General features: G+C 43.6%; 2 protein-coding genes across 14 annotated transcripts; one reads left to right on the top strand and one right to left on the bottom strand.

Moving 5' to 3' along the window:
* Positions 1-45,476: 45,476 nt before the first annotated feature.
* LOC139264626 (ADP-ribosylation factor-like protein 5B) lies at positions 45,477-81,169 on the bottom strand. 7 transcript variants are annotated; one of them, XM_070881379.1, is made up of 7 exons: positions 80,779-81,169; positions 76,977-77,254; positions 74,984-75,044; positions 71,779-71,926; positions 56,039-56,122; positions 50,706-50,857; positions 45,477-47,251 (listed from the first exon to the last, which is right to left on the bottom strand). In XM_070881379.1, exons 2-7 carry the CDS (start codon positions 77,065-77,067, stop codon positions 47,203-47,205), a joined length of 585 nt encoding a protein of 194 aa, XP_070737480.1. In that variant the 5' UTR covers positions 77,068-77,254; positions 80,779-81,169; the 3' UTR covers positions 45,477-47,202. The 7 variants fall into 7 exon arrangements, with proteins under 7 accessions (XP_070737480.1, XP_070737482.1, XP_070737476.1 ...); XM_070881381.1 differs by lacking the exon at positions 76,977-77,254 and having other exon boundaries at positions 80,779-81,166; XM_070881375.1 differs by lacking the exons at positions 45,477-47,251; positions 50,706-50,857; positions 56,039-56,122 and adding exons at positions 67,471-68,718; positions 68,850-69,045.
* Positions 81,170-81,438: 269 nt separating this feature from the next.
* nsun6 (NOP2/Sun RNA methyltransferase 6) lies at positions 81,439-143,359 on the top strand. 7 transcript variants are annotated; one of them, XR_011593382.1, is made up of 16 exons: positions 81,439-81,559; positions 88,036-88,150; positions 97,046-97,159; positions 97,669-97,824; positions 101,086-101,174; positions 101,414-101,530; positions 102,052-102,161; positions 104,638-104,791; positions 105,211-105,292; positions 107,727-107,846; positions 121,825-121,969; positions 122,453-122,601; positions 126,630-126,755; positions 127,808-128,152; positions 129,620-129,749; positions 129,880-130,786. XR_011593382.1 is itself a non-coding variant. In XM_070881374.1 (13 exons), exons 2-13 carry the CDS (start codon positions 97,082-97,084, stop codon positions 128,024-128,026), a joined length of 1,545 nt encoding a protein of 514 aa, XP_070737475.1. In that variant the 5' UTR covers positions 81,439-81,559; positions 97,046-97,081; the 3' UTR covers positions 128,027-128,481. The 7 variants fall into 7 exon arrangements, 1 of the variants encoding a protein (XP_070737475.1); XR_011593381.1 differs by lacking the exon at positions 88,036-88,150 and adding an exon at positions 86,366-87,701; XR_011593380.1 differs by lacking the exon at positions 88,036-88,150.
* The last annotated feature ends 820 nt before the right edge of the window (positions 143,360-144,179 follow it).

The raw sequence follows: 144,179 nt of genomic DNA, 5'->3' as shown, positions 1-144,179 counted from the left end.
TAGCCCGCTCACTTAGCCTGTCTGTGTCCTTTTACAGATTTTTTTGTGTCCTCCTCACACATTGCTTTTCCTGCCATCTTTATATCATCAGCAAACTTGGCTACATTACACTTGGTCCTTTCTTCCAAGTCGTTAATATAGATTGTAAATAATTGGGGTCCCAGCACTGATCCCTGCGGCACCCCACTAGTTACTGATTGCCAACCTGAGAATGAACCATTTATCCCAACTCTCTGTTTTCTGTTAGTTAGCCAATCCTCTATTCACGCTAATATATTACCCCCAACCCCATGAACTTTTATCTTGTGCAATAACCTTTTATGTGGCACCTTGTCAAATGTCTTCTGGAAGTCCAAATACACCACATCCACTGGTTCCCATTTATCCACCCTGTTTGTTACATCTTCAAAGAATTCCAGCAAATTTGTCAAACATGACTTCCCCTTCATAAATCCATGCTGACTCTGCCTGACCGAATTATGCTTTTCCAAATGTCCTGCTACTGCTTCTTTAATGGACTCCAACATTTTCCCACCACAGATGTTAGGCTAACTGGTCTATGGTTTCCTGCTTTTTGTTCTGCCTCCTTTTTTAAATATTATTATAAGTATAGTTGTTTCACAAAATTCATGATTGTTCAGAGCATGAGTGACTGGAGAATTGGTGTTTGGGTATTATAATATTGTAGAAATAGCGAGAAATAGCAACTAAAAAATACTTCTGTCCTGGACTCCACCAGGCATGGTTAGAAACTTATGTTGAAAGGGGCAAGTGGTCTTATGTTGATTTGTGCATGTGTCCAAACTGTGCCATTTGCCGGTCTTTGTCCTGATAAGAGGATAAGGGAGAGAGGGAGGCAGAAGAGGAAGAGGAAAAGGAGGGAAGAGGGAAAGGAGAGGGGAGGACAGAGAGGGAGAAAGGAGGGGAATGAGTGAGAATGGAGATGGGGAACTGGGGACAAGGTGAGGGTGGGAAGTGAGGGGAAGAATAGGAGAGAGGAAGGGGGAGAGGTTGTGAGGGTAAGAGGGAGAGAGGGAGCGAGAGGAAGAAATTGTGATGGGAAGTGGTTGAGGGGGAGAGGGAGGAAGTGAGGTTGTAAGGGTGAAAGGGAAAGGGAAGGGGAGAGGAAGGATGTGGGGAGGGGAAGGATGTGGAAGGGATGGAGGGGTGGAGGGAGAAGGGAAGATGAACTGGGGGGGGGGGGATAGAGGGAAGGAGAAAAGAGGAAGGAGGGGAACAGAGGGGTGGAGGGGAGGGGAAGAGATGGAAGTTAACCTTTGCCTCCATGGATGGTGATAGTAGGTATAGGTAGTGTCAACATTACCTCAAGGGCCAGTGGTGCAATGGTTGCTTCGTCTTTGTGCCAGAACATAATCTTTCGCTTACCAATCGGGAGTTTGCAATTCATCCGTGTTGCTAGGGATGTCAAAGGAGAAATTACTTCCAAATAAATCTTATCGGTGAATGCAATTGATGGTTCCCTCAGGGAGTTAGGTGCTCGCTGCAACTTCTTTCAATAAGCAAGTGCCATTTAAGTGGATTTTTTAACCAACTTTTTCATACATCTTTTGATATCAATCATCTTGCTGATTTTAAAAAAAATAGCATTTTCACTGGGCTGGAGTGGAAGGATTTGTGGTTTTATCAATCTGTTTTCTCGCATTCAGTCCAGTTGTGTGTAGCAGTTGTGAGTAGTTATGTTTGCTGACCACCTAGTATAGAAAGTATAGGGGAGCGGAAGGAGCAGTGTGGCGGCCTAGCCCAGCAGGCTGAGCGGCCCTCAGTTTAGAGCACCATTGAAGCAGGCCGTGGAGCGGAAGGAGCAATGTGGTGGCATAACACTCCAGGGAGCAGCACGTGCTGGAGCAGGAGGGCAACGGCAGTGAAAAAGGACGTCACCAAGGTCCAGGTCGGTGATTGGAGCGTGGGCAGGTATTGCAGGAGTGGCGAGGTCGGAGCGAAGGAGCGGCGAGAGATTGTAGAGGGACATGATCAGGGCCCAGGAGAGGCATGAGTTCGAGGCCCAGAAGAGGCGAGGCCCAGAGGCAGCACGGGCCAGCCCACACTGCGATATGTGTGCGCACTAGGTCCGTGCAGCAGAGCGGCTCTCCAGTCGTCTTGGTTAATCCTTGCTACTGGACCAAGACCTAGCTCTGTCAAGCCCGTGTGGTGGCTGGTGTGCAATGGACACCAAACGTTAAAAAATTCCACGCATAGGTATCTTCTACCCTTCAAGGTTTAGTTCGGGAACTGGAATTTTAGGTCCTTCATTGAAACACCTGTGAACTTTTTGACGTGGAAGTAAATCATCCTCGATTCGAGGGCCTGCCTATGATGATGATAGAAAGTGCAGATCCACTGCCAGACGTTTCATGGGAGGATTTCGAAAGGGAATTCATTTTGCAGTTTTGAAGCTAAATTACAGATTAATGAAGAAACTAGGGCCAGAAATTATGTTTGGTGACATACAACAGTGATTATACTTCAAAAGTATTTAATTGACTATTAAGCACTTTGGGACGTTCTGAGCTCGTGAAAGGCATTATATAAATGCAAGTCTTTCTTTCTTTTACCTTTTACTTTTGTATTACATTCCTTTGTACCCTACATTAATAGAGCCAGGAACTCATTTCAAATATTAGAAAAAATTACTTAGACAAACAGTTTGTTGGGTGCGTGGAATGTTATCTCTATTTTAATTCAAGATGTTTCAACCTTCCCATGTCTATCTTTCCCTGAGATAAAAAAAAGAAAATTGTAAGTCATGAGAATCTTAAATAATAACAGAAAATGCTGGAAATAAATACATAAAAAGTATGCGTACATATCTTTTCCCTTTTTAGAAACATAAGTATCTGAAATATATTTTCAGCAACTTTTTCTTTCATTTCTATACTTTATTGTTGTTTATTTAACCAAAGTTCTCATCCCCTTTCCTCTCCTGAAAAGTATTAATTCCTTATTTAAGTACTGTTATAAGCTACTTGTGATCCTTCAGTGCCTCCCCCAAAGGTCAGTTTACATGTGTGGTTCTGGGCACAAATCAATTTCTCGGCCTATGTTTCTCAGCTTATTCCCTCAGTTAACACCCCCCCCCGCCCCCCCGCCCCCCACTCCCCCCCTCACCCCACCATGAAATCCTCTTCTATTATCGATACTTCATCTACCATCACAAGATCAGGAATGAACAAAACTCACCCATGGTTATGAAGCAAGGCTATTTTCAGACAAATCTCACCTCCTTTTATTTAACCTGCTGGGTCAAAATATAATCATATCATTTAAATTGTGAAATACAAAAATAAGAGGAGCCTTCAGTTTCTTTCTGTAGCTGATCAGTCCACAGCGCAGCTTGTGAACAAAATAGGTATTTTATTCAACTGTAAATCATTTTGATCTCCATGTGATCTAGTTTCATAAATAAATATAGGTCCGATAATTAACCTATATGGATATCTATGGATCTAATCCAGGTGTTTAGTAAAGATAAAATTGAAAATTAAAATATTGCAAATTGAGAGACAATTTTATAGCTATATTAAACAATAACAAATGGCCAGACATCGACACTGTTAATATTTTTCAGTTGGATGAAGATGACTTTGTGGATCAAAAACCAATCGGATCAATCTATGAAATTCTACGCCTGAAGAGAGGTCTGATTAAACCAAGAAATCACTGTCGAACTCAAACCACAAAAGGGTAATTATTTATGAGCAGCAGCATCAAATCCCTACTGGGCAACCGAACAAACAGAACCAAGTAAACCTCAACTGAAAGCATAATAAATACATTTAGGGCTGGATTTTTGTTTTTTTTGCGATTTCACCTGTTTCCGGGCACAAATAGCGGTGAAAATATTTTTTTAGCGTCAGGTTAGCGTTAGTGCCAGAGCGCGTAACTTTCACCAAATGAAAGTTGCCGATGAGCGTTGGCGCTAACTCCGGCATTGCACAACAGATTTTGTGTGCCAAAGCCAAAACCTCCGCCCAAAACAAATCGGCCCTCTGCGCATGTGCACATTTTTTTTTTGTTTCTTCCTGCGCTTCTGGTCTGCTGTCCAATCACAAACGCTAATGCAGAGACTGACCATTTTGGATTTTGAGGATGGAGGATGAGGAGTCGAGACAGCGTGCCAGGCAATTTAGCCCAGAGACAAACAAAGCTCTTGTGGGAGCTGTGGAGCATAGATGGCCTGATTTGTACAGGAGGGGTGGATCTAGACCCCTCCCATCATTATTCAACAAAATCCGGAGGGAAATTGCCGAGGAGGTCTCTGCCTCTGACACTGTTGTAAGGCGTGCAACACAGTGCTGACAGAAATTCAACGACCTTTCGAGGGTCGTTAGAGTGAGCACAATTTTTATTGATACACTCCTTCATTACTTCAGTAATAAATCTGACACAATATTTGTTCTCAAGCTGTTGCTGTCTCTCAGCACTCTGTGAGTTGCCTCCTAAAATGCGTGGCACATAGGTAGGTTTAGTTTGGCACCCTATTTGCCCATGTATGATCATTACATGAATTACATTATTAAGATTGCTTTCTGAGATCTCATAAGATGTTTCCGCACTTCGATGTCCTCCTGATGAACCACGTTCAACTTCCAAGGGCATTAAATAGAGGACTATATTACATTCACACTGTATGGTATAAGCTTTGGTGGCTATCTGCGTGTGCCACAAGAGTAGATGGACCCTCGTGTAAGCATTCCCATTTTCATCTTTGCAGGCAAAGAAGTCACACAATTGTCGAGAGCAGCAGTGGACAAGCGGCAGTCCGCCTCAGACTCTGCCACTCACCGACCTGGAGGAGCGAGTGGCAGATCTCATCGGCGTCTCAGGTCGGGCAACTGCCAGTATGAGTGCTGATTCCTGCTTGAATATTGAGGGTAAGTCCTGCACACTCCCTGGGCTGGTTTGGAGCAATGTGATGCAGTGTCTGTGGACTTGGGCTGGAGCAAATGTGATGCATTTCTGTGGACAAAGGTTGGGGCAGTGTGATGTAATTCCATGGACTATGGTTGGGGCAATGTCTTGCACATTCCCTGGGATAGTTTGGGGCAATATCATGCGGTGTCTCTGGACTATATATAATGGAGTAGAGTCAGTCCTTCAAATGAGCCTGTGCTATGTGATCTTCCTCATGTCACCCTGCCCCCTCCCCTGCTGCTAACCAATCGTCTGTTGCTTTCTACTTCCAGATGGGAGTCGCAGGTGCCACATCAACCCTCCACGTCAGGTCCTCATGTGGGGGGGGGGAGGAGGAGGAAGAGTAAGAGGAGTTCAGAGATCAGCCTACTCCAGGGGGGGCAGATACAGTCTATACCTCTTTTGCCACCAGCAAGCACCTTGTCCAAGGATGATCTTACATTCCCGGGCTTTGAGATCTCTGAGGCTCCTGGGACTAGTGGCATACAGCAATGCAGTTCTGGGGTCAAAGGTTGAGGAGAAAGGAAGACATATCGGAAGTGTTGTGTATCTGTAAAGCATGCACTCCCATGTTCCGCCATCAGGGAGCGCATCCCCTGAAGTCCCAAGGGATCCCAGCATCCCTTGGGAGCACCGTATATAGGCCAGCCCCTAAGGCCTGTTACTCACTCTGGAGTGTCTTAATAATGACTGAGGTCACTGTTACTTTAACCTCCCTGTGTGCAGTCTCATCTGTGTTAGGAACACAACAGGAAGCATTGGTATAGAAGATGGCATCGTCAGAACAGATGCAATGGAGACGGAGAAATTGGGAGAATGGAATAGAGTACTTACAGGAAACAGGGTGAGATGAACTGGTAACTCTGTGTTTGAATCCCTCCGATCAGGTTCCGCCCTGCCACAGTACTGAAACGGCTCCTATCAAAGTCACAAATGACTTCTTTTTAACTGTGTCAAAGATAACCTATCCCTTTTCATCCTTCTTAACTTGTCTGCAGCCTTTGATATGGTTGACCACTCCATCCTCCTCCAACATCTCTTCACCATCATCCAGCTGGGTGGGACTGCACTCGCCTGGTTCCATTTTTATCTATCGAATCATAGCCAGAGAATCACCTGAAATGGCTTCTCTTCCCACTCCTGCATCATTACCTCTGGGGTCCCCCAAGGATCTACCCTTGGCCCCCTCATAATTCTCATCTACATGCTGCTCCTTGGCAATATCATCCGAAAACACAGCATCAGTTTCCACATGTACGCTGACGACTCCCAGCTTTACCTCTCCACCACTTCTCTTGAACTTTCCACAGTCAGATTCCTTGTCTGACATCCAGTTCTGGATGAGCAGAAATTTTCTCCAATTAAATATTGAGAAACACCGAAGCTATTGTTTTCAGTCCTCGCCATAAACTTTGTTCTCTAGCCACTGGCTCCATCCCTCTCCCTAACATCTGTCTGAGGCTGAACCAGACTGTTTGCAACCTTGGTGTCATATTTGACCCTGAAATGAGCTTCTGACCACATATCCACAGCATGACTAAGACCGTCTATTTCCACCTCCATAACATCGCATGTCTCCGCCCTTGCCTCAGCTCATCCGCTGGTGAAACCCTCATCCATGCCTTTATTACCTCTAGACTTGACTATTCCAACACATTCCTGGCTGGCCTCCCACATTCTACCCTACATAAACTTGAGGTCATCCAAAACTCGGCTGCCTGTGTCCTAACTCTCGCCAAGTCCTACACACCCATCACCCCTGTGCTCGCTGACCTGCATTGGTACCTGGTTAACAACACCTCAACTTCAATATTCGCATTCTTGTTTTCGAATCTCTCCATGGCCTTATCTCTCCCTATATCTGTAATCTCCTCCAGCCCCACCACCCCCCGAGATATCTGCGTTCCTCTAATTCTGCCCTCTTGAGCATCCCTGATTATAATCGCTCAACCATTGGTGGCCGTGCTTTCAGTTGCCTCGGCCCTAAGCTGTGGAATTTCCTCCCTAAACCTCTCCGCCTCACTACCTCTTTCTGTCATGTATGCAAACTCTTTGTATTCACTATGTAACTATGTACGATTTACCACCTGAGGGTGCTGCTGTTGGAGACCCAGGGGCTTCCTGCCCTGGGGTGCAGGGAATATAAAAGGCAGCCAGCCATGCTGCTCGTCACTCTGCAGTCATATTAAATGGACTGAAGTCACACAGCTCTTACTCACAGTACAAAGCCTCGTGGAGTTATTCGATGGTAATTGCAGACATAATAACTGGCGACGAGAATACGGACTTTCTCGCGATTATGGCTACCTTTAGTGCACTAAAAGACTTCACAGAGGGTGATGATTGGGATGCCTTCACGGAAAGGCTCGAGCAATATTTCGTGGGAAAAGACCTGGCAGAGGAGACAGACACATTGGCGAAGAAGCGCAAGGCTATACTGCTGACCAGTTGTGGGCCTGAGGTCTACCGCCTCATCAGGGATTTGCTGGCACCTACAAAGGCCAAGGATGAGACATACGATGAGCTGACTGAACTAATTTGCGATACCATACAGATGACTTCCTACCAGAATCGGAGCTCACTGGCAAGTACTGTACGTAAAATAATGGAGATTGCAGGCAGAACTGTTGAGCTAATAAGAACTGTACTGAGTAGAGCCTACATGCCTGCTGCTGCTAGGCCGCCAAGGGGTGCAAATGCGAAATCATTAACACAATGCTGGTGTTGCGGGGGTAATCATGGGGCCCATCAATGTTGATTTAAAGACTATTCATGCAAAAGCTGCAGGTCAAGGGGCCACCTCCAGCGAATGTGCAAATGTACTGCGACTCACCACGTGGCAGTGGAGTTGGCAGAAGAGTCCCGATCTAGCGTGGATCACAAAGGACAAGCTAGAGAGGCAACTCAGCCCGATGGAGCAGAGTGCGGGGTGCACACACTTTCCACAAAAAGTCCTCCCATGATGATAAAAGTCAAATTAAATAGCGTTCCTGTACCGTGGAACTGGACACGGGGGCGAGTCAGTCAATTATGAGCCAGAAGGCATTTGAAAGGCTGTGGGGCAACAACAAAGTACAAAGTCCCAAGCTGAGCCCGATTCAGATAAAGCTGCGCACTTACACCAAGGAACTGATACCAGTTATTGGCAGTGTGAACGTAAAAGTATCCTATGATGGAGAGGCACACGAGCTGCCACTGTGGATTGTACCAGGCGATGGGCCAACGCTGCTTGGCAGAAGCTGGATGGGAAAGATTCAGTGGAACTGGGAGGACGTCAAAGTATTATCGTCAGTGGACAATGCTTCCTGTGCTCAAGTGCTGAGCAAGTTCCCATCTTTATTTGAACCAGGCATCAGCAACTTCACAGGCGCCAAAGTACAGATCCACTTGGTCCCTGAGGCACGGCCCGTTCATCACAAGGCTCGAGCAGTCCCCTACATGATGAGGGAGAAAGTGGAGATCAAATTGGACAGACTTCAACGCGAGGGAATCATATCGCCAGTCGAGTTCAATGAGTGGGCCAGCCCGATTGTTCCAGTAGTAAAGAGCGATGGCACAGTCAGAATCTGCGGCGACTACAAAGTAACGATCAACCGAGTCTCGTTACAGGACCAGTACCCACGGCTCAAAGCCGATAACCTTTTCGTGACATTAGCAGGGGGAAAGGGTTCACCAAGCTGGATCTAACCTCCGCTTACATGACCCAGGAGCTGGTTGAGTCGTCGAAAAAATTAACATGCATTAACACGCACAAAGGACTGTTCGTGTACCACAGGTGCCCGTTCGGGATTCGCCCGGCTGCAGCCATATTCCATAGAAACATGGAGAGCCTGTTGAAATCAATTCCACGCACCGTCGTATTTCAGGACGACATCCTCATCACTGGCCGCGACACCTCCAAATACCTGCACTACCTGGAAGAAGTTTTAAGTCGACTAAACAGAGTTGGACTCCGGTTGAAACGATTCAAATGTGTCTTCCTGGCGCCAGAGGTAGAATTCCTGGGGAGGAAGATTGCGGCAGACGGCATCAGACCCACGGACTCGAAGACAGAGGCCATCAAGAATGCACCCACACCACGAAATGTAACGGAGCTGCGCTCATTCCTGAGACTCTTCAACTATTTCGGTAACTTTCTTCCAGGGTTGAGCACCTTGCTGGAACCATTGCACAAGCTGTTACGCAAGGGGGATGACTGGGCTTGGGGTAAAAATCAAGAGACTACCTTTGAGAAGGCCAGAAACCTGTTGTGTTCGAATAAGTTGCTGGTATTATATGACCCATGTAAACGTCTAGTTTTAGCATGTGATACGTCGTCGTACGGTGTCGGGTGTGTTTTGCAGCAAACCAATGCAGTGGGCAAGCTCCAACTGGTTGCATTTGCGTCCAGAAGCCTATAAAAGGTTGAAAGAGGCTACAGCATGGTCGAAAAGGAGGCTTTAGCCTGGGTTTACGGTGTAAAATAGATGCACCAATATTTGATTGGACTCAGGTTCGAGTTAGAGACGGACCACAAGCCCCTAATCTCACTATTTTCGGAAAGCAAAGGCATAAAGACCAATGCTTCGTCTCGAATTCAAAGATGGGCACTAACACTGTCTGCCAACGACTATGTGATCCGCTACAGACCAGGCACTGAAAACTGCGCCGATGCTCTCAGCCGACTAATGTTGTCCACCACTGGGGTGGAAACGGCGCAGCCCGCAGGCCTGCTACTGGCCATGGATACCTTTGATAGCAAAGGGTCACCCGTAACGGCCCGCCAAATTAAGACCTGGACCAGCCAGAATCCTCTGCTATCCCTTGTAAAAAGTTGCATCCTCAATGGGAGCTGGTCAGTGGTCCCTAGAGACATGCACGATGAGATCAAGCCGTTTCACCGTCGTAAAGACGAAACATCGATCCAGTCAGATTGCCTCTTATGGGGCAACCACGTTATCTTGCCAAAGAAAGGCAGGGAAACCTTCATACGTGAACTACACTGCACCCACCCAGGCATAGTCATGATGAAGGTTATCGCCAGGTCCCACGTCTGATGGCCCGGCATTGACTCGGACTTGGAGTCGTGCGTGCACCAGTGTTATACGTGTTCACAACTGGGCAATGCTCCCAGGGAGGCTCCACTTAGTCTCTGGTCCTGGCCCTCGAAACCGTAGTCCAGGATCCATGTGGATTATGCGGGCCCCTTCCTGGGAAAGATGTTCCTGGTTGTTGTGGACGCCTACTCCAAATGGATTGAATGTGCTATAATGGCATTCAGCATGTCCGCAGTCACCATTGAAAGCCTCAGGGCCACGTTTGCCACCCATGGCTTACCTGACATTGTTATCAGCGACAATGGTCCGTGCTTCACCAGCTCAGAATTCAATGAATTCATGACCCATAATGGCATCAAGCTTGTCAGATCTGCCCCGTTCAAGCCTGCATCCAATAGCCAAGCAGAGCGAGCAGTTCAAACAATAAAGCAGAGCTTGAAACGTGTCATGGAAAGCTCCTTACAAACCCGCCTGTCCCAGGTACTGCTCAGCTACAGGACATGACCCCACTCACTTACCAGGGTTCCCCTGCAGAATTACTAATGAAACAAGCACTCAAAACCAGGCTCTCCTTAGTACACCCTGACCTCAGTGATCAGGTGGAAACCAAGCGTTATCAGCAAAACACGTACCATGATCGCACGGCTGTATCATGCGGCATCACTGTAAATGACCCTGTGTTTGTGCTGAATTACAGTCAGGACCCCAATGGGTCGCCGGAACTGTATTAGCCATGGAGGGGAATAGAGTGTTTGTTGTCAAACTGCTTAACGGTCAAATGTGCAGAAAACATTTGGACCAAACCAAATTACGATTCACAGATAACCAGCAACCACCGGAAGAGGACCTCATCTTCAGCAACCCATCGACACACGGCGGGGATGATCCCACCATCCCCAACAGTCCAGCCCAACCAGTTGCGCTGCAAGACAGCAGTGGCCCAACCAACTCACCAGGCCAGACACAACACTCAGACTGTCAACAAGAGAGCACAGGGCTCTGATTCGCCTTAAACTGTAATCAACTCACATCAAAAACTTTGTGGGGGAATGATGTCATGTTTGCAAACTCTTTGTATTCACTATGTAACTATGTACGATGTACCACTTGAGGGCGCTGCTGTTGGAGGCCCCAGGGGTTTCCTGCCCTGGTGTGCAGGGGCATATAAAAGGCAGCCAGCCATGCTGCTCCTCGCTTTGCAGTCGTATTAAGTAGACTGAAGTCACACAGCTCTTACTCACAGTACAAGACCTCGTGGAGTTATTCGATGGTACTTGCAGACATAATACTTTCCTCCTTTAAGACGATCCTTAAAACCTACCTCTTTTGACCAAGCTTTTGATCATTTGCCCTAATTTCTCCTTATGTGGTTCGGTGTCAAATATTTTGTCTTATAGTACTCCTGTGAAGTGCCTTGGGCATTCTACTATGTTAAAGATGCTATATAAATACAAGTTGCTGTTGTTGTTGTAATGTAATAAATGTAACTGTGGGAGTCAGTGGGCTTATAGTGGATATTGGTTGATAACCTATCCCCAGACATTGAGATAGAAAAATCGAGGAAGGGCAGGGAAGAGTCAGAGATGGACCATGTGAAGATGAGGCAAGAATGCAAATTGGAAGCAAAGTTGATGAAATTTTCCAGTTCGGGCCGAGAGCAGGAAATGGCATTGATACAGCCATCAATGTACTGGAAAAAGAGATAAGAGAGGGGACCTGAGGAGGACTGGAACAATGAATGTTCCACATATCCCATGAAAAGACAGGCAAAACTAGGAACCATACGGGTTCCCACAGCAACATGCTTTACAGGGAATAAGTGAGTGGAGTCAAAGGAGAAGTTGTTCAATGTGAGATCAAGTTCAGCCAGGAGGAGGAGGATGTTGGTGGATGGGGACTGGTTGGGCTTTTGTTCAAGGAAGAAGTGGAGCGCCCTTAGACTGTCCTAGTGGGGGATAAAGATGTAAAGAGATTGGGCATCCATGATGAAGTGGAGACGGTTGAGGCCAGGAAATTGGAAACTGTTAAAACGGCGGGTTGTTGGAAGAGTCATGGATGTAGATGGGAAGAGACTGGACGAGGGGAGAATAATATAGAGTCATGGTAGGACAAAATCAATTCTGCGGGGCAAGAGAGGCTGAAACGATTGGTCTACCAGGGCTGTCTTGTTTGTGGATCTTGGGAAGGAGGTAGAAGCGGGCTGTGTGGAATTGGGGGTGTATGAGGGTTGGTGGCTGTGGAGGGATGGAGATGAGGTCAGTGACAGTCTGGCAAATGATAGTTTGATGTTCGGTGGTGGGGTCATGGTCCAGGGGAAGTAGGAGGAGGTGTCAAAGAGTTGGCATCCAGCCTCCACAAGGTAGAGGTTATTTAACCAAACAACTACGTCACCCTTGTCAGCGGGGTGAGACCTGAAAGAACGGAGAACTGCAAGTTCAGTGAGAGAATTTCTAAATTTTTGATGATTTATCAATTTATTATTGATGATTTCTAAATTGTTTTCATTTGTATTTTTGTTCTCATCAAGTTTGTCAGTGTTAGAGAATGGAACATTTTACACTTTTTGCAATTAACAATATCTATTCACAAAGCAACATCATGTACTCTCAGATTAATATCATGCAATCTTGGGCCAATGCCAATGCACTCCCATGTCAACATATTCTCTTTCTAACATTGGGCCAGATTTTGTTGAAAAGATAACGGTGTGTGAATGATGAATGCAGTTAGTAATTCGCAAATCGACCAGTAACTTGTGGCGAGGAAGAGATATCGCGTGAATTGCGAATCGCCACAAGTGGCTGGATGATTGCGCCGCTCTGTGGTTAGCTTTGCGAAAATGGCATCTTGCACTTAACCTCCCTGTGATTTTCAAGATTGCTACATTTGCACGTTAATTGCCCATTAAACTCACCACAGAAAGCAAAATCTTGTAATTAATTGTGCAAGTACCTTTTTAACAACATGGTCATTGGTAATGACTGCAAATCAACCTCTCTTGCCAAGAAAGTAAACAAATAAAAATGTAGAGTCTCATTCCTTCAGGTTGTGAATTGTTTTAGATTTTAAAAAGTTACATTTTTAAACGTTTACATTTGTTTCTTACTTCTCCTTTCTGTCTCTTTTTTCTCTCTTAATCCAATCTTTCGTTCTTTCTCTTTATTTCTCTTTCTGCACCTGATTTGACATTGAATTCATCCTCTCTAATTCATCCTTCCTCTGTTTATTTATCAATATTTTAATCTCATTGGTTAAGGAGACACATAAGAACATAAGAATATAAGAATTAGGAACAGGAGTAGGCCATCTAGCCCCTCGAGCCTGCTCCGAAACTCAATAAGATCATGGCTGATCTGGCCATGGACTCAGCTCCACTTACCCGCCCGCTCCCCATAACCCTTAATTCCCTTATTGGTTAAAAATCTATCTATCTGTGATTTGAATACATTCAATGAGCTAGCCTCAACTGCTTCCCTGGGCAGAGAATTCCACAGATTCACAACCCTCTGGGAGAAGAAATTCCTTCTCAACTCGGTTTTAAATTGGCTCCCCCGTATTTTGAGGCTGTGCCCCCTATTTCTCGTCTCCCCGACCAGTGGAAACAACCTCTCTGCCTCTATCTTGTCTATCCCTTTCATTATTTTAAATGTTTCTATAAGATCACCCCTCATCCTTCTGAACTCCAACGAGTAAAGACCCAGTCTACTCAATCTATCATCATAAGGTAACCCCCTCAGCTCCGGAATCAGCCTAGTGAATCGTCTCTGTACCCCCTCCAAAGCTAGTATATCCTTCCTTAAGTAAGGTGACCAAACCTGCACGCAGTAATCCAGGTGCGGCCTCACCAATACCCTGTACAGTTTCAGCAGGACCTCCCTGCTTTTGTACTCCATCCCTCTTGCAATGAAGGCCAACATTCCATTCGCCTTCCTGATTACCTGCTGCACCTGCAAACTAACTTTTGGGATTCAAGCACAAGGACCCCCAGGTCCCTCTGCACCGCAGCATGTTGTAATTTCTCCCCATTCAAATAATATTCCCTTTTACTGTTTTTTTCCCAAGGTGGATGACCTCACATTTTCCGACATTGTATTCCATCTGCCAAACCATTCGCTTAACCTATCTAAATCTCTTTGCAGCCTCTCTGTGTCCTCTACACAACCCGCTTTCCCACTAATCTTTGTGTCATCTGCAAATTTAGTTACACTACACTCTGTCCCCTCTTCTTGTAAACAGTTGTGGTCCCAGCACCGATCCCTGTGGCACACCACTAACCACCGATTTCCAACCCGAAAAGGACCCATTTATCCCGACTCTCTGCTTTCTGTTAGCCAGCCAATTCTCTATCCATGCTAATACATTTCCTCTGACTCCGCGTACCTTTATCTTCTGCAGTAACCTTTTGTATGGCACCTTATCGAATGTCTTTTGGAAATCTAAATACACCACATCCATCGGTACACCTCTATCCACCATGCTCGTTATATCCTCAAAGAATTCCAGTAAATTAGTTAAACATGATTTCCCCTTCATGAATCCATGTTGCGTCTGCTTGATTGCACTATTCCTATCTCGATGTCCTGCTATTTCTTCCTTAATGATAGTTTCAAGCATTTTCCCCCCACAGATGTTAAACTAACCGGCCTATAGTTACCTTCCTTTTGTCTGCCCCCTTTTTTAAACAGAGGCATTACATTAGCTGCTTTCCAATCCACTGGTACCTCCCCAGAGTCCAGAGAATTTTGGTAGATTATAACGAATGCATCTGCTATAACTTCCTCCATCTCTTTTAATACCCTGGGATGCAGCGCACTTTACACTGCTTCAACACTGTACTTTAATCAAAACTGCGAGTGAATAAGACCTACTGCAAGAGTATGATTTCCACCACGCTCCTTACTAAGGCTTTTAATTTAGTCCAGTTGAGAGTCCAGTTATGGACAGTTTTGTGCTATGGGCTCCCATCTGCTAGGACCTTGACTGCGAGCTCAGACTCACTTTGCTTGGAAAAATTTGCACTAATGGAGAGAAGGGAGATTTTTATTCCATTAAGCAGGAGTAGAATTTAGATCCTCGATGAGAAAGGACAGTTTGCTAAATTAACAGGTGCAAACTACTGAAATTTAGAATTCATTTAAATAATGTTACCAGCTTCTACCTGGTTCAGATTAAAACAGGTTTTACCAAACACAGTGAGGGTTGGACTTTCGGCTCATTAGCGCCTGGGCAGGACGCAAAAACTATTTTTGTTGGCGCGAAACAAGGCGCGCAACATTTTACACCCGGGCGGAACTTTTGGCAGTAGTTTTGCTAAAACTTAGCACTCCTCCGATGTTTTCATCGTTTGGATGACGTCAATCAGCGTGCAACGCTGCACTAGCGCCCCAGGTGGAACTTTCGAGCATATTGTTCGATTTAGTGTCCGCCCGGGAACCCACCAGCAAAAAGCAGTCGCACCCAGGGTCGGACCCAGGGCACACCCGCTGCTAACAGCGTCATCTTTAAAACGGAGAAGTTCAGTGCATAAAAGGATTGGGAGGAGAAGGCTGCGTTTTTCATAATGACATTTTACGTGAGTTTATAGTTCATTTTAAACTTCCCAATGACCAAGGAAACTCAGAATGAGAGGGCTGTAGGTTTTGGACGATTTGCTGGCTTCCCCAAGGTTCAGGGTACCATTGACTACGTATATCGCCCTACGAGCACTTTTACAGAATCTAAAGGTTTACCAAAACCGAAAGGCATTCCAATCCATGAATGTACAGATTGTCTGTGACCATACTCAGTGGATCATGGCAGTCAATGCCCAATATCCAGGGAGCGTTCATGATGCTTTCATCTTGGGTGAGAACACTGTCTCAGTCAAGTCCCAGCGTCAACCACAAGGCCAGAGCTGGATGCTGGGGGACAAAGGTTACGGTCTCGCCACCTGGCTCATGACCCCCCAATCTGGAACCCTCAGACAGAAGCCGAGCATCACTATAATGAGAGCTATGCAGCCACTTGCAACATCATCAAACGGACAATTGGAGTGCACAAGCAGCGCTTCCGATGCCTGGACCACTCTGGAGGCTGTCTGCAATACTCCCCTCAGCAGGTCTCTGAGTCCATTGTGGTGTGCTGCATGCTACACAACTTAGTCATCATGAGGGGACAGGAATTGCCAATGGGGATTGCAGAACCAGCTCAGGAGGGTGGGGAGGGGAGGAGGAGGAGGAAGAGGAGGAGGAGGAAGAGGAGCCTGGCAATGAACCCATGCTACCACCACCACCACAAGGGAGGCCTCGTGGAGCTTTCGCCACTGCAAAAACCTTACATCAGCAGCTCATAATTGAATGCTTTATTGAAGAGTGAATGGGACATTTGACCGTTACCTGCCCTCTCTATCCCACCATGTTGACTATTCCCCCTCTTATTTTGCAAATGAGACACTACACAGGAATGGTTAAAGTGAACAAAATAATTTATTAAACATTGTAAACTTTGTGAACTTTGTAGACGTAATTGTGAAATGTTAATAACATTTATTAAACATTGTGAACTTTTCTAACTTTCTGAACAGAATTGGGAAACATTGAAAACTTTAATAAAATAACAACAACAACAAAATAACAACCCCTGCCCCATTGTCTTTTACCACCGGCTCTTCCCCTCTCCTTACCCTTATTCCCCTCCCTCATCTGATACCCCTACCCAAAACAGCACCAAGAGTTCCTGCAGCAAGGCGGCCAGAGTCCTGCTGAATTGGGGGGAGAGACATTGGAGACACCGTCTGGGGATGCACTGGATCAGCTCGTGGCATGGAAAGCCCGGTTTCTGACTGGCAAGCCTCTTGATCGGCGTTGCCAGTCACAGGTGGTGTGGGGGTGTGTCTGTGTGTGACACTAGGGACTCCCTCATGTGGGCATTGATGGCCTTACAGGTTTCACAGCTCGCACCGACAATTTGCAACCATACCTCCGTTATGGTCACGGCGAGTTTCTCGATGCTCGTGGGAATCCTACCCAGGACATCAAGGAGCTGATGGGTGAAACAGCGATTTACTTGTATTTCTTTCAATTTAATATCGCTGCTCATGATGCGGTCTCCTCTATATAGGGGGGAACCAAACGCTAATTGGGTGACTGATTTGCAGAATACCTCTGTTCAGTCCGCAAACATGACCCCGAGCTTCCGGTTGCCTATCATTTTAATTTTATGGACCACTCCCACTCTGACCTCTCTGCATTTGGCCTCCTACACTGTTCCAATGAAGCTCCACATAAGCTCGAGGAACAGCACCTCATCTGTTGAATAGGCACTTTACAGCCTTCTGGACTCAACATTGAGTTCAACAATTTCCAATCATAACCACTGCCCCCATTTCTTTGGGCAGCAGCTGCTGGTACTGATTCTGCTATTCCCATTTACACTGCCTCCAGACCCATCTTTGTTTTTTTTACTTGTCCCATTACCGTCTCCTTTTGCCTTGCACCATCATCCTTTTTGTAATCTCTCCTGCCTTCCACCCTATCGCAGACCTTCCCTTTTGTTGTTTCCTCCACCCTCTTTTCCTGCCCCTACACATGCTTAAAATCTGTTTCATCTCTAACTTTTTCCAGTTCTGATGAAGGGTCATCGACCTGAAATGTTAACTCTGTTTCTCTCTCCACAGATGCTGCCTGACATGTTGAGCATTTCCAGCATTTTCTGTTTTTATTTCAGATTTCCAGCATCTGCAGTATTTTGCTTTAGTATTAGATATCATCAGTTTATTGATGTACAAGTTTCTCAATAAATTTAGAAAAGGATCAAAATGGGTGGTTGCCATCATTATTTGTACCCAGTGTATAGAAGGGTAATGCCGAACTCATCTATAAATGCATTCCCTGAAATCAATAATATATTAATAAAAGCTATTGAAGAGGCACCATCTTCAAGAAAAATATTTGGCAAACTTTTCAATAATGGTTTTTAAACTACAAGACAATAGTATAAATTGTGCCAACCTCATCATTTATGTATGATGTCATATTAATGCAGGGAGTCGGAGGAGGCGGAGTGGGACGTCGGCAAGGCCTACAAAAGGCCCAGCATCGTCGACCAGCCAGCAGGGAGTCGGAGGAAGCAGAGCGGGACGTCGGAGAGGAGGCCAGCCGGTGCAGCTGCAGCAGAGAGAGAAGGCAAAAAAGAAGGAGCAAGAAATCGAAAGGTAACGTCACAGCCAAGGGGGTAAGTGATTGGTTGGTGATTGGTAAGTAGTTTTTCTTTTTCTTTTCTTTATCAGTAAGTAACCTTTTAGCATTGTTGTTGCCAAATTAAGTTTATCTATGGGTTAAGTCATGGCAGGAGAGCTCGGACACGTGTTATGCTCTTCCTGTACTATGTGGGAAGTTAGGGACGCTTCCGGTGTCCCCGACGACTATGTGTGCGGGAAGTGCATCTGCCTGCAGCTCCTGACTGACCGCATTGCGGCACTGGAGCCGTGGGTAGATTCACTCTGGAGCATCCACGATGCTGAGAACGACGTGAATAGCTCGTTTAGTGAGTTGGTCTTATCGCAGGTAAAGGGTACACAGCCAGACAGGGAATGGGTGATCAACAGGAAGAGCAGTGCAAGGAAAGTAGTAGAGGGGTCCCCTGCGGTCATCCCCCTGCAAAACAGATGCACCGCTTTGAGTACTGTTGAGGGGGATGATTCATCAGGGGAGGGCAGCAGCAGCCAAGTTCATGGCACTGTGGCTGGCTCTGCTGCACAGGAGGGCAGGAAAAAGAGTGGGAGAGCAATAGTGATAGGGGATTCAATTGTAAGGGGAATAGATAGATGTTTCTGCTGCTGTAACTGAGACTCCAGGATGGTATATTGCCTTCCTGGTGCAAGGGTCAAGGATGTCTCGGAGCGGGTGCAGGGCATTCTGAAAAGGGAGGGTGAACAGCCAGTTGTCGTGGTGCACATTGGTACCAATGTTATAGGTAAAAGACAGGATGAGGTCCTACAAGAAGAATTTAGGGAGCTAGGAGTTAAATTAAAAAGTAGGACCTCAAAAGTAGTAATCTCAGGATTGCTACCAGTGCCACGTGCTAGTCAGAGTAGGAATCGCAGAATAGCTCAGATGAATACATGGCTTGAGGAGTGGTGCAGAAGAGAGGAATTCAAATTCCTGGGACATTGGAACCGGTTCTGGGGGAGGTGGGACCAGTACAAACCGGACGGTCTGCACCTGGGCAGGACCAGAACCAATGTCCTTGGGGGAGTGTTTGCTAGTGCTGTTGGGGAGGAGTTAAACTAATATAGCAGGGGGTGGAAACCTATGCAGGGAGACAGAGGGAAGTAGAATGGGGGCAGAAGCAAAAGATGGAAAGAAGAAAAGTAAAAGTGGAAGGCAGAGAAACCTAAGGCAAAAACCAAAAAGGGCCACATTACAGCAAAATTCTAAAGGGGCAAATTGTGTTAGAAAGACAAGCCTGAAGGCTCTGTGCCTCAATGTGAGGAGTATTCGGAATAAGGTGGACGAATTAACTGCGCAGATAGCAGTTAACGGGTATGATGTAATTGGCATCACGGAGACATGGCTCCAGGGTGACCAAGGCTGGGAACTCAACATCCAGGGGTATTCAATATTTAGGAAGGATAGACAGAAAGGAAAAGGAGGCGGGGTGACTTTGCTGGTTAAAGAGGAAATTAATGCAATAGTAAGAAAGGACATTAACTTGGATGATGTGGAATCAGTATGGGTGGAGCTACGGAATACCAAAGGGCAGAAAACGCTAGTGGGAGTTGTGTACAGACCACCAAACAGTAGTAGTGATGTTGGGGACAGCATCAAACAAGAAATTAGGGATGCGTGCAATAAAGGTACAGCAGTTATCATGGGTTACTTTAATCTACATATTCTTTGGGCTAACCAAACTGGTAGTAATGCGGTGGAGGAGGATTTATTAGGGGATGGTTTTCTAGACCAATATGTTGAGGAACCAACTAGAGGGCTGGCAATCCTAGACTGGGTGATGTGTAATGAGAAAGGACCAATTTACAATCTTGTTGTGCGAGGCCCCTTGGGGAAGAGTGACCATAACATGGTAGAATTCTTTACTAAAATGGAGAGTGACACAGTTAATTCAAAAACTAGGATCCTGAATTTAAGGAAAGGTAACTTCGATGGTTTGAGGCGTGAATTGGCTAGAATAGACTGGTAAATGATACTTAAAGGGTTGACGGTGGATAGGCAATGGCAAACATTTAAAGATCACATGGATGAACTTCAGTAATTGTACATTCCTGTCTGGAGTAAAAATAAAACGGGGAAGGTGGCTCAACTGTGGTTAACAAGGGAAATTAAGGATAGTGTTAAATCCAAGGAAGAGGCATATAAATTGGCCAGAAAAAGCAGCAAACCTGAGGACTGGGAGAAAGTTAGAATTCAGCAGAGGAGAACAAAGGGTTTAATTAAGAGGGGGGAAATAGAGTAAGAGAAGAAGCTTGCCAGGAACATAAAAACTGACTGCAAAAGCTTCTATAGATATGTGAAGAGAAAAAGATTAGTGAAGACAAATGTAGGTCCCTTGCAGTCGGTTTCAGGTGAATTTATAATGGGGAACAAAGAAATGGCAGACCAATTAAAAAATACTTTGGTTCTGTCTTCCCGAAGGAAGACACAAATAACCTTCCAGAAGTACTAGGGGACCAAGGGTCTCGTGAGAAGGAGGAACTGAAGGATAATGTTATTAGGCGGGAAATTCTGTTAGGGAAATTGATGGGACTGAAGGCCGATAAATCCACGGAGCCTGATTGTCTGCATCCCAGAGTTCTTAAGGAAGTGGCCCTAGAAATAGTGGATGCACTGGTGATCATTTTCCAACAGTCTATCGACTCTGGATCAGTTCCTATGGACTGGAGGGTAGCTAATGTAACACCACTTTTTAAAAAGTGATGGAGAGAGAATGCGGGTAATTATAGACCGGTTAGCCTGACATCAGTAGTGGGGAAAATGTTGGAATCAATTATTAAGGATGAAATAGCAGCACATTTGGAAAGCAGTGACAGGATCGGTCCAAGTCAGCATGGATTTATGAAGGGGAAATCTTCTGGAATTTTTTGAGGATGTAACTAGTAGAGTGGACAAGGGAGAACCAGTGGATGTTGTGTATTTGGACTTTCAAAAGGCTTTTGACAAGGTCCCACACAAGAGATTGGTGTGCAAAGTTAAAGCACATGATATTGGGGGTAATGTACTGATGTGGATAGAGAACTGGTTGGCAGACAGGAAGCAGAAAGTTGGGATAAACGGGTCCTTTTCAGAATGGCAGGCAGTGACTAGTGGAGTGCCGCAGTGCTCAGTGCTGGGACCCCAGCTCTTTACAATACACATCAATGATTTAGATGAAGGAATTGAGTGTAATATCACCAAGTTTGCAGATGACACTAAACTGGGTGGTGGTGTGAGTTGTGAGGGGGATGCTAAGAGGCTGCAGGGTGATTTGGACAGGTTAGGTGAGTTGGCAAATGCATGGCAGATGTAGTATAATGTGGATAAATGTGAGGTTATCCACTTTAGGGGCAAAAACGTGAAGACAGAATATTATCTGAATGGTGGCAAATTAGGAAAAGGGGAGGTGCAATAAGAACTGGGTGTCATGGTTCATCAGTCATTGAAAGTTGGCATGCAGGTACAGCAGGCGGTGAAGGAGGCAAATGGTATGTTGGCCTTCATGGCTAGGGGATTTGAGCATAGGAGCAGGGTGGTCTTACTGCAGTTGTACAGGGCCTTGGTGAGGCCTCACCTGGAATATTGTATTTAGTTTTGGTCTCCTAATCTAAGGAAGGATGGTCTTGCTATTGAGGGAGTGCAGCGAAGGTTCACCAGACTGATTCCTGGGATGGCTGGACTGACATATGAGGAGAGACTGGATCAACTGGACCTTTATACATTGGAGTTTAGAAGGATGAGAGGGGATTTCATAGAAACGTATAAGATTCTGACAGGACTGGACAGGTTAGATGCTGGAAGAATGTTCCCGATGTTGGGGAAGTCCAGAACCAGGGGACAGTCTTAGGATAAGGGGTAGGCCATTTAGGACTGAGATGAGGAGAAACGTCTTCACTCAGAGAGTTGTTAACCTGTGGAATTCCCTGCTGCAGAGATTTGTTGATTCCAGTTCTTTGGATATATTCAAGAGGCAGTTAATTATAGCCCTTACGGCTAAGGGGATCAAGGGGTATGGACAGAAAGCAAGAAAGGGTTACTGAGGTGAATGATCAACCATAATCTTATTGAATGGTGGTGCAGGCTCGAAGGGCTGAATGGCCTTGTCCTGCACCTATTTTCTATGTTTCTATGTTAATGTTAGGATTTTTTCCCTCTCGTTTCCCAGATTACAACAGTGACTACACTCCAAAAGTACTTCATTGGCTGTAAAGTACTTTGGGAAGTCTGGGATTGTGAAAGGCACTATATAAATGCAAGACTTTCTTACTTTCTTTATCTCCAATAAAAGGATTGAACATAGGAAACTAGGAACAAGACTAGGCCATTCAGCCCCTCGATTCTGTTCCGCTGTTCTATTAGATCATGGCTGATCTGTACCATTTACCTGACTTTTCTCCCTATCCCTTGATCTCCTAACCCAACAAAAATCTAGCCATCTCCATCTTGAAAATTTCAATTGACCCAGCATCCATAATACATGTTTCTGTTGAAGACAATGTAGTAAATTTTTTGTCTTCATTGTATACTCTAATCTGGTGGAACGGGTCACCCACCTGTCATGGAACCCACCCAATTATCATTCCATTTTTTATGCCATATTTAAATTTTTCCAGAAAAATCACTTAGTAGCTACGATAGAGAAGGCCCAGATTAAAAACACAAGCTAAGGATTAACGCCATCAGATTCCATGACCTCACAGTTATTAATTGTTGTAACTATCATAAAAGAAAGGATGATTTCAATCCATTTTAGCATCCCTGGAAAACAGTTTGTGCATTGGTATTAAACATCATTTATTACGAGCTGTATAATCTTTTAACTATATTTTCACTTTAAGGGGGCAATTTTAACCGAATCCGCCCAGTGGGAACGGAGTGAGTTCAAGTGGGGGACACGTTTTACATTCTGCCCAATTTTACATTCCATTTGGAGCGTACATACGGGCGGGGTGTAAAACGAACACTTGGTCCGAACCTGCCCCAGGCCCACTGAGCAGGTTAGGTGAAATTTACCTCCTACATTTTTCAGATTCAAAATTTCTCAGAATTCATAACAGTTATATTACAATGGTGACTACTCTTCAAAAAGTATTTCATTGACTGTAAAGTGCTTTGGGACGTCCTGACTCAAGAGGCAACAGCACTGCCACTGAGCCAAGTTAGCCCTTGATCAGAGGAAAGAAAAGGTGTTCTTATCACTTCAAGGTGAGTGATTACAATTAAAATAGGTTATGGTTCACATTGAATCTAATGATTCTGACAAATTTTAGCTGCATTTATATTGTGTGCCTCTTAGTGCTTCCGACTCGTGATTGCAGTTACACAGAGCAACAAACCCAAAATAAAATGATTAGATTTGCTAATGACTGTGGCAAGAAAAATCTCGTAAAAAATTGTGTCTTTCCAGTTGTTGGCCTTAGTGAATCAAACAAGTTTACTTGGGGGGAAAGGAACAGAATTATATTGGAAACGCTCAGCAGGTCAAGCAGCATCCGTGGAGAGAACAGGTGAGTTCATGTTTCAGGTGTTGCCTGACCAGTGTGCTTGCAGCATTTTCCATTTTTCTCAACATCTGCAGTTTTTTGCTTTCTGTTATAAACTTTACTTCGGGGTCTTCATCAGTTGCAGAAACTGCGTGTTAGGAGCCACCAGCACAAATCTAGCAAAAATCTAAAAGCAGCTTCTGTTAGCAAGGTGGCTTGATTTGAAATGTCTGCTCAGCAAAGTAAAACAGATAAAAAATATAGGCTCGGTGTGAATACAGACAGCTCAATAATTTGTTGCATCATGAAGTACTCAGCAACACTTCAAGGACATCGCCAAACTATGCCAGTGTCCTAACAAATATCAAGTCATGAGTAGTAGACTTTGTAACCATTTAGGTTCTGTTGGAGAGTAATTCTGATTTCTTTGTAAGATTGCTAAATTAGGCTGTGATAACGGGACTCTGCAGATTAAGCCTACTTTCTCATTAAGACCATACACCCTAACCGAGTCACCACCAAGCTCCAATGTGCCCCAGCAAATCACTTCCAAGATCCTCACTCTCACCTTCAAGCCTCTCCTGTGAAATTTTGCCCAACCATAGCACCCAGTCAGCACATCTCTCTGACTCAGGGTTACTGCTTGTTCCCAGCCCCTCCATTGTGTCATCAGAAGTTGATCTGTCAGTGAGTTTGCCCTTCCTGAATTCTCACTCCAAACCACTTTGCCTCGCTATATCTTCCTGCCAAGTCGCAAGTCTATTTCTTCAATTTTGCCTTTCGTTTGTTTAAACCTTCCCACAAATATTTTTCAGTTCCTGTCCTTATAAAGTGCTGTAAGAGGTTTTCTATACATGAAAAGTGCTAAGTTGTGGTATTTAATTGTGGGCTCCATGAATATTTAGGGTAATACAGGCTCCTCTATGGCAAAATGCTTTCCAACTCATCTCATTACATGACACATATAGCTTTAGCAGTTGTTTTATTCCCATGGTTGTTAATTAAAGCAGATGTAACACCTGCACCTAAAGGTTAGTTGCAGGTAATTACTGAATTCTGCAACAATGTGACAAGCCCAGTAATGCAATTATCTGAAAAGCCACATCTTTCACTGTACATATAATGAACAAAAGTAGAGCATTTGTTTTGGAATTCTAGTATCGGGCATGCGAATGATGTGGCACGTCCATCGGAGCTGATCAAGCGTGGGCAGTGCTTCGATGCTGGGGATGTTGGCCTGAGCGAGAACACTGACGTTGGTGTGCCTATCCTGCCAATGGACTTGCAGGATCTTGCGGAGGCAACGTTGATGGTACTTCTCCAGTGCGTTGAGGTGCCTGCTGGACATTGTCTTTGAAGCATGTAGGAGAGCCTTGAAAAAGTGCAACATCCCCACCGACACCTGATAATCCCTGGCCCAAGACCGCTCAAAGTGGAGGAGAAGCATCCGGGAAGGTGCCGATCATCTCGAGTCTCTTCACTGGGAACACGCAGAAGCCAAGCGCAAACAGCGGAAGGAGCGCACTACAACCCAAGCACCCCAACTACCCGTCCCTTCAACCACCGTCTGCCCCACCTGTGACAGAGACTATAGGTCCCGTATTGGACTCATCAGTCACCTGAGAACTCATATTAGTATGGAAGCAAGTCATCCTCGACTCCGAGGGATTGCCTAAGAAGAAGAAGAATGAACAAAAACAATATTGTTGTTTCTCCTCATCCAAATTTCAGAAAGAAAATCTTTGAAATATCAGATCTGAAAAATCGGATCTCAAGTCACAAGTAGAGCCAACTGCAGTTCATCAGCAAGGCTAGACTTTGAACACTGCCACCTCCATCTTAAAATGGTTACGCTGCAACTGATAGTAAGGCTGAGATTTAAAATCTCACCATAAAGTATCAGGAGTAATCTGAACATTTAAAACCTGTCTGTGGGAAGAAGTTAAAGAAAACTTTAGAACTGAATTCGGAGTGCTATATCTAGGTTCCCATTTCATAATTAACACTAAACATGGCCAGTCATCATTCAGATGGAATACGTAAGCAGTGGGAATTATGAGTAATTGATTTGAATGCATTGTTTGGTAAGAGATTAAATTTTGATTTTCCACCAGAGTTCATCCATTTTATGTTTACACTTTAACTTAGGTTAGCAGTCAGCTAAAGGAACCTCATGAAACCCCATCTGATCTGGTGCTAGATGTCAATCAGAAAGGTACCCAAATTAGTAAGATTCAGGACTGAACTGTACCACATCATACAATTCCCAACTGACTGGCCCATTCTAGTAACCAATCTAAATAATCGCCTATGAATCTACTCAGTGATGTCAGCAGAGTATGTATAAAGAACCAAAATTAAATGAAAAGAGGGAGGGGGAGCGTGATGGCTAAGGAGAAGAATTTTAAATTTCAAGTTTTTAAAATCAGGGTGCAAAATTCACTATTGCCCCGTTTGGGGCGCTAACAATTTCAAAAATGTTTTTTAAATTGCCGTTTGCACTTCAAGAACGAATTGAAGTGCTAAATCAAGCACTCCCCTTCCTGCTTGGAGTGCAGTCAGCAGCAGGCAGGGCGGAGACTTCAGCAGCACTGCATGCTGGGCCATGCAGCGCTGCCACGTTGGAAGGCTCCTTCCCTCCTATGAAGGGAAGGGCCATTGCTACAGCTTCTGCAAAATAAAACAACTTACCTGGACCATGACGGCAGCCGAGATCCCGTGTGATTAGCCCGGCACTCAAGCAGAGTGCTGGGCTGATTGATTACGGTTCTGGAACCCGCGAAAAAATCTGGAAGAAAAAAGGTACTTTTTTTTAACTTATCTCGGCCACCTCGCTTGTAAGTCCCTGCCCCAAAATGGCTGGCCGCCCTTGCGTGCCCCCTGCAGCTGCCAGTGTTTTGCCAGGTGCTGCTGCAAGGAGGTGAAGGCAAGTTTGGGTTGAGGGTGCTACCGGGGTGATGCACACGGCGATGACATCACAATCTCTGGGCGACAGAAATCGAGGCACAAAGTCATAACGCTGCCGCAAAACTCCCACCGAATATGGTGGGAGTTGATGTCATTGCCGCGCCCGGTCACAAACCATTTGCGCCCCCTGGTGCCTTCAGTCTTCGGTCGCCTGAAGAAATGAGTGTTTGAAGACCAGGACCTCAAACCCGGTACCAAGCTCATGGTCTACAGAGCAGTAGTGATACCCGCCCTACTATATGCTTCAGAGACATGGACTATGTACAGCCGGCACCTCAAGGCACTGGAGAGGTACCACCAACGCTGCCTCCGCAAGATTCTGCAAATCCATTGGCAGGATAGCCGCACCATCAGTTTTCTCGATCAGGCTAACATCCCACAGCATTAAAGCATTGACCATGCTCGATCAGCATTGGATGGGCCACATCATCCGCATGCCCGATATGAAATGGCAAACGAGTCAAAGGTGAGCAAAGGAAATGTTACAAGGTCACCTTCAAAGCCCTGATAAAGTGCAACATCCCCACTGACACCTGGGAGTCCCTGACCAAAAACCGCCCTAAGTGGAGGAAGTGCAACTGGTTGAGAGCATGCAGAAATCAAGCGCAGGCAACGGAAAGAGCGTGTGGCAAACAGGTCCTACCCTCCCTTACCCTCAATGACTATCTTTTCCACCTGTAACAGGGACTGTGATTCTCATATTGGACTGTTCAGCCACCTAAGGACTCATATTAAGAGTAGAAGCAAGTCTTCCTCGATTCCTAGGGACTGCCTGTGATGATGATGAGATTCCCAAAACAAGCGCTCTATTCGGAACTTCGATACGGCCAGCAAGCCCCAGGTGGGCAGAGGAAATGCTTCAGGGACACCCTCAAAGCCTCCTTGAAAAAGTGCAACATCCCCACCGACACCTGGGAATCCCTGGCCCAAGATCGCTCAAAGTGGAGGAAAAGCATCCGGGAAGGCGCCGAACACCTTGAGTCTCTTTGCCGGGAGCAAGCTGAAGCCAAGAATAAACAGCCAAAGGAGCGCATGGCAACCCAGGCTCCCCACCCACCCGTTCCTCCAACCATCGTCTGCACACCTGTGACAGAAACTGTAGGTCCCGCATTGGCCTCATCAGTCACCTGAGAACTCATTTTTAGTGTGGTAGCAAGTCATCCTTGACTCCGAGGGACTGCCTAAGAAAAGAAGATGAGCAGCAACCCCAACTGCCCCATCCTACTCTCTCACAGACCTTCCCAGCCAACACGCTCACTGGAGCTAACTTGCCAGTCTCCTTTCTGGCCCAATCATCCCTCCCAGTACTGATGCTGTGGAATCTGCCAGTCAATCATCCGGTACCGCCCCTCTCCACATCTCTGTTCACCAGTGCAATAACCTGCTCACCGATGCCCAGTTTGGGTCCTGTCAGGACCACTCAGCTCCAGACCTCATTACAGCCTTGGTCCAAACATGGACAAAAGAGCTGAATTCCAGAGGTGAGGTGAGAGTGACTGCCCTAGACATCAAGGCAACATTTGACTGAGTGTGGCATCAATGAGCCCTAGTAAAACTGAAGTCAATGGGAATCAGGGGGAAAACTCTCCACTGGCTGGAATCATACCGAGCACAAAGGAAGATGGTTGTGATTGTTGGAGGTCAATCATCACAGCCCCAGGACATCGCTGCAGGAGTTCCTCAGGGCACAGTCCTAGGCCCACCCATCTTCAGCTGCTTCACCAATGATCTTCCTTCCATTATAAGGGGGATGTTCGCTGATGACTGCACAGTGATCAGTGCCATTCGCAACTTCTGAGATAATGGAGCAGTCCATGCCCACATGCAGCAAGACCTGGACGATATTCAGGCTGATAAGTGGCAAGCAACATTCGCGCTACACTAGTGCCAGGCAATGACAATCTCCAACAAGGGAGAGTCTGACCACTGGCCATTGACATTCAACGGCATTACCATTGCCGAATCCCCCACCATCAACATCCTGGAAGTCACCATTGACCAGAAACTTAACTGGACCAGCCACATAAATACTGTGGCTACAAGATCAGGTCAGAGGCTGGGTATTCTGAGGCAAGTGTTTCACCTCCTAACTCCCCAAAGCCTTTCCACCATCTACAAGGCACAAGCAAGGAATATGATGGAATACTGTCCACTTGCCTGGATGAGTGCAGCTCCAATAACAGTCAAGAAGCTCAACACCATCCAGGACAAAGCATCCCACTTGATTGGCCCCCCAATCACCACCTTAAACATTAATTCCCTCCCTCCCGTGGCTGCACTGTGCACCATCTACAAGATGCACTGCAGCAACTCGCCAAGGCTTCTTCGGCAGCACCTCCCAAACCTGCAACCTCTACCACTTTGAAGGACAAGGGCAGCGGGCGCATGGGAACACCACCACTTCCATGTTCCCCTCAAAGTTACACATCATACTGACTTGGTCAAAATCCTGGAATTCCCTCCCTGACAGCACTGTGAGAGTACCTTCACCACACAGGCTGCAACAGTTCAAGAAGGCGGCTCACCACCATCTTCTCCAGGGCAATTAGGGATGGACAAAATAAATACTGGCCTTGCCAGTGATACCCACATCCCATGAAAAAAAAAAGAACAGGGTCCCTGCCATCCATGAGCTTATTGAGAATAATTGCATTGTCATCATGGCCTTGACCGATACGTAGATGATGATGCCTTCCCCCTTAATAATCCACCCCATCTGTTAATACCTTCCAGTACTTGCCTGGTTCAGACCACCGCAGTGGTGATATGACCTTTATTACCAAATCACACCTTAGTCTGTCCTCCTACTCTTCTAGCACCTTCTCCTCCTTTGAGCATCTTACCTTGTTCCACACTTCTCGTCTCTCCCTTAAGTTTCCATGCCAAGTTACTCACCAAGATACCTTCACTGCTTTCCTCCCTCAGCCTCTGCACCGAGCGACTTCTCATCCTTGGTGATTTCAACCTCCAACTCAACTCATCATGCCCTCTCTTCTGAGTTCACCGCCCTCCTGTCCTCTGTTAATCTCTCCCTCCATATAAACTCCCCAACCCATTTTCATGGCCACCCCCACGACCTTGTTTCAATCACAGGTAAGGCCATCTCTGATCATTTCCTTGTATCCTTCTCCATTCACAACACCCCTCCCCTCCCAACCTCACTTGATTATATGTCCACCCTTGAGAAAAACTCATGCCAAGTCACTTAAAATGGCATTTTCAAAATCCCAACTGTCTAGGTCTTGATCCTCCATTCACCTTGACGTTTCTGCAGCTGCCGATCTACTCAATCACACCCTCACCTTCACCTTTGATGCCCTTGTCCCAACTAAAACCATTACTCTCTCTCACCCTGCTCATTCCCCCTGGTAGGGCCCTCATCTCTGCTTCCTTAAATCCAAAGGCCGTGGGCTTGAACAACTTGTTTAGCCATTCATCGCCAGATCTGCCTGGACCACATAAATCACTATCGGGTCCTACTCACCTCTGTCAAAATTGCACGCTATTGCAGGATCATCCTGGAATGCAAAGATAACTCCCGGCTTCTCTTCTCCACTACAATCCATCTTCTTCAACCGCACTACCTGCCTTCAACACCCACAAGCACAAGGAGCTCATGGACGACCTTTGTCTCAAAGATTGAGATCATCCGTTCAGCCGACACTGTTGCTTTTAGAAATGATAATCAGGGACAACATTATCAATCACTTGGACAAGTGTGGATTAATTAAGGAAAGCCAGCCTGGATTTATTAAAGACAAATTGTGTTTGACCAACTTGACTGAGTTTTTTGATGAACAGAGAGGGTTGATGAGGGCAATGCGGTTGATGTGGTGTACATGGATTTCCAAAAGGCATTTGATAAAGTGCCACATAATAGGCTTGCCAGCAAAGTTCAAGCCCGTGGAATAAAAGGGACAATGGCAGCATGGATACGAAATTGGCTAACTGACAGGAAACAGAGTAGCGGTGAACGGTTGTTTTTCAGACTGGAGGGAGGTATACAATGGTATTAATCAGGGGTCGATACTAGAACCACTGCTTTTCTTGATATACATTAATGACTTGGACTTGGGTGTACAGGGCACACCTTCAAAATTTACAGATGACACAAGACTTTGAAGTATAGCGAGGAGGATAGTGATAGACTTCAACAAGACACAGATAGGCTGGTGAAATGGGCAGTCACGTGGCAGATGAAATTTAATGCAGAAAAGTGCGAAGTAACATATTTTGGTCGGAAGAACGAGGAGAGGCAATATAAACTAAAGGGGACAATCCTAAAGAGGGTGCATAAACAGAGACCTGGGAGCATGTGTGCACAAATCATTGAAGGTGGCAGGGCATGTTGAGAAAGAGCTTTAAAAAGCATCATAATCATCATCATAGGCAGTCCCTCGGAATCAAGTAGGACTTGCTTCCACTCAAAAAGTGAGTTCTAAGGTGACTGAACAGTCCAATACGGAAATTACAGTCTCTGTCACAGGTGGGACAGTGGTTGAAGGAAAGGGTTGGTGGGAAGACGGGTTTGCCGCACGCTCCTTCCGCTGCCTGTGCTTGTTTTCTGCATGCCCTTGGCGACGAAACTCAAGGTGCTCAGCGCCCTCCCGGATGTTCTTTCTCCACTTAGGGCTGTCTTTGGCCAGGGACTCCCAGATATCGATGGGATTAAAAAAGCATACGGGATCCGGGGCTTTATAACTAGAGGCATAGGCCTAGAAATTCAGGTCATTTGCACCTCCTATTAGCACCCCCGAGGGATGCTAATGGGGAGCAAATTACTTTGCGACTGGGCATGGTGCCACTAATGCCTCCTGCTAAATTCGGTCCATGGTGATGATGCCATCATCATGCGCAGTGTTGCAGACCCAGAATTGGGTATCGGCCCCTGAAGCTGTGCCAGGTGATGACAGCGACAGCTTCAGTGGTCACGTATCAGCTGGCCAGCTGTTCATGGGGCAAAATTTAAAGGGGAGGTGTGCTGTATTTTATTTTTTTTAAATTACGACTTTTTCCTGTGCCCTGTTGCCGCTTTGAACTTGGGGACCGTGCTGCGATCAGTTAGCCTGACACTCTGCTCGAGTGCCGGGCTTTTGGCATGGCATTCCCGCTCCCCACTGGGCAGGTCGCATGCTTTTTGGAAGGCCAAAGAATTTTGAAATTTTTAGAAACCACCAAAAGATGACTAAAATAATAATAAAGAGAGAGAAGATAAATGATGAGTAAATTAGCAAGAAAGATAAAAACTAACAGTAAGAGCATCTACAGGTATATAAACAGGAAGAGCGTAGCTAAAGTAAATGTCGGTCCTTTGGAGGATGAGATTGGGGAATCAATAATGGGAAACCAGGAAATGGCAGAGACTTTGAACAAATATTTTGTATCAGTCTTCACGTAGTAGACACTAAAAGCATACTAATAATTGATAATTAAGAGGTTATTGGGAGAGAGGAACTTAAAACAATAACTATCACAAGACAAAAAGTACTAGGCAAACTAATGAGATCGGTCCAACTCAGCATGGATTGATGAAAGGGAAATCATGCTTGACAAACCTTCTAGATTTTTTGAGGATGTAATTAGTAGAGTGGACAAGGAGAACCAGTGGATGTGGTGTATCTGGACTTTCAAAAGGCTTTTGACAAGGTCCCACACAAGAGATTGGTGCGCAAAATCAAAGCACATGGTGTTGGGGGTAATGTACTGACGTGGATAGAGAACTGGTTGGCAGACAGGAAGCAAAGAGTCGGGATAAACGGGTCCTTTTCAGAATGGCAGGCAGTGACTAGTGGGGTGCCGCAGGGCTCAGTGCTGGATTCCCAGCTATTTACAATATACATTAATGATTTGGATGAGAGAATTGAGTGTAATATCTCCAAGTTTGCAGATGACACTAAGCTGGGAGGCGGTGTGAGCTGTGAGGAGGACACTAAAAGGCTGCTGGATGACTTGGACAGGTTAGGTGAGTGAGCAAACGTGTGGCAGATGCAGTATAATGTGGATAAATGTGAGGTTATCCACTTTGGTGGCAAAAACACGAAGGCAGAATATTGTCTGAATGGCAGCAGATTAGGAAAAGGGGAGGTGCAACGAGACCTGTGTGTCATGGTACATTAGTCATTGAAAGTTGGCATGTAGGTACAGCAGGCGGTGAAGGCGGCAAATGGTATGTTGGCCTTTATAGCTAGGGGATTTGAGTATAGGAGCAGGGAGGTCTTACTGCAGTTGTATAGGGCCTTTGTGAGGCCTCAGCTGGAAGAGTGTGTTCAGTTTTGGTCTCCTAATCTGAGGAAGGACGTTCTTGCAATTGAGTGAGTGCAGTGAAGGTTCACCAGACTGATTTCCGGGATGGCAGGACTGACATATGAAGAGGGACTGGATCGACTGGGCCTGTATTCACTGGAGTTTACATAGAAACATAGAAACATAGAAAATAGGTGCAGGAGCAGGCCATTCAGCCCTTCTAGCCTGCACCACCATTCAATGAGTTCATGGCTGAACATGAAACTTCAGTACCCCCTTCCTGCTTTCTCACCATACCCCTTGATCCCCCGAGTAGTAAGGACTTCATCTAACTCCCTTTTGAATATATTTAGTGAATTGGCCTCAACTACTTTCTGTGGTAGAGAATTCCACAGGTTCACCACTCTCTGGGTGAAGAAGTTTCTCCTCATCTCGGTCCTAAATGGCTTACCCCTTATCCTTAGACTGTGACCCCTGGTTCTGGACTTCCCCAACATTGGGAACATTCTTCCTGCATCTAACCTGTCTAAACCCGTCAGAATTTTAAACGTTTCTATGAGGTCCCCTCTCATTCTTCTGAACTCCAGTGAATACAAACCCAGTTAATCCAGTCTTTCTTGATAGGTCAGTCCCACCATCCCGGGAATCAGTCTGGTGAATCTTCGCTGCACTCCCTCAATAGCAAGAATGTTCTTCCTCAAGTTAGGAGACCAAAACTGTACACAATACTCCAGGTGTGGCCTCACCAAGGCCCTGTACAACTGTAGCAACATCTCCCTGCCCCTGTACTCAAATCCCCTCGCTATGAAGGCCAACATGCCATTTGCTTTCTTAACCGCCTGCTGTACCTGCATGCCAATCTTCAATGACTGATGTACCATGACACCCAGGTCTCGTTGCACCTTCCCTTTTCCTAATCTGTCACCATTCAGATAATAGTCTGTCTCTCTGTTTTTACCACCAAAGTGGATAACCTCACATTTATCCACATTATACTTCATCTGCCATTCATTTGCCCACTCACCTAACCTATCCAAGTCACTCTGCAGCCTCATAGCATCCTCCTCGCAGCTCACACTGCCACCCAACTTAGTGTCATCCACAAATTTGGAGATGCTACATTTAATCCCCTCATCTAAATCATTAATGTACAATGTAAACAGCTGGGGCCCCAGCACAGAACCTTGCGGTGCCCCACTAGTCACTGCCTGCCATTCTGAAAAGTCCCCATTTACTCCTACTCTTTGCTTCCTGTCTGACAACCAGTTCTCAATCCATGTCAGCACACTACCCCCAATCCCATGTGCTTTAACTTTGCACATTAATCTCTTGTGTGGGACCTTGTCGAAAGCCTTCTGAAAGTCCAAATATACCACATCAACTGGTTCTCCTTTGTCCACTCTACTGGAAACATCCTCAAAAAATTCCAGAAGATTTGTCAAGCATGATTTCCCTTTCACAAATCCATGCTGACTTGGACCTATCATGTCACCATTTTCCAAATGCACTGCTATGACATCCTTAATAATTGATTCCATCATTTTACCCACTACTGAGGTCAGGCTGACCGGTCTATAATTCCCTGTTTTCTCTCTCCCTCCTTTTTTAAAAAGTGGGGTTACATTGGTTACCCTCCACTCGATAGGAACTGATCCAGAGTCAATGGAATGTTGGAAAATGACTGTCAATGCAACCGCTATTTCCAAGGCCACCTCCTTAAGTACTCTGGGATGCAGTCCATCAGGCTCTGGGGATTTATCGGCCTTCAATCCCATCAATTTCCCCAACACAATTTCCCGACTAATAAAGATTTCCCTCAGTTCCTCCTCCTTAATAGACCCTCTGACCCCTTTTATATCCGGAAGGTTGTTTGTGTCCTCCTTAGTGAATACCGAACCAAAGTACTTGTTCAATTGGTCTGCCATTTCTTTGTTCCCCGTTATGACTTCCCCTGATTCTGACTGCAGGGGACCTATGTTTGTCTTTACTAACCTTTTTCTCTTTACATACCTATAGAAACTTTTGCAATCCGCCTTAATGTTCCCTGCAAGCTTCTTCTCGTACTCCATTTTCCCTGCCCTAATCAAACCCTTTGTCCTCCTCTGCTGAGTTCTAAATTTCTCCCAGTCCCCGGGTTCGCTGCTATTTCTGGCCAATTTGTATGCCACTTCCTTGGCTTTAATACTATCCCTGATTTCCCTTGATAGCCACGGTTGAGCCACCTTCCCTTTTTTATTTTTATGCCAGACAGGAATGTACAATTGTTGTCATTCATCCATGCGGTCTCTAAATGTCTGCCATTGCCCATCCACATTCAACCCCTTAAGTATCATTCGCCAATCTATCCTAGCCAATTCACGCCTCATACCTTCAAAGTTACCCTTCTTTAAGTTCTGGACCATGGTCTCTGAGTTAACTGTTTCATTCTCCATCCTAATGCAGAATTCCACCATATTATGGTCACTCTTCCCCAAGGGGCCTCGCACAATGAGATTGTTAATTAATCCTCTCTCATTACACAACACCCAGTCTAAGATGGCCTCCCCCCTAGTTGGTTCCTCGACATATTGATCTAGAAAACCATCCCTTATGCACTCCAGGAAATCCTCCTCCACCGTATTGCTTGCAGTTTGGCTAGCCCAATCTATGTGCATATTAAAGTCACCCATTATAACTGCTGCACCTTTATTGCATGCACCCCTAATTTCCTGTTTGATGCCCTCCCCAACATCACTACTACTGTTTGGAGGTCTGTATACAACTCCCACTAACGTTTTTTGCCCTTTGGTGTTCTGCAGCTCTACCCATATAGATTCCACATCATCCAAGCTAATGTCTTTCCTAACTATTGCATTAATCTCCTCTTTAACCAGCAATGCTACCCCACCTCTTTTTCCTTTTATTCTATCCTTCCTGAATGTTGAATACCTCTGGATGTTGAGTTCGCAGCCCTGATCATCCTGGAGCCACGTCTCCGTAATCCCAATCACATCATATTTGTTAACATCTATTTGCACAGTTAATTCATCCACCTTATTGCGGATACTCCTTGCATTAAGACACAAAGCCTTCAGGCTTGTTTTTTTAACACCCTTTGTCCTTTTAGAATTTTGCTGTACAGTGGCCCTTTTTGTTCTTTGCCTTGGGTTTCTCTGCCCTCCACTTTTCCTCATCTCCTTTCTGTCTTTTGCTTTTGCCTCCTTTTTGTCTCCCTCTGTCTCCCTGCATTGGTTCCCATCCCCCTGCAATATTAGTTTAACTCCTCCCCAACAGCACTAGCAAACACTCCCCCTAGGACATTGGTTCTGGTCCTGCCCAGGTGCAGACCGTCCGGTTTGTACTGGTCCCACCTCCCCCAGAAGGATGAGAGAGGATCTTATAGAAACATATAACATTCTGACGGGACTGGACAGGTTAGACGCAGGAAGAATGTTCCCGATGTTGGGGAAGTCCAGATAAGGATAAGGGATAAGCCATTTAGGACGGAGATGAGGAGAAACTTCTTCACTCAGAGAGTTGTTAACCTGTGGAATTCCCTACTGCAGAGAGTTGTTGATGCCAGTTCATTGGATATATTCAAGAGAGAGTTAGATATGGCCCCATACAGCTAAAGGGATCAAGGGGTATGGAGAGAAAGCAGGAAAGGGGTACTGAGGTGAATGAGCAGCCATGATCTTATTGAATGGTGGTGCAGGCTCGAAGCGCCGAATGGCCTACTCCTGCACCTATTTTCTATGTTTCTATAATGCAGTCAAACAGAGTCAGCATGGTTTTATGAAAGGGAAATCATGTCTGACAACTTTGCTGGAGTTCCTTGAGGATGTAATGAGCAGGGTGGATAAAGGGGAACCAGTAGATGTGTATTTGGATTTCCAGAAGGCATTCGATAAGGCGCCACATAAAAGATTACTGCACAAGATAAAAGCTCACGGGGTTGGGGTAATATATTAATATGGATAGAGGATTGGCTAACTAACAGAAAGCAGAGAGTCAGGATAAATTGTTCATTTTCAGGTTTCCAAATTGTAACTAGTGGGGTGCCACAGGGATCAGTGCTGGGACCTCAACTATTCGGATTTGAGGTCCTGGTCTTGAAACATTCTCTTCCTTAAGTGAACGAAGGCTGTGCTGGCACACTGGAGGCAGTGTTGGACCTGGTCATCGATGTCTGTCCTTGATGAGAACTACTGTACATTGTTAATATTTAAATAAATAGCACAAGCAAAGCTCATCAAAAGTATGATTTCTGAGATCAAATATGACATCTAATGATTCTGCAAGGTTGGGCTCCCAGGCTGGAGCTCTACTAGACAGAAGCACAAGTAGGTTACTTAATACTTCATACCACAGGGTGCAATCGCAACCCGTGCCCATTTAGCAAGACTGCACGCCAGAAGCAGGACATTGCAAAATGTATCCTTTAAGTTCAAGGAGTCTGCAGCTATGTCTCCTGTAATGTTCTCACTCAGTTCTCAGCTTAAAGCAGACTTTGTGGAATGTCCGACTTGCCACATGTGGGAGTTTCAGCACTTCCACATCATTGTGCAGAGGAATGCGAAGAGAAAAAGATTAGTGAAGACAAATGTAGGTCCCTTGCATCTGATTCAGGTGAAATTATAATGGGGAACAAAGAAATGGCAGACCCATTGAACAAATACTTTGGTTCTGTCTTCATGAAGGAAGACACAAATAACCTTCCGGAAGTACTAGGGAACCGAGGGTCTAGTGAGAAGGAGGAACTGAAGGATATCCTTATTGGACGGGAAATTGTGTTAGGGAAATTGATGGGATTGAAGGCCGATAAATCCCTGGGGCCTGATAGTCTGCATCCCAGAATACTTAAGGAAGTGGCCCTAGAAATAGTGGATGCATTGGTGATCATTTTTTGACAGTCTATCGACTCTGGATCAGTTCCTATGGACTGGAGGGTAGCTAATGTAACACCAATTTTTAAAAAAGGAGGGAGAGAGAAAACGGGTAATTATAGACCGGTTAGCCTGACATCAGTAGTGGGGAAAATGTTGGAATCAATTATTAAGGATGAAATAGCAGCGCATTTGGAAAGCAGTGACAGGATCGGTCCAAGTCAGCATGGATTTATGAAGGGGAAATCATGCTTGACAAATCTTCTGGAATTTTTTGAGGATGCAACTAGTAGAGTGGACAAGGGAGAACCAGTGGATGTGGTGTATTTGGACTTTCAAAAGGCTTTTGACAAGGTCCCACACAAGAGATTGATGTGCAAAATCAAAGCACTTGGTATTGGGGGTCATATACTGACGTGGATAGGGAACTGGTTGGCAGACAGGAAGCAGAGAGTCGGGATAAACGGGTCCTTTTCAGAATGGCAGGCAGTGACTAGTCGGGTGCCGCAGGGCTCAATGCTGGGACTCCAGCTCTTTACAATATACATCGATGATTTAGATGAAGGAATTGAGTGTAATATCTCCAAGTTTGCAGATGACACTAAACTGGGTGGCGGTGTGAGCTGTGAGGGGGATGCTAAGAGGCTGTGAGGGTGACTTAGACAGGTTAGGTGAGTGGGCAAATGCATGGCAGATGCAGTATAATGTGGATAAATGTGAGGTTATCCACTTTGGGGACAAAAACGCGAAGACAGATATTATCTGAATGGCGGCAGATTAGGAAAAGAGGAGGTGCAACGAGACCTGGGTGTCATGGTTCATCAGTCATTGAAAGTTGGCATACAGGTACAGCAGGCGGTGAAGAAGGCAAAGGGTATGTTGGCCTTCATAGCTAGGGGATTTGAATATAGGAGCAAGGAGGTCTTACTACAGGGCCTTGGTTGAGGCCTCACCTGGAATATTGTGTTCAGTTTTGGTCTCCTAATCTGAGGAAGGACATTCTTGCTATTGAGGGAGTGCAGCGAAGGGTCATCAGACTGATTCCCGGGATGGCAGGACTGACATATGAGGAGAGACTGGATCAACTGGGCCTTTATACATTGGAGTTCAGAAGGATGAGAGGGGATCTCATAGAAACATATAAGATTCTGACGGGATGGGACAGGTTAGATGCGGGTAGAATGTTCCCGATGTTGGGGAAGTCCAGAACCAGGGGACACAGTCTTAGGATAAAGGGTAGGCCATTTAGGACTGAGATGAGGAGAAACTTCTCCACTCAGAAAGTTGTTAACCTGTGGAATTCCCTGCCGCAGAGAGTTGTTGATGCCAGATCATTGGATTTATTCAAGAGGGAGTTAGATATGGCCCTTACGGCTAAGGGGATCAAAGGGTATGGAGAGAAAGCAGGAAAGGGGTACTGAGGTGAATGATCAGCCATGATCTTATTGAATGGTGGTGCCGGCTCGAAGGGCTGAATGGCCTACTCCTGCACCTATTTTCTATGTTTCTACGTTTCCATTCACAATCTATATTAATGATTTGGATGAAGGGACCGAGTATAATGTTGCCAAATTTGCTGATGATACAAAGATAGGTGGGAAAGCAAGTTGTGAGGAAGACGCAAAGAATCTGCAAAAGGATATAGACAGGCTAAGTGAGTGGGCAAACATTTGACAAATAGAATACAATGTGGGAAAATGTGAGGTTATCCACTTTGGTAGGAAAAATAAAAAAGCAAATGATTTAAATAGGGTTACAAAATGATTACAAAATGCTGCGGTACAGCGGGGTCTGGTGGTCCTTGTACATGAAACAAAAAGTTAGCATGCAGGTACAGCAAGTAATTAGGAAGGAAAATGGAATGTTGGCCTTTATCGCAAGGGGGATGGAGTATAAAAGTAGAGAAGTCCTGCTACAACTGTTGGTAAGACCACACCTGAAGTACTGCGTACAGTTTTGGTCTCCTTATTTAAGGAAGGATATATTTGCATTGGAGGCAGTTCAGAGAAGGCATGAGGTTGATTCCTGACATGAAAGGGTTGTCTTATGAAGAAAGGTTGAGCAGGTTGGGCTTATACTCATTGGAGATAGAAAAATGAGAGGTGATCTTATTGAATCATACAACCTTCTGAGAGGGCTTGACAGGGTAGATGCAGAGAGGCTGTTTCCACCCATAGGGGAATCTAGAACTAGGGGGCATAGTTTCAGAATAAGGGGTTGCATATTTAAAATGGAGATGAGGAGGAATTTCTTCTCTGAGGGTCGTGAATCTTTTGAATTCTCTACCCAAGAGAATATGTTTAAAGGTGGAGATAGACAGATTATTGAACGATAAAGGAGTGAAGAGTTATGGGGAGCGGGCAGGGAAGTGGAGCTGAGCCCAAGATCAGATCAGCCATGATCTTATTGAATGGCAGAGCAGGCTCTAGGGGCCAAATGGCCTACTCTTGCTCCTATTTCTTATGTTTTTTTTTCGCTGCAGAGTATGCAGCTTGGCCCTTTCCCTTTAATTAAGAGCCCCTCCTATGCGGCCTAGTGCGTAGCGCTGTACCCCGCTCCCAACGCGTCCGCCTCGCCAGCACCCAGAAAGTAAGTTGAGAGCTTCCTTTAGTGCTCCACTTCCTTTCAGGGCAGTAACCCCAATTTCTCACATGAGGCGAGACTTCTGCGCCTGTCGCCAAGTCTCCCAACGTGAGTGTTACTGCCCCCAAATGGGGCGGTACCGAATTTTTCCCCAATAAGAGTACAAAAGCAAGGAAGTTATGATGAACCTTTATAAAACATTGGTTCGCCTCAAGTGGAATATCGTGTTCAATTCTGGGCACCGCACTTTAGGAAGGACGTGCAGGCCTTCGAGAGGGTGTAGACAAGATTTACGAGAATGGTTCCAGGGATGAGGGACCAGTACATGGATAAACTGGAGAAGCTGGAGTTGTTCTCCTTAGAGCAGAGAAGATTGAGAAGAGATTTGATAGAGGTGTTCAAAATCATAAACAGAGTAGATAGAGAGAAACTGTTCCCGTTGGCAGATGGGTCGAGAATCAGAGGACATTGATTTAAGGTGATTGGCAAAAGAACCAAAGGCGTCATGAGAAAAAACTTTTTAATGCAGCGAGTGGTTAGGATTTGGAATGGATGGAGGAGGCACTCAATCATGGTTTTCAACAGGGAACTGGGTAAGTATCTGTGGGGAAAAAAAAATTGCAGGGAAGTGGGACTAGCTGAAGTGTTCTTGCAGAGAGCCAACACTGGCTCAACAGCTGAATGGCTTTCTTCTGCACTGTAACCATTCTGTGATTGATTCCTTCCCTTCCCTTAGTCCAAGACAAACTTCCCCTAAAGTTCCCTGTCCTAGCCCTAGTTTCTCTCCTATCTCACCTCATGCCCTCTCCGAGCTCATCTTGTCAATGAGACCCACCTTCTGCCCCCTCAATCCTATTCCCACCAAACTGCTGACCACCCAACTTCCCTTCCTAGCCCCATGTCATTGTTAATGGTTCTCTTTCCTCAGGAACTGTTCTCCTCCCCTTCAAATCTGCTGCAGTCACCCTTCCTCCTCAAAAACCCACATCAGGTTCCACATATACACTGATGACACCCAGCTCTATCGCACCACCATCACCACTCGACCCCTCCATTGGCTCGGGTTTGTCACGCTGCTTGCCCAACGTCCAGTCCTGCATGAACAGAAATTTCCTCCAATTAAATGTTGAGAAGACCGAAACAATTGTCTTCCATCCAGGCCACTGACTCGATCCCTCTTCCTGGTCAACATCTGAGGCCAACCCATTCACAATCTTGCTGTTCTTTTTGACCATGATCAGCTTCCGATCACATATCCGCTCCATTCCCAAGACTGCCTACTGCCACCTTGGTAACATTGCCCATCTCTGCCCCTGCCTCAGCTCATCTGCTGCTGAAGCCCTCATCCATGCCTTGGTTACCTCTAGACACGATTCTTCCAATACTCTCCTGGCCAGCCTCTCAGCTTCCACCCTCCATAAACTTGAACTCATTCAAAGCTCTGCTGATCTACATTGGCTCCTGGTCTGGTCGGGCAATGCCTTTTCAAATCCCGCCATATCTGTGTAACCTCCTCCAGCCCTACAACCCTCCGCGATCTCTGCACTCCTCCAATTCTGGCCTTTTATTTTCCATTGTTCCACCATTGGCAGCCAAGCCTTCATCTGCCTAGGCCCGAAGCTCTGGATTTCCCTTGCTGAGCCCCTCTCTCCTCCTTTAAGATGCTCCTTCAAATATAATTTTTTGACCAAGCTTTTGGTCAACTGTCATTGTATAGCTCAGTGTCAAATTTTCTTTGATAACTTTCCTGTAGCTTAGTTATCCATTACCAGCTTTGGCTTGGCCACATCAAACACAACCTGGCCTTAATCTCCTCTTCCAAAATCCCAGATTGCTCTAAAGTCATCCTGAAAAGCAAACACAATCCCCAAGGTTCCTTTTCTCTAACACCAACCACCTCTAACAACCCCCCAACCCCGTCCACATTCTCATCCCTAAAAATGCAAAGAGCTTGTGGATTTTTTTGGCACCAAGATAGCGACCATCCATTTAGCTTTCTCTGCTGCTACCCTCCTTCCCCTTGTCCATCAAACCAAACTCACCCATCTCCTTACAACTACAGTCCTGTACCAGTTTCTAGTTTCTCCCTGCTACACTCTCAAAGTTCACCTCGTCTGTAAAAACTACCTCCTACTCCCTCGACCAAATTCCTACTAATCTCCTGACCTCCCAACTTCCCTTCATCTCCATTTTGCTATTGTAAATGCTTTCCTCTCCTCAGGCACTGTCCATATCCTTACAAAATTGCTATAATAATCTCTTTCTCAAAAGATCCACTTTTGATCTCTTTGCCCTTAATAACTACTACTCTTCTTAGGCAGTCCTTCGGAACTGAGAATGACTTCCTTCCACACGAAAAGCGAGTTCTCAGATGACTGATGAGTCCAATGCGGGACCTACAGTCTCTATCACAGGGCAGATGGTGGTTGAAAGGGTGGGGTGCTTGGGTTGTCGTGCACTCCTTCCGTTGTTTGTTCTTGGCTTGCTCCCAGCGAAGAGACTCGAGGTGCTCAGCGCCTTCCCGGATGCTTCTCCTCCACCTTGAGCAGTCTTGCGCCAGGGATTCCCAGGTGTCGGTGGAGATGTTGCAATTTTTCAAGGAGGCTTTCAGGGTGCCCTTGAAGTGTTTCATCTGCCCGCCTGGGGTTCTTTTGCCGTGTCGGAGTTCGAAATAGAGCTCTTTGTTTTGGGAGTCTCGTATCGGGCATGCGGACGATGTGGCCCGTCCAACTGAGCTGATCAAGCGTGGTAAATGCTTCGATACTGGCCTGAACGAGAACACCGACGTTGGTGCACCTATCGTGCCAATGGATTTGCAGGATCTTGCGGAGGCAGCGTTGGTGGTACCTCTCCAGTGCTTTGAGGTGCCTGCTGTATATGGTCCATGCCTTTGAAGCATTTCCGAGGGCGGGCATGTCTTTGAAGCATTTAGGAGGGCTGGTATCACTGCTGATCTGTAAGACTATGAGCTTGGTGCTGGGTTTGAGGTCCTGATCTTCAAACACTCTTTTCCTCAGGTGACCAAAGGCTGCACTGGCACACTGAAGGCGGTGTTAGACTTCGTCATCGATGTCTGCCCTTGTTGACAGTAGGCTCTCGAGGCATGGAAAGTGGTCCATGTTGTCCAGGGCCTCGTCATGGATTTTGATAATCCGGGGGGGGGGGAGGGGGGCGGGGGGCAGTACTATGTGGCAGAGGCAGGTTGGTAGAGGACCTTTCTCTTACAGATGTTTAGTGTAAGGCCTATGCTCTCGTATGCTTCGGTGAAGGTGTTGACAATGGTTTGGAGTTTGACCTGAGTGTGCGCAACGCAAGTATCCTCTGCATACTGTAATTCGATGACAAAGGATGTGACGACCTTGGATTTGGACGAGGGGCGACGGAAGTTGAACAATTTCCCGTTTGATCTGTAGATTAGCTTCACTCCAGCGGGGAGCTTATTGAGAGCGAGATGGAGCATTACAGCAAGGAAGATCGAGAAGAGCGTTGGTGCGATGACACAGCCTTGCTTGCCCCCGGTCCATATGGGAATTGGGTCTATGGTGGATCAGTTGGTCCAGATCATGGCTTGCATGTTGTCGTGAAGCAGGCAGAGGATGATGCCAAGCTTTTGAGGACATCCAAATTTGAGGACACTTCATATGCCCTCACGGTTGACAGTGTCAAAGGCCTTTGTAAGGTCAAAGGCGGCCATGTAGAGTGGTTGGTGCTTTCCCTTGAATTTCTCTTATTTGACGCTCAGTGAAGATCATGTCTATAGTGCCCCTTAGTGGGCAGAATCCGCATTGCGACTCTGGGCAGAGCTCTTCAGCCACTGGGAGAAGGCGATTGAGGAGGATTCTTGCGATGACTTTCCCAGTGGCAGACAGCAGGGAAGCTCCTCTGTAATTACCGCAATCGGACTTGTCTCCTTTCTTGAAGATGGTCACAATTACGGCGTCTGAGATCTCCTGGCATGCTCTTCTCCTTCCAAATAAGAGAAATGAGCTCATGTATCCACGCCAGTAGTGCTTCTCCGCTATGCTTTAGTGCCTCAGCGGGGATTAACTGCTCCATATCCGATCTCTTTAATCCTTGAATCTACTGTTGCTTACCTAATCCATAGTCATCTTTCCCACAATTACAGTTAAATCCTTCCCATCATGTTTTTCCCCCTCCCAAAGCACTGAAACAGCCCCAAAATCATGAATGAGTAGCTTTAGTAATGGCTTCTCTTCTCACTCCCTCATCAACACCTCCAAAGTCTTCAAGAATCTAACCTTGGTCCCCTCGTCTACATGCTGCCACTTACCAACTTCATCCACAGGTATAGGGTCAGCTGTCACCCATATGCAGATGGTCAAGAGATTTACTTCCCATCATCTTATTCAACCCTTCACTGCCTCGGAGCTGTCAAATTACTTGTTCAATGCAGTTACCCCCTCGTACACCCCACTTCTCATACATCTCAGCCCTCAAGCTTGTGCTCCCTATGCACTAAACTCCCTCCCTGAAGCTCCGGAATACTCCCAGTCTCCAAACTGTCCCTTTACGTAGTCCCAGGAAGCTAGCTCCATCCCAGGCCTCAATCCAATCCAACAGCATTTTCATGCTACAACCACTAAAATGAATGCTTCCAAATCCCAGACACTTTAAAATCCCACCAAACCAAGATTGCAATCCAACATGTTCTCAGATTCCAGATCTCCCATAAACCATTATTACTCCCGGATTCTGTACCCACTCTCCAACCTCACATCTTGGTTCACTTACAGCCTCCAGTCCCTTCTGGTCAGACCTTCAGCCCCATCTTTCCCCTCAATCATCTACATTATATAATCTCTCAGGCAGTATTTTCCCCAGCCCTACTTTCAACCCAAAGCCAATGATTTGAGTACATCAGTAAAGAAACAAGTGTGGCAACCACAGTGACAGTGGAGACAGAGGGAAATAGAGGCTTACAGAGAGCTAGACAAAAATTATTTTAAAATTAGAGAGACACAGTGAGAAACACCAGAGAGAAATGTGGGAAGAGAAAAAATAGGGAAGATAAAGACAGAGTAAGGGAACAATGCCATGGAAGATCAACTATATTAGATTGCATTGTGTTGTGACTAACACCATGGCAGACACCACTGGAATGATTTTAAAAAAATAACACTTTCAACACCAATCATACTCTAGAATGAAAAGTGCGTTAGAATTAGTTTTATTTGTTGGAACAAGCATTGCACAAGCAATGCCTCAAAAATGTTTTATTTTTTTTTAAAATGCAAAATGTTACTGCACCTTGATTTAATGGTATATAAATAGAGCACATTCAAACTGAGAAACAGCCAACGTTTCTTTCATATGTTTTAATAAGACAAAAATCTCCCCCAAAGTTACAAACACATATGGTTTAAAAATAATTGAACTGAGCCAATAGCCAAACATATGCAAAAGTTTACATTTTCAACCTTAATTCTTGGACGTCTGTCAACAATTTCACGAGTGTACATTGCTGACAAAGTATCATTCTTATATGTGATAATACTCAAAAAATCTTTTGATTAAAGAATAACTTTAAATTAAGTACTTTTTTCAGAATTCTAGGTTAGTCCAAGATCTAAATGAAGTATCTTGATGATAAAGTAATCCAATGTCACAGGTTATGCTGGTAACACAATGTCTGTATAGTAAATGCAGGCCTAGCTGCATAGTAAGCAGCCAAACTTACATTCTGAAAAATTTTGTAGCAAAAAAATTCCCTATAATATTTTTCTTATAGATAGAAACAATGACAGATGAGCCCAACTTTCCAGACATAAAAAACTTAGCTGTAGTGTTGATGTGGCAAGTTTCATCCAATGGACTATAGGAAACGGTCTGTGCTAATATGGAGCAACTCTGGCAACTGTTTAATGGACTAACAGGTGGTATTGCTACTAACTCTGGTTAAGATTCAATTATGAAGGTTTAATAGTACAGTATCTATTTTGCCTGTTATGTGAAGAGCTTATTAGATACAAATATCATAGCTCCTCTGCAGGATTAATAAACCCGCTACATTTTTTCCTGTAGTTAGATTTATTTACTAATAGTGGAGTGTTAGTTCTCATGTAAATTCCAGATTTATCTGCATAGGTATCAATAATGTTGGCTTAGTAATTTATAGACACAGAAATACCTTAATTGAGTACATGATTAGTTCAACTGGAATCAGATTTTGAAATAGTCAATTTAATCCTACAATAAGCAATTCTTATCAAATTCTAGTCACTGCATCATGCTGGTCATATTAAAAAATGTTTGTTTACTTAATATAGAAGTTCATTCAGCAGAAAATAGTGGTCAAGACTTCTCTATGAAGAGAAATACTAAATCATTCCAATGTGGCAGCCAGTAACCAAACTACAAACACACTGTATCCTCACATATGTTGTAATTGTTTAGCTAAGAGTTATATTAAGGTACAGTTGTTAAAAAATTGGAGTATGCATTTTAGTTTATAATCTGACAGGTTGTCTTGGTTGCAGTAGTATCAAGGATTCTCGAGTTTCATGATCTTTAGTGGTACAAAGTCACAGTCTAACACCAAAACAGTACAGCAGTCTCAATATCAGTAACCTAAAAAAACTAAATGCAGATGAAAGGAATTGTGTTCTAAAAGTGCATTATCCATTTAAGCCACTATTTATGGAAACTTTTGGTAAACACATAAAAAACAGATTAGATTTTTTTTTAAGTTATAGCCACAGTACAGCTTGAAAAGTTCTGTGGAATGCATGCCAAACACGGCATTTCTGTAGTGCAAGGTCCGAGTGCACAATACTGAGCTGACCAGTGTTATAGAAAGTGAATCTTTTCATTCATATTTTCTGGATGTTTGCAACTTCATAAGTTTTCCACAGGTACACGGTAACTTCATATTTGTGGAGCTATAGCTTTATCTCACTCCAACTCTAGTTGTCATCCATTCAAGGCCTTGACACAACCTAGAGGGGGGAAAAACATTTTTCTTCAGTGACATATGCATTAAAAGGAGTAATGTTAAAATAACAAATCCTAATTTTTTTTTAAATGTAGATGATACTATAAATGTGCTCTACTTCCTGAAGTAGTTTTTTCTCAATTATATAAAAGGCAAATTAATAAGTCTTTTTCAAAATATAGATTAGATTTCATGCTTAAAAGCACTCTGCCACTTGGGGGAAGGCACAGAGCAGAGAGAAATAGAAAAACAGATAGCAAGAGTTTCTATAGGTATATAAAAAGGAAGAGTGGCTAAAGTAAATTTTGGTCCCTTACAGGACGAGACCGAGAAATTAGTAATGCGGAACATGGAGATGGCAGAAACTCTGAATAAATATTTTGTATCCGTCTTTACGATAGAGGACACTAAAAATATCCCAACAATGGATAGTCAAGGGGCTATAGGGGGGAGGAACTTAACACAATCAAAATCACTAAGGAGGTGGTACTCAGTAAGATAATGGAACTAAAGGCAGATAAATCCCCTGGACCTGATGGCTTGTATCCTAGGGTCTTAAGTAGCAGCAGCAGGGATAGTGGATGCATTGGTTGTAATTTACCAAAATTCCCTGGATTCTGGGGAGGTCCCAGCAGATTGGAAAACTGCAAATGTAACGCCCCTATTTAAGAAAGGAGGAAACAAAAAGCAGTTAACCTAACATCTGTGGTTGGGAAAATGTTGGAGTCCATTATTAAAGAAACAGTCGCAGGACATTTGGAAAAGCATAATTCAGTCAGACAGAGTCAGCATGGATTTATGAAGGGGAAGTCATGTTTGACATATTTGCTGGAATTCTTTGAGGTTGTAACAAACAGGGTGGGATAAAGGGCAACAAGTGGATATGGTGTATTTGGACTTCCAGAAAGCATTTGACAAGGTGACACATAAAATGTTAGCTCACAAGATAAAAGTTCAGAGTTGGGGGCAATATATTAGCATGGATAGAGGATTGGCTAACTAACAGAACAGAGAGTCGGGATAAATGGTTCATTTTCGGGTTGGCAATCAATAACTAGTGGGGTGCCGCAGGAATCAGTGCTGGGACCCCAACTATTTACAATCTATATTAACGACTTGGATGAAGGGACAGTGTAACGTAGCCAAATTTGCTGACGATACAAAGATGGGAGGAAAAGCAATGTGTGAGGACACAAAAACCTGCAAGAGGACACAAAAACCTGCAAAAGGACATAAACAAGCTAAGTAAGTGGGCTTAAATTTGGCAAAATGAGTATAATGTTGGAAAGTGTGAGGTGATGCACTTTGGCAGAAAAAAAAAATCGAAGAGCAAGTTATTATTTAAATGGAAAAAAATTGCAAAGTGCTGCAGTACAGCGGGACCTGGGGTGCTCCTGGTGGATGAAACACAAAAGGTTAGTATGCAGGTATAGCAAGTGATCAGGAAGGCCAATGGAATCTTGGCCTTTATTACAAAGTGGATGGAGTATAAAAGCAGGGACGTCTTGCTACAGTTATACAGGGTATTGGTGAGGCCACACCTGGAATATGGTGTACAGTTTTGGTTTCCATATTTAAGGATATACTTGCTTTGGAGGCAGTTAGAGAAGGTTCACAAGGTTGATTCCAGAGATGAGGGGGTTGACTTATGAGGAAAGGTTGAGTAGGTTGGACCTCTACTCATTGGAATTCAGAAGAATGAGAGGTGATCCTATCAAAACATAAGATTATGATGGGGCTTGACAAGGTGGATGCAGAGAGGATGTTTCCACTGATAGGGGAGACTAGAACTAGGGGGCATAATCTTAGAATAAGAGGCCACCCATTTAAGACTGATGAGGAAGTTCTTCTCTCAGAGGGTTATAAATTTGTGGAATTCGCTGCCTCAGAGAGCTGTGTAAGCTGGGTAGTTGAATACATTTAAGACAGAGAGAGACAGTTTCTTAACTGATAAGGGAATAAGGGGTTATGGGGAGCGGGCAGGGAAGTGGGCCCGAGTCCATGATCGGATCAGCTATGATCGTATTAAATGGCGGAGCTGGCTCGAGGGGCCGTTTGGCCTACTCCTGCTCCTATTTCTTATAAAGAGCCAACTACTACAAAGTCCCTCAAATCAGCCGAGGCTGATCAGTCTTTTACTTTGCTTATCAAGGCGAGGGGCATCTGTGCAGGGACACTTTTACACTTGAGGTATCCAGAACCAAGCACTTGCTGATGCAAAGTTAAGCTCCTCTCACTGGGCTTCAGGAACTTCTCTTAACTCTAGTCTCATGAGCACCCCTCAATACACGAGCATTGCCATTTCAGTTTCTAACACCAGGCATCCTTACAAGTGAAGCTGCCAATGCAATTTAAATTTCTGCCCAAGCTCTATGTCCACTAGGAAGTGTTCAATCAATTTACTTTGGAACCATACCACTATCAGAGAGCAGATTTTCATCCTATTCTTGTGCGGTATTCAAATTAAGGCTACAGCTTGCACATGGCTTTTGCGCAGTGTCCCCCCTCCATATATTCTCTATTCCTCTCTGCATTTTCCCTTTTTTCTCCACCTCTTACCATTGTTTTATCTCATTTGCCTTTTGGCTTCTGCAACAACTTATTGCCCCCTGCATGGGGAAACTGTGTGAGAGAGCAGGAGAGAGAAATGGGAAAAGCAGAGATAGAAAGGTATGGGGCACAGAAAAAGCACAGCGGTTAGAAGAGAGTGCGCTACAGAAAGGAGGACATTCTTTCGTGCATGAGCACCTATGAATTTTAGGTTTACCAAGGGATGGTGCAGGGTTTTACTATCTTTATATTATAGCTCTGGTTAAGGTTTGACGATTAGGAATTTAGTCTCAATGGGCAATACGACTAGGAACTGTAATCCTGACATTGGGATACAAATGAATAGGCGCCTGCACAAGAGAAAGAGGAGGACTGGGTATGTGGTGGTTCGTAGGAGTTCTTCTGAACAGTCACATGGACAAACACAATATAACTTGTGCAGTTTGATTGGGAGGGGAGGGGCAAATGGGGCACTGAAGGCCACACAGTGCCACCTGAGATTCCTCTATTAAAGATAGCCACAGTGGCTCCCAGGAACTGTGGACAAATTTAATACAAATTTTTCCTATGGGAGAGCGAACTTGGAGATCATGAAAGTTGCGTCATGCTACTTGTGAAAAATGTGTGTGTGGAGCGGGGAAGAAGTGTTTAAGGAGCCATCATAGTAGCAAACCTATTTTTGCTGGAAAGGAATTTATCTTAGTGGAATGTAAATGGGATGAATTGGAAACTAGGGAGTGAAGGATTTCATATAATATAGTAATATTAAAAAAATCAGTTGGGAATGAGGGAGAGAAAACAACCGAGTTATTGATAATAGACACTACATGAAGAACTTTTTATGTAAAATGTTACAACTAACTAAGGCAAAATAAGAAATTGATTGTAAAACTGAACAGTATACGCACCCCTCTCCTGTCAGGGCACAGCAGGCTTGAATATGCCATGGATGGTCTTTGATAGAACTTAGTGTAAGGTATTTTGAGATTTCAACTGCAGACATGCAACACTTCTTGTCTTGCTTGTTAGCAAATATAAGCACAGCTGCATTCCTTAGATCCTGAAAGAAAGAACAAACATTTGATAACTGCCCATTTCAAAAGCATGCAAGACTCATTCTCACCCACTCGAGCTCAGAACCCTCTCCTGGGTTCCGAATACTCCTCGCATTGAGGCACCGAGCTTTCAGGCTTGCCTTTTTATTACACTTTGACCCTTTAGAATTTTGCTGTACATTGGCCCTTTTTGTTTTTGGCCTTGGGTTTCTCTGCCCTCCACTTTTACTCATCTTCTTTGTCTTTTGCTTGTCTCTCCATTTTGTTTCCCTCTGTCTCCCTGCATTGGTTCCCATCCCCTTGCCATATTAGTTTAACTCCTCCCCAACAGCACTAGCAAACACTCCCCCTAGGGCATTGGTTCCGGTCCTGCCCAGGTGCAGACCGTCCGGTTTGTACTGGTCCCACCTCCCCCAGAACCGGTTCCAATGCCCCAGGAATTTGAATCCCGCCCTGCTGCACCACTGCTCAAGCCAAGTATTCATCTGTGCTATCCTGCAATTCCTACTCTGCCTAGCACGTGGCACTGGTAGCAATCCTGAGATTACTACTTTTGAGGTCCTACTTTTTAATTTAGCTCCTAGCTCCTTAAATTCGTCTCGTAGGACCTCATCCTTTTTTTTGCCTATGTCGTTGGTACCAATGTGCATCACGACAACTGGCTGTTCTCCCTCCCTTTTCAGAATGTCCTGCACCCGCTCCGAGACATCCTTGACCCTTGCACCAGGGAGGCAACATACCATCCTGGTGTCTCGGTTGCGGCCGCAGAAACGCCTATCTATTCCCCTTACAATTGAATCCCCCATCACTATCGCTCTCCCACTCTTTTTCCTGCCCTCCTATGCAACAGAGCCAGCCACGGTGCCATGAACTTGGCTGCTGCTGCCCTCCCATGATGAGTCATCCCCCTCAACAATACTCAAAGCAGTGTATCTGTTTTGCAGGGGGATGACCGCAGGGGACCCCTGCACTACCTTCCTTGCACTGCTCTTCCTGTTGGTCTTCCATTCCCTATCTGGCTGTGGACCCTTCACCTGCGGTAAGACCAACTCGCTACATGTGCTACTCACGTCATTCTCAGCATTGTGGATGCTCCAGAGTGAATCCACCCTCAGCTCCAAATCTGCAACGCGGTCAGTCAGGAGCTGGAGGCGGATACACTTCCCGCACATGTAGTCATCAGGGACACCGGAAGTGTCCGAGTTCCCACATGGTACAGGAGGAGCATATCACGTGACCGAACTCTCCTGCCATGACTTAACCCTTAGATACACTTATTTTGGCGACAACAATGTTAACAGGTTATTTACTGATATAAAAAAGAAAAAGAAAAGCTACTCACCAATCACTTACCCCTTTGGCTGTGACGTCACCTTTTGATTTCTTTCTACTACTTTTTTGCTTTTTCTCCCGGCTGGAGCTGTACAAGCTGGGCCTTTATAGGCCTCTCCATGCACCCCGGACTCACGCTGCTCGAACTGCCACTCCTCCTCCGACGTTGGGCCTTTATAGGCCTCCCGACACCACGTACCCCGGACTCGCGCTGCTCGAACTGCCACTCCTCCTCCGACGTTGGGCCTCACCATGCACCCCGGACTCGCACTGCTCGATTTAACCCTTTAAGCCCAGGTATCAGTCTAGTGAATCTGCTTTGTACCCACTCAAAGGCCAATGTACTCTGAGGTGCGGTGCCGTGAACTGAATGTAGGACTCTGGATGGGGGTCTGACCAAGGCTGAAGTACAACTTCCTCCCTTTGTATTCTAGCCCGATTGAGATAAAGGCCAACATCCTATTTTAGCACCAGTCTACTAGATTTTGTGTTACAACTTCTTTGCTCCTCTATAGTTCCCTTTTTCTCACCATTTAGAAAATATGTTTCTTGGTTCCAAAGTGGATACCTCACACTTGAACATATTGAACTCCAGTTACCATTGCTTTTCCTAACTCACTTCTTGTTTCCATCTGCACTACCTACTCTCCCTCCTAACTTAAGTTTCATCTGAAAACTTAGGTATCCAGCTCTCTATTCCTTCATTCAAATCATTAATATAACAAAAGGCTGAGGCCCCAGAACAAATGAGGCCCTGCCAATCTTCTCGCCCTTTCTGGGTTCGTCGGCCAAGTATGGTCTCTCCCACACCCTTCCCAGTTAATCTCAGGGCTACATCTTTAGCTCCCAACCAATTTCCAGCCCAAGGCAAAAGGCATGCACTCATTTTTGCTAATAATCTTGTGTTGAACTTTATCAAATGGGTTCTGGAAATTCACATAGGTAACGTCCGGAATGTAGCTTATTAGTGACCTCTTCAAGAAATTTAAGATTGGTGTGACATGCCTTACCCTTAAAGCCTCTCTCTGATCAGCTCATATTTGTTCAACTGGTCAGTCACCATCACTAATGGCAGATTCTAGTAGCTGCCCCACAAGTGACAAACTGACAGGCTTGTAGTTACCTGGTTTCACTCAACCACCCTTCTTAAATAATGTCAAACATGTCAATAATAGCAAAGTTTATACATGTACCACTGCTGTAGAATTATTATTTGGTTGCTGTAAATAAAAGTAATGTAAAACCATTTCTATGCATCTGGTTTCAGAATGATGCATTTTTTACAGCTAAAATTGTAAGTTTCAGAAATAGGACATCCAAAAGGTTTGTAGGATACCTTCACTGAAGGTCTGCTGAAAACTTTAGATACAATATTGGCCCTGAATTTGCGGTCAGGGGCTTCCTGCAGGCAGATGCCTCCGATCAGCAAAAAGTCTACAAACTTACCTGAAGGTCCCAGAGATTCGGACACTTGCGGTCCTGGACCTCTATACGTAGGCCTGTGCAGAGCCCCGCATTTATCCCGGGGCACATGCAGTTCGTACTCCTGCTCCCATTTCTTATGTTCAACCGATAGCGCTCTTGCCCATAGTAGGGAGGTTATGATTTAATGTCCCACTCCAAGACTGGAATACGCAAGCTAGGTTGGCACTCCATAGAAACAGGTCATTTAGCCCAAGCAGTTGGTGTTGGTGTTAACCCTCCACATAAGCAGGAGACTCAATCTCATATTCCTTCAACCCCCTATCTAACCTATTATTAAATGTTGAGATGGTTTCTCCTTCAAATTGCTAAGTCCAGCAGTGCATTGCCTCACAATCCTCTGTCAAAAAGTTTCTCCTGCATTCAATTGCGGGACCTTGCTGTGTGCCATTTGCTGTTGCATTTGCCTACTTATCGGTGACTGTACTTGAAAAATAATTCAGCTTTTGAAGCACTTCTAGACATTCTGATAAAATCTTAAAACTGTACAGAATGCAAGTTCCTACTTTCTAACCACCACCTACTTGGCAGATCTTGTTTGATATAATCAGTGCCAAAATAACATCTAGTTTGAACAAAGTGTAAACCGGTTACAGGTCAGGCAAATCCCTTAATTGCTTCACGTCGACTGTTTGATGCTCTCTAGTTGGATTGTGAGCTGCCGCCCAGAGAATCCTGTTTTGCAGTTATATCCAATTTACTCATTTCTGATTTACTGTTGGGCGAATGCTGAAGTGATGCTGGAACATTCAAGAAGCCAAAAACCAAACCTTAGAGCAATTCCAATGTGGCCACAAAGAAGTTATAGAACCCGAAAAAGGATATCCAGTATCCAAAGCAGTCTTCTCTTGGATTTGAGCTACAGATCTCATTCCAAAGATTTTAAATTGATACACCAAGTGCAGTCTATGCTTTATTCAAAGATCACTTTACAGTGCTTCAGATATTCAACACATCTTTGCCAGAAAACATATTTTGCTCAGTTCAAAACTGTGCCATGATTGCAACAAAATTACTTTGAGGTGTCAACCTGCAGCAAGAAACTCCGTGAGAAGATATAGAGAATCTAAAACCTAATTCAGGCATCAACTGAAGTACATTTCAATCTAACCAAAACACTTTGGAACAAAAATAATAATCCACTTCAGAATAGAGGAAAATCCATGCCAAACTCAAATGATCGGGACATACAGAAGATTTTGTTGAAAATTTCAAATCTGACTCAACGCAAAATAGGCAGAGTCAGATGCAGACAGCTTTAGCAGTTATCCTAATGAAGTAATGCCACCAATGACCAGAGAAAGGGAATTGAAGAATTTCATTTTAAGGTTCTTTCAGACTATAGGGAATAAAATTCTTAAAATGCATTACGCATCGATTTCACCTCTTAATGGGCTTGAATCCTGATACAGGATAAAGAATGTAGGTTTGTGAATGAAGATAGAACGAACTTGAATTTATATCAACGCCTTTCATTACCTCAGGATGGCTCAAAGTTCTCCACAGCCAATGAAGTACTGTTGTAATGTAGAGGAACAAGTCAGCCAATTTGTGCACGGCAAGATCCCACAAACAGCATGAAATAATTGACCTTATAATCTGTTTTAATAATGGTTGGTTGATGGATAACTGTTGGCCAGGATACTGGAAGAACTCCCCTGCTTTTCTTTTATAGTGCCACGGGATCTTTTACTTCCACCTGAGGGGGCAGATGGAGCCTCGGTTTAATGTCTCATCCAAAAGACAGCACCTTTGACAGTGCAGCACTCCCTCGGTACTGCATTGAAGTGTTAGCCTAGATTATATGCTTAAACCTGTGCAAAAGTTTTATTCCCAAGATCAGATCAGCCATGGTCTTATTAAATAGCGGAGCAGGCTCGAGTGGCCAAATGGCCTACTCCTGCTTCTTATGTTCTTATTCAATTAATCATGATGAAGGTCTTTCATTATATCTGTCTCCTTATCCACAATAATCTTTCACTCCCAAAAATGTAATGTTTGTTTTTTTCTAGGTGCATTCAAAATAATCTATAGCATATTGGAGGGGAGGGGAGGGGAGAGTGTGTGAGTGAGTGCCAACAGATACTGTATATTGATAAAGTCAAAGCAGAATGCATTTCTTGTATGTACAAGCATTCTTTCACACATATTTGTCTGGCAACAGGATTAAGACTGCATTAATCATTACCAAGAAAATAAGGTATTATTGAAAATGTTTGACTGGTCTACAAAGATCTATTAAGACTGAGCTCATATCTCATGATCTTTAATAAAGTCTGGGTCAACCTGTATGAATTAACAGAAGTCTGATTTTTTTATTAAAAGGAAAGCCTTAAAGCCCTTTTTAATAATTAATTCAATAATAGACTTACCTCATGAGCCAGCATCCTGTACAGTTCCTCCTTATTGATTGACAATCTCTCTCGGTCAGTGCTATCCACAACCAGAATTATAAACTGCAAATAGTAAAAGGAAACTTCTAAGAACATTTTCTATACAAAATAGTACTTTCAGTTTCAGTTTCAGTTTGTGTGTGAAACAAACTCTATACAATGAATAAATTCCACAAATACCATAATGCAGGAGTATGGTGGTGCAATGGTTAGACAAGTCAGTACTGAGCCTGAGCAATTATGCAAAAATGATAGTTCCATTGGGTAACCAGGCATCACAAAGTGAAATGTTATCTTCTGAAGTGGAGAAATCTACTGACAGCTCAACAACCTGAAGCATTCCGTCAAGGCTTTATCTTGTCTCAGACAATGATACAAAATTATCTCAGAACTGACAACTTTCACATGCAATTCCATATATAATTCTATAACATATAATTTGTGGTCAGCGGCAAAGCAAAGGTGTTCATCACAGGCCCCAAAGTAAGCTTCCCACAAAGATCTTGCGATCTCTATAACAAGAAGTTTGGCTTTCCTGATGGGCAATTGAAATCCGTAGTTTAGTGGGAATCCCATAGCACGAGCTGCTGTGATGTCAACAAGCTGTCTAAGCAGTCAATGACAATGCAGAACTCCCACAGATCGAGAACCAGGAAGTGAGAAAGCTCCTTTGATTCTAACCTTAAAAAAATGTTAGAGAGAGAATAACAATAATTGAGGCTCTCATATGGGGAAAAGGTAAACATGAAATAAAAATGAACAAACTTAAATGGCTGGATTTTCAGCTCAATAATGCCCTGGTTAGTGCCCCAGCAGGGCATTAAATGCTGTTTTTGGGTGTAATGCCGGTGTCCAGGATTTACCGCCCAGCCAGTAGATTTGGCTACTGGTTAGCCTCGCCATCCATTTGACTGAGATATTGACATCAATCATCATGCAATGCTGTGTTAGCACCCCGGATGGAACATTCGGTCCCTACACCTCATTTAACGTCCTCCCCAGGAAACACCTGAAAAAAAACAGGCGGACCCAGGGTGCGGCAGGCGGTATCGGCAGCATTTTTAAATGGAGGGATGAGTATCCTACATCGCAGGTCACATTGACTACAACGGTTGCGCACACAATGCTTTGCGAAGCACCGACTTGCAAACTTCACTTATTTGCCATTATAGTGCCCTTACAACTCGAGAAAATTTAATGGGGGCATTAATAGTTTGCCAGCGTATCATGCTCCATGCTATTGCCAGGCGGTGTCAAGCTAGAAGGCTCTTGGCCATGTTGGCCCACGGATGAGGAGAGGCCGAAGATGTCCGGGGAGGAGGCTTCACCCCACACAGGTTTACAGGCACCAACGCTCATACCTTCAGCTCTCCGAGGAACACTGCGAGAGAAGGCTGCACTCCTGAAAGGGCGTGCTGACAGAGATATGCCATCTCCTACAGGCACACCAATGCCTGGACCTCTCTGGAAGCAGCCTTCAATACGCCCCTCAACAGGTATCAAAATTCATTGTGGTGTGCTGAATGCTGCTCAACTTGGCCATCATGAGGGGCCAGGCATTGCCAGTGGGGATTGCATATCCACCTCAGGAAGAGGACGACGACAAAGAGAAGCCTAGCGGGACCCCCATTGGAAGGCCACCCCATACTCGGGGGAGGCAGCATGGAGATGCTGCTGGACCAACAGTCGCACGTCACCAGCTCATAATGGATCGGCTCTCCTAAATGAAGGAAACTGAGGGATGGAGCTAATACTGGATACGCTATGTGCCCCCAAAAAAGGTACATCTGCGTTGAACGTTGGGAATGATGCACAATACACCAATGGCAAATGATGATTCACATATTTTACTGCAATAAAGTCACAAAAACTCCTCCCACCCAAATAAAACCATACAATATACAACGTTATGTTGCAGGGCACTAAACAACAATGAAACTTCTTTACCGCCGCAAGTTTCGGCTTAGGTGCACAAAGTCCGTTGTGCAACGCAACGCCCGAGTTAACGCCAAACGCGCCTCCAACTTACAGTCGACGGTGCAAACTATTGTCAGGTGCCATCTTTAACACCCCACCATGATTAGCGCCCCAAAATTGCAAAAGCCCAAAATGCAGCCCATAGTTTCTTAAAATTTAAATTTTTAATTAAAATGGATATATTTGACATTCCACAAAGTTAAAATTACTCTCTTAGGGCCATAACATTTGTTTAAACCCTGTTAAAGCCTCAGTTACACCTACTACAAAAGGGTCTAGCTTTTAACAGCGATATTACCCCGAAAGAACCAAAGTTTGTCAGTTTCCACGATTTCACAGATTACAATGATTGTCGACTGTTGACAGGGGCCCATACGCAGCCAGTGTCGGAGCAGTGAATGACTGACTGCAACTTCAGGATTTCTGCGTTAGGATGCGCATGCGCTACATCTGGAGGTTGCGGGTCAGTTTCAAAGGGGTAAGGTGATAACAGCAACTGCAAATTCCGGGTCTACATATTTCACAAAATCCATTCATTCTAATTTTTTTTTTATATATCTAAGAAATCAGACCCATCATCATACACAGTCCCTTGAAATCGAGGAAGACTTCCACTCTAAAAGGGAGTTCTTAGGTGAATGAACAGTCAAATACGGGAATTACAATTTCTGTCACAAGTGTGACAGACAGTCATTGAAGGAAAGGGTGGGTGGGGACTCTGGTTTGCCGCACGCTCCTTCCGCTGTTTGCGCTTGCTTTCTGCATGTTCTTGGCGACGAGACCAGAGGTGCTCAGCCCTTCCGGATGCTCTTTCTCCACTTAGGGCGATCTTTGGCCAGGGACTCCCAGGTGTCAGTGGGGATGTTGCATTTTATCAAGGCAGCTTTGAGGGTGTTCTTGAAACGTTTCCTCTGCCCACCTGGGCCTCGCTTGCTGTGTAGGAGTTCCAAGTAGAGCGCTTGCTTTGGGAGTCTTGTGTCAGACATACGAACAATGTGGCCCGCCCAACGGAGCGGGTAGAGTGTGGTCAGTGCTTCGATGCTGGGGATGTTGGCCTGATTGAGGACACCAACGTTGGTGCGTCTGTCCTCCCAGGGGATTTGCAGGATCTTGTGGAGACATCGTTGGTGGTATTTCTACAGCGATTTGAGGTGTCTACTGTATATGGTCCACATCTCAGCCATACAGGCGAGCGGGTATCATTATAGCCCTGTAGACCATTTGAGGGCCTGATCTTCGAACACACTCTTCCTCAGGCAGTCGAAGGCTGAACCTCGTCGTCGATGTTTGCCCTTGCTGATGATAGGCTCCCGAGGTATGGAAAATGGTCCACGTTGTCCAGGGCCACGCCGTGGGTCTTGATGACTGGGGAGCAGTGCTGTGTGGCAGGGTCAGGTTGGTGGAGGACCTTTGTCTTACGAATGTTTAGTGTAAGGCCCATGATTTTGTACGCCTCGGTGAAGATGTTGACGATGGCTTGGCAGCAGCCTCAATGTGCGCAGGCGGAAGCGTTGACTTCGTACTGTAGTTCGGCGACAGAGGATGGGATGGTCTTGGATCTGGCCTGGAGGAGACGAAGGTTGAACAGATTCCCACTTGTTCTATAGTTTAGTTGCACTCCAGCGGGGAGCTTGTCGAGTGTGAGGTGGAGCATTGCAGTGAGGAAGATCAAGTAGGGAATTGGCAAGATGACGCAGCTCTGCTTGACCCCGGTCCGGATGTGGATTGGATCTGTGGTGGATACGTTGGTCAGGATCATGGCTTGCATGTCATCGTGGAGCAGGCAGAGGATAGCGACAAACTTTTGAGGGCAGCCAAAACGGAGGAGGACGCTCCATAGTCCCTCACGGTTAACAGTGTCAAAGGCCTTTGTAAGGTCAAAGGCGGCCATGTACAAGGGTTGGTGCTGTTCCCTGCATTTCTCTTGCAGTTGTCGCGCTGTAAAGATCATGTCTGTTGTACCCTGTTGTGGACGGAATCTGCACTGTGACTCCGGGAGGAGCTCCTCGGCCACAGGGAGAAGACGGTGGAGGAGAATTCTAGCGATGACCTTCCTAGTAGCTGATAACAGGGAGATTCCACTGTAGTTGCCGCAGTTGGACTTGTGCCTTTTTTTTTTATTAAAAAAGAGGGTCACGATTACTGCATCTCCGAGATCTCCTGGCATGCTCTCCTCCTTCCAGATGAGAGAGACGAGGTCGTGCATTCGTGCCTCTCTGCCACATTACAACATAATTCTAAAAGGACAAAGAGTGTTAAAAAAACAAGCCAGAAGGCTCTGTGTCTCAATGCGAGGAGCATTCTTAATAAGGTGGATGAATTAATTGCGCATAGCTGTTAACAGATATGATGTCATTGGGATTACGGAGACGTGGCTCCAGGGTGACCAAGGCTGAGAACTCAACTTCCAGGGGTATTCAATATTCAGGAAAGATAGACTGAAAGGAAAAGGAGGTGGGGTAGCGTTGCTGGTTAAAGAGGAGATTAATGCAATAGTAAGGAAGGACATTAGCTTGGATGATGTGGAATCTGTATGGGTAGAGCTGCGGAACATCAAAGGGCAGAAAATGCTAGTGGGAGTTGTGTATTAGACCACCAAATAGTAGTAGTGAGGTTGGGGATGGCGTCAAACAGGAAATTAGGAATGCGTGCAATAAAGGTACAGTAGTTATCATGGATGACTTTAATCGACGTATAGATTGGGCTAACCAAACTGAAGCAATACGGTGGAGGAGGATTTCCTGGAGTGTATAAGGGATGGTTTTCTAGACCAATACGTCGAGAACCAACTAGAGAGCTGGCCAGTCTAGACTGGGTGTTGCGTAACAAGAGAAGATTAATTAGCAATCTTGTTGCGAGAGGCCCCTTGGAGAAGAGTGACCATAATATGTCAGAATTCTTCATTAAGATGGAGTCTGACACAGTTAATTCAGAGACTAGGGTCCTGAACTTAAAGGTAACTCCAATGGTATGAGACATGAATTGGCTAGGATAGACTGGCGAATGATACTTAAAAGGGTTGACAGTGGATAGGCAATGGCAGACATTTAAAGGTCACATGGATGAACTTCAACAATTGAACATCCCTGTCTGGCGTAAAAATAAAACGGGGTAGGTGGCTCAACTGTGGCTAACAAGGGAAATTAGGGATAGTATTAAATCCAAGGAAGAGGCATATAAATTGGCCAGAAAAAACAACAAACCTGAGGACTGAGAGAAATTTAGAATTCAGCACAGCAGGACAAAGGGTTCAATTAGGAGGGGGAAAATAGAGTATGAGAGTAAGCTTGCGGGGAACATAAAAACTGACTGCAAAAGCTTCTATAGATATATGAAGAAAAAAAGATTAGTGAAGACAAATGTAGGTCCCTTGCAGGAATCAGGTGAATTTATAATGAGAAACAAAGAAATGGCAGACCAATTGAACAAATACTTTGGTTCGGTCTTCACTAAGGAAGACACAACTAACCTTCCGGAAATACTAGGGGACCGAGGGGCCAGCGAGAAGGAGGAACTGAGGAAAATCCTTATTAGTCAGGAAATGATGTTATGGAAACTGATGGGACTGAAGGCCGATAAATCCCCAGGGCCTGATAGTCTGCATCCCAGAGTACTTAAGGAAGCAGCCCTAGAAATAGTGGATGCATTGGTGGTCATTTTCCAATGTTCTATAGACTCTGGATCAGTTCCTATGGATTGGAGGGTAGCTAATGTAACTCCACTTTTTAAAAAAGGAGGGAGAGAGAAAACAGGGAATTATAGACTGGTTAGCCAGACATTGGTAGTGGGGAAAATATTGGAATCAATTATTAAAGATGTAATAGCAGCGCATTTGGAAAGCAGTGACAGGATCGTTCCAAGTCAGCATGGATTTATGAAAGGGAAATCATGCTTGACAAATCTTCTAGAATTTTTGTGAGGATGTAACTAGTAGAGTGGACAAGAGAGAACCAGTGAATGTGGTGTATTTGGACGTTCAAAAGGCCTTTGACAAGGTCCCACACGAGAGATTAGTGTGCAAAATTAAAGCACATGGCATTGGGGGTAATGTATTGACGTGGATAGAGAACTGGTTGGCAGACAGGAAGCAAAGAGTAGGAATAAATAGGTCCTCTTCAGAATGGCAGGCAGTGACTAGTGGGGTACCACAAGGTTCAGTGCTAGGACCCCAGCTATTTACAATATATATTAATGATTTAGACGGAGGAATTGAATCTAATATCTCCAAGTTTGCAGATGACACTAAGCTGGGTGGCAGTGAGGAGTATGCTATGAGGCTGAAGGGTGACTTGGACAAGTTAGGTGAGTGGACAAATGCATGGCAGATGCAGTATAATATAGATAAATGTGAGGTTATTCACTTTGGTGGCAAAAACAGGAAGGCAGAATATTTTCTGATTGGTGACAGATTAGGAAAAGGGGAGGTGCAATGAGACCTGGGTGTCATGGTACATCAGTCATTGAAAGTTGGCATGCAGGTACAGCAGGCGGTGAAGAAGGCAAATGGCATGTTGACCTTCATAGTGAGAGGATTTGAGTATAGGAGCAGGGAGGGCTTACTGCAGTTGTACAGGGCCTTGGTGAGGCCACACCTTGAATATTGTGTTCAGTTTTGGTCTCCTAATCTGAGGAAGGACATTCTTGCTATTGAGGGAGTGCAGTGAAGGTTCACCAGATTGATTCCCAGGATGGCAGGACTGACATATGAAGAAAGACTGGATCGACTAGGCTTATATTCACTGGAATTTAGAAGAATGAGAGGGGATCTCATAGAAACATAAAATTCTGACGGGATTGGACAGGTTAGATGCAGGAAGAATGTTCCCAATGTTGGGGAAGTCCAGAACCACGGATCACAGTCTAAGGGTAAGGGGTAAGCCATTTAGGACCGAGATGAGGAGTAACTTCTTCACTCAGAGAATTGTGAACCTGTGGAATTCTCTAACACAGAAAGTTGTTGAGGCCAGTTCGTTAGATATATTCAAAAGGTAGTTAGATGTGGCCCTTATGGCTGAAGGGATCAAGGGGTATGAAGAGAAAGCAGGAATGGGGTACTGAAGTTACATGATCAGCCATGATCATATTGAATGGTGGTGCAGGCTCAAAGGGCCGAATGGCCTACACCTATTTTCTATGTTTCTTTACTTTAGTGCCTCAGCAGGGATTCCATCCGCTCCCGATGCCTTGTTTAGTTCAGCGCCACTACAAAGTGGATTAGTTAATTTATTCAAGAAAAATACTATTGAAAGAACTAACATTCAGTTAGCATATTGTACATTATCTGTACAATGACATGTACAAATAATAGCAATAAAAAGTTTGATAATGTGCCCATAAAAGGCATTTCAGTTATTGTAATGACAATTTGGTAACAAAATATTTGGATTTATTGGTTGCTGAAAGGATTTTATTTTTCAAAAGAAAAAGGAGAATGAAAAATTCCTTCTCAAGTTACAAAACCAGTAGTCCATTGACCGCTCTGCCGAGACAGCAGCCTACTTCTGACATGGGAATAGAGATAGGAAACCACGATCCAGGCTTAATATTCAAGTTTTTGTGAAAGGATACTTCATGGCAGGGAGAATAGCTTCATAAGTGTAGTGTAATGTGCTACTGTAGGTACTAAAGATACCCAAGGGATTGAATTTCTGCAGGGGTGCTATCTAGTATCTGCTGCAACTTCAGTGGCAGATTCACGGAAACCCCAGAGACAGAAATTCAATGCCACTTAAGTTTCTTTTTAAAAAAAGATACAGATAACAGAGAAAGACCACTTGCAGACAGCCGATACGCCAACATGAAATCTGCATCTTTTCTATATTGCGGCCCAAATAGATCCTTTTATGATCAGAGATAGGGGTATAAAAATGAGAAGGGAAGTATTGTAAGAAAGACCTGCAACAGGGCATGAGCAAAGTAGAGAAAACTCGAGGGTGCTAACTAACAAAGTGATACAAAGCCACAAAGAGAATTCAAGACATCAATACAAGGACATTTCTGAAAAACAAAATATGAAATTTGAGTATTAAATGAGAAAGCAAAAGGCAAAAGAAGGACATTTATCACAATATAAAAAAAAACTTCCTGACAACCTGGATAAAACAGCAGCTTTGCCCAAGGACATTAAGAGATCGGAGCAAAATTTCCTTGTGGAGTCCTGAAAATTATATATTTTCTACAAAAAAATGTACAAAAATCTCCAAATTAGTCATATAATATTAATGTACAAAGAACTCTACTGCATTGAAAGATATGTTCAATTTACAGCATTTTGCAACTGTGCAACTTTGAACAGGAAATTAGTTGTATATTTTACATCAAGTGTTGGACCCTCAACCTATGTGACATTTTTACAAAATAAAGGATAGAGAAAACAAACAAAAGATTAATGATTTCTACCAAAAAAACAAGACTAAGGCTATTTTTCACATTCAGCTTTCTTACAATCAGCAATCACGTTACTCCGATATTGAAAAAAAAATTATTTCAATTTAGTTGTTAAAAAAATGTTTAACAACTAAGGGGCTGAAAATATCTTGAAGTTTTGCGAAACATCTGTATGTAATGTTTAGGCTTTAGAACATTGCATAAAGTACTCAGATCAATAGCATGAGAAAGTATTTTGCACAAAAAAATATTTTGTACCAGAAAGTATTTGAAACAGGAACCTGTAAAATTGTTACCTATTTGAAACTTGCTAAATTACAATCAAACCATGAATTAAGTAGTTATACAACAAGTTAGCGATCACATTCACATCCATCTATTCCATATATCTACTACTGTTGATATCCACTGGAAAACCAGTTGACAAACAATGTCAAGGTTTAAGCTGATTATATTCATGTACTATTTCAAAAATAGCCAACAATCTTCAAATGGTATTTATCCTTACAAGCCAAAGGTATAGTTACTCTTACAAGTCATGAGCAATTCCATGAATCTAGATTATTTACCCTATTTAGAATTACATTGAATTTACAGCACAAAAACAGGCCATTCGGCCCAACTGGTCTATACTGGTGTTTATGCTCCTCCCACCCTATCTGCATATCTTTCCATTCCTTTCTCCCTCATGTACTTATCGACTTTCCTCTTAAGACTATTCGCTTCAACTTTTCCATGTGGTAGCGAGTTCCACAATCTAACCAATCTTTTGGTAAAGAAGTTCCTCCTGAATTCTTCACTGGATTTATTAGTGACAATCTTACATTTATGGCTCTAACTTTTGGACAATCCCACAAGTGAAAACATCGGGGCCAAGTTTCGGCCTGAGTTGTTCCTGTTTTTTTTGGAGCAACTGGTTTAGAATGGAGTATCTTAGAAATTGCAATTCTCGGCATTTAGTTTGCTTCAGTTCTAGTCAGTTAGAACTGTTTCACTTTGAAACAGAATTTTTTTTCCAAAAGGGGGCGTGTCCGGCCACTTACGCCTGTTTTGAAAGTTTAGGCAGTGAAAACTTACTCCAAACTAACTTAGAATGGAATAAGTGAAGATTTTTGTACGCACAGAAAAACCTTGCCTACACTTTACAAATCAGGCGTAGGTTACAAATCAGGCGTAGGGAACGAGGGCGGGGGTGAAGGGAAGTAATTAAATTCTACAATCATTCAACAGTCATACTTATACAAATAAAGATCCAACCCGAATAAAAATTTATAAACAAAGCAAAGATTAAATATTCTATGTTCCTACCTGTGTGAAGCAGCAGCAGCCTTCGAGCTGCGGTGCTTCAGGCAGGCCTTCCTTCCACCAGTGGCTGGACGGCAGCCGAAGAAAGAGCAAGCAGCTTTCAAGCTGCAAAGGGGACCGAGGCCATTCGGCCATGCGATAAGGGCAGCGGCAGTGGCTCGACGGCAGCTGAAGAGCAAGCAACTTTCGAGCTGCAAAGGGGACTGAGGCCATTAGGCCAGGGACAGGGAGAGGCAGCCAGATAGACACTTTTAAACTGAAATTTGCAGAATGGGTGCTGTATTCTCAACACCACGTATTATGCAATGGTTCGCCATCAATTCACTGCATAGGAGAGAATTGATTAGAGCTCACCGCACCAGGAACGTCATAGCCCGCAGGTCGATGGGCAGGAGACCTTACCCACATCGACAATATCGAGCCAGGCGTTCATATCTGGACATGAGCGAGGCTGATTGTGTCAAAAGGCTGTGTTTCCGCAGAGAAGTTGTCGCTGAGATCTGTGATATGCTGAGAGCAGATTTTCAACCCAGAAGCAGAACGCCAACTGCCTTGTCTGTTGCAGTGAAGGTAACAGCTGCACTTTCTTTCTATGCCTCAGGATGTGTGTACCATCTCTCAATGTGCAATACATGCCTGCATTTACCAGGTCACGGCTGCACTGTATGCGCAAAGGAATTTCCCAATGACCGCACAAGCGATCCATGAGAGGGCTGTGGGCTTCTTCAGGATTGCCGGCTTCCCAAAGGTACAGGGCTGCATTGATTGTACCCACAAAGCCTTGCGAGCACCTGTGGAGGATTCTGAGCAGTACCGGAAAAGGAAAGGTTCCCACTCCATCAATGTGCAGCTCGTGTGTGACGACAAACAGCGCATCATGTCAGTCGATGCGAGATACCCTGGCAGCACCCATGATGCGTTCATCCTACGCGACAGCGTTATATCTGACATGTATGAGCAGCAGCCAGAAGGGCAGAGCTGGCTACTGGGAGACAAAGGATACGCCTGACCACCTGGCTCATGACGCCCTTACGCGTGACACGGACAGAAGCTGACCGTCAATACAACATGGCGCACATTGCGACGCGCAGTATCATTGAGAGGACCATTGGCACATTGAAACAGCAATTCCGATGCCTGGACCATTCCGGAGGACATTTGCTATATTCTCCTCAGATTATCGGTCACTTCACTGTTGTGTGCTGCATGCTCCATAACTTAGCCATCATGAGGCAGCAGGAGCTGGTAGTGGAACCAGAAGACCTACGTGAGGGTCCAGTGCATGATGATAGTATTACGGAACAGCAGGATGTGGATGATGACGACGATCAGGAAAGCATGCAAGTGCCTGATGCCGGAGCACGAGGTTGGAGGAGGGCCGTCCATCGTGCTCTTTTAACGATTGCTCGAGCCTTGCGCCAGCAGCTCATCCGTGAACGCTTCAACTACTGATGCCCGAGGGCTCTGCGACCACTGTTGCGCATGGACATGTTTATTCTTTGCAGTTGTTCCTACGTTGTGTTGTGTTAATGGAACATGAAATAGTTTTAATGAAAAAATATTTTATTGAAAAGTTAACGTCACTGTAATAAAATATTTGTTGTATCAAACTTTACTTTTTAATATGACTCTTGAAGATCACTTAAAGGCTTTAAGATCACTTATAAACTTGTAAAGTTACAAAAGTTACAAAAGAATCTCAATGTGAAAATCTTACACTCTCAAGAACACAAACTTCAGGATCACTTTTTAGGTGCAAAATTAAATAAGATAGAAATTGTGAGAGCATTTACACTATAAGATTACTTAAAAACCCCAAGATAACTTATAAGTTGTAAAGTTACAAAACTTTAAGAACAATTTCAATGTAAAAAAACGCTACTACAACTACATCAAGACCAAAAAAAAAGTAAAGAAAGGCTGCAACCATGTCTCATCCACATCTCAGTGAATGTTCACTTCACTTCTTCATGGGAGTGTCATTTGATTGGCAGGGCTGTGTGCCCTTATTGCAGCAGTTACCTCTATGACGGCCTGTGCCGCCACTTGCATGCCATCCCTGACGACCTGTGCCGACACTTGCATGCCCTCCCCGACGGCCTGTGCCGTCGATTGCACTCCCTCAGACATTCTAAGTTCCCTAAGTTCCCGTGTCATTACTGCTATTTCTCCCATCAGGACCGTCACCTCTTCACCCACTGCACTGACGCCACCGATGAGTGATCAGGTAAGCTCATTGGTCTCCATACCCAATGCAACAACCTGAGCCGCATCTGTTGCACGCTGCATCTCAGGAGAGCGTGTTTCCAATCTCCTTCTCCTCTGTAGTGCACCACTACACTGGGAGGCGCGGGCACGGACGGTGGGACGCTCGGTGTTGCAAGCGGCACCACTACACGGAGGCGCGGGCTGGGACTGTGGGACGCTCTGTGTTCCAGACGGCAGTACTAGAGAGGGGCTCGGGCTGGGATGGTGGGACGCTCTGTGTTCCAGACGGCAGTACTAGAGAGCAAGGCACGGGCTGGGAAGGTGGGGCGCTCGGTGTTCCAGACGACAGCACTCGAGTGCGAGCCGTGGGCTGGGATGGTGGGTGAATGGGTGTAAACTGCTCCATGATATCACCAGCAGCACTGGGACCCGCAAAGTCGGAATCAAAACCATAGAAGGTGGAACCAGAACCTATAAGAGTGGGAGGCGCAGGCTCGGACGGTAGTGCACTGACTAGGCTGCTGCATTACACCAGCAGTACTAGTGGGACTCGCAACATCGGAATACAAACCATGGAAGGTAGAACCAAAACCGATGCTAGGGGTTGAAACTCTGTTCCCCATTGATGGGGGCTCAAACATTAATTTGGAAGCTCTCCCCTGCAGACATTGCAGTCATCGCTGCCATTATCCAGTCTGGATCATCCGCATCTGGTTGTACTGGTTCTTGTTCTGTATCTTCAGGATCCTCAGGATTGGCAGCAGCATCATCATCATCATGTTCTGCAAAATACATCAGAACAGTCAAATGTTGAACAGCAAGGGAGGGGGCCGGATGTGTGGCATGAGTACTCTCACACATAGGCTAGGTAGCAGGTTGATTTGAAGGGCCACAATGCATTTTCAGGACTTACCCTCTTCCTCGTGTGCGGGCCCAGCTTTTGCTGTACTGATTGCTTTTCTCCATGTACGACTCATCATAGCAGCTACCCTCTGTTCCAAGGGTGTCAGTGGATGCAGATTGGGCGTGCCTCCTCCTGTCAGAGTTGCTTCCCTTTTGTTGTGGCCCAATTTCTTCTGCAAAGAGTAAAATATAAAGAGTGCGTCTTTCTGCAAGGTGGGACATACAGATAGTCACGTTACAATTACGATTACATTAAAAATGGAAAATATTACTTACACTAACTACTTGACCAAGGTCATGCCATTTCTTTTTACACTGGCTTCCAGATCTAATGGCATGCACCACTGCGCAGTAATCTTCTGCAAATTGGTTCCAGCGTTTCTTCATTTCTTTTGGTGGCACTTTTATGCGACCTCTGTTGCTGGTATCTAGCTCCTGCCATCTCTGCTCAATGACGTTGACGAATATCTCCATTTCCTCATGCAAGAAATTCTTTGTTCTTGGTGGACGTTGTTCCATTGCAAAGTTGAATTGACACTTATTTTTCAAAACACACAGTCCTTAGTTTGCATGCACCAATGCAGCACCTGTTCTGCAAGTTTAGCAGCGAAAAGCTGCATTCACTGATTTCAGCAGGTGATTTATTCAACAGTGCTGCTAAAAGCGCTCCACCAAACACAAAAAAAATCACCAAAATTAAATAACAAGCCTTTCCAGGAGTCCACGAGGCAAATCTTCACTTCTTCTCTAGTCCCTTTAAAAATGGCCGAGTGCCAATGTTTATGTGCCACTGCGCGTGCGCGCGTGCTCCAACGCGCATGCGCAGGGTTTCCGGCACGACGTTGCCTTATTTAAATTAGCCCCGCCCCCCATTACTTGTAGAATCAGCGCGAGTCTCTTGCTCCGCCCCTCGCTGTTCTGTGCGCGCCGCGCCAAGCTGCTGAAGACCTGCAGGGAGCCGGAGAAGATGCAAGTATTTTTTCGGTGCACTTTCGAGCGCGAAAAATGGGCGTCCAAGTCGGAGCTGCACCGTTCTAGGCACGGCCCGAAACTTGGGCCCATCATCTCTACGTCTACCATTTCAAACTCCTTACTAATTTTAAAGACCTCTATCAGGTCACCCTTTTGCCTTCTGTTTTCTAGGGAAAAAAGCCCCAGCCTGTTCAATCCTTCCTAATAGTTCTAACCTCTAGTTCTGGTATCATCCTTGTAAATCTTTTTTGCATCTTCTCTGCTTTTCAATTCTATTCCTCAAATGAACCCCAGTGCTTTGAACTTTTACTGGTCTTGTTAACTTGTGTTGCTACTTTTAATGATGAGAAATGTGTACCCCTAGATCCTTTGCTTCTCTACCTCATTCAGACTTTCATTTTTCAAGGACTATGTGGCCTCCTTATTCTTTCTACTATAATGCACCACCTCACACTTATCTATATTGGAATTAATTTGCCATTTACATGCCGATTCTGCACGTTTATTAACATCTTCTTGTATTTTGTCACAATCTTCCTCTGTATGAACTATACCACCCAATTTGGTGTCATCCACAAATTTTGAAATTGTAATTCCGATTCCAAATCGTTCATGTAAATGGTGAACAGCAGTGGTTCCAGCACCGATCCCTGTGGAACACTGCCTCCCGCAAGTCTGAGTAGCTACCTTTAATCCCTATTCTATTTCCTGCTATATAGCCAGCTTGCTTTCCATTCTGCTATTTGTTCCCTGATTATCCACTTTGGTGGTAAAAACAGAGAGACAGACTATTATCTGAATGGTGACAGATTAGGAAAAGGGGAGGTGCAAAGAGACCTGGGTGTCATGGTACATCAGTCATTGAAGGTTGGCATGCAGGTGCAGCAGGCGGTTAAGAAAGCAAATGGCATGTTGGCCTTCATAGCTAGGGGATTTGAGTACAGGGGCAGTGAGGTGTTGCTACAGTTGTACAGGGCATTGGTGAGGCCACACCTGGAGTATTGTGCACAGTTTTGGTCTCCTAACCTGAGGAAGGACATTCTTGCTATTGAGGGAGTGCAGCGAAGGTTCACCAGACTGATTCCCGGGATGGCGGGACTGACCTATCAAGAAAGACTGGATCAACTGGGCTTGTATTCACTGGAGTTCAGAAGAATGAGAGGGGACCTCATAGAAACATTTAAAATTCTGACGGGGTTAGACAGGTTAGATGCAGGAAGAATGTTCCCAATGTTGGGGAAGTCCAGAACCAGAGGTCACAGTCTAAGGATAAGGGGTAAGCCATTTAGGACCGAGATGCGGAGGAACTTCTTCACCCAGAGAGTGGTGAACCTGTGGAATTCTCTACCACAGAAAGTTGTTGAGGCCAATTCACTAAATATATTCAAAAAGGAGTTAGATGAGGTCCTTACTACTAGGGGGATCAAGGGGTATGGCGTGAAAGCAGGAATAGGGTACTGAAGTTGAATGTTCAGCCATGAACTCATTGAATGGCGGTGCAGGCTAGAAGGGCCGAATGGCCTACTCCTGCACCTATTTTCTATGTTTCTATGTTTCTCATGCGCTGACCTTAGAAATGAGTCTACTATGCAGTACTTTATCTAAGGCCTTTTGAAAATGCAGGTAAATTTACTGCATTATCCTTGTCTACTCTTTGTTACTTCCAAGAATTCAATAAAGTTAGTCAAGCATGACCTTCTCTTTTACATCTGTGATGACTACTCTTTCATATATTTTTGGTTTCTATTACAAAGGGTGATGCAGGGTAGATGCAATCAAGAAACCCGTCAATACAGCAGCTAAAACCATGTTGAAGGAGACTGCAATTAGTGATCGGTAATTTCATAACCCCCCCAGGATCCCACTCCAATGCAGCATGAAGTTTAATAAAATCCCACAATGTCTAAAATCAGTCACAAACAGTCTGTACAAATCCATTACCTTGTTGCCAAGGTAGTTACACATACCTCGGTGTTGGTGTAATAGGCATTCCATGATGAACGCAGAGAGTCCTGTCCACCAATGTCCCACATTAAGAAATGTGCACTTTTGACCACTATCTCCTCTACATTGCTTCCAATTGTAGGTGATGTGTGAACAACTTCATTCATCAAGCTAAAAAAGGAAGGCAGTTTGTAATATACCTCAAATATCATATGAAGATAACTTCATTATCCCAGTGTTGGGTATTTTAAAAACTGTATATTCTCAAACAACTTAAAAACTGAACAAAATAATGTTTAGTCACTGTAGCACAGCACATAAATGTTCCCTACAATTTTTAAAAACAGCCACAAAATTCCTGGGGCAGGGGAGAGCTGGAAAAGCAGTTGTGCCAGGAGACGGGACCTAGAAATGTTGGCCGGGGGAAGTGATGGGCCAATCTTTTCTTGTGGATTAAATCCATATATAGCGACAGAAAGAATAAAATCAGTACCACAATACCATAGACAAAAAAAAAGTTTCATTTTTGTCAAATCCCTACTAAATACGTGACTAAATCAGATCTGAGAATAAACATGGAAGGCATTTATGTAGTCAAAGACTGAAAATGTAATTCCAAATAACTTTACCTATTTAAAAGTTGCATCTAAAAATTTAACAAAGTTTCAGTAACATTTAAAAGCCTGGACCCCTGGACAAGCTTGGCAATCAATTCATGAGCATTATGAGTCAGAAGTGAGAGTTTTCTTCCCAAGTGTTTGTGAGCAACATCATGAGAGAACAACATTATGCCATTCCTAGTCGACGGGTAGGTGCATGTTATAAAATGTGTGCCTGCCTCTCAACTAAAGAGGCTGAGATTTCAGATCTAATGCTGTGCTTCTTCGGTCATCACCTGATGGTGACAATCAAACTGTCAACTCACATAAGAACATAAGAACATAAGAATTACGAACAGGAGTAGGCCATCTAGCCCCTCGAGCCTGCTCCGCCATTCAACAAGATCATGGCTGATCTGGCCATGACTGGCCAGACTGAGGAAATGAATTGCCATGCAATGACTGCATACCCCATCTCCGGCCGGGGTATAAATCACTGTGGTTACAAGCTGTACTAAATTGAGTACATTTACTTTCTTGCCATGATTTCAATTCAAATAGACACAAGCACTCCATGTTTAGAACTAAACTGCAGACAAACATTAGAATATCAGTATCTTAAAAGGCACATCCCATTTTATGTTGTGGGGGAAGTCATAGATTAAAAAGTCCAATATTTTATCTTAATTTCTAATGAAAAGCACCTAAAAATATAATGGCCTTAGTTTGATTTGTCTATTGAAATGTAAAGTCACAAATTAGTTTTCCAAGGATGCAAGACTGGTCAATACAGTAAAACCTTCCAAAAGCTAGAAAGTTATTTAATTTCTATTTTAAAAAGCTTTCTTCCAAGTATCAAGTGAAAATCTTATCTTGAAAATTTGTAACTAATGAATTTGTTAACATACAACTCAAATTTAGATGAACTTGAAGAAATTGGCTTTAGAAGTCAATAACTAAAATTAGGATTTCCTAATTTATTCAGATCACTAGTCAGTATTCTGAGAATAAACTTTTCTATTTGTAATAAACTTTATATGCAACATCTAAAATTTCACTTAGGATAGAACTCTTAATGCAAATTAATATTTTCTGTTGCCTTTTGATTTTCTAAAGTACATGCAGCAAATTAGGGAGTTATTTATGCAAAATGTCTGGATAGAAGTGAAGTTTATTAACTAAATGTACACAATTAAAATCTGCACTGACACTCAAGATGCAGTATGAATCACAACTATGTTAACAAATATGTTTTCCAATATTCAGACAATTTGTACTCTGGAGTGGCACTCATTAACCAACAAAATCTTCATGACCAAAATTCCAATTAACACTACAGTTGAAGACCGTTATGTAGTAGACTGCATGAGCAAGCTGCTGTAATATATCGTAGGAGATATGTTTGCACTCCAATGCTGCATGCAGAGTTCCTTATCTCAGACATATTTGGCCCTGAAATTTCTTCGGACAAACGCCTCCGACTCCAAAAAAATTCCGAAAGTACCTGGTGGTCCCGGAGATGCCTTGAATTGCGGTGGGAGGCCTTCTTTTCCCGCGCATCAGAGCCCACCCCTGCACGCAGCTGAAGCTGAAGCTGGAGAAGCTGTAGTCAGTGGGCCTGGACAACCAATCATGGTATAGTATTCTCATCGATAGCAATGGGAACTCCGTAACTCCAAGTTCCTATTACTATCAATGAGAAAAAAAAACTCAAAATACCCAAACACAAAACAAAAAACAAATACACCTCACAATTCCCAAACCAATTGAAATTAAAGTTAATCAAATGTTTTATAAAAAAATATATATTTTTTGGATTTCTTTATATGTCTTTGAATAGAGTCCAATATAAGCTTACCTTAATGAATAGGGCCCCCACTCTTTAAAAAAAAAGTGTTTACATTTTATTTTTGTGTTTTAAAACTCTTACGCTGGTAAAAGTAGACTATGCGCCTGCTTTTACCAGGCGTAAAAGTTTTAAGGACATTCGTTGGGCAAGAAATAGGCAAATAGCCCAATCTCACCCACACGAATGTCCTTTTCCCGGGGATGCGGAAGATCTGTCAAGAGAAATTGCACGCCGAAAACCGGCTTTTGCGAGGCCTTGCAAGGCCGGGATTTTACAGCCATTATCAAGAAGAGATTGATTGAAGGGAAGGTACTGATCCATGAGCTGGATCGATAATCACCCTAAACTGCCCTCTCACACTACCCAATGACTATCAGAATGGCATTGCAGATGCTTCAGATCAGGTTGTTTGCCCACACACCCCAAAAAAAGTCAGTCAAAGATGGTAGATGATTATTCAATAAAAGGAAGCTGATAAAAAAGTTCAAGGAGTTTCTTCCTGAAAAAAATACATCTGGGACGAGGAGGAGTGTGGTACAATGGGTTAGACTTCAACTTTTCAATTTTGGGTCCTCTATTTGAATCCCGTCCTAACCGATTGGATGGAAATCTCCTGCCTGTTGGCTACAAGGGTTCTACGTGAAATGAGTTTGGGTAGTCCCACTCCAAACACTCACAAATTTGGTACTAAATGAGTTTATATCAGAATTAGTGCTGTGGACCAACAACTAGATTGCTTTTGTTAATGCATACAACAAAGGCAACTACAATATTACTTACAATTGATAAAGGATTGTGGTCTTTCCAGCATTGTCCAGGCCAACTATTATAACTTTATGTTCTGTAAAAGATTTTTATTTGCAGAAAATAAAATTGCATCAGAAAAACATTGTAATAAAAGCATATTGGTTAACAAAGCATATATTGTAAATAAAATATATACAAAGAATATAATTAAATAGAAAGGAGATACTGGCAACTATGAAAGTCCTGCTAAATTATTAAGGGAGTATTCTACCTTACTGAGGGCTCACCAGGATTATATTGGAGCACAGGGATAGACATCTGGTCAGGACACAGTCTCTCTAAATTAATTTTAAAATAAGATTCCTATCCTCACATTTTACTTCAATATTTTCAAGTCTAAATCACTGCAAAATTATAGACCTGTTTATTTCCCTCAAACCACTCGGGTAGAGAGCGATGGAGAGACCATCCAGCCCAACCTAGCTACCCATGCATGAAGCACCTACCGTTCCCTCCTCTCCATCACAGGTGTTTCCTAATGATTCCTTTTTTCCCTCCACCACTCTACCCAGAGATCCACTCCAAGTGTTGCTCATTCTTTGTATGTAGAACTGCAATACCTTTACTTCAATATTTCTTCATGACAGTCCTCTTTCACACTAGGAACCCATGGCTCATTGCCACGCTACCTCCAAAACTTCAATACTTCCTTTATGCATCAGTGATCAAAAATGGGCAAAGCACTTAAGGCATGTACAGTGTAAGCATGGTTTCCTCTGCTTTATTGATTCCTGCTCTGCAATGATTCGATATATTGACAACCGAATATCCCAGATCTCTAACTTCACCCTCACTTTGACACCATTTGTGGGTTACTTTTGTTGCAAAAGTTGCACGATCTTTAACACATCTCCATATGAAGTTTCATCTGGCACCACTTACAGATAACAGACAAACAGCAGTGTCACCAAGCAGAACTCTGTTCAACTGTGAAAATGTTTTACTCTAAGATAGAGTAGAAGTGATCAATAGAATTAATCCCCAGTACATACACAACCAGTTTCTTTGCCTCTATACTCTGGGGGAAAGTTTTGTTTTAATGAGATGGGCAAGTTTCCATGGCTCATATTCACCAAGGAATTTTGCTCACCTTGACTGATTGTATTCATCTACTATAACACAATAAATTCTATCCCTAAGTAATAGAAATCTACTGTCTCCTTTTTTTTTTAAACAAGGGAAAACTATTGCATTATATTTATTTACAGTAGGATTCAAAACGTAATATTTAGGACATCTAACAGGTTCTGGCAGTTAGCATACATTCTCGCCAACTCTAAAATCAAGACTGAAGGGACAAAATCTTGTGTCAAATGTAGGAACATGAAACAAGTTTAGAGCCAATGCCAAGCTCCCGATGTGGGCATAGGACCACCGCACAAACTGTCTCAATATCATAAATCAGCACTAATCAGTCAACCTCACTCGGAAGGTATCTGGATGTCTATTGTGAGAAAAATACATTTTACAAGAGTACAGTAATCTCAAGATGGAACATACTGTAGGGCTAGAGCATAGGGAGCTTTAGTCTGCATCTAGTCTATGCAACATCTGGCCGGGGCATTTGATCAAAATAATTCCATTCTCCAACAATAACACACGCACAAAAATCAATATTAAAATTCAAGTATAATCAGATTGCAATTGATTTTACAATCTGAAGTTACAAAACACACCATAGATTGATAAATTGAAAGTGTGAATTTGCAACCCATCATTCAGCTGTTCACTTGTAGAAAATGTTGAGCAATGTCACAACAGTTACTGCAGGGAGATGGGAAAGAAGGGTGGTTACCCCAGAGACTGTGCTGCAGCTTGTTATACAGTAGAAAGGTTTGGGAGAAAATCTCAAACCCATTCTTAGAAGGTGTGTTTCACAGAGGGAACTCCAAATTAATATTGAAAATCATCTAAAATGAGTAATATAATTTTACCCTATACAGAACAAAAAGTTATCAAGACTAACTAGTCTTTGGATCTTTCAAATTGTGGAAAGTACAGGTACAACGCCCCGCATCCGGAATTCCGAAAACCGGAATTGTCCGAAAACCAGACATTGTTGACGCGGCCAAGATGGCGACATCGGGTGGCGAAGGACGAGGAAACCGGTCAAAAATGTAGCGCCGGTGAGCGGTGGAGGATCGGCAGGCGCCGAGGAGCGGCAACAGCAAGGTCCGAAATCTGGCAAAACTCAAAAACCGGCACGGACTCAGTCCCGAGGTTGCTGGATTTCAGACTTTGTACCTGTAGTATAAAAGATAGAAAATTTACACTGAGGATGCAAGGCACAATCACAGTAGACTCAATGCTCAAAAAGTCGAACTGATGCATAGTAGCAGTCAAAAAAGCCAATTGAATATTGAAACGATGTGGCCAAAACAGTAGGATACAAGTCAGAGGAAGTCATGACTAAACTAGTGCTCTGGTCAGACTGCATTTCAAATACTGTGTCAAGTTCTGGCCATTGAGAGATAAGGGAAACAGTCAAGAGCTGGAGACAGTGCAGAGAAGAGCCATAAGGCTGATCCTTCGTGTCAGAAGTCTGAGTTATGAAGATTGTAGAAATTCTGTATTTTAAGCATGCAATGGAGGTGATCATATAGATACATTAGATAATAAAGAGAAAACGTTAATATGGAATATTACTTTAAATTAAACTGTGGGAGTAGGACAAGGGGGCAGTTTTAAACAAGTAAAAGGTAATTTTAAGACTGATATAATGCTGTTCTTCTAGAGCGATCAATATTGGGAATGAACTTCCAGGAGAAGTGGAGCCAAAAATCTTGTAATCACATCAATTAGGGGGAGGTGAAAGAGAGCATAGTATCCTGTGATCTGGACTTGAAGGAGATATTGGGGGTCAGCAGCTGCAGTTATTCTTGTCCAGACTCTTTCATCAACAACTTTTATTTATATAGTACCTTTAACATGGCGAAACGTCCCAAAACACCTCACAGGAGTATTGAGATAAGTAATTTGACACCGAGCTGCATAAGTAGAAATTAGCGCAGGTCAAAGAGGTATGGTTTAAGGAGCATCTTGAAGGAGGAAAGAGAGGTAGCGAGGCAGAGACGTTTAGGCAGGGAGTTCCAGAGCTTGGGGCCCAGGCAACAGAAGGCATGGCCACCAATGGTTGAGTGATTATAATCAGGGATGCTCAAGAGGGCAAAATTAGAGGAGCTCAGACATCTCTGGACAGGTTGTGGGGCTGGAGGAGATTACAGAGATAGAGATAGGGCAGGGCAAAGCCATGGAGGGATTTGAAAATAAGGATGAGAATTTTGAAATTGGGGCGTTGCTTAACTGGAAGCTAATGTAGGTCAGCGAGCACAGGGGTGATGGGTGTGCGGGACTTGGTGCGAGTTAGGACTTGGGCAGCCGAGTTTTGGATCATTTCTAGTTTACGTAGGGTAGAATGTGGCAGGCCAGCCAGGTGCATGTTGGAATAATCAAGTCTAGCGGTAACTAGGAATGGATGAGAGCTTCAGCAGCAGATGAGCTGAGGCAAGGGCAGAGACAGGCGATATTATGGAGGTGGAAATAGGCAGTCTTAATTATGTTGCGGGATATGTGGTCAAAAGCTCATTTCAGGGTCAAATATGACATCAAATAGAAACAGAAAATAGATGCAGGAGTAGGCCATTTGGCCCTTCGAGCCTGCACCGCCATTCAATGAGTTCATGGCTGAACATGCAACTTCAGTACCCCATTCCTGCTTTCTCACCATACCCCTTGATTCCCCCTAGTAGTAAGGACTACATCTAACTCCTTTTTGAATATATTTAGTGAATTGGCCTCAACAACTTTCTGTGGTAGAGAATTCCACAGGTTCACCACTCTCTGGGTGAAGAAGTTTCTCCTCATCTCAGTCCTAAATGGCTTACCCCTTATCCTTAGACTGTGACCCCTGGTTCTGGACTTCCCCAACATTAATAAGAACATAAGAATTGGAACAGGAGTAGGCCATCTAGACCCTCAAGCCTGCTCCGCCACCCAACAAGATCATGGCTGATCTGGCTGTGGACTCAGCTCCACTTACCCGCCCGCTCCCCATAACCCTTAATTTCCTTATTGGTTAAAAATCTATCTGTGATTTGAATATATTCAATGAGCTAGCCTCAACTGCTTCCTTGGGCAGAGAATTCCACAGATTCACAACCGGCTGGGAGAAGAAATTCCTTCTCAACTCGGTTTTAAATTGGCTCCCCCGTATTTTGAGGCTGTGACCCTTGTTCTAGTCTCCCCGACCAGTGGAAACAACCTCTCTGCCTCGATCCTGTCTATCCCCTTCATTAAATGTTTCTATAAGATCACCCCTCATCCTTCTGAACTCCAACAAGGAAAGACCCAGTCTACTCAATCTATCATCATAAAGTAACCCCCTCATCTCCGGAATCAGCCTAGTGAATCGTCTCTGTACCCCTTCCAAAGCTAGTATATCAAGGTTGTAAACAGTCTGGTTCAGTCTCACAGAAGTTGGGGAAAGAGATGGAGTCAGTGACTAGGGAACAGAGTTTGTGGTCGGATCCAAAAATAACAGTCTTCCCAATATTCAATTGGAGAATATTTCTGCTCATCCAGAGCTGGATGTAGGACAAGCAGTCTGACAATTTCATTCAACTACTGTCTGCCCCACCTGTTAGAGACTGTAATTCCCATATTGGACATTTAGTCACCTGAGAACTCGCTTTTAGAATAGAAGCAAATCTTCCTCAATTTCAAGGGACTGCCTATGATGAGATTAGTAAGTGATTTGCAACTGGGGCACAGAGAACCAATGCAACTACTCAATAAATATTGAAGAAAATTCTCCACGGGAGAGTTTGCAGTGAAAGGATCTCGTCTAAGATTCCCCAAACTTTACAAATATAAAGCTGTAGAATACACCATTTTACATTGAGCAATGGAACTCAAGTCAATGGCAAAAATATTAAATTTGGTAAAAGCATTAACACTACACAAGGTTCATTACTTCAGAGACTAGGGATGTGAAACACTAAGTATACTTAGAGGTGTAATCTCCTTGGGTAGTGAACCCCAACACAAAATAACAGTAAGACTTATTTCAGCAGTAACTTTTCTGTAAATGCATGTCTCAAAATCAGATCAATATTTCTGCCTGTTAATTTACACTCTGCTTATATTGACATTCAGTGCATTCTAAAGTTCTTGCAGCATTGAAAGACGTGTGTGCAAATCTCCAAATGCAAATCCCTAGTACCTAAAGGTTTCACATAGACGATCTTTTACAGACACTTGACTAGGGCTGCCAACGATCTAGAATTTGAAGATTAATCTCGTAAACACTGCAAGCGGCTAAATCCGTGAGAAAAATCATTGGGGTATTAAATACGTGCATTTGAACACTGGATTGGAGATGACAACACGTTCAAGGGACAGAAACTGGAGAGACACAAAAGATTAGGGCTAGGGTCTGCGGAGATATTTGGCTTGATGGTGGGCAGGGGAAAAGGTTGGAGGAAAACATCGGGAGTAGCTAAACGGATGGAGAGCAATTCATACAAAGCAGACCATATTTGTTTTAAAAGATACAACTTGTCAAGCTGGATGCAAGTTCACTGCAGTGCACACCAGTCCTGGCGAGGGGACAGGGGTTGGTTCCTCCACACAGAAGAGCTTTTAAAAAAAAGTAATCGACTTCCAGCAGCGGGGTTTTTAAAGTTCGTCTGTTAAAACAACCCTGGTCTCAGAGATACAGGAGCGGAAAGCAAGTGCCAGTGCTCACCGGGATAACGGCCCGCGTTTACCTTGGTCACCAAAGAAGCTCCACAGTTTGGCGAAGAGGAGCCCCATGACCGCTGCTCTCCGGTCCGGTCTGTTGGTCACCTCGCGGGGCTCGCTGAGCCGGCTCAAACTCTGCGCTCTCCTCCTGCAAACACGCCCGGGTCCTGCAACTCGCAGATCAACTTCGGCCAAGCCCAAGCCCAGCCTGCAGCTAGCGCCGGACCTGTACCTTCCGCCGCAAGGACCCGCACAAGCAGCAGCGCCGCCGGCAGCGCGCCGCGGCCCACATACTGCTGGCTGGCTGGCTGGCTGGGGGACCGTGGGACGAGCGCTTTACTTTTACCCCCCCCCGCTTCCTCCGGCCGAGAGTCCGTTAATTCAGCGCGCGCATGCGTCCACTTCGCTGACAAACGCAAACAATACCAAACGTCCGTCCGTCTGTCTGTCTGTCTGTCCCACACTGACGTATAGACGCACGCTGCCTCGAGCTCAGGGAGCGCGAGAATGCATCACGCAAATTTGATTGGAAGGGTGGGAATGACGTAATTTGATTGACACCAGATTGCCTGCTTCATGGGATGAGAGCTTTGCGCGTTGTCCAATAGCGGAGGCGGTGGGCGGGGCTGCGCTGCGTTGCTTGCGTTGCTGAACGCTGTGAGGTGAGAGCTCGCGGGCAGTGGGTAAGAGAACATAAGAATCGGAGCAGGTGTAGGCCAGAGGAGCGCGCTCAAGAGAGCGATGGTTTAAATGTTTACCGGGGAGCTTTAGAGAGCGGCCCCAGGCCCACTGCGCCTTCCAGGTCGGGTAAGGACGTCTCCAGCAGCGGCTCCGCAGGGATAAGTGCGGGCTCTGATATGTAAATCCACAGGGGGACCTACGACTGAGGGGAAAGAGAAATTCGTCATTTTTTTCGTCTACTTTAAAGGTTTTTAAATCCGGGTTCTGTGTTAGGGAGTGATCCTTGGGGTCTGGCAGCGGCAAGGGGAAGGGGTCTGTGCTGCGAGTATTGGGAGTGCAGAGTGCCAGCAGGTGAGAGCACTGGAGAGGGTGCCAGGGGCTGGATTATTTGAACGAGGTCTGGAATACTAGGAGTGTGATCCTGAGTTTAGGAGTAGAAATATGGAGCTGGCTGGGAGCATTGAGAGATGTACTGGGGTCTGTCAGTACTTGGTGGTGAGGTGACAGCTCTGCAGGAGGGGGGTGAGAGAGCCTGTGCGTGAGTGTCAGAAGGGATGGGGGATACTGGGAATTAGTCCAGGAGTCTGGTAGCATTTAGAGGGAAATGAGCTCTGGATAATGTGCCCTAACTTACCCCTGACCAGATGGTAATCCACTGCTTTCTGAGCCCGAAAGCTGTTATTAAAGCATATTTCATGCTAATGCTATAAATAAATACATTTTTTTCAGCTGTCCCTTCCCTTGCAATCATGTTTACGTTAAACCATTTTTTTGGTGGATGTGACTATTCATATAAACATCATTGATACAGCCTTTGATCCCATCAGTATAAGATCCATACATTACTCATGCTCTTGTGGTAGATGCTGCTCATATTTAATAAATGCACTAATATATTATCTATAAGCTTTATAAAGGCATCTACCAGGATGTTAATCCTGTGCCAAAATTTTCTTCACCTTTTGAATTCACACCTGAATTGGAATATGCAAGGTTTGAGAGAGCTAGTTTCAGATGTAATGGTCTAATATTTTTGGGTCCAGTTACAAATGTCTAACAAATAACTGTACACTGATGACTGCCATTCTAATTTGAAGTTACTCAAATCCTTTATGAAGTTTTATTCTGGCAGCTAAGATTACAATTCTACAGTCAGCAAATGGTGCACAGAACTAAAGAAAATTAAACTATTTAAATATAGTATGGTGTTTTCTTTTAACTGAGGGACAATGTGATTCACATATAACTACCTAAAAACCTTTGGGGGGGGGGGAATACATGTTTCCCACCTTTTATTAAAAATGATGCATAGCTGGTATTTTTTCCACCTTTTTAATTCCCAAAGAAAAATACTTAAAATATCTGAATGTTCTTCTCCATAGAAATCTTTAGTAAGAGGCAAACGGTTTATACGATTTGCTATTAGAGTCCTCTGATCATTTGAATAGGTTGATCACCAGTATTATTTATCTTGTTCCTTTCAGCACTTGCTTTTTTGTTCTTGAAGAATTCAGCTTGTAATGATGCAGTTTTCCACTAGTGAGTGGGTGTTTCTGTCTCACCATTGGACAGATTACCCTGTTTTTAAAATGTCACAGTTGTCATGCAGTGTCCATAATATAAAACCGTGTATGCAATTGATGTTTTTTGCCATCTTATTATTATCTTTAAGGTTTCCATTATTGAGTTTTTAAATATTTTTCCTGGGAAGTTTGCGCACATGTGAGTAAAATACAAATTGGAAGAAGCGGAGGTCTAGTGTTACAAGTAGGCAAAAACTCCAACACAAATGAACATACCTGAGAAATACTGCATAGGGTAACAACAACTTTCAGTTACGTAGCACTGTGCACAAGAAGAATTGCTGAGTTATATATTCATATTTAACATGGTTAACACAATCAGATTTCTTTGAGCACAGTAACATCACGGCATACATGAGAAATACCAAAATTGGAAATTTATAAAAAAATGTTTTCCTTTTTGGGATTGGGATTTATGTTTATGTCAAGGATTTTATTGTGATATAAGAACATAAGAACATAAGAATTAGGAACAGGAGTAGGCCATCTAGCCCCTCGAGCCTGCTCCGCCATTCAACAAGATCATGGCTGATCTGGCCGTGGACTCAGCTCCACTTACCCGCCCACTCCCCATACCCCTTAATTCCCTTATTGGTTACAAATTTATCTATCTGTGATTTGAATACATTCAATGAGCTAGCCTCAACTGCTTCCCTGGGCAGAGAATTCCACAGATTCACAACGCTCTGGGAGAAGAAATTCCTTCTCAACTCGGTTTAAATTGGCTCCCCCGTATTTTGAGGCTGTGTCCCCTAGTTCTAGTCTCCCCGACCAGTGGAAACAACCTCTATCTTGTCTATCCCTTTCATTATTTTAAATGTTTCTATAAGATCACCCCTCATCCTTCTGAACTCCAACGAGTAAAGACCCAGTCTACTCAATCTATCATCATAAGGTAACCCCCTCATCTCCGGAATCAGCCTAGTGAATCGTCTCTGTACCCCCTCCAAAGCTAGTATATCCTTCCTTAAGTAAGGTGACCAAAACTGCACGCAGTACTCCAGGTGCGGCCTCACCAATGTCCTGTACAGTTGCAGCAGGACCTCCCTGCTTTTGTACTCCATCCCTCTTGCAATGAAGGCCAACATTCCATTCGCCTTCCTGATTACCTGCTGTACCTGCAAACTAACTTTTTGAGATTCATGCACAAGGACCCCCAGGTCACTCTGCACCGCAGCATGTTGTAATTTCTCCCAATTCAAATAATATTCCCTTTTTACTGTTTTTTTTTCCCAAGGTGGATGACCTCACATTTTCCGACATTGTATTCCATCTGCCAAACCTTAGCCCATTCGCTTAACCTATCTAAATCTCTTTGCAGCCTCTCTGTGTCCTCTACACAACCCGCTTTCCCACTAATCTTTGTGTCATCTGCAAATTTTGTTACACTACACTCTGTCCCCTCTTCCAGGTCATCTATGTATATTGTAAACAGTTGTGGTCCCAGCACCGATCCCTGTGGCACACCACTAACCACCGATTTCCAACCCGAAAAGGACCCATTTATCCCGACTCTCTGCTTTCTGTTACCCAACCAATTCTTGATTCATGCTAATACATTTCCTCTGACTCCGCGTACTTTTATCTTCTGCAGTAACCTTTTGTGTGGCACCTTATCGAATGCCTTTTGGAAATCTAAATACACCACATCTATCCACCATGCTCGGTATATCCTCAAATAATTCCAGCAAATTAGTTAAACATGATTTCCCCTTCATGAATCCATGTTGCGTCTGCTTGATTGCACTATTCCTATCCTAGATGTCCCGCTATTTCCTCCTTAATGATAGCTTCAAGCATTTTCCCCACTACAGACGTTAAACTAACCAGCCTATAGTTACCTGCCTTTTGTCTCCCTCCTTTTTTAAACAGAGGCGTTACATTAGCTGCTTTCCAATCTGCTGGTACCTCCCCAGAGTCCAGAGAATTTTGGTAGATTATAACGAATGTATCTGTTATAACTCCCGCCATCTCTTTTAATACCCTAGGATGCATTTCATCAGGACCAGGGGACTTGTCTACCTTGAGTCCCATTAGCCTGTCCAGCACTACCCCCCTAGTGATAGTGATTATCTCAAGGTCCTCCCTTCCCACATTCCTGTGACCAGCAATTTTTGGCATGGTTTTTGTGTCTTCCACTGTGAAGACTGAAGCAAAATAATTGTTTAAGGTCTCAGCCATTTCCACATTTCCCATTATTAAATCCCCCTTCTCATCTTCTAAGGGACCAACATTTACTTTAGTCACTTTTTTCCGTTTTATATATCGGTAAAAGCTTTTACTCTCCGTTTTTATGTTTTGCGCAAGTTTACTTTCGTAATCTATCTTTCCTTTCTTTATTGCTTTCTTAGTCATTCTTTGCTGTCGTTTAAAATTTTCCCAATCTTCTAGTTTCCCACTAACCTTGGCCACCTTATACACATTGGTTTTTAATTTGATACTCTCCTTTATTTCCTTGGTTATCCACGGCTGGTTATTCCTTCCCTTACCGCCCTTCTTTTTCACTGGAATATATTTTTGTTGAGCACTATGAAAAGCTCCTTAAAAGTCCTCCACTGTTCCTCAATTGTGCCACTGTTTAGTCTGTGTTTCCAGTCTAGTTTAGCCAACTCTTCCCTCATCCCACTGTAGTCCCCTTTTTTTAATTTGCCTAATTTGCCACTCAAACATCCTATATAAAGTAATTCAAAAGATCCAACCACATCAGCAATAGTGCACAATAGCACTAGTTGAAGATGTCAATGGACTTGAAACTGAAAATGAATGCAAAATAGTAAATATTCTTAATGATTACTTCCTCCAAGTATTCACAAAGGAAGACACGATCAATTAAGATATCCTCAGTAACATCAATCTTTTTAATATACATTTGATGAAAGTTCTAATCAGGCTTGATGGGCTCAAATAAATAAATCCGCTGGGATAGATAATGGCATGGATTGCCGTTCTTTACACTTGCACTTACCCATAGACTTTCTATGGGCGTTTACACTGGAAGTTCCTCTCGTCCAACTATTGAAAAAGCTCAGCACTCTACAGAGCATCTGGGACCTGTGTGAACGGGGAAAGCAACTGTGCATCAGCTTAACCAATCAGATTGAAGTACCATTAATGAACGGCGCAGTCTGAACCAGAAAGTGCCAGAATATTGAATTCAATGTCAAATCGGGTTAAGAAAGCAAAATAAGCAGGGAAGGAAAGATTGAATTGAGAGATAAAAGAAACAAAGAAAAAGTAAAAAAAAAAATGTTTTAACAGATTTTAAATGATTGCTGGAAATTTTTTAAGTTAATTTTCATTGCCAGAGTGGTTGTTTGGTAGTAATTAAGACTTGTCACACTGTTAAAAGGGTACGTACAATGGAATGGACAAGCCCGAACTTGTTCTGGCGAGTTTAGTGTGAATTTACCAGGTATGTACAGCAACTTTACGCGCTCCATGCGTCTCAGCGAGATACAGTTATCGCGCAGCTTCTGGAGGAGCAAGACATCTCGGACAGCAACTTCCTAATTTACACATTTAACTACGCCTGTGCAGTCACTGGAAGTTGGTGTCCAATTTACACGTTAATAAGCATTGTTAGCCTCACCGTTATTTCTACCGCAAAACCGGCCCATTATTTATACCAGAGTGCTGAGAAAGATCAGAGGAATGATTTATGATGCAATTTGAGGGAGTGACTGTAAACCGAGGAGGTACCAATAGATTGCAAACAGGCTAAGGTGGTACCCATATTTGCAAAAAGAAGACAAAATAAACTCTGGCAGCTCCAGTTTCATTAGTATAACTTCCATTCTATGCAAAATAATGGAGCCGATTAGCAGCAGTAAACTTGAGGATTGTCTATACAATAATCTAATAAACAATCAGCATGGATTCAGAAGGAGAAGATTCTACTTGATCAAAGTCCGAGACAATTTTGAAGAAGTGCCAATCCAAGTTAACTGGAAAGCCCTACGATGTAGTGTACTTCGATTTCCAAAAGGTATTTGACAAAAGAAAAGACAAAACAAAGCTTGGGGGATTCAGGGTAAACTTTGGGAATGGATCACAAATTGGCAGAGGGGCAGATACCGAGTATTCAGTGAGGAGTTATGTCAGATAGTGGAAGGGTGGTGTTGGCTGAAGTACTAAGTGGAATGCCACAGAGCTTGATGGGCCACTACTGCTTTTAATTTACATAAATTCATTGGATTCAGAAACCCAAATGCAAAATGGTAAAATTTACAAATACGAAATAGAGGGGCAGTGGAATCAGAGGAGGCAGCACAGAAGTTACACTGAGTTGGATAAAATAGATAAATCAGCAGAGCAATGGTGAATGACATTTAATGCAGTTGTGTAAAGTACTGCGCACAGGAAGAAAAAAGAAAATAAGCCGTGTACTTGAAGCTCAGCATGTCCAATCAATGTAGTGCAGCAATCAAAGTCAACAGAAATTGAACTCCATTGTTAAAAAGGTAGAATACAAGTCAGAGGAAGTCATGACCAAACAGTAAATGCTCTGATTAACTCATGTTTAAATACTGCATGTGGTTCTGGTCGCCAAGATGCAAAGGAGAAATTTCAGCACTCGAGGCAGTGCAGAGAAAAGACATGAGGCTGAGCTAAAGTGCTAAAGGCCTGAGTTCCGAGGAAAGACCGGAGAAATGTGCTTTTCAGTCTGGACAGGAGATGTCTGAGAGGTGATTTTATAGCTTTTTATCTTTTATAGTGTTGCTTTGTATCTTTATCAACATATGACATGTGTATAGTGTCATTGTTCTTAATGTTTCACTAGTAGATCTCCAGTGACGTTGCTCATGGTGAGTCAGAAGTTATGCTGTGCCACATTTCCCTAACTGACATCAGTGGCTAACAGTTCAGAAAAAGTTCATTGACTGTAAAGTGCTTTGGGACATAGAGGTTGTGAAAGGCATATATACAAGTTCTTCCTTCTGATTTTCTTTAATTACATATTAATAAAATAGGAAATCTGATTTACTGACATAAGAACTTCTCAACTCTTGATTCATGAAGGGGAAAAATGGGAAGGCTTCTCTTCCCATGAGCGGGCCCTCTGATATAAAGGGTCGAGGTTGGTCCCAATCCACGTAGCAGCCCTTGAAGTTAATAGACGGAGATGGATGGCCAGGTATAACAATCTTTAATTGTGGACTTCTCATCATAGCCGCCTGTGAGTGGAAATGTTCCCCGAATAGCAAAATTGTACGTCATTTATACATTTCATAGATCCCTTCGCTCCCCGGTATGACCTCCCTCAATCTCTAATTGGGATACTTTATCAGTAATATTTTGGATCGGCGACCAGGATCTCAAGGCAACCTGAGACCTTAACTGGGATGACCTCATTGGGTTAGAATTTGATGATCGTACAAGGCGCCTAAAAGTTTGTTTAGAGTCTTTTCACAGAGTCTTATCAGTATTTGTTGAGAGTCTTCCAAGGTGTCTTATCTTGTCGGACTGGACCGATCTTAATGTTATCTAGTGTTCTAGTACATCAATGTTGAATCAGAGGCCTCTGGGTCCTTGGTACTCGAATATGTTAGAATGTGTGAGGTCAGCTACAGGCCTTCTGCCCCTTTTGCTGAGCCGATATAGAAGCCGGCACTTTAAACCTTACCCCTAATGCCAATTTTCTCTTACAATTCACTTGTGTAGAAATTTCTTAGAAAGAGGAGTAACCATCACATTATTCAAAACACTTTTTAAAAATTCACTCAGCTTGTTGATGACACAATTGTATTTTTAACTTTGGTAACAGGTAACTGACCAGTCCAACCTGAATACACTCTTCTCATGTTTCCAACCCTTTTCCTGATGCATTCAGCCCAAACTTAGCTGCCACACACTACAAAGTAATTCTTACCAATCAACCCTTTGCTGGCAATCGGTCCCCTCCCTGCAACATTTCCAGGCAGTGAGCCCAAGTCTAGACCTGATGCAGATTTTTGCAGTATTTGGACTTCAATACTGTGTGTGTGTGAAACAATATATATTCTGTATTGGAACAGTGCAGACTTCCTACTCACTTAGCCTGTCTATATTCCTTTGCAGATTTCTTGTGTCCTCCTCACAATTTGCTCTCCCACCCATAGAAACATAGAAAATAGGTGCAGGAGCAGGTAATTTGGTCCTTCGAGCCTGCACCACCATTCAGTAAGATCATGGCTGATCATTCACCTCAGTACCCCTTTCCTGCTTTCTCTCCATACCCCTTGATCCATTTAGCCGTAAGGGCCATATCTAACTCCCTCTTGAATATATGCAATGAACTGGCATCAGCAATTCTCTGCGGTACAGAATTCCACAAGTTAACAACTCTGAATGAAGAAGTTTCTCCTCATCTCAGTCCTAAATGGCTTACCCCTTATCCTTAGACTGTGTCCCCTGGTTCTGGACTTCCCCAGCATCGGGAACATTCTTCCTGCATCTAACCTGTTCAGTCCCGTTAGAATTTTATATGTTTCTATGAGATCCTCTCTCATCCTTCAAAACTCCAGTGAATATAGGCCCAGTTGATCCAGTCTCTCATATGTCAATCCTGCCATCCCGGGAATCAGTCTGGTGAACCTTCGTTGCACTCCCTCAATAGCAAGAACGTCCTTCCTCAGATTAGGAGACCAAATATTCAAGGTGAGGCCTAACCAAGGCCCTGTACAACTGCAGTAAGACCTCCCTGCTCCTATACTCAAACCCCCTAGCTATGAAGGCCAACATACCATTTGCCGCCTGCTGTACCTACATGGCAACTTTCAATGAGTGATGTACCATGACGCCCAGGTCACGTTCCACCTCCCCTTTTCCTAATCTGCCGCCATTCAGATAATATTCTGCCTTTGTGTTTTTGCCCCCAAAGTGGATAACCTCACATTTATCCACATTATACTGCATCTGCCATACATTTGCCTACTCACCTAACCTGTCCAAGTCACCCTGCAGCCTCTTAGCGTCCTCCTCACAGCTCACACCGCCACCCAGCTTAATGTCATCTGCAAACTTGGAGATATTACACTCAATTCCTTCATCCAAATCATTAATGTATATTGTAAATAGCTGGGGTCCCAGCACTGAACCTTGCGGTACCCCGCTAGTCACTGCCTGCCATTCTGAAAAGGACCTGTTTATATTCCTACTCTCTGCTTCCTGTCTGCCAACCAGTTCTCTCTCCACGTCAGTAGATTACCCCCAATACCACGTGCTTTAATTTTGCACACCAATCACTTGTGTGGGACCTTGTCAAAAGCCTTTTTTGAAAGTCCAAATACATCACATCCACTGGTTCTCCCTTGTCCATTCTACTAGTTACATCCTCAAAAAAACTCCAGAAGATTTGTCAAGCATGATTTCCCCTTCATAAATCCATGCTGACTTGGACCGATCCTGTCACTGCTTTCCAAATGCGCTGCTATTTCATCTTTATAATTGTTTCCAACATTTTCCTGACTACTGATGTCAGGCTAACCGGTCTATAATTACCTGTTTTCTCTCTCCCTCTTTGTATCATAAGTAAACTTGGCTACATTACAATCGGTCCTTTCATCCAAGTCATTAATATAGATTGTAAATAGTTGAGGCCTCAGCACCGATCCCACTAGTTAATGTTTGCCAACCAGAAAATGACCCAATTATCCCGACTCTGTTTTCCGTTAGTTAGCCAATCCTCTATCAATTCTAATATATTACCCCCAACCCCGTGAGCTTTTATCTTGTGCAGTAACCTTTTATGGGGCACCTTATCGAATGCCTTCTGGAAATCAAATACACCACATCCACTGGTTCCCCCTTATCCACCCTGCTCATTACATCCTCTAAGAACTCCAGCAAATTTGTCAAACATGATTTCCCTTTCATGAAACCATGTTGACTCTGCTTGATTGAATCATGCTTTTCCAAATGTTCTGCTACTGCTTCTTTAATGGAGAGACGTGAGTCCGGGGTCGGCGAGAGGCCTACAAGAGGCGTCGGGAGGTACGTGGAGAGACGTGAGTCCAGGGTCGGCGAGAGGCTAACAAAAGGCCGCGAGAGGCGTCGGGAGGTGCGTGGAGAGACGTGAGTCCGGGGTCGGTGAGAGGCTAACAAAAGGCCGCAAGAGGCGTCGGGAGGTGCGTGGAGAGATGTGAGTCCAGGGTCGGCGAGAGGCCTATAAAAGGCCGCGAGAGACGTCGGGAGGTGCGTGGAGAGACGTGAGTCCGGGGTCGGCGAGAGGCCTACAAAATGCCGCGAGAGGCATTGGGAGGTGCGTCGGAGAGACGTGAGTCCGGGGTCGGCAAGAGGCTAACAAAAGGCCGCAAGAGGTGTCGGGAGGTGTGTGGCGAGACGAGAGGCTTACAAAAGGCAGCGAGAGGCGTCGGGAGGTGCTTGGAGAGACGTGAGTCCGGGGTCGGCGAGAGGCTTGTACAGCTACAGGGAGAGGGCAAAAAAGAAGTAGAAAGAAACAGAAAGGTACGTCACAGCCAAGGGGGTAAGTGATTGGCTGTTGATTGGTAAGTAGCTTTTCTTTTCTTTCTTCTCTTCTATAACAGTGAGTAAACTTTAGCATTGTTGTTGCCAATTTAAGTTAATCTAAGGGTTAAGTCATGACAGGAGAGCTCGGTCACGTGTTATGCTCCTCCTGTACCATGTGGGAACTCGGACACTTCCGGTGTCCCTGACGACTACGTGTGCGAGAAGTGTATCCGCCTACAGCTCCTGACAGACCGCGTTGTGGAGTGGGAGCTGAGGGTGGATTTACTCTGGAGCATCCACGATGCTGAGAATGACGTGAGTAGCACGTGTAGCGAGTTGGTCTTACCGCAGGTGAAGGGTCCACAGCCAGCTAGGGAATGGAAGACCAGCAGGAAGAGCAGTGCAGGGGTCCCCTGCGGTCATCCCCCTGCAAACCCCCTGCTTTGGGTACTGTTGAGGAGGATGACTCATCAGGAGAGGGCAGCAGCAGCCAAGTTTATGGCACCGAGGCTGGCTCTGCTGCACAGAAGGGTGGGAAAAGATTGGGAGAGCTATAGTGATAGGGGACTCTATTGTAAGGGGAATAGATAGGAGTTTCTGCGGCCGCAACCGAGACTCCAGGATGGTATGTTGCCTCCCTGGTGCAAGGGTCAAGGATGTCTCGGAGCGGCTGCAGAGCATTCTGGAGAGGGAGGGTGAACAGCCAGTTGTCGTGGTACATGTAGGTACCAACGATAGAGGTAAGAAGCGGGAAGAGGTCCCACAAGCTGAATTTCGGGAGTTAGGAGTTAAATTAAAAAGTAGGACCTCAAAAGTAGTAATCTCTGGATTGCAACCAGTGCCACGTGCTAATCAGAGTTGAGGGAGCAGGATAGTTAGAATAAATACGTGGCTTGAGCAGTGGTGCAAGAGGGAGGGATTCAAATTCCTGGGACATTGGAACCAGTTCTGGGGGAAGTGGGACCTGTACAAAAGGGACGGTCTGCACTTGGGCAGGACTGGAACTGATGTCCTAGGGGTAACATTTGCTAATGCAGTTCGGGAGTGTTTAAACTAATATGGCAGGGGGATGGGAACCTATGCAGCGAGATAGGGCAAAGTAATATGGAGTCAGAAACAGATGGTAGAAAGGTAAAAAGCAATAGTGGAAGGCCAAGTAAACAAAGGCAAAAAACAAAAAGGGCCGCACTACATCATAATTCTAAAAGGACAAAGGGTGTTAAAAAAACAAGCCTGAAGGCTTTGTGTCTTAATGCAAGGAGTATCCGTAATAAGGTGGATGAATTAACTGTGCAAATAGATATTAACGGATATGATGTGATTGGGATTACGGAGACGTGGCTCCAGGATGATCAGGGCTGGGAACTCATCATCGATGGGTATTCAACATTCAGGAAGGATAGAATAAAAGGAAAGTAGATGGGGTAGCATTGCTGGTTAAAGAGGAGATTAATGCAATAGTTAGGAAGGACATTAGCTTGGATGATGTGGAATCTATATGGGTAGAGCTGCAGAACACCAAAGGGCAAAAAACATTAGTGGGAGTTGTGTACAGACCTCCAAACAGTAGTAGTGATGTTGGGGAGGGCATCAAACAGGAAATTAGGGGTGCATGCAATAAAGGTGCAGCAGTTATAATGGGTGACTTTAATATGCATATAGTTTGGGCTAACCAAACTGGAAGCAATACGGGGGAGGAGGATTTCCTGGAGTGCATAAGGGATGGTTTTCTAGACCAATATGTCGCGGAACCAACTAGGGGGGAGGCCAACTTAGACTGGGTGCTGTGTAATGAGAGAGGATTAATTAGTAATCTCGCTATGCGAGGCCCCTTGGTGCAGAGTGACCATAATATGGTGGAATTCTGCATTAGGATGGAGAATGAAACAGTTAATTCAGAGACCATGGTCCAGAACTTAATTAAGGGTAACTTTGAAGGTATGAGGTGTGAATTGGCGAGGATAGATTGGCGAATGATACTTAAGGGGTTGACAGTGGATGGGCAGTGGCAGACATTTAGAGACCGCATGGATGAACTACAACAATTGTACATCCCTGTCTGGCGTAAAAATAAAAAAGGAATGATGGCTCAACCGTGGCTATCAAGGGAAATCAGGGATAGTATTAAAGCCAAGGAAGTGGCATACAAATTGGCCAGAAATAGCAGTGAACCTGGGGACTGGGAGAAATTTAGAAATCAACAGAGGAGGACAAAGGGTTTGATTAGGGCAGGGAAAATAGAGTACGAGAGGAAGCTTGCAGGGAACATTAAGACGGACTGCAAAAGTTTCTATAGATATGTAAAGAGAAAAAGGTTAGTAAAGACAAACGGAGGTCCCCTACAGTCAGAATCAGGGGAAGTCATAATGGGGAACAAAGAAATGGCAGACCAATCGAACAAGTACTTTGGTTCGGTATTCACTAAGGAGGACACAAACAACTTTCCGGATATAAAAGGGGTCAGAGGATCGAGTAAGAAGGAGGAACTGAGGGAAATCCTTATTAGTCGGGAAATTGTGTTGGGGAAATTGATGGGATTGAAGGCCGATAAATCCCCAGGGCCTGATGGACTGCATCCCAGAGTACTTAAGGAGGTGGCCTTGGAAATAGCAGATGCATTGACAATCATTTTCCAACATTCCATAGACTCTGGATCAGTTCCTATCGAGTGGAGGATAGCCAATATAACCCCACTTTTTAAAAAAGGAGGGAGAGAGAAAACAGGGAATTATCGACCGGTCAGCCTGGGTAAAATGATGGAATCAATTATTAAGGATGTCATAGCAGCGCATTTGGAAAGAGGTGACCTGATTGGTCCAAGTCAGCATGGATTTGTGAAAGGGAAATCATGCTTGACAAATCTTCTGGAATTTTTTGAGGATGTTTCCAGTAGAGTGGACAAGGGAGAACCAGTTGATGTGGTATATTTGGACTTTCAGAAGGCTTTCGACAAGGTCCCACACAAGAGATTAATGTGCAAAGTTAAAGCACATGGGATTGGGGGTAGTGTGCTGACATGGATTGAGAACTGGTTGTCAGACAGGAAGCAAAGAGTAGGAGTAAATGGGGACTTTTCAGAATGGCAGGCAGTGACTAGTGGGGTACCGCAAGGTTCTGTGCTGGGGCCCCAGCTGTTTACACTGTACATTAATGATTTAGACGAGGGGATTAAATGTATCTCCAAATTTGCGGATGACACTAAGTTGGGTGGCAGTGTGAGCTGCGAGGAGGATGCTATGAGGCTGCAGAGTGACTTGGATAGGTTAGGTGAGTGGGCAAATGCATGGCAAATGAAGTATAATGTGGATAAATGTGAGGTTATCCACTTTGGTGGTAAAAACAGAGAGACAGACTATTATCTGAATGGTGACAGATTAGGAAAAGGGGAGGTGCAACGAGACCTGGGTGTCATGGTAAATCAGTCATTGAAGGTTGGCATGCAGTTACAGCAGGCGGTTAAGAAAGCAAATGGCATGTTGGCCTTCATAGCGAGGGGATTTGACTACAGGGGCAGGGAGGTATTGCTACAGTTGTACAGGGCCTTGGTGAGGCCACACCTGGAGTATTGTGTACAGTTTTGGTCTCCTAACTTGAGGAAGGACATTCTTGTTATTGAGGGAGTGCAGCGAAGGTTCACCAGACTGATTCCCGGGATGGCGGGACTGACCTATCAAGAAAGACTGGATCAACTGGGCTTGTATTCACTGGAGTTCAGAAGAATGAGAGGGGATCTCATAGAAACGTTTAAAATTCTGACGGGGTTAGACAGGTTAGATGCAGGAAGAATGTTCCCAATGTTGGGGAAGTCCAGAACCAGGGCTCACAGTCTAAGGATAAGGGGTAAGCCATTTAGGACTGAGATGAGGAGAAACTTCTTCACCCAGAGAGTGGTGAACCTGTGGAATTCTCTACCACAGAAAGTAGTTGAGGCCAATTCACTAAATATATTCAAAAAGGAGTTAGATGTAGTCCTTACTACTAGGGGGATCAAGGGGTATGGCGAGAAAGCAGGAATGGGGTACTGAGGTTGCATGTTCAGCCATGAACTCATTGAATGGCGGTGCAGGCTCGAAGGGCCGAATGGCCTACTCCTGCACCTATTTTCTATGTTTCTATGTTAATAATGGACTCCAGCATTTTCCCAACGATAAATGTTGGACTAACTGGTCTATAGTTTCCTGCTTTCTGTCTGCCTCCTTTTTTAAATAGGGACGTTACATTTGTGGTTTTCCAATCCGTTGGGACCTCCCTAGAATCCAGGGAATTTTGGTAGTTTGCAACCAATGCATTCACTTTCTCTGCAGTCACTTCTTTTAAGATATTGGGATGTCAGCCATCAGTTCCATGGATAGCTTGGGATACTGTGTCATCTGTTTGATTACACTTTTCATTATGTACTTCCATCTATTCTTCACATTTCACTTTTTGTTATTTTTCACTTGTGCTGCTACTCAAATTTTCCGAAAACGAAGGCAAAAAAACTTCCTGTTGAAGTTCTCTTAACTTTTCAGAACCAAAATTCTCGTTTCAACTGTCTGAACAATCGTTTATCACCTGTTAACCCCTCACTATTGTGTCTGTGTTCAGTCTGTCAATTACTAAATTCCATTTGAACCACTCAACTATAGCCATAAATATTGATCTGTGATATCAAACTGTTCTCATCAGACACGTATACAGTTAAATAAAAAATAAAAAACAAATACATGTTAAGACTTCGGCATCTCTGACTTAAGCCAGTGGCCTGGAAATTCCGGCCTCCCCGGGTCCGTACTGTGTGTCTATGGACCCGGGAAGGCATCGCAAAAGCCAGTTTTCAGCGCACAATGCACATGCGTTGAAACCGGCTTTTCCGATCTGTCAAGCTGGAGCTTGACAGATCCAATGCATATCGGGTCAAGGACATTTGCATGGACAAGATTGCGGTATTTGATAAAAGTAGGCGTATAGACTACTTTTACAAGCGTAAGAGTTTAAAAACATACAAAAATATAATTTAATTAAATTTTTTAAAAAAACACCATTTTTAAAAACCCTGCCCACTATGTTACATTTACTTTTAACCATAATTTAAAAAACTTAAAAAATGTTTTTCCGAGTTTAAAAAAAAAAGATATTTATTAACTTTAATTTTAATTAATTGTAATTACGTGAGCTGTGTTCTATTATTTTTTTATTACGTATGTTTAGTGCCTGCTTTTTTATCTTCTCATTAATTGGAACTCCGTTCTCATTGCTATTAATGAGAAAGCTGTTGAATACTGTACCTGATTGCACCTTCTGCATGGGAACCAGGAGGACGGGAGTGCGCTTTGCAGCGTGGGAAGAGAAGGCCTCCCTACCGGAATTGCAGGCGCCTCCCGGACCCCCAGGTAAATTCGTAGAAATGTTTCAGGTCGGAGGCAATTACCCGCGGGCAGCCTCCGACCGGAATTTCAGCCCAGTATCTTTTTCAGCATCAACAGGTTAGACGGCACTACCATACTAGGGTACTAATACCATTCAGTGAAATTAACCTTGTGTTCTTTAATACGCTACCGATTTTTGTGCCGATATGACCTGTTTTATCATTTTATTTCAGTGAACTGTGAATTTTAAGATTACTGAATAAACAGAAATGCTCTCTGTGTTCCCCAAAATTGCTCTGAAGCCTGAGGTGGAGGCCTATCTCCGAAGTGTTTTTAAAAATAAAGAGGTAATGATTTATTCAAATTAAAATGGTATTTAGAAAATGTATATTGGGAGGGGAAAAAAACTATTACAGGTACTTGTGAATTAATAAATACTGCTCAGATTCAATGACACAAACCATTATGTAAATACTTATACAGTAGCGATTGCAGAAGCTCTTAGTAATACAAAACGCAATGAATAAATTAGTGCCAATGTATTCATAATTATGTTTGACATTTTTAATCTTAACTTAATTTCTAGATTTCTTTAAAGGTTATTTACTGTACAAAACTGAAGAAAAGTAAAATGGTTGAATTTTTGCTGCTGAGGAGTACGTAATTTCTATTCTCTAAACATTAACTGCTTGGAAATACTGAAAATGTAATAGTATGGAGATTTGCAGTATTAATTCAAGCATATTAACTTTTATAGTTGCTTATTTGACGCAGCCAAAAGGTGTGACTTTACTGCGCTGTTTAATTGTGTTTCTTTTTAAAAAGGTTTCTTTAAGAATAAATATTCTATTTTTAGCTTTTGACAACTTTGGGTTCTGAGCAGACCGAGGCCAGATTTGAAGCCCTGTTAAGCCGTTTGTCGCATCCGCCATCTTTCACAAGCATCCGAGTCAATACTTGCTTGGCCTCCCCTGATCACGTTAAAAAGCTGTTGACTGAAGAGATCCAGAAGGTTTGATCCAGTTCAGTTTGTTCATATTTTAAGGATGTTAAGTTGTAATGTGACTTCACTTGACCAACATAGTCTTGCTCCCCTCTTAATTTATATGTACATATTTTTTTGTCTGAATGACATGCATGAACTGACCAGCTGAATTTAAATCAGAATGTGTGGTTCAGAACAAGGTCATATTTAATTAATTTAAAAGTCATCAAGTTTTTTTTAAAGCCATTGGTAGTGACATGATTATTTCTGCTTATTTGAAGTACTTCTCCCATTTTACTTTATTGTGACAAAAAGTAAAAAAATAACTTAGGTGGGAAGTAATTAGACTCCAAAACTGTTTTAAGAAGAACTAGAATTCAATTAAAAATATTTTTTAGTAATCATGTCGTTTTAAATAAATTTCATCTCAAAAGTCTACTGGTTTTACCAGAGATGTGTACAATAGGGATTTGATGGTGAACTACTGGCATGTTGTGTCACAGGATGGTAGGACATGTATTTTGTCCAATTCCCCAAGCAAGTCTCAGCCCATCTGCATACATTCTAATCAGTTGTGAGCACCAGCAATAAGTGAAATCAGAGGGAGTATTGACACACTGCTGCAATATACCTTGATAACCATGTGTCAGAGGCTGAGAAATTACTTGTCTGTAGTTCAGGAAATTGGGAATGACTGAAAATTATCAATATGATGTTTGCTGCAGTGGAAGTGATTGCCTGCTAATACATTTTTATAACTGTCATCGATGAACTGTCTACCTAAAAGTGGGTAACATTGAAAAACTGCATGTCAAAATCCAACTAATTTGTTCACAATTACATGCATATTTAAAACTGCTAAAATGGTTAAAGAAGGGAGAAAGAAGCACTTTGCTTTTTTGCAAAAAACTGTCAAACTTTTGCACAGTTTTGACCTATTTATCAGCTTTCTGGGGTTTTCTCCAATGAAATACAAAAAATGCATTGGTTGCAAGCTTCTGAAATAAAGGAAACTGGGATTAATTAGTATTACTGAATAGTTATAGCTGAAAAATTATGAACATTCATTTTCAGCTTGCATCCCTGTCAGTCAAGAATATCAGTAGATTGAAAGGCCTGCAATTTGCCTGGAAGCACATTGTACCCACACAGAACATCAACTATTCTGTTTTACCGGGAGATTTTGGAAAAACAAAAATGAATTGTCTAATGCAAAGCTTTATTTGAATGTATTCTACCATTAAATGAATTCTGAGACTTTAGTATAATGCCTGCTTAACTGTTGGAATAGCAGAGGCTGTAAACTATGCCAACTGGATATTTTTTGCCTGTACATTACATTTAATATTTTGCAAATAGGAAATCTTTGAGATATGAAGGGTCAAGATCATGCACTGATGGAATGATTTTGGAAATTCATGGTGGGATGGGGAAGTATTGGAGATCATGGAATCGTACAGCACAGAAGGAGGCCATTCAGCTCATCATGCCTATGCTGGCTCTTGAAAGAGCCACCCAATTAGCCCACTCCCTGTCTTTTTCCCCAATAGTCCTGCAGTTTATTCCTTTTCAAGTGTATATATACAATTTCTATATGTATATGAGAGTAACTGAAAAGAGAGAATAAAGCAGAAGTGTAGATAGCTAATGCAATCTGAACAGACCAGTTTGAATTCGTTTGTTTTAGCTTAAACAATTGGTTGACTATACTGCATTTAGTGATAAACAGACTTCAACTTTCTTAATAATTAATTTGTCCAAATTACAAATCTGAAGTTTTCAGAGCCTAATTTAATGCTGCATTTAAGCAGCAAGAAGCAATTTCTTTTGAGAATTCCATTGTTGTGAAATATATTGTAGGGACAGCATAATGGGAAAACAAACTCAAGTTGTAATTTTCAGTGATTTTGTTTTGGTACCTATACCTTTACCAACTGGAAGATATTGCCATAGCTGTGAGCCAAAACAGACTGCACTGCTGACTGAGACAGCTGGGTTGAGGTGATCAGCCTCCTGATGGCCAAGTAGGCTGTACTTCCAGCAGCAATATCTGTGTTGTCACTGGCTGCTGCTGCCTCTGGAGATGTTGTGAAACTCAGCTTTTTAGCTCTATGAGCTCTGGAGACATATTCGCTTTAAGCCCTTTAAGTTATATGTGGTATAAATTAATCGTCTGCTGGTAATTACTTTGAGAGGGAAAGCAAGGAATGAGATTATAAATTAAATGGAAAGATGCCAAAAGGGACAGAAAAACCTAATGGTATAAATTTATAAATCCTTGAAAGCATGCAGATCGATAAATTCATAGAAAAGCCAGTAGCATTTTGGATTTTATAAATAGGGTGTACAGTACAAGAGCAAAGAGTTAATGATAAATGGGATCAGATAATGGTCATGCCACAGTTCGAGAACTGTGTTCAGTTTTGGGTGCCCCATTATAGAATTAACGTTGTGCTCTCTGTCTTTAGATTTATCAGGGACGATACCAGTTATGGGATACTATAGTTATGAGGAGAAACTTGAGATGCAGGAGCAATGGAGCAGAGACGGTTGAGAGGAGATTTTAATAGAGGTTTTTAAAATTCTGAAGGTTTTTTTAGTGTGAATCAGGAAAAGCCATTTCCTCCGGTTGGGAGGCCAATGGCGAGGAGTCCACCAATTTAAAATCTTGACAGTGTGTGGAGAGAGGTTAGGTAAAATTTCTTTAAACCGAAAGCTATTACAGATTGAAATGCTTCGCCACAGGGAATAGTTGAGGCAGCATCCGAGTTTTTATGGGCCGAATGGCTGCCTCCTGTGTTGTAAATTTGTATGATTCTATAGTAGTTCAATCAAGTAGAAAAGTAAGGAATCTTCATTTTTTGTAAATGTTAATGTTTTTAAACTAAACTGCTTCTGTTTCAGGATGTTGCAGGCTAAAGTTTGGAAGCATTGTAGAGAATTTTATATCCAAGTATTGCACTATACCTCACTTCAGAAGTAGGGAACATGCAGCAATATATGAAATGCTGTCAATACTGAGCAATTGAGCATAAGGAGCCAAAAGCAGTGAGCAAGTTTTTAGAAGTAGCAGATCAGACCTTACAAGCATGCTGGGATTGTTTTGAAGAGGTAACTAAATTAGTGGATACAGGGGTATTTGAGGATAATTTATTCAAATGTTCAGAATATATTCAAAGTTCTAATAATTTTTCCTACATTATGTCTTTCTAAAATTAAAAATGTTTTGGTGATTTTGACGCAAGACTATTACTAAGTTAATAGCCTTTTGTATTACTTCTTTTACAGCAGTTTAAAGGACAGCCTGTAAGTGATATTCCAGTGTTCGAGCATCCAAATCTTCTAGATGTTCTTCTAATTCCTGTTATTGGTCCTAGGTATGTATCTATGATTATATAATTATCTTGGTTATCAAGATAGGCTAAAAGACTTTAGAGAAGCGTAGACGTGGAGGTGATCTGATTGAGGTTTATAAGATAAGGAGCGGGGAATAGATTGTGTTCCTGCTGACAGTTTGTTTCAATTAAATAGTTTAGGGAGGATCAGGGGGTCACAAATTTAAGTTGTATATGTCCAGATCTAGGTTCGATGTCAGGAGCTGGTTCTTTTCCCACAGAATAGTGGACCTCTGGAACAGGCTGCCATCTTGTGCAGTGGATATTGGTTCGTCAAATTCTTTCAAGCGAGAGCTGAACCTGTTTCTGGCTGGGGTGGATATCACATTTTACAGAAGGTAGGTACTACAGGTAATTCAGGGCCAGAGTGATCTCCTGGACTAGTTTTGATCGTCTAGATGGATCGGAGAGGAATTTCTCAGATTTCTCTTCCCTCGCTCCCTGCCCCCAACATTGGCCTGTTCTTTTTAATCTGGATTTTTGCCTCTCCCAGGACATTGTATGGTTTCAGGTGGGGTGGAGTGTATATACAGGTATGGTGATACCCAAAGTATTGCAATTGTGTGGAACAGGCTCGATGGACCAGAGGGTCTTTACCTGTCCGTCATTGTTCGTATTTATAGAAAGGTATTTTCTATATGATGTCCATTGGCATTGTTCATGGTGACTTAACAGGTTTTGCTTTTTCCCTCTCTTTTCCCCCCTCGCCCCTTTCCCCATGCCCCCTGCCCCTTTCTCCTTCCAGCTGTTTTTTTTTAAACGAACATATATATTTGAAGTTGTGAAATGTACAAGAATGGAAGGAAAGGAATCTAATGTCATTTTCCTTTTATTTGAGAACTGTATTTCCTGGTTCCAGGGTAAATCTGCAAAGACACTCCTTTGAAGTGATTGTGGGAGCTCAATGTGGGAATGCTGTACTTCGTGGAGCACATGTTTTTATTCCTGGCATTCTGTCAGCCTCAAAACGTGAGTGGTGTTGTTTGTCTCTCTCTCTCTGTTTATTTCATCTTGCTCCTCCTCTCTGAAGGCAATTATTCCTTCTGGAGTGCATGTGCAGGGTAGCTCCTTAATACCTCACCGAAAGTGAGTGCCACTGGAATGTTCAATTTTGGGGAGCATTACCATTGATCCTGGGCTTAATCTTGTATCTGGTCCCACATTTGCAGCAGGAGCCAGTGGACAGAATCAGAAGCAGGAATACCGGCCAGTTTCTGCAGCCTGGAAGTGGCAAAGCTAATTTTAGTGACCCCACTGCCATTCTGAATGAAGTTGGTAACTCTGCACAGGTTTAGGGGTTTAATCTGCAATCTTTCTAGACTGTATGGCTCAGTACCATACCACATGGTGAATTTACCCATTTAACTATCGGAGGTCACTCAGTTAGAGCTACCTGTTGATGAGCCTAAAATGTTGAAGTTGTAATATACCTTTTTGCTTGCCTATATCGCCCATTTTAGTTACTATTAACCAAAATAAAACCCAAACTGTTTAAGATTCTTATGTTCTAGATTTTTGAAAGTTTTAGTTGCAGTATCCAATTTCAAATTAAAAGTTATCCCTAATTAAAAGCATATGGCAATAGAGTAATCTGTAAAAAATCAAATTAGATCAATGAATTTCTAGCATTTTTCACACTACTATGTACCTCTAATATGCTCATAAAAATGGATAACTGGATATATCAAATGTTAGATGATTTTGGGGCAGTTCTCTTGCTCCCCTTCCTCCTCTCCCCTTCCTGCCCCTCCTCCTCAGCTAGGTGTTCACTAAGGAGAGAGGGAAATGTTTGGGCGAATCAACAGGTCTTCTCTCTTACTCTAGGTTTTCATGTGCAATTTTAATTTGGGTTACTGCCATTTTTAATATGCTAATTGGAAAACCAAGAGGCTGGATTTTCTACTTTGCCGTTTTCGGACGAAAACGGAGGCGGGGTGGGAAATTTACCACCCAATTACTGTTTTCGATTAATGGATTAATTTTCGTCATTTGGGCCCTGCACGGGCCGCAGAGCAAAGGGAAGCGTTGTACTACTTTCGTGGTGCAAAAACGGGAACCTCGCCAACTAAAGTGTGGGGCTGGGAGTGCTCCGAGAGGCCTTGGGAGGGGGAAAAAAAAATTCACAAACATTCAAAAAACATTGCCAATGCCCTTACAACACAAATTGCTAAAAAAAAAAGAAAAACTGGAACATACCTTTTTTTACAGTTTATCCAAACTCACCGCCACCATCGCAGGGCGCGTTTCGCGACGTACGGGTCGGGTGCAAGTCGAAACTCGCAGAGGTATCGCAAGGAGAACCATTGCATACCCGGCTCAGCTCTCACCGGCAGTGTTTCTAAGCACCGCCACAAAACCTGACCGGTGGATCGCGACCTGGCAACAAAGAGCTGAGCGCCCATTTTTCGCCACGGAGAGTCAAAACCCCAGTTCGCAAACGACCTGAAAATCCAGCCCAAGGTTCTAATATAGTTGGAGTGAAATACATCTGGCAGAGGGTTGTCCATTTAAATCTTCTCACAACAAGTCCATTTAAATCTTCTCACAACAATTTAAGGAATAATTGCTGTCCTCATACAATGTAACATCATGACCCTGAAATTCCGGCCTCCCCAAGTCCGTACGAAGTTTGTACGGACCCAGGAAGGCATCGGCAAAGTCGGTTTTCGGTGCGCAATAAGCATACGCTGAAAACCGGCTTTTCCGATCTGTCAAGTTTCTGGCAAATGTCCTCAAAAAATCTTGCGCCTGAGGCGCATAGTCTACTTTTACAGGCGCAAGTGTTTTTTAAAAAAAAACAAAAACATATAAAAAAAATAAAATTATGAAAATATATTTTATCATTTAAAATAAAACTTACCATTTTGGGGAGGGTTTTTAAAGAATCGAGAAAATATATATATATTTTTAAGACATTAATAACTTTAATAAAAAAATAGAAAATATACACTACATTCATTTAAATGCTTTGAATGTTTGGGGCTGTGTTTTGGGTGTTTGGGCTGTTTCTCAATCAATGTAATAGGAGTTTAGGGTCTTTCAGAACTCCTATTACTATGATACTTTACCTGATTGGCTGCCCAGAGCCATGTGACTCCAGGCCTGCGCACATCCCGACGTGCACGCGCTGCGACTGGCAGTCAGCTCGGGCCAAAGTCGAACGTGGGCAGCAGCTCAAGGTAGGTGCGTGTTTTTTTTCTAAAATGCCCACGGGAAGGCCAAAACGGAACTTCAGGGCCCATATGTTGATACCATGAATCTATGTGTGATCCAACTATCACTTGGTAATTAATTGAAAAATATTCTTTAACTGCTTTTCTATCGCCCACTAAAATTTAATGTTCTTGCCTTAATCCTAGGTTTTACATTGTATTTTACATTTATTTGTCCAGACAATACAAAATTATATACAATACAAAATTAACGTTCTCTCTTTTTGTTTCAGTAATGAAAGCTGGTGATGTAGTTTCTGTATATTCAGATATTTGTGGCAAATGTAAAAGGGGTGCAAAAGAATTTATGGGAACAAAAGCATTTGTAGGGAATGGAATTGCTGAATTAAGCCGCAATGAAATATTTTGCTCAAACAGCACTTTAAGGTAAATATTTTGCACATATTGTGTGGTTTTATTAATTCCGAAATACATATTGTTGTGTATTGAGCCAGAACCAACATTTGTGTGTGTGTGCGTGTGTGTGTCTGTCTCTCTCTCTCTCTCTCTCTCGATGCTTGTTAATTATAGCAAGTAAGTGGTACAGTCCTTAAATGTTCTGACTGTCCTGACAAAACATGCCCAACAAACAGATTTGGGGCACAGACATGTTCACAGAATGTAGAGCACATTGAAAACAAAAAATAGAACTTGTATCTTGATTCATAATATTGATACGATATCACTAATATTTTGGCATCTAATGAAAAATACGATTAAAATCCTTAGAGATTAGAATTGTGCGAGGTTTGTGTGTATGTATATAATTTCTTTTAAAATTGTAATTGGTGTTTATTCATTCACAGGGGTGTGGGAATCAGAATGACAGAGCCAGTCTACATCAGTCCATCATTTGACAACCTCTTATCTAGTTTTATGTTTTTACAAGTAAGTCTGAACTCTGCTATATCTTGAAATAACAGGTGCAGCATTGTTTCAGAGTTTTGCATGCAGCCATTGCCTGTCTCTGTTCCACACTGGATGAGTGGGATTGACAATTGCTCACTTTGTTCACTTGCAATATTGAAGTCTGCTTCTGCTGGTTTTGCTGGTAGCTGTGTATGTACTGCATTTTGTTCACAAAAGATTGACATTTTCAACAGTTGTATTCATTTTATATTAACTGTAAGGAAGGCAAGGGACACAACCATTGTTATCCCTATTGACACCTTTGTCATTCTTTTCTGTCAATCAGTGCTCTTGTGGCCTCATGTCAAATATCAACTGGGTGGTTCTCTGAGATCCAAAATAGCTGTTTCCTGTGGAGAAGAGGAAATATCACCTACAAGTTTTTACATACTTAGTAGGGAAAATTTAAATTGACAACTACATAAGAGTTTTACAGAGACAATATAAAAGCCTTGCACCAACAGATTGATTTGTAAGCACCAAGTAAATCAAATGTTGAGCCCACCCTCTCAAAAGAAAGTAATCCTATAGAAGTTGATTGCATTCTGGTAAGGTACACGTATGAGAACATGAGTGCAGCAGATGGCACTTTGTGCTTAGGGAAATTATGTTACTATATAGTGGACACTGCTCTTGTGTTGACAAATAGTGTTCACAGAAAAAGTTATGTACTGGCCAACTCCTGCAACTAACAAACATCAGTCAGTATTTAATGCATTGATGTGCAGCCAAATTTATCAATGTTACAAATATTTTGAAATGCAGCCTGAAAAAACCCTGAGGGCAGTGGTGGCATTCCCAGAAACTGGCAGTGGGTTCCTCTGGTGGGATTGGGCTCCAGGTCTAGTGCATGTATGTAGCACCATTCAGCAGTGAGAAACAGCCTTAAGCATATTTCTATATTTATATCTCTATATTTATATCTCTGTGTATGTGTAGGTACTTGCAAAAAAAAAGGTATTTATATAGCGTTTTTCACAACCTCTGGATGTCCTAAAGGGCTTTACAACCAATTAAATACTTTTGAAGTGTAATCACTGTTATAATGTAGAAAACTCGACAGCCAATTTGTGCACAGCAAGGTCCCACAAACAGCATGAGATAAGTGACCTGATAATTGTTTTAAAGTTGGCTGTTGGCCAGAACACCAGGGAGAACTCTCTTCTTTGAATAGTGCCATGGGATCTTTTACGTCTCAGCCGAAAGATGGCATCTCTGGCAGTCCAGCGCTCCCTCAGTACTGCACTGAAGTGCCAGCCTGGATTTTGTGCTCAAGTCTCTGGAGTGGGACTTGAATCCACAACCTGCTGACTCGTGCCAGATGCTTCCCGTGGTGCATTGATTCCTTGCGTTCCTCCTCATTCTCCTCTTCTGCTAAATAGAGGGAAATCTGTAATGGATGTGTCATTTATTCCCGTTAATGACTGGCAAAGAATTCCCAGAGGACGAGGAACAATGCTGCAAGTAGCAGCAAGGCTTGAATTCAAAATAAAAAATAAATGCTCCCTGTTCTTGGTCAGAAGCAAAATTATAACAATTTAAAAATCCTTTGAAAATTCCCTTTAAATTCAATTCCACTTGTCAGTAGCCACCTAGAAACTTTTGAGTACCTCTTGGATATCAGCTTTCTTAACAATGGGCAGACCACTGGAGGACATTAAGGGGTATGGTAGCATAATGGTTATGTTACTGGACTAGTAATTCAGAGGTCTTGACTAATGATCTGGAGATACAAGTTCAAATCCCAACAGCTGGGCAAATTTAATCCAGTTAATTTAATAAATTACTAATATCAGTAATGGTGACCATGAAACTACCAGATTGTCGGAAAAACCCAACTGGTTCACTATTGTCTTTTAGAGAAGGAAATCTGCCGTCCTTACCCGGTCTGGCCTATATGTGTCTCCAAACCCACAGCAATGTGTTTGACTCTTGCGTGTCCTCTGAAATGGCCTGGCAAGCCACTCAGTTGTACCAAACCGCTGCAACAAAATCATCACTGTGGGAGTACCTTCACCACACTGACTGCAGTGGTTCAAGAAAACAGCTCACCACCACCTTCTCAAGTGCCATTGGGGATGGGCAATAAATGCTGGCCTTGCCTGAGACGCCCACATCCTGTGAACAAATACATTTTTAAAAATCAGGCAGTTGAAGTTACAGCAGCATTTAAGTGCAGTTTATATAGGGTGGACACTCCAGAGGAACATCTTGATGGATGGTGTTAGTGGGAATTTGGTGTAATTTAACTAATTTTTGCTTTACTACCCTCTTGTGATAAAATACTGTTTAATTTTGAAGATGTTTGTCTTAATATACATGAACATTTTTACTTTAAAAAAAAAAAAAACTGCAAATATATAAAAAGAATTGTGGAGATCCATGCAGCTTGATATATTTTCTTAATGTTCAGAACTTGCCGTCTGTGGTAGTGAGTCATGTGTTGGATCCAAAACCTGGAGAGAGAATCTTGGATATTTGTGCTGCTCCCGGTGGCAAGACTACTCATATTGCAGCATTAATGAATGATAAGGTAGGACTAAAACACTATAAATAATCTCTCGTTGAATTAAATGGATTGTTTTGACCTAAATAATGGACACATTCTTAATGAAAAATGGCAGAATGTCTGTTTTTGCCCACAACTAAAGACATACTAACAAAACTGCATTGAGTGAAATTGCTTAGTTAAAAGTTGTACATTTCTACAATTGTGGTGTTGAGTGGGGAGTAACAGTATATCTTAAAGTGATTAAGTCAGATCTGGCAGTCGACAGCCAGGCTTGCTATGTACATTTGAGCTTGCAGCCCATGGGTTTGAGGCCACACAGGTGACTTTTAGACCATCCAGCATCTGAGAACAAAGTGGAGGCACTGCAATTGCAGAGCAGATCAACGGAGGTGTCTGTTGTTTTCATTTTAACTAAATGATAACGAATTTTAATAGTCTACAAATCAAAGGTCACAAGCTAGAGGGGGAAGTGGTTGGAGATTGAGTTGCATTTGGGAAACAGTGTTCTTCCCAGAGCACAATGTGACTGGAGGGATTTAGGCAGACGAGTGTTTTGTGTAAGAGAATAGAGACGAGGATGTGTGGGAGAGAGCCCTATCACTGATGAATTATGGAGGTCTTGAGGCCATGTGTGATTGCAATTAAGGGAGTAGCTACATGAGAGTGGTGGAATATGAGGTGGAGATGTGGAATGCAAGGTGGATAAGGCAAGGCAATCAGATTGCTGGGGTTAGGCGAGTTAAAGTTGCTGAGGATGAAAAGTTGATCAACTTAGAGACAAAAATTGGACAAGAGAGGAGAATTTGGTGAAGAATTTGTCTACGAGTTTAAAGGAGCAATAGAGGAAAATCTTGAAGGTGATGGGAGGTAAGCTGTTGAAGGAGCTGGAGGTTGAGGGGAATAGAAACATAGAAAATAGGTGCAGGAGTAGGCCATTCGAGCCTGCACCACCATTCAATATGATCATGGCTGATCATGCAACTTCAGTACCCCATTCCTGCTTTCTCTCCATACTCCTTGATCCCTTTAGCCGTAAGGGCCACATCTAACTCCCTTTTGAATATATCTAATGAACTGGCCTCAAAAACTTCGTTGGTAGAGAATTCCACAGGTTCACAATTCTCTGAGTGAAGAAGTTTCTCCTCATCTCGGTCCTAAATGGCTTACCCCTTATCCTTCGACTGTGACCCCTGGTTCTGGACTTCCCCAACATTGGGAACATTCTACCTGCATCTAACCTGTCTAGTCCCATCAGAATTTTATAAGTTTCTATGAGATCCCCTCTCATTCTTCTAAATTCCAGTGAGTATAAACCTAGTCGATCCAGTCTTTCTTCATGTCAGTCCTGCCATCCCGGGAATCAGTCTGGTGAACCTTCGCTGCACTCCCTCAATAGCATAGAAGCATAGAAAATAGGTGCAGGAGTAGGCCATTTGACCCTTCGAACCTGCACCGCCATTCAATAAGATCATGGCTGATCATTCCCTCAGTAACCCTTTCCTGCTTTCTCTCCATTCCCCTTGATCCCTTTAGCCGTAAGGGCCATATCTAACTTCCTCTTGCATATATCCAATGAACTGGCATCAACAACTCTCTGCGGCAGTGAATTCCACATGTTAACAACTCTGAGTGATGAGCATGAATGTCCTTCCTCAGATTAGGAGACCAAAACTGTACACAATATTCAAGGTGTGGCCTCACCAAGGCCCTGTACAACTGCAGTAAGACCTCCCTGCTCCTATACTCAAATCCTCTCGCTATGAAGGCCAATATGCCATTTGCCGCCTTCACCGCTTGCTGTACCTGCATGCCTACTTGCACTGACTGATGAACCATGTTGCACATCCCCTTTTCCTAATCTGTCACCATTCAGACAATAAATTGGCTATTTATAGTTATTGCATAAGACAAGTTGTGATCTGGAGGTAAGTGGCACATTTGGGCAGGGCTGCAGTGGAAAACTAGGACCAGCCTTGATGATTGGGAAGGAGTTGCCAATGATGAGCACATTTTCAATCAGGACCAGAATTTTCTCCACGATAAAAAAAATTTAAGAAGCATGTTATTTTCTTTTTAAAATTTTGACAAGTTTTAATAGATTGTATGCCATTTTGTTTAGTTTTTTCTGAGTATTGCAATGCTACTCTTAAGCTAACTAGTATTAAAGGGGTGTCCAATCTATTACATATATTTTGGAGTTAATTGGGGCATGTTAAGAGCTCAGTTGACTGTCACAAGTTTCTTTGCTTCAAATATAAAACTACATTTGAATGTCCAGTCAGTATGCAGTCTGCTATGACTATTTGTAATTTATTTCTGTGTTTTTGGCTTACAGTAGAACTGTGAAATAGCAGTTTGGTCCTAATACTGTAGTAGCCAAAAATACCAAAGTAATAAATCTAGTGTACCTATGGGAGGCATTGGTAACAGACAACTAGTGACCGAGTGTTATTTTCTGAGCAAATGTCCAAAGAACCACTCCCTTTCAGCAGTGCTGTGAGTACTGAAATTGATCTTTTCAGAATTTCTGTTTAACCACAAAATTGACCAAATTGTGGATGAAATACAGGTATGCCTTCACCAATCCTCTTGAGCCAAGGTGTTATAATGCAAGTTTAATGTATAGATTTAGAAATATTAGTTTGTGCACTGTTTTAACTTGCCTCTCATCACAAAGAAATTGGTATTTAGCACTGGCTTGATTAATGCTAGACCAACCATTACATTTTGCTTGGTAGCATTAGACTAAATAACATTTTAAAAGCTATGTTTCACAGGTTACTGAAAAAAGAGCCAGTAATATTTTAACTCAGCATTTTTTATTGTCAGATTGTGAATTTCTAACCACAGTGAACTTAGGAAGTAATACTCTTGTCTTTAAATATTGGGAAATATGAAGGACATGCAGAAGGGTTAAGCAATTTGCGAAAGGTACCTTCACAGCTCTAAAGTCAGGTTTGCCACCTGGGTCACAGAGGTATACTAGTTGATCTCCTGTGGCATTGGACGGAGCAAGTTGGAGATTATGGTTAATCTTGTAATTGATCAATGTCTTTGGTTTGCTGTTTGTCTCTCATCTGCTTCTCCCTTTAACTTTTAAGTTTGCTTCTCTCTCTGCTTCACTCTTATTTAAATTTTATTTTCGGTGGAAGGTGGTGGATGGTATGATACAGTGCGGTAGGGAAAGGAGTCACTAGCAGCTGCATTTAGGGTGGGATGACATGCAAAATGTAGCCTTCACTGGCTTCCTTCCTTCTTCCAAACAGCTATGGTTCCCCTATTCCACAATCTTCTCCACCAATGTCCCTTCCATCACTATCACCACCCCTACCTCTTCCCCTTTGAACTACCCACCCAGCTCCTGTGTCCTCCCCACTCCCTTGCTCTGCTATTGCTCATTTCACACTTTACCATCCATTAAGTCTTATTCCATTCCCCTTTGCCGCCACTACTTGCTCACCCCAAGGGTGGCTGGCGAGAGGCCACAGGCCCCCTCACTTTCAACTTGTTTCCCTTTCCTTCCCCCATTCGCGTCTGTTTCCTTCAAATGTTTCAGAATTCAACTTAAAAAAAACATCAAATTAGAATGATGAAGAACATGCTCTGTCAGCCTGCCTGCCCACCTTTCTCTTTCACTCAGCTGTTTGCAATTATAAGCTCTGTTTCGGAGGTGTAAGGAATTGGCTATTTACTTTTCTAACTGTCAAAATACCACGTGAATAATTTGGCTTCAAAATTCAACTTGTTTTTTTAAATTGAACTAATGTTAACATGAAATCTTTTTATAGTCTCTCTTTCTCCCTCTCGCTTCTTTATCTATCCTCTCTCTGTTAACCTTTTATCTTGTGCACTGTCTGAAGCATATAGAGCACCAATTAAAATCTATAACGTGTGAACATGCAGAACTCTGTTTTACTTTTTTATTGAACACAAATATAAATTTATTTCAAAACTTTTGAAAGTTACCGTCTTGTTCAAAATTATTTGAAGAAGCGCTACGAAATAGTATATGCTGTCTATGATGTATTACATCTCCATGTGGATAGCATCCATTAATATCAAGTGTTCTAAGTATTTGCTCCATTCCCTAGCCACCGACTCCATCCCTCTCCATGACCAATTTCTGAGGCTGAACCAAGCCATTTGCAACTTTACCATCCTTTTTGACCCTGAGCTGAGTTTCCAACCCCTTATCTGTTCCATCTCCAAGACGCCTATTGCCACCTCCGTAACATCGCTCATCTTATGGGGATGCTTCAGCTCATCTGCTGCTGAAACCCTCATCCACGCCTAGAATCGACTATTCCAGTGCTCTCCTGGCCGGTCTCCCACCTTGCAACCTCCGTAAACTTAAGCTCATCCAAAACTCTGCTGCCAGTATCCTACCAAGTCCCGTTCACCCATTACGTCTGTGCTCGTTGACTTACATTGGCTCCTGGTCCAGCAACGTCTTGATTTTACAAATTTCAGCCTTTCTTTCAAATCTTTCCCTATCTTTGTAACCACCTTTCAGTCTACAACATAGAAACATAGAAAATAGGAGCAGTAGTAGGCCATTCGGCCCTTCGAGTCTGCAACATCATTCAATATGATCATGGCTGATCCTCTATCTCAACACCATATTCCCGCCTTTACCCCATACCCCTTGATGCCTTTTGTTTCTAGAAATCTATCTATCTCCCTCTCTCAAATATATTCAGTGACTTGGCCCCCACAGCCTTCTGTGGTAGAGAATTCCACAGGTTCACCACCCTCTGAGTGAGTGAAAAAATGTCTCCTCATCTCGGTCCTAAATTTCTTACCCCGTATCCTGAGACTATGACCTCTTGTTCTAGACTTCCCAGCCAGGAGAGACATCCTCCCCGCATCCAGTCTATCCAACCCAGTCAGAATTTTATACGTTTCAATGAGATCCCCTCTCATTCTTCTCAATTCTAATGAATATAGGCCTAGTCGACCCAATCTCTCCTCATACCACAGTCCTGCCATCCCAGAAATCAGTCTGGTGAACCTTTGCTGCACTCCCTCAATGGCAAGTATATTCTTTCTTTGGTAAGGAGACCAAAACTGCACACAATACTCCAGGTGTGGTCTCACCAAGGCCCTGTATAACACTAGTAAGACATCCTTACTCCTGTACTCAAATCCTCTTGCAATGAAGGCCAACATACCATTTGCCTTCGTAACTGCTTGCTGCACCTGCATGTTTGCTTTCAATGACTGGTGTACAAGGACACCCAGGACTCTCTCTACATTGACACTCCCCAAGCCATCACCATTTAAATACTTTGTCCTTATGTTTTTCCTACCAAAGTGGATAACTTCACATTTATCCATGTTATACTGCATCTGCCATGTGTTTGCCCAATCACTCAAACTATCTAAATCGCCTTGCAGCGTCTTTGCATTATATATATATATAATTTTGTGAATAACAACCCTCCAAGATCTCTGCGCTCCTCCAAATCTGGCCTCTTGCACATCCCAGAATTTCATTGCTCCACCATTGGTGGCCATGCCTTCAGCTGCATAAGCCCTATGTTCTGCAGTTCCCTCCCTAAACCTCTATACCTCTCTCTCTTCCTTTTTAAGCTGCTCCTTAAAACCCACCTACTTTGACCAAGATTTTGGTTACTTGTCCTAATACCTCCTTACATGGCTCGGTGTCACATTTGTTTGATAATGCTCCCCTGAAGTGCCTTGGCATGTTTTACTGCATTAAAGGTGCTATATAATTGCAGGTTGTTGCTGGAGATACAGTGAAAAGAGAACACTCTCCTGCATTGCTATCAATTATTCTAAAGTTTTAATGTTTTAGAATGGAGATCATGAAGTTCAACACCATTAATGTGTGGAACTATATAAATTAATCTTGCCATGCTAATTGTCCTTCCTTAATTCACATGAGGTTCAAGCTAAAAGACTGCAATTCTGCCGCAGTTGGCTGTGGAAAAGCTGATGTAGTCCAAGATGGGAACCCAGTACATTGGGTTGTTCCATCAAGCCTCCAGCAAAATTGAGATAAAATTGCCATTTACAGAAAAAATACTTCATTTCTGATTAGAGAGATGCTTTGAATTTTTGAAAAGGAACACTGAGTATACGAGCAGGGAGGTCTGACTGCAGTTGTACAGGGCCTTGGTGAGGCCACAACTTGAATATTGTGTACAGTTTTGGTCTCCTAATCTGAGGAAGGACATTCTTGCTATTGAGAGAGTGCAGTGAAGGTTCACCAGACTGATTCTCGGGATGGCAGGACTGACCTATGAAGAAAGACTGGATCAACTAGGCTTATATTCACTGGAATTTAGAAGAATGAGAGAGGATCTCATAGAAACATATCAAATTCTGATGGGATTGGACAGGTTAGATGCAGAAAGAATGTTCCCGATGTTGGGGAAGTCCAGAACCAGGGGTCGCCGTCTAAGGATAAGGGGTAAGCCATTTAGGACCGAGATGAGGAGAAACTTCTTCACTCAGAGAATTGTGAACCTGTGGAATTCTCTACCACAGAAAGTTGTTGAGGCCAGTTCGTTAGATATATTCAAAAGGGAGGTAGATGTGGCCCTTACGGCTAAAGGGATCAAGGGGTATGGAGAGAAAGCAGGAATGGGGTACTGAAGTTGCATGATTAGCCATGATCATATTGAATTGTGGTGCAGGCTCGAAGGGCTGAATGGCCTGCTCCTGCACCTATTTTCTATGAAAGGTTTATTAAAATCACCAGGGATTAAGGACCATTTCCTGCAAGACAATTAAGGGACCAACACATCAGGCACTGTTCCCATTACATCCTCCCCAGTTAAGATGCAGACCTAGGAACATCAGAACAGGAATAGGCCTGTTGCGCCATTCAGTAAGATCATGGTTGATCTGTGACCTAACTCGCCTTTGCCCCATATCTCTTAATACTTTTGGTTAACAAAAATCTATCAATCTCCGATTTAAAATGAACAATTGCCGTTTGCGGAAGAGAGTTCCAAACTTCTACCACGTTTTCTAACTTCACTCCTAAAAGGCCTGGCTCTAATTTTTAGACTGTATCCCCTAGTCCTAGACACCCCAACCATCGGAAATAGTTTCTCTCTATCTAACTTTTCACTGCCCCCTAATATCTTGAAAACTTCGATCAACTCATCCCATAATCTTCTAAATACCAGGGAATACAACCCTAGCTTGTGTAATCTCTCCTCGTAATTTAACCCTTAGAGTCCAGGTATTATTATGGTAAATCTATGCTACACTCCCTCCAAGGCCAATATATCCTTCCTAAGGTGTGGTGCCCAGAACTGCTCACAGTACTCCAGGTGTGGTCTAACCAGGGCTTTGTATAACTGTAGCATAACTTCTACCCCCTTGTATTCTAGTCCTTTCGATATAAAGGCCAGTGTTCCATTAGCCTTTTTGGTTATTTTCTGTACCAGTCCATGCAGTTTTAATGATCTATTAGAAAGTAATAATAAGACTGAACAAAGTCAACATGGATTTATGAAAGGGAAATCATGTTTGACAAATCTGTTAGAATTTTTTGAGGTTGTAACTAGCAGAATAGATAAGGGGGAACCAGTGGATGTGGTAAATTTGGATTTTCAGAAGGCATTCGATAAGGTGCCACACAAGAGGTTATTGAACAAAATTAGGGCTTATGAGATTGGGGGTAATATACTAGTATGGATTGAGGATTGGTTTAACAGACAGAAAACAGAGAATGGTGGTGCAGGCTCGAAGGGCCGAATAGCCTACTCCTGCATCTATTTTCTATGTTTCTATGTTAAACGGGTCATTTTCGGATTGGCAAGCTGTAACTAGTGGGGTGCCGCAAGGATTGGTGCTTGGTCCACAGCTATTCATAATCTATATCAATGATTTGGATGAGGGGACCAAATGTAATAGCTGTATATCCAAGTTTGCTGATGATACAAAGCTAGGTGGGAATGTAAGTTGAGTAGTATGCAAAGAGACTTCAAGGGGAATATAGACAGGCTAAGTGAGTGGGCAAGAACATGGCAAATGGAGAAATGTGAAGTTATCCACTTTGGTAGGAAAAATAGAAGAGCAGAGTATTTTTAAATGGTGAGAGATTGGGAAATGTTGGTGTTCAGAGAGACCTGGGTGTCCTTGTACACGAATCACTGAAAGTTAATATGCAGGTACAGCAAGCAATTAAGTAAGCAAATGGTGTGTTGGCTTTTATTACAAGAGGATTTGAGTACAAGAGTAAAGACATCTTACTGCAATTATTTAGGGCACTGGTGAGACCGCACCTGGAGTATTGTGTACAGGTTTGGTCTCTTTACCCAAGGAAGGATACACTTGCCATTGAGGGATTGCAATGAAGGTTCACCAGACTGATTCCTGGGATGGGGGGATTGTCTTATGAGGAGAGATTGAGTAGACTAGGCCTATATTCTCTAGAGTTTAGAAGAATGAGAGGTGATCTCATTGAAACATACAAAATTCTTACAGGGCTTGACAGGGTAGATACAGGGAAGATGTTTCCTGTGGCTGAGGAGTCTAGAACCAGGGGTCACAGTCTTAGAATAAGGGGTCGGCCATTTAGGACTGAGATGAGGAGAAACTTCTTCACTCAGAGGGTGGAGAATCTTTGGAATTCTCTACCCCAGAGGGCTGTGGAGGTTCAATTTTTGAGTATCCAAGACCGAGATTGATAGATTATTGGATATGGTAAATACTTGAGGTCCCAGCACATCCTTGCAGGAAACCCCACTAGTCACATCCTGTCAATTAGAGTACCTGCCTATTCTTACTCTCTGACTCCTGCTACTCAGCTATTTCCATAGCCAGGTCAATAATTTGCCTTAAAATGCATTCTCCCCATCAGAGAATTGTACCCCAATTTCCCGCATGACCAGCGGGGATACTCGCCACTTTACTAATGAGGAACTCATTTTTAACTAATGATGGGTTCAGTCAGGACAAAGCCATCCTTCTGACCGGGTTGCCAATGATTCCTATTCCTGCCTCTTCACAGCTGTAACTACAATCATTTAAACTCCTGGTAAAGGAAAATCCAGTGGGGACCACTTCTAACAACATTCAATTGAATCGTGACTGTATAAGAGAGGGTTATACCTCCGTGTCATAACTTTTTCCGAGGAATATTCTGTATGGTGAGGGTAAATCAATGGTCACTTTGGAAGGGTTGTAGGGTTTCTGTACACACTTATTTGCTGAATTATTTAGAATATTCTTATGTATCTTGCATCTATTACTTTGATTGGAGTATGACTTTGGTTCCCTCTAATGGTGTTTTGGTGCATTATATATAGAAGTAAAAATGAAAGAACAATCTTAGAAGAGCCACTATGTTTATTGTTTACTCAGTATCAAGAAAAATATACCTACACAAGTTAAACTCTTCATGGATGGCACTGTTGTCAGGTTATCTGCCAAAAATACTTGTACACTTCAGAATTGTTTTCTGTCATTTAGAGAGTTATCTCTCTTCTTACAAATTCAAACTTTCCCTTGTCAAGCTTTAACTGTCTGGGCTCAATTTTCCCCAGTTATCTGTGTTGTTTTTTTGGCGCGAGACGCTTTTTTTGGCATAAATTTAAAATATCCAAGTTTCCCCAAAGTTTACGATTTTTTTTTAGATTTGTTTTTTTTGCATCATAGGAGGCTTAACCTGATGTCTGTGCCAGTTTTTCACATTAATGCAAGTTTGGCTAACTCACATTTCCCCAAGGAACGCGTATGTTACCACTTCCGAAAAACCACCTGGGCATTTAAGAAAAAGCAGCACACATTACAAAATTGGCGCAGAATGACGCTATTGTTTTTATGCAAAGTTTTGGAGGGAGTCGAGAACACATTAAATATGCATCATGAAGCTTAATTTTTTCAAACTTAAATTGGAGAAAATGGAAGACTCATGCAATTCTTTAAGCCCCTGTGTCCGGGCAAGAGAGCCTTTTCTGCTAGCTGACCCTTGAGCCTGGTGAGGAGACTTTCGGTCGGTGGTGCGGTGGTACGTTGAAAAAAAAATCTAAAATTAAAGAATTGCATTAGACGTCGTTGCCCAGCTTCCCGTTCTAAGCAAGTCTATTGCGCATGTGCAGACCTGGGTGTCGTTCATTCTAGGGCGTCAACCTTTGGGAGAGAGAGAGAGAACAAAGAAGCTTTAACTCCTTGTCCTGCTGTTTTGAGCTTCTTGCAAAGGTACAATTTAATTATGGGGGCAATATTGACAATGCCATACCTCGTGCAAGTCTTCTGCACGATGCTGCTACGGAGGAGACGATTGATTTGACGTCCTCGCATGTACCTCAGAGCACGTAAGATGATGGGCAGGAGGCCTTACCGACATCGGGTATATCGAGCCAGGCGTTCATACCTGCACCTGAGTGATGTCGACTGTGAGAAGGCTGAGTTTCCGCAAAGAAGTTGTAACCGAGATCTGTGAGTTAGTAAAAGCAGACCTGCAACCTAGAAGCACCAGGAGGACTGCTTTGTCAGTTGAAGTGAAGGTTGCAGCTGCACTTTCATTCTATGCATCTGGATCATTCCAGGCTACAACTGGGAATGTGTGCACCATTTCTTAACATGGAATACATATCTGCTTTCGGCAGGTGACTGCAGCACTATTTGCCTGGAGAATGACTACATAATGTGAGGTTATCCACTTTGACAGAAATAATAGAAAAGCAAATTATAATTTCAATGCAGAAAGATTGCAAAATGCTGCAGTACAGAGATCTGGGGGTCCTTGTGCATGAAACACGAAAAGTTAGTATGCAGGTACAGCAAGTAATCAGGAAGGCAAATGGAATGTTGGCTTTTATTGCAAGGAGGATAGAATATAAAAACAGAGAAGAAGTCCTGCTACAACTGTACAGGATATTGGTGAGGCCACACCTGGAGTACTGCATACAGTTTTGGTCTCTGTATTTAAGGGAGGATATACTTGCATTGGAAGGCTGTTCAGAGAAGGTTCACTAGGTTGATTCCGGAGATGAGTGGGGTGACTTATGAGGATAGGTTGAGGAGGTTGGGCCTATACACATTGTGCAGAAGAATGAGAGGTGATCTTATTGAAACTTCTAAGATAATGAGGGACTCGACAATGTGGCTGATGATGAGGAGGAGGAAGATACAGATGACTAGGAGGACGAGAAAGCCATACAACTACCTGAACCCGGAGCACGACGGCGGAGGAGGGCGGGCCATTGTGCCCCTGTAATGATTGCTCGAGCCTTGCACCAGCAGCTCATCTGTGAACACTTGGCTGCCTGAAGGCTCAGCGGCAACTATTCCAAATGGACCATGTTTACTGTTTGGACCTGTTCCGTAATGTTGTGTTGTGTTAATGGAACAAATAATTAAAATGATTATTCTTTAATTCAAAAAGTTGTGTTAATAATGGAACAAAAAATGGAAATGATTTTGTTATAATTTAAAATATATTTTATTCAAAAGTTTTAACACTTGTTTGTACTTAACTTTAATAAAAATATTCTTGTATCAAATTTTAAAGTTTTCAGTTAAGATCACTGACAAAATTCTTAAGATCACTTAAACTTTAAAATCACGTACAAACTTTTAAACTTGTAAATTTACACAACTTACAAAAAACTTTTAATTTGAGAACACTTACAACAGTAATAACAACAACAGCAGCAAAGAAAGGCTGCACCCATCTCTCCTCCACATTCTAAGATCGCTCACTTAGACCGCTGCACTTGGTCTTGTTGACTCCACCTCTGCCTGCAGGCGGTGGCGCAGCATTTCTCGGGTTGGTACCAAACTTATTCTTTTGAACATCTTGGGTAATGCGCACTTCTTGAAGGTGGGGGGGAGGCTTTAATCTGGAAGGCCTGGTCTGAGGATTGGAGTGGGAGTGGCAGTTGATTCTGTCACTGGGCACGCTGTCTGGGCGTGTTCCCTTATTTCAGCAGCTAACTCCAACATTCCCTCCCTCATGTGCCCTGCCAATGTCTCAACTACCTGCGACATCCCCTCCCTCATCTGCCCAGACAGTGTTCACATTTCCCGTGAGAGTGTTGTTACTTCTCCCGATAGTCCCGATACCTCATCGCCTACCCCCACTGATGGTGTCCAGGAGTGATCGTGTAAGGTCAATGCTCTCTGCATTCATTGCCATCATCTGCACCTCAGGAGAGCGTTGTCGAGCTCTCCTTCCCCTCCTCACCCTGAGTGTGGCTTGCTGCATCCCACTGGGACCCGCAGCCTCGTAGATTGGGGCCCTGGGTGTGCCTCGCTGCATCTCGCTGGGACCCGCAGCCTCGGACAGTGGGGCCCTGGGTGTGCCTCGCTGCACCCCACTGGAATCCCCAGCTTCGGACTGTGAGAAACCATGGAATGTCCCATCACTTGTACCACTCAGAAAAGGGCCTGGCACCTCAGTGGGCGGCCGCTGCACCTCCTTCAGAGTGAGTACAACAGTGAGGGCTTCATTCATCACCTCCCCCTCCGTCACCCCCATGCTCTTGGTCTGGAAGGTGGGATTGGAAGATATTCTCCTCTACCGCCTCATCCGTGTCTGAATCTTCTTCTGCATCATCTTCAGACTCATCAGGATTGGCCTCAAGTTCTTCAAAATATAACAACACGGACAAATGGTTAGCAGCAGAGGAGGAGCAGGGTGGGTGGCATGAGTAGGCTCACACAGCGCAGGCTGATTTGAAGGCCCACGATGAGTGATGGCACATTGCATCAACCGAAGCGTAGCTGACGGAGCCATTCCCATGAACCGAAGTATGACTAGCCAATGCAGTACTTAATACTTAGCAAAGCCAGACTCTGGAATTTGCAGGACTTGCCCTCCCCCTCGAGTGTAGGCCCAGCTTGTGCAGTGGTGGTTGCTTTTCTCTAGGCTGGACCCTTCAGAGCAGCGACCCTGTCTTCCAAGGGTGTCAGTGGGTACAGATTTTCCGGGCCTCCTCCTGTTCGAGTTCTTTCTCTTGTTGTGTGTCACTTTCCTCAGTAAAGATGAAAATACAATCTTTTTAGAGAAGGTGTCTTTCTGCTGGGTGTGACATACAGATGGTCACATTTACAATTGCAATTCCATTGAATAAATGAAAATATTACTTGCACTAACTACTTGACCAAGGTCCTGCCACTTCTTTCTGCAGTGGCCTCCAAACCTTGGGCTGGTCACCATTGCACAGTAATCTTCTACAAGTTGGTTCCAGCATTTCTTCTTTTCTTTTGGTGAAACTTTTATGTGACCTCTGCTGGTGTCCAGCTCGTGCCATCTGGCCTCAGTTACAGTAACCAGTGCCTCCACTTCATCTTGTAAGAAATTCTTCGTCCTTGAGCCACGTTGCATTTTGTACTGTAGCTCAGATTTTTCCAATGAGAGTTAAAGTTCTCACACACAACTGACTCTTTAAAAATGGCCGAATACAAACGGGAGCTGTACTGGGCATACGCGCCCATAGCAGTCACGTCAAAAACTTAATTTCTTTCTTCGCGCATGCGTAAAAGGCGCACACCATTTTTTCGGCGCAGATATTAGGCCCCACCCCCCAAAGTTAAAGGACAGGCTGCGCGGTGCCAATTTCAAAAATAGAACGGGGTAACTTGCAAGTTATTTTTTTTGGAGTAGTTGGGGCCAAAAAAGACAGGTGTAACTCTGGGATTACACCAAAAAACGGCATTGGGGAAAATTGAGCCCTCTGTGCTACTATGTGGTTCACCAGGTGAAATGGCCCATCTTTTAATTTACAATAGTATTTTTTTCTAACTAAACATTTCAAGGCTTGCAAAAAAATTCTATGAACAGTTTGACACCAGTAAAAGGAAAAGCAAATGACTGCATGTATTAGAAATCTGAAATTCAATTCTGATGAAGGCTTATACCTGAAACGTTAAGTTTTCCTTTCTTTGCAGATGCTGCCTAACCTGCATTTCTTTTTTTGTTTTTGACAACAGTAAAACAGTAAACATAATTACAGAAGCAGTATTATTATTACCTCATTAAAATTTGGAACATTTACTTTTTTTTAAACAGGGGGAAGTAATAGCAATGGATAAGATTGCAAATAAGGTAAAGAAGATAAAGCAGAATGCTGAGAATTTACAGCTGAAGTGTATAAAAGTATTTTGTTATGATGGAACTAAAGCCCTTGCAAAGGAAGGAACGTGGGATGGGCAAGGTATGAAAGAAAACAAAATTGAGTAGAGTTTGAAAGTAAGGAAAAGTTAAGATTTAGATTGTGCTTGTATATAAAAAAGCTTCATATTTCAAAGTACCTTTTACATGCTCAGGATGTGACCAAGCCATATTTAACATTCAGAGAATGTCTTCAGTACATTTGCTAGTATTTATTTTTTCATTTCTAAAGCTTTAAAACAAATCAGTTAGGACACACTTATTTTGTCCTGCCTAAAAAAATGCATTATAGGAAAAAGAGGAATGGAGCAGATCTGGTGGTTGGAAAAAGGCAAATCTTAGATCTTTTTTCACAAGACAGCTTCAAATGACAGGGAACATTACTGCAGTCTAGAAGTTTCCAATGGAAAATGATTTTTAATTAGCCTAAATTCAATTTGGATGATCTATAATTTTTATTAAATTGAAGAATTTAATAATTTTGTTTTATTCAAGCTGGAGAGTTAACTATTTCTGATTTCTACAGTGGGGCCTCCGTTCCCACCGGGATCTTTTGATCGTGTACTTCTAGATGCACCTTGCAGTGGGTTAGGTCAGAGACCAAATATGGCCTGTGATTGGAGCTTAAAGGAAATCACTTCTTATCAGCCATTGCAGCGAAAGTTGTTTAGAGCGGTAAGTGCTTTCCCTTTTTAAAGTAACACTAATGTAATTACTAAAGAAAATGGGTCCTTGACTGAATTCATGTACATTCTTGCAAAAACATAAAAATCCATTAATTTGAAATATTGCCCTTTTACTTTGAACTTTTTTGCTGTATTTTTGTTTTGAAAGATCGACTTGTACTAATTAGTAAACTCAAGTGTTGTCAAAAGTTTATATATCTATTTAAATGATAGCAATCCAAGAGGGACACTGGGGAACTATAATTTCACTGTAGCTTCTCTAGTAATCAAATTTGTGATCCATAAACCTTATTCTTCCATCTAACAATTAATAGGGGGATGGGAACCTATGCAGGGAGACCGAGAGAAGTAGAATGGGGGTAGAAGCAAAAGATAGAAAGAAGAAAAGTAAAAGTGGAGGGCAGAGAAACCCAAGGCAAAAATCAAATAGGGCCACATTACAGCAAAATTCTAAAGGAGCAAAGTGTATTTAAAAAGACAAGCCTGAAGGCTCTGTGCCTCAATGCAAGGAGTATTCGTGATAAGATGGATGAATTAACTGCACAGGCAGCAATTAATGAATATGATATAATTGGCATCACAGAGACATGGTTCCAGGGTGACAAAGGCTGGGAACTCAACATTCAGGAAGGCTAGACAGAAAGGAAAAGGAGGTGGGGTAGCGTTGCTGGTTAAAGAGGAAATTAACGCAATAGTAAGGAAGGACATTAGCTTGGATAATGTGGAATCTGTATAGGTGGAATACCAAAGGGCAGAAAACGCTAGTGGGAGTTGTGTACAGACCATCAAACAGTAGTAGTGAGGTTGGGGACAGCATCAAACAAGAAATTAGGGATGCGTGCAATAAAGGTACAGCAGTTATCATGGGCGACTTTAATCTACATATAGATTGGGCTAACCAAACTGGTAGCAATATGGTAGAGGAGGATTTCCTGGAGTGTATTAGGGATGGTTTTCCAGACCAATATGTCGAGGAACCAACTAGAGGGCTGGCCGTCCTAGACTGGGTGATGTGTAATGAGAAAGGAGTAATTAGCAATCTTGTTGTGCAAGGCCCCTTGGGGAAGAGTGACCATAATATGGTAGAATTCTTTATTAAGATGGAGAGTGACACAGTTAATTCAGAGACTAGGGCCCTGAACTTAAGGAAAGGTAACTTTGATGGTATGAGACGTGAATTAGCTAGAATAGACTGGCAAATGATACTTAAAGGGTTGATGGTGGATAGGCAATGGCAAACATTTAAAGATCACATGGATGAACTTCAACAATTACACATCTCTGTCTGGAGTAAAAATAAATGGGGAAGGTGGCTCAACCATGGCTAACAAGAGAAATTAAGGATAGTGTTAAATCCAAGGAAGAGGCCTATAAATTGGCCAGAAAAAGCAGCAAACCTGAGGACTGGGAGAAATTTAGAATTCAGCAGAGGAGGAGAAAAATTTTAATTAGGAGGGGGAAAATAGAGTATGAGAGGAAGCTTGCTGGGAACATAAAAACTGATTGCCAAATCTTCCATAGATATGTGAAGAGAAAAAGATTAGTGAAGACAAACGTAGGTCCCTTGCAGTCAGATTCAAGTGAATTTATAATGGGGAACAAAGAAATGGCAGACCAGTTGAACAAATACTTTGGTTCTGTCTTCACGAAGGAAGACACAAATAACCTTCCGGAAATACTAGGGGACCGAGGGTCTAGTGAGGAGGAGGAACTGACGGAAATCCTATTAGTCAGGAAATGTGTTAGGGAAATTGATGGGATTGAAGGCCGATAAATCCCTGAGGCCTAATAATCTGCATCCCAGAGTACTTAAGGAAGTGGCCCTAGAAATAGTGGATGCATTGGTGATCATTTTCCAACAGTCTATCAATTCTGGATCAGTTCCGATGGATTGGAGAATAGCTAATGTAACACCACTTTTTTAAAAAGGAGGGAGAGAGAAAACTGGTAATTATAGACCAGTTAGCCTGACATCGGTAGTGGGGAAAATGTTGGAATCAATTATTAAAGATGAAATAACAGCGCATTTGGAAAGCAGTGACAGGATTGGTCCAAGTCAGCATGGATTGATGAAAGGGAAATCATGCTTGACAAATCTTCTGGAATTTTTTGTGAATGTAACTAGTAGAGTGGACAAGGGAGAACCAGTGGATGTGGTGTATTTGGACTTTCAAAATACTGACAAGGTCCCACACAAGAGATTGGTGTGCAAAATTAAAGCACATGGTATTGGGGATAATGTACCGACATGGATAGAGAACTGGTTGGCAGACAGGAAGCAGAGTCAGGATAAACGGGTCCTTTTCAGAATGGCAGGCAGTGACTACTGGGGTGCCGCAGGGCTCAGTGCTGGGACTCCAGCTATTTACAATATACATTAATGATTTAGATGAAAGAATTGAATGTTATATTTCCAAGTTTGCAGATGACACTAAGCTGGGTGGCAGTGTGAGCTGTGAGGAGGACGCTAAGAGGCTGCAGGGTGACTTGGACAGGTTAGATGAGTGGGCAAATGCATGGCAGATGCAGTATATTGTGGATAAATGTGAGGTTATCCACTTTGGGGGCAAAAACACGAAGGCAGAATATTATCTGAATGGTGGCAGATTAGGAAAACGGGAGGTGCAATGAGACCTGGGTGTCATGGTACATCAGTCATTGAAAGTCGGCATGCAGGTACAACTGGCAGTGAAGAAGGCAAATGGTATGTTGGCCTTCATAGCTAGGGGATTTGAGTATAGGAGCAGGGAGGTCTTACTGCAGTCGTACAGAGCCTTGGTGAGGCCTCACCAGGAATATTGTGTTCAGTTTTGGTCTCCTAATCTGAGGAAGGACGTTCTTGCTATTGAGGGAGTGCAGCAAAGGTTCACCAGCCTGATTCCTGGGATGGCAGGACTGACATATGAGGAGAGACTGGATCGACTGGGCCTGTATTTACTGGAGTTTAGAAGGATGAGAGGGGATCTCATAGAAACATATAAAATTCTGACGGGACTGGACAGGTTAGATGCAGGAAGAATGTTCCAGATGTTGGGGAAGTCCAGAACCAGGGGACACAGTCTAAGGATGAGGGTAAGCCATTTAGGACTGAGATGAGGAGAAACTTCTTCACTCAGAGAGTTGTTAACCTGCGGCATTCCCTACCGCAGAGAGATGTTAATGCCAGTTCATTGGATATATTCAAGAGGGAGTTAGATATGGCTCTTACGGCTAAAGGGATCAAGGGGTATGGAGAGAAAGCAGGAAAGGGGTACTGAGGTGAATGGATCAGCCATGATCTTCTTGAATGGTGGTGCAGGCTTGAAGGGCTGAATGGCCTACTCCTGCACCTATTTTCTATGTAATAGAGAGAAAACTTCAGGGAAGGTGCTTTGAATCTAATGTATACTTCCTAATAGCTCAGTGGTGAAATGCATCTTTAGGTGCTGGTAATGGAGCATGGCTGCACCAGAGCCACTGGGAGTGGAGGAGGTTTGGGGTGGGGATCCCCTATTGCTACATGGCCAGTGGGGTGGTCCATATCCCTGGGTTGTACCTGTCTCTTTTTTTTTTAACCTTGTTACCGAGCCATGGAAACCCTCTGCTTAGCCAGATTTTCCATGTTTCTCTCCTCCTCTGCTTTTCTGCGGTACAATTTATAGCTCCTCTGAACCCATCTTTTGTTTCTGTACTTGTCACATTTCTAACCCTTTTTTCCTTCCACCATCAACCCTTTTGTCATTTAGTCAGCCCTGCCCACCCCCATCATAGACCTTTTTTTTTTTTACTTTCCCTGCCCCAATTTCCCAGGCTCTGTACTTTTTTAAACACTCTTTATCTTTACCATCTTCTAGTTCTGATGAAAGGTCATCGACCTGAAACAGTAACTCTATTTCTTTCTCCACAAATGCTCCCTGACCTGCTGAGTGTTTCCTGCATTTCCTGTTTTTTTTTAAATGTTCTATTCCCAACATCTGCACTAATTTTTTGTTTTTATTTTATATTAGGCTCTGATTTCTAACTGAAGTTTTCTCTTAGGCAGTCAACTTGCTAAGACCTGGAGGCATCTTGGTATATAGCACCTGTACAATAACATTGGCAGAAAATGAAGAACAAGTTGCCTGGGCACTCGATTATTTTCCTTGTTTACGCCTTCAGCCACAAGTGAGTATTATTTGCTATAGTAGATAACCTAGATAATGCAGCTTAAGAACTAAGTTTTACTAAGTTGATATGGATTGTTTTCTCCTATGAGATAAAAGAGCAAATATGTAGGCAAATTTCTGTGAAGCCCAAAAACCATAGGGCAGTAATAGTAGCGGATTTCAACTATCCTAATATTGATTGGGACAAATCTAGTATGAAGGGTATAAGAGGGTGCTGAATTCCTAAAATGCATTCAAGAGAACTTTTTTAGTCGGTATGTAACAAGCCCAACATGGGAGGGGGCGGTTCAGGTTTTAGGTTTGGGGAATAAGCTGGGCAGGTAGAAGGCGTATCAGTGGGAGAGCACCTGGGTGCCAGTGACCATAATTCAGTCAGATTCAAGGTAGTTATGGATGATATGTATGCAATAAAGATAAACTGAGTACTATTTAACTGAACAAGGTACACCCTTGGCTCTGCTTTATTATGGCCCAAAGTGCCTAATTCGCAAAATGGCTGGCCTTTTATACCAGAGCAGCACCCCCATGTACGTGCTGCTCAGTGGCCTCCAACAATTACACCATCTGGTGGCTTCAAACAGCATGTACATATATGACAGATGAGGGCAAGGATAGACAAAGAATAGTCTTACCGCTATTACAGCAAATCCAGGCCAGTGTTTTGTGGAGAGATAGGACTATTGTTTATTTTCCATTCTATCACTTTACTGTTAGCAGGCTTGTCAAGAGCCCAGACAAAACTAGAGGTGAGGATATCTTCAAATAGTTAAAGTTTTAATTGACTTTATTGAATTTATTGATATCACTTCTATACTTTTTAAATGGTGATTCTTAATATCTGTCGGGTTATGTTTCTAACCTCATTTTGCATTGGTATCATTGAAAAGTAATAGAATACATTAAATTTAAATTAAACTTCAGGAAACGCTTCTTTTCCTCATGTACTTAATTTCCTCACAAATTCAACATTTTCCTCTCACTTTTAAATAAAAACTCTGGATTTTAAAGAGTTAAATCACTTTTTTTTTAAATTTACATATTTTCCCGTAGGAACCTCACCTCGGTGAAGAGGGCATGATGGGTGTTGGACTGTCATATGATCAGCTGAAATTGCTGCAGAGGTTTGATCCAGCTAGTGTGACGGAAGGGGACACCAGTGTTTGTTCTTCCGATATGGATCTCGGTCCGATGGCACATTTGATCAAGTCTGCCAATAAGGACACAATAGGCTTCTTTATTGCTAAATTTGTGAAGGTGCAGGATGTTTAACAGTTACTAAGAGTGTATTAAAAAGATTTTTTTTTAAAACTCCAAATACTGGAAATCTGAAACAAAAGCAGAAAATTCTGGAAATAAAGAGCAGGTCATTCAGCATCAGTAAAGAAGACATATCAGGTCTGTAACCATTCATTAAGAGCGTAATAATTGTTTATATCTTGTTTGTAAACTGGTTCACACCTGAAGCTCAGCTGTGATCATCATTAGTATATTGTTCCTATGACAGCAAACCAAAGGCACTGTTGCTATGGTAGCAATAAATTTTGCCAGCTGTTCAATGCGATCATAAACCACGTGTTGAAAAAGGTTATGAGGAGCTTTTGCATTTCATTTAGAACCCCAGATTGCAATATTTGTTTTAAATTGCTTCCTCAGTCTTTTTTTTAAGTTTTGTACATGAAAATATGATATTTAATGTTGAAGCTATTGCTGAGTATGTACTTAATGTCCAAGTTTTGGGTTTCATTTTACATTTAAGCATAACTTTTAATATTTTTGTAATTGTTATAAAATAGTAATGTGAAACAAATACAGTTTTATTAGTCTGTTATTTTTATATTTTATTATTGACAGTAATACATCTTGTATTTAAAAGTTTTGTGAAGCATTTCTCCAGTAAAGGAAATGGAGTAAACTATCTATAATATATTATAAAGTATTGCATATGTTGTGCATTTACTGTCCACACTAAGCTTACTTACTTAAGCCTCAAGTTTCGGGCCACCCCTAGAACGGCGCCCCTCCGAGAGTCACACCTGTTTCCGGCGCTGTAATGCGCGGCAAAAACTTACCGAGCAATTCTCCGATTCACAGCTGCTCCTTTCCAGCTCGGAGCAGCATGGCGAGATCTGCAGGGGGCTGGGCCAAAGCATGGCGCCGATTCTGTGACTGCAGCGGGGCGGGGCTAGGTCAGAGAAGACGACGTCGTGCTGGCAGCTCTGCACATGCGCGCTGGAGCATGCGCACATATGCAGTGTGAGACAAACATTGGCACTCGGCCATTTTTAAAGGTAAATGAGGAAAAGTGCTGATTTGTTTTGTGGAGCTGTGGAAAGGCTTGAGTGAATCTTGGTGATTTTTTTGTGCCTGAAGGAGTGCTTTTAGCAGCACTGTTGAAGAAATCACCTGCTGAAATCAGTGAGTGCTGCTTTTTGCTGCTGAACTTCAGAACAAGTGCTGCATAGGTGCATGCAAAATAAGGACTGTGTGTTTTGAAAAATCAGAGTGTCAATTAAATACAGCAATGGAACAACGTCCACCAAGAACAAAGAATTTCTTGCATGAGGAAGTGGAGACATTAGTTAACATCATTGAGCAGAGATGGCAGGAGCTGGATACCAGCAATAGAGGTTGCATAAAAGTGCCACCCAAAGAAATGAAGAAACGCTGGAACCAAGTTGCAGAAGATTACTGCGCAGTGGTGCATACCATGAGATCTGGAAGCCAGTGTAAAAAGAAATGGCACGACCTTGGTCAAGTAGTTAGTGCAAGTAATATGTTCATTTTTTAATGGAATCGTAGTTGTAAATGTCCCACCCTGCAGAAAGGCGCACTCTGTAAAAAGTTATATTTTAATCTTTGCAGAAGAAATTGGCCCGCAACAAAAGGGAAAGAACTCGAACAGGAGGAGGCCCGCCAAATCTGCAGAGGGTAGCTGCTATGATGAGTCGTACATGGAGAAAAGCACAAGCTGGGCCCACACGCGAGGAAGAGGGTAAGTCCTGAAATGCATCGTGGCCCTTCAAATCAACCTGCTGCCTGGCCTGCTATGTGTGGGAGTACTCATGCCACCCATCCTGCCCCCTCTGCTGCTAAACATTTGACTGTTCTCATATATTTTGCAGAAGATGATGATGGTGATGCCAACCCTGAAGGTCCAGAACAAGAACCAGATGCGGACAATCCAGACTGGCTACAGGTGGCGATGACTGAAATGTCTTCGGGGAGACCTTCCAAATTAATATTTATGAGCCCACATTAGCGGGCATCAGAGTTTCAACACCTTTCATAGGGTCTGGTTCCACCTTCCATGGTTTTGATTCCCAGTGGTGCTGCTGATATAATGGAGCAGTTTACACCCACTGACCCACCATCCCAGCCCATGGCTCGCACTAAAGTGGTGCCGGATGCAAGACCTAGGCCCACACCATCCCAGCCCACGTCTCCTACTCTAGTGCTGCCGTTTGGAACACTGAGCGTCCCACCGTCCCAGCCCGCGGCATCCAGTGTAGTGGTGCCACGAGGCAGACCCAGGCAGAGGAGAAGGAGATTGGAGACACGCTCTCCTGAGATGCAGCGTGCAACAGATGCGGCTCAGGTTGTGGCATTGGGTGTAGAGACCAATGACCTTACCCGATCACTCGTGGGCAGCGTCAGTGCAGTGGGTGAAGAGGTAACTGTACTGATGGGAGAAATAGCATAATGACACAGGAAGTGAGGGAGGGAATGTCCGAGGGAGTGCAGTTGACGGTGCAGACCATCAGGGAGGGCATGCAAGTGACTGCACAGGCCCTCATGGAGGTAGCTGTTGCAATAAGGGCACACAGCCCCGCCAATCAAATGATACCCCCATGAAGATGTGAACAGTCACTGAGATGTAGATAAGAGATGGTTGCAGCCTTTCTTTGCTGCTTTTGTTCTTGTTCTTAATGTAGCTGTAGTAGCGTTTTTCAAATTGAAATTGTTTTGTAAGTTTTGTAACTTTACAAGTTTTTAAGTGATCTTTAGAGTCATATTATAAAAAAAAGTTTGATACAACAAATATTGCATTACATTAATGTTAATTAACTTTTCAATAAAATATTTTTTCATTAAAACTGAATCATGTTCCATTAGCACAACACAACATAGGAACAACTCCAAAAAATAAACATGTCCATGATGCGCAACAGTTGTCGCAGAACCCTCGGGCATCAGTAATTGAGGCGTTCACGGATGAGCTGCTGGCGCAGGGCTGAAGCAATCATTAAAGGAGCACGATGGACCGCCCTCCTCCGACCTCGTGCTCCGACATCAGGCACTTGCATGCTTTCCTGATCATCGTCATCATCCTCATCCTGCTCTTCCAAATTACTATCATCAGACACTGGCCCCTCATGTGGGTCTTCTGTTTCCTCCATCAGCTCCTGCTGTCTCATGATGGCTAAGTTATGCAGCATGCAGCAGACAACAGTGAAGTGACCGACAATCTGAGGAGAGTATTGCAAGTGGCCTCCGGAATGGTCCTGGCATCGGAAACGCTGTTTCAAGATGCCAATGGGTCCTCTCTATGATGCTGGGCGTCGCAATGTGCGCCATGTTGTATTGATGGTCAGCTTCCATCCGTGTTACGCGTAGGGGCGTCATGAGCCAGGTGGTCAGGCCGTACTCTTTGTCTCCCAGTAGCCAGCTCTGCCCTTTTGGCTGCTGCTCAAACATGTCAGATATAACGCTGTCGCGTAGGATGAAAGCATCATGGGTGCTGCCAGGGTATCTTGTATCGACTGACATGGTGCGCTGCTTGTCGTCACACACGAGGTGCACATTAATGGAGTGGAAACCTTTTCTATTCCTGTACTGCTCGGAATCCTCCACAGGTGCTCGCAAGGCGATTTGGGTACAATCAATGCAGCCCTGTACCTTTGGGAAGCCAGCAATATGGAAACATAGAAAATAGGTGCAGGAGTAGGCCATTCGGCCCTTCTAGCCTGCACCGCCATTCAATGAGTTCATGGCTAAACATGCAACTTCAGTACCCCATTCCTGCTTTCTCGCCATACCCCTTGATCCCCCTAGTAGTAAGGACTTCATCGAACTCCTTTTTGAATATATTTCGTGAATTGGCCTCAACAACTTTCTGTGGTAGAGAATTCCACAGGTTCACCACTCTGGGTGAAGAAGTTTCTCCTCATCTCGGTCCTAAATGGCTTACCCCTTATCCTTAGACTGTGACCCCTGGTTCTGGACTTCCCCAACATTGGGAACATCCTTCCTGCATCTAACCTGTCTAAACCCATCAGAATTTTAAACGTTTCTATGAGGTCCCCTCTCATTCTTCTGAACTCCAGTGAATACAAGCCCAGTTGATCCAGTCTTTCTTGTTAGGTCAGTCCCGCCATCCCGGGAATCAGTCTGGTGAACCTTCGCTGCACTCCCTCAATAGCAAGAATATCCTTTCTCAGGTTAGGAGACCAAAACTGTACACAATACTCCAGGTGTGGCCTCACCAAGGCCCTGCACAACTGTAGCAACACCTCCCTGCCCCTGTACTCAAATCCCCTCGCTATGAAGGCCACCATGCCATTTGCTTTCTTAACCGCCTGCTGTACCTGCATGCCAACCTTCAATGACTGATGTACCATGACACCCAGGTCTCTTTGCACCTCCCCTTTTCCTAATCTGTCACCATTCAGATAATAGTCTGTCTCCCTGTTTTTACCACGAAAGTGGATAACCTCACATTTATCCACATTATACTTCATCTGCCATGCATTTGCCCACTCACCTAACCTATCCAAGTCGCTCTGCAGCCTCATAGCATCCTCCTCGCAGCTCACACTGCCACCCAACTTAGTGTCATCCGCAAATTTGGAGATACTACATTTAATCCCCTCGTATAAATTATTAATGTACAGTGTAAACAGCTGGGGCCCCAGCACAGAACCTTGCGGTACCCCACTAGTCACTGCCTGCCATTCTGAAAAGTCCCCATTTACTCCTACTCTTTGCTTTCTGTCTGACAACCAGTTCCATGTCAACACACTACCCCCAATCCCATGTGCTTTAACTTTGCACATTAATCTCTTGTGTGGGACCTTGTCGAAAGCCTTCTGAAAGTCCAAATATATCACATCAACTGGTTCTCCCTTGTCCACTCTACTGGAAACATCCTCAGAAAATTCCAGAAGATTTGTCAAGCATGATTTCCCTTTCACAAATCCATGCTGACTTGGACCTATCATGTCACCTCTTTCCAAATGCGCTGCTATGACATCCTTAATAATTGATTCCATCATTTTACCCACTACCAATGTCAGGCTGACCGGTCTATAATTCCCTGTTTTCTCTCTTCCCTCCTTTTTTAAAAAGTGGGGTTACATTGGCTACCCTCCACTCGATAGGAACTGATCCAGAGTCAATGGAATGTTGGAAAATGACTGTCAAGGCATCCGTTATTTCCAAGGCCACCTCCTTAAGTACTCTGGGATGCAGTCCATCATGCCCTGGGGATTTATCGGCCAAAATCCCATCAATTTCCCCAACACAATTTCCCGACTAATAAGGATTTCCATTAGTTCCTCCTTCTTACTAGACCCTCTGACCCCTTTTATATCCGGAAGGTTGTTTGTGTCCTCCTTAGTGAATACTGAACCAAAGTACTTGTTCAATTGGTCTGCCATTTCTTTGTTCCCCGTTATGCCTTCCCCTGATTCTGACTGCAGGGGACCTCCGTTTGTCTTTACTAACCTTTTTCTCTTTACATATCTATAGAAACTTTTGCAATCCGTCTTAATGTTCCCTGCAAGCTTCTTCTCGTACTCCATTTTCCCTGCCCTAATCAAACCCTTTGTCCTCCTCTGCTGAGTTTTAAATTTCTCCCAGTCCCCGGGTTCACTGCTATTTCTGGCCAATTTGTATGCCACTTCCTTGGCTTTAATACTATCCCTGATTTCCCTTGATAGCCACGGTTGAGCCACCTTTCCTTTTTTATTTTTACGCCAGACAGGAATGTACAATTGCTGTAGTTCATCCATGCGGTCTCTAAATGTCTGCCATTGCCCATCCACAGTCAACCCCTTAAGTATCATTCGCCAATCTATCCTAGCCAATTCACGCCTCATACCTTCAAAGTTACCCTTCTTTAAGTTCTGGACCATGGTCTCTGAATTAACTGTTTCATTCTCCATCCTAATGCAGAATTCCACCATATTATGGTCACTCTTCCCCAAGGGGCCTCGCACAACGAGATTGATAATTAATCCTCTCTCATTACACAACACCCAGTCTAAGATGGCCTCCCCCCTAGTTGGTTCCTCGACATATTGGTCTAGAAAACCATCCCTTATGCACTCCAGGAAATCCTCCTCCACAGTATTGCTTCCAGTTTGGTTAGCCCAATCTATGTGCATATTAAAGTCACCCATTATAACTGCTGCACCTTTATTGCATGCACCCCTAATTTCCTGTTTGATGCCCTCCCCAACATCACTACTACTGTTTGGAGGTCTGTACACAACTCCCACTAACGCTTTTTGCCCTTTGTTGTTCTGCAGCTCTACCCATATAGATTCCACATCATCCAAGCTAATGTTCTTCCTAACTATTGCATTAATCTCCTCTTTAACCAGCAATGCTACCCCACCTCCTTTTCCTTTTATTCTATCCTTCCTCAATGTTGAATACCCCTGGATGTTGAGTTCCCAGCCCTGATAATCCTGGAGCCACGTCTCTGTAATCCCAATCACATCATATTTGTTAACATCTATTTGCATAGTTAATTCATCCAGCTTATTACGGATACTCCTTGCATTAAGACACAAAGCCTTCAGGCTTGTTCTTTTAACACCCTTTGTCCTTTTAGAATTTTGCTGTACAGTGGCCCTTTTTGTTCTTTGCCTTGGGTTTCTCTGCACCCCACTTTTCCTCATCTCCTTCCTGTCTTTTGCTTTTGTCTCCTTTTTGTTTCCCTCTGTCTCCCTGCATTGGTTCCCATTCCCCTGCCGTATTAGTTTAACTCCTCCCCAACAGCACTAGCAAACACTCCCCCTAGGACATTGGTTCCGGTCCTGCCCAGGTGCAGACTGTCCGGTTTGTACTGGTCCCACCTCCCCCAGAACCGGTTCCAATGCCCCAAGAATTTGAATCCCTCCCTGCTGCACCACTGCTCAAGCCATGTATTCATCTGCGCTATCCTGCGATTCCTACTCTGACTAGCACGTGGCACTGGTAGCAATCCCGAGATTACTACTTTTGAGGTCCTACTTTTTAATTTAGATCCTAACTCCTTAAATTTGTTTCCTTACCCATCCTGGAGAAGCCCACAGCCCTGTCATGCATTGCTTGTGCAGTCATTGGGAACTTGATGAAGTCATTCCTCCATGCATACAGTGCAGCCGTGACCTGGTAAACGCAAGCATGTATTGCACATTGAGAGATGGCACACACATCTCCAGTTCTAGCTTGAAATGATCTCGAGGCATAGAAGACAAGTGCAGCTGTTACCTTCACTTCAACAGACAAGGCAGTCGGCGTTATTCTTCTGGGCTGCAAATCTGTTCTCAGCATATCACATATCTCAACGACAACTTCTCTGTGGAAACGCAGCCTTTTGACACAATAAGCCTCGCTCTCGTCCAGGTACGAGCGCCTGGCTCGATATTGCCGACATGGGTAAGGTCTCCTGCCCATCAGCCTATGGGCTATGATGTTCCTGGTGCAGTGAGCTCTAATCAATTCTCTCCTATGCAGTGAATTGATGGAGAACCATTGCATAATCCGTGGTGTTGATAATGCAGCACCTTTACTTGAATTACAAATTAAACTTTTAAACTTGCTGGCTGGCTCTCCCTCCCGGTGCTTTGTACGCCTCCCCGGTCTCCTGGCCGAACAGCCTGGCAGCCTATAAATAACTTTGCAGCTCGGATGCTGCTGTGCTGCCAGTGTCTGTCTCTGTGGCCTGCCTGACAAACATGTCCCGCCCCTTTCTCCTGGCTGAACGGCCTGCAGCCGGTGTGGCCCGCCAGACGAATATATCCCGCCCCTTTCTCCTGGCTGAACGGCCTGCAGCCTATAAAAATAACATTGTAGCTCGGGAGGCTGCTGTGCTGCTGCTGCTTCAGACAGGTAGGAAAATTCAATTTTTTTATTATTTGCTTTATTTATCATTTATTTTTCAAGATTGCTCTTTATTTGTAGAAGTGAGACTGTTGAATGCTTGTATAATTTAATTACTTCCCTTCCCACCCCCCTACACCTGATTTGTAACCTACACCTGATTTGTAATGTCGGCAAGGTTTTTCTGGGTGTACAAAAATCTACACTTACTCCATTCTAAGTTAGTTGGAGTAGGTTTTCACTGCCTAAACGTGCAAAACAGGCTGGATGCGCCCCCCCTTTTAAAAAAAAAAAAAATCTGTTCTACAATGAAACTATTCTAACTCACTAGAACTGGAGCAAACTAAATGCTGAGAATTGCAATTTCTAAGATGCTCCATTCTAAACTAGTTGCTCCAAAAAAATAGGAGCAACTCAGGCCGAAACTTGCCCCCTTAGTCATTAATTTTGAATCACACTTTTTGTATCAAGATTTTACAATGACAAAACCCATGTCAATACTTGCTGTCACACTAGTTTCAGGCTTCCTGCCACGAAGTAACACTGTGGCACTTGTCCCTTAGTCATTTTGTTCCTTTATACCCGATTGTTGGGGATCAAGGACCATCTACTCACCCAATCTGTTTGAAACTGCTCGATTTTGAGAAGCGGTCTACCAGCCTCGCGAGGGACTATAGAGCATCCTCCTCCATTTCGGCTGCCTCCAAAAGTTTGTCACTATCCTCCGCCTGCTCCACGACAACATGCAAGGCGTGATCCTGACCAACGGTTCCATCACAGACCCAATCCACGTCCGGACTGGGGTCAAGCAGGGGTGCGTCATCGTGCCAACCCTCTTCTCGATCTTCCTCGCTGCAATGCTCCACCTCACACTCAACAAGCTCCCCGCTGGAGTGGAACTAATATATAGAACCAGTGGGAACCTGTTCAACCTTCGTCGTCTCCAGGCCAGATCCAAGACCATCCCAACCTCTGTCGTCAAGCTACAGTTCGCGGACGATGCTTGCGTCTGCGCACATTCAGAGACTGAACTCCAAGTCCATAGTCAACATCTTCACTGAGGCATATGAAAGTAGAGGCCTTACACTAAACATCTGTAAGACAAAGGTCCTCCACCAACCTGACCCCGCCACACAGCACTGACCGCCCCCCCCCCCCCCCCCCGCCCCGAGTCATCAAGATCCACAGTGCGGCTCTGAACAACGTGGACCACTCACCTCGGGAGCCTATTATCAGCAAGGGCAGACATTGACGAGGTTCAACACTGCCTCCAGTGCGCCAGTGCAGCCTTTGGCCGCCTGAGAAAGAGAGTGTTCGAAGATCAGGCGCACAAAGCTCATGGTCTACAGGGCTGTAGTGATACTCTCCCTCCTGTATGGCTTAGAGATGTGGACCATATACAGTAGACACATCAAATTACTGGAGAAAAAGCACCAACGATGTCTCCACAAGATCCTGCAAATCCCCTGGGAGAACAGACGCACCAACGTTAGCATCCTCGATCAGGCCAACATCCCCAGCATTGAAGCACTGATCACACTCGACCAGCTCCATTGGGCGGGCCACAATGCTCACATGCCTGACACAAGACTCCCAAAGCAAGCGCTCTACTCGGAACTCCTACACAGCATGCAAGCCCTTGGTGGGCAGAGGAAACGTTTCAAGGACACCCTCAAAACCTCCTTGATAAAATGCAACATCCCCACCGACACCTGGGAGTCCCTGGCCAAAGACCGCCCTAAGTGGAGGAAGAGAATCCGGAAGGCCGCTGAGCAACTCGAGTCCTGTCGCCGAGAGCATGCAGAAAACAAGCGCTGGCAGCAGAAGGAGCGTGCGGCAAACCAGTCTTCCCACCTTCCCTTTAACGACTCACAGGTGGGACAGACAGAGACTGTAATTCCCGTATTCGACTGTTCAGTCACCTAAGAACTCCCTTTTAGAGTGGAAGCAAGTCTTCCTCGATTTCAAGGGACTGCCTATGATGATGATGTAGTCTGGCCTTGGGCTGACTGGTTTTGCAGCCGGCAGATTAACATTCTGCCCACTTTTCAATTACTGTTTCATTATCTTTCTTGGAAAGTGTTTGTTTGGACCTCAAGCGTATCACTTTGGGCCTCTTGCCTCCTCACATTGTGACCGCTTGACCCCCAAATGTAAGTACCTATACTACTCCTTCCACCTAAGAGATTTCCTCTGAGCAGCCAATCTTTATTCAGGGTAAACCAACACTAAAATCTTTAACAAACAAAATCCTTTACAAACACTCAAAGGATTATACTAACTATGTAAATACTGTTACAAATCTTTAATTGACTCAGTAAACTAAAAGCCTCTTTTCTTACCTTCATAACTTTTAAATGGGTGTTTTACTTTTTATAAAACTTGCTTTTCACATCAATGAAATCTGCCATGGATAGGACCATTTTAAGTGGTCGCAGGAATTACAAAACAAGAGATTCTCCAAATTACCATGAGCAATGCCACAGCTGCCAGTAATAAGTCTTGTGTATGATTTGCACCTTCTGCACACAACCATATTTCCTATGATTTGAGTCACACTTTGTATTTAGAATAGCAAAATCCTATTTAAATATTTTGCTGTCAAACTTTCATAAGCTAATCAAATCATAAGGCTTTTTGAAAAAAAAATCTGCCTTTTTTCCTCAAGCTGAAAGTTGTAGGGCTAGAAATTCGGGTTTTAGCGATTTCGCCTGTTTTTGGGCGATAATCGTGGCGGTATTTTTTTTAGTGTTGGATGTCGCAAAATTTGCCAAACGGTGACCAGTGATAGCGATAGCGCTAATTCCGGCCTTGCACGAGTGAATTTGTGTGCCGGAGCAGAGATTTGCGATTGGAAAAAAAGGATCGATTTTTTTTTTCATTCCTTCCCCCCGCCAACGATTCTAGTCTGCTGTCAGGATGCGCCCGCGCATGTGGAGTACATCCAGGACTGAATCAGGTGTTTTTTCACAGAACAAGCAGAAACGATGGAAGGGGACTCTAGCAGGCAGAGAGCCCAAAATTTTAGCTATGAAGCAAACGAGGCCCCGATTGCAGCTATGCAAAGCAGAGACGGAAAATTTAATAGGGAGATGTGCTGGTAAACTCCTCCCAGCTGTGCAAAGACTTCTGTGGATCAGTGTGGCTGAGGAGGTTTCCTCAGTCTATAATATCAAGAGGGACCATCAACAATGTTGTAAAAAGATCAATGACCAGTGCAGGGTCGTCGAGTAAGTAAAATTTTTATTCATGCACTCGTTCATTACTTAAATTGTAAATCTGACACGTTGGCATATGTAGGATTAGTGTTGCACCTTTTTTGCCATGAATGATCGTTACACATTAGTAAAACTGCTTTTTGACATCTTAAAAGATGTTTCCGCACTTTGATCTCTTCCTCATGAACCACATGCAACTGCCAGGGCCATTAAACAGAGGACATAAAAACCTAGAAAATTAGATGCAGGATCAGGCTATTCGGCCCTACGAGCCTGCACCGCCATTCAATAAGATCATGGCTGATCATTCAACCTGCGTATCCCTTTCCTGCTTTCCCTCCATACCCCTTGATCCCTTCGGCCGTAAGGGCCATATCTAACTCCCTTTTGAATATATCTAACGAACTGGCCTCAACAACTTTCTGCGGTAGAGAATTCAACAGGTTAACCACTCTCTGAGTGAAGAAGTTTCTCCTCATCTCAGTCCTAAATGGCTTACCCCTTATTCTTAGACTGTGACCCCTGGTTCTGGAACTCCCCAGCAACAGGAACATTCTTCCTGCCTCTAACCTGTCCAATCCTGTCAGAATTTTATATGTTACTATGAGATCCCCTCTCATTCATCTAAACTCCAGAAGATACATGCCCAGTTGATCCAGTCTCTCCTCATATGTCAGTCCTGCCATCCCGGGAATCAATCTGGTGAACCTTCGTTGTACTCTCTCAATAGCAAGAAAGTCCTTCCTCAGATTAGGAGACCAAAACTGAACACAATATTCCAGGTGTGACCTCACCAATGCTCTGTACAACTGCAATAAGACCTCCCTGCTCCTATACTCAAATCCCATAGCTATGAACGTCAACATGCCATTTGTCGCCTTCACCGCCTGCTGTACCTGCATGCCAAACTTCAATGACTGATGTACCATGACACCCAGGTCTCGTTGCACCTCCTGTTTTCCTAATCTGTCACCATTCAGATAATATTCTGTTTTCCTGTTTTTGCCCCCAAAGTAGATAACCTCACATTTATCCACATTATACTGCATCTGCCATACATTTGCCCACTCACCTAACCTGTCCAAGTCACCCTGCAGCCTCTTAGCATCCTCCTCACAGCTCACACCGCCACCCAGCTTAGTGTCATCTGCAAACTTGGAGATATTACATTCAATTCCTTCATCTAAATCATTGATGTATATTGTAAACAGCTGGGGTCCCAGCACTGAACCCTGTGGCACCCCACTGGTCACTGTCTGCCATTCTGAAAAGGACCCGTTTATTCCAACTCTCTGCTTCCTATCTGCCAACCAGTTCTCTATTCACGTCAATACATTATCCCCAATACCATGTGCTTTAATTTTGCACACTAATCTCTTGTGTGGAACCTTGTCAAAAGCCTTTTGAAAGTCCAAATACACCACATCCACTGGTTCTCCCTTGTCCACTCTACTTGTTACATCCTCAAAAAATTCTAGAAGATTTGTCAAGCATGATTTCCCTTTCATAAATCCATGCTGACTTGGACCGATCCTGTCACTGCTTTCCAAATGCGCTGCTATTTCATCTTTAATAATTGATTCCAACATTTTCCCCATTACCGATGTCAGGCTAGCCGGACTATAATTCCCTGTGTTCTCTCTTTTTTAAAAAAAAAAGTGGTGTTATATTAGCTACTCTCCAGTCGAAAGGAACTGATCCAGACTCATTAGAATGTTGGAAAATGATCACCAATGCATCCACTATTTCTAGGGCTCTTCCTTAAGTACGCTGGGATGCAGCCAATCAGGCCCTGGGGATTTATCGGCCTTCAATCCCATCAATTTTCCTTACACAATTTCCTGACTAATAACGATTTCCTTCAGTTCCTCCTTTTCGCTAGACCCTCGAACCGCTAGTATTTCCGGAAGGTTATTTGTGTCTTCCTTAGTGAAGACAGATCCAATGTATTTGTTCAATTGGTCTGCCATTTCTTTGATCCCCATTATAAATTCATCTGATTCTGACTGCAAAGGACCTACGATGGTCTTCACTAATCTTTTTCTCTTCACATATCTATCGAAGCTTTTGCAGTCGGTTTTTATGTTCCCTGCAAGCTTCCTCTCATACTCTATTTCCCCCCTCCTAATTAGACCCTTTGTCCTCCTCTGCTGAATTCTAAATTTCTCCCAGTCCTCAGGTTTGCTGCTTTTTCTGGCCAATTTATATGCCTCTTCCTTGGATTTAACACTATCCTTAATTTCCCTTGTTAGCCACGGTTGAGCTACTTTCCCCTTTTTATTTTTTACTCCAGACAGGGATGTACAATTGTTGAAGTTCATCCATGTAATCTATAAATGTCTGCCATTGCCTATCTACTGTCAACCCTGCCAGTCTATCCTAGCCAATTCACTTCTCATACCATCGAAGTTACCTTTCCTTAAGTTCAGGACCCTAGTCTCTGAATTAACACTGTTACTCTCCATCTTAATAAAGAATTCTACCATATTATGGTCACTCTTTCCCAGGGGGCCTCGCACAACAAGATTGCTAATTAGTCCTCTCTCATTACACATCACCCAGTCTAGGATGGCCAGCTCTCTAGTTCGTTCGTTGACCTATTGGTCGCGAAAGCCATCCCCAATACACTCCATGAAATCCTCCTCTACCGCATTGCTACCGGCTTGGTTAGCCCAATCTATATGTAGATTAAAGTCGCCTATAATAACTATTGTACCTTTATTGCACGTATCCCTAATTTCTTCTTTAATGCCATCCCCAACCTCACTACTACTGTTTGGTGGTCTGTACACAACTCCCACTAGCGTTTTCTGCCCTTTGGTATTCCGCAGCTCTACCCATACAGATTCCACATCATCAAAGCTAATGTCCTTTCTTACTATTGCGTTAATTTCCTCTTTAACCAGCAACGCTACCCCACCTCCTTTTACTTTCTGTCTATCCTTCCTGAATGTTGAATACCCCTGGATGTCGAGTTCCCAGCCTTGGTCACCCTGGAGCCATGACTCCGTAATGCCAATTATATCATAATCGTTAATAGCTGCCTGCGCAGTTAATTCATCCACCTTATTACGAATACTCCTTGCATTGAGGCACAGAGCCTTCAGGTTTGTCTTTTTAACACTCAATGTTCCTTTAGAATTTTGCTGTAATGTGGCCCTTTTTAATTTTTGCCTTGGGTTTCTCTGTCCTCCACTTTTACTATTCTCCTTTCTATCTTTTGCTTCTGCCCCCATTTTATTTCCCTCTGTCTCCCTGCAAAGGTTCCCATTCTCCTGCCATATTAGTTTAACCCCTCCTCAACAACACTAGCAAACACTCCCCCTAGGACATTGGTTCCAGTCTTGCCCAGGTGCAGACTGTCCAGTTTGTACTGGTCTCACCTCCCCCAGAACCAGTTCCAATGTCCCAGGAATTTGAATTCCTCCCTCTTGCACCACTCCTCAAGCCACGTATTCATTTTAGCTATCCTGCTATTTCTACTCTGACTAGCATGTGGCACTGGTAGCAATCCTGAGATTACTACCTTTGAGGTCCTACTTTTTAATTTAAGTCCTAGCTCCCTAAATTCAGCTTGTAGGATCTCATCCCGCTTTTAACTATATTGTTGGTACCTAAATGCACCACGACAACTGGCTGTTCACCCTCCCCCTCCAGAATATCTTGCAGCTACTCCGAGACATCCTTGACCCTTGCACCAGGGAGGACACAGTATTAAATGCACACAATATGGTATAAGTACTTTGATGGCTATCTGTGTGTGCCACAAGAACAGAAGGGCCCTGGGGTAACCATTCCAATTGTCATCTTTGCAAGAAAAATGTTGCATAACCACCGGGAACAGCATTGCACAGGTGGTGGTCCACCGCAGACATTGCCATTAACGGACCTAGAGGAGCGTGATGCAGCTCTGATTGGTGCCTCGGGAGGTCAACTACCCGTGGGGTTGCTGATCCCCTGTTCAAAACTGAGGGTAAGTTCTGCAAAATCCGCGGGCTGGGTTGCGGCAATATGATGTAATGTCTGTGGGCTCTGGTTGGGGCAATGTCATGCAGCGGCGCCAGTCCTTCAAATGAGCCTGTGTTATATGACCTTCCTCATGTCACCCTGTCCCCTCCCCTGCTGCTAACCACTCATCTGTTGTTTTCTATTTCCAGATGAGGAGGTGCCAAATCCACCAATGGAAGCCTCCACCTCAGCCCATCATGTGAGGGTGCAGGAGGGGGCGAACGAAGACACCGAGGACGAGGAACCTCCACAGGAGAAGAAAACTCAGGAAGCTATTCTGGGTGGAGGGGGGTGGTGGGGTAGAGGTGGGAGGCAAAGCCAATTCAATCGACACCTCTTTTAGCTGCGGCCAGTAGCTCTGATCAGGAAGACACATTCTCCGACTTGGGCCAATCCGAGGCTCCGGGTCCAAGTGGCGTGCAGCCACGCGCTCCCAGGGTTGAATCCCATATGCCGTCTCTCCGGAGGGTGAGTTGGCAAAGCCGGTCTGCTGACAGACAGGCAGATGCATACCTGGACATGCTGGGACTGTCACTATCGGCGGACATGAGGGAGGGCATGTCGCAGATTGTCGCGGCTGTCAATGACCACGCCCAATTGATGGTTTCTACCTTGGCACATGCGGACCTACATCAGTGCACATCGTTCTTTCAAAGTTTTGTTGCTATTTTATAAAAGTTTTAAAAGTTTCCCAATTCTGTTAAGTTATTGAAAGTTCACAATAATGTTGAATTAATTTTATTCCAGTTTCCAAATTACATTTAAAATGTTTAATAAATCTTATTCAAGTTACTGCATGTTAAATAAATTTGTTTGTTCATCTTAACCATTCCTGTGTAGTGTCTCATTTGCAATGGTGAAACATGCCGTTCATTGTTCAAGCAAATCGATGAATTATGAGCTGCTGATGTAAGGCATTTGCAGTGGCGAAAGCTCCACGAGGCCGCTCCTATGGTGGTGGTGGGATGGGTTCATTATCAGTCTCTTCCTCCTCTCCTCTTCTCCCTCCCACCTCCCCCACCCCTCCACCACATTCTCCCCTCTCTCCTGAGGTGGTCCTGCAGTCCCCAGTGGCAAATCCTGTCCCCTCATGATGGCTATGTTGT

Source organism: Pristiophorus japonicus, chromosome 5, assembly GCF_044704955.1.
Source record: "Pristiophorus japonicus isolate sPriJap1 chromosome 5, sPriJap1.hap1, whole genome shotgun sequence".
In the NCBI taxonomy this organism is placed as follows: Eukaryota; Metazoa; Chordata; class Chondrichthyes; family Pristiophoridae; genus Pristiophorus; species Pristiophorus japonicus.
This window is presented reverse-complemented; position numbering and strand designations above follow the sequence as displayed.

Bases quoted from the DNA above. Each gene is read 5' to 3' on its own strand.
- LOC139264626 (XM_070881375.1), bottom strand. From the start codon at position 77,067: ATGTCTGGTTTTCGGACAATTCCGGTTTTCGGAATTCCGGATGCGGGG. The intron at 71,927-74,983 runs GTAAGTAATATT...TTCCTTTTTTAG, and splicing joins ACCACAATCCTTTATCAATT to CTTGATGAATGAAGTTGTTC. The intron at 69,046-71,778 runs GTATGTGTAACT...CCCACCTTGCAG, and splicing joins CCTATTACACCAACACCGAG to AAAGACGCACTCTTTATATT.
- nsun6 (XM_070881374.1), top strand. From the start codon at position 97,082: ATGCTCTCTGTGTTCCCCAAAATTGCTCTGAAGCCTGAGGTGGAGGCC. The intron at 97,825-101,085 runs GTTTGATCCAGT...CTTCTTTTACAG, and splicing joins TGACTGAAGAGATCCAGAAG to CAGTTTAAAGGACAGCCTGT. The intron at 101,175-101,413 runs GTATGTATCTAT...CTTTTCCCACAG, and splicing joins ATTCCTGTTATTGGTCCTAG to AATAGTGGACCTCTGGAACA.